The sequence below is a fragment of the Pelobates fuscus genome, chromosome 10, assembly GCF_036172605.1.
Source record: "Pelobates fuscus isolate aPelFus1 chromosome 10, aPelFus1.pri, whole genome shotgun sequence".
In the NCBI taxonomy this organism is placed as follows: Eukaryota; Metazoa; Chordata; class Amphibia; order Anura; family Pelobatidae; genus Pelobates; species Pelobates fuscus.
The window spans coordinates 6,069,947-6,214,125 of record NC_086326.1 but is presented as its reverse complement, the minus strand read 5'-3'; the positions used below and the strand labels follow the sequence as shown (position 1 = coordinate 6,214,125).

The 144,179-nt window shown below is 40.9% G+C and overlaps 1 protein-coding gene across 1 annotated transcript; it reads left to right on the top strand.

Moving 5' to 3' along the window:
• The first annotated feature begins 80,050 nt into the window (after positions 1-80,050).
• Positions 80,051-139,000, top strand: CCDC172 (coiled-coil domain containing 172). The gene is made up of 8 exons (XM_063434832.1): positions 80,051-80,129; positions 84,076-84,161; positions 84,387-84,503; positions 85,922-86,087; positions 103,754-103,855; positions 104,008-104,110; positions 112,166-112,253; positions 138,968-139,000. The coding sequence occupies exons 1-8, from the start codon at positions 80,051-80,053 to the stop codon at positions 138,998-139,000; spliced, it is 774 nt and encodes a 257-aa protein (XP_063290902.1).
• Positions 139,001-144,179: the final 5,179 nt, after the last annotated feature.

The window sequence follows — 144,179 nt, the reverse complement described above, 5'->3', positions numbered from 1 at the left end:
AGCTCGTAATGAATGAGCTTTGCCTGAGGCCATTTCCAGCTCTATAGAGACCTTGTGTGGAAGCATTTCTTTATAACAATGCGCCCCTTACAGCTTTAAGGTTAAAAAAAAAACAAGTTTTATTTAGAATTGTTTTCATTTACAAATCGGTTTGTGCTGATTTATAGAATCTACAAGGTCCCCTGCCCACGCACGATGTACATAGGCCTGGGTTACAGAGATGGCATTACATTGGCTATTAGTGACTATATCACATGGGTGATACGTACAGGGAGTGCAGAATTATTAGGCAAGTTGTATTTTTGAGGATTAATTTTATTATTGAACAACAACCATGTTCTCAATGAACCCAAAAAACTCATTAATATCAAAGCTGAATATTTTTGGAAGTAGTTTTTAGTTTGTTTTTAGTTTTAGCTAGTTTAGGGGGATATCTGTGTGTGCAGGTGACTATTACGGTGCATAATTATTAGGCAATTTAACAAAAAACAAATATATACCCATTTAAATTATTTCTTTTTACCAGTGAAACCAATATAACATCTCAACATTCACAAATATACATTTCTGACATTCAAAAACAAAACAAAAACAAATCAGTGACCAATATAGCCACCTTTCTTTGCAAGGACACTCAAAAGCCTGCCATCCATGGATTCTGTCAGTGTTTTGATCTGTTCACCATCAACATTGAGTGCAGAAGCAACCACAGCCTCCCAGACACTGTTCAGAGAGGTGTACTGTTTTCCCTCCTTGTAAATCTCACATTTGATGATGGACCACAGGTTCTCAATGGGGTTCAGATCACGTGAACAAGGAGGCCATGTCATTAGATTTTCTTCTTTTATACCCTTTCTTGCCAGCCACGCTGTGGAGTACTTGGACGCGTGTGATGGAGCATTGTCCTGCATGAAAATCATGTTTTTCTTGAAGGATGCAGACTTCTTCCTGTACCACTGCTTGAAGAAGGTGTCTTCCAGAAACTGGCAGTAGGACTGGGAGTTGAGCTTGACTCCATCCTCAACCCGAAAAGGCCCCACAAGCTCATCTTTGATGATACCAGCCCAAACCAGTACTCCACCTCCACCTTGCTGGCGTCTGAGTCGGACTGGAGCTCTCTGCCCTTTACCAATCCATCCATCTGGCCCATCAAGACTCACTCTCATTTCATCAGTCCATAAAACCTTAGAAAAATCAGTCTTGAGATATTTCTTGGCCCAGTCTTGACGTTTCAGCTTGTGTGTCTTGTTCAGTGGTGGTCGTCTTTCAGCCTTTCTTACCTTGGCCATGTCTCTGAGTATTGCACACCTTGTGCTTTTGGGCACTCCAGTGATGTTGCAGCTCTGAAATATGGCCAAACTGGTGGCAAGTGGCATCTTGGCAGCTGCACGCTTGACTTTTCTCAGTTCATGGGCAGTTATTTTGCGCCTTGGTTTTTCCACACGCTTCTTGTGACCCTGTTGACTATTTTGAATGAAACGCTTGATTGTTCGATGATCACGCTTCAGAAGCTTTGCAATTTTAAGAGTGCTGCATCCCTCTGCAAGATATCTCACTATTTTTGACTTTTCTGAGCCTGTCAAGTCCTTCTTTTGACCCATTTTGCCAAAGGAAAGGAAGTTGCCTAATAATTATGCACACCTGATATAGGGTGTTGATGTCATTAGACCACACCCCTTCTCATTACAGAGATGCACATCACCTAATATGCTTAATTGGTAGTAGGCTTTCGAGCCTATACAGCTTGGAGTAAGACAACATGCATAAAGAGGATGATGTGGTCAAAATACTCATTTGCCTAATAATTCTGCACTCCCTGTATTATTATATCACACTATAACAGACACCATGTGCACACTATGCAGTGTGTCCGACTGTCTGTCCACATATATACACAATGGAGGCCGCACAATATTGTCAGACTCGGTCTCGTCTTCACACAAAGGGGACTTGTTATAAGTGTGTATTTTCAACCTTTTTTCTAAAAAAGGAAATTTGCTTAAAAAGAGTAATTTAAGGCTGGTTGTTATATGTTGAAGCTGGGCCATAAATTATTTACTAATCATCAATTATTGGAAAAAATATACAAATTTTATGCAGCTTGGAAAACAGTCAGTTTAAGTAATCTTGAACGTGCCCATAGAGCCCTTTTAAAGATGACGACTTATCGCTGAGTTTTACCAGTTGGTTTGAAATATACGAAATTCCGAAGTGAACATCTCAAATGCTGAAACAGAAAACACACGACAAGATTTATAGCCGTGTATCTCCAATTTACATATATCACGACATGATTAGATCCGGGAATAACAGATTAGTGTCTGTCTGTCTGTCTGTCTGTCTGTCCTTTTTCATTTTATTTTGCAAAATATCAAAATTTGCAACAAATTTGCAATTTAGATTTTTTTTTAAATGACCTGATTGAATGTATATTTCAAGAATGGTCCTGTGAACAGGCAGATTTACTCCTAAACAATTTGTCTTTTTCTTAAACAATCCAATATATTCGTGAGACATCAAACTGGGTCCCTGAGATGTAAATTTGGATGTTACATTCTCCTGCTTTTAAGTGCAAATTCTAATAATAACTTGGTGCAAAGGCAGTGGCAAATGTTTAAATATTTCAGAAATAAATACATAAATCTATTGGGCCCCCATTACTCCCCAATAATCAGCAAAAGCCAAGATTTACTTGCTTCTTGTCACTCACCTCACATTCAGGAAATGAGGGGTTAATGAAATTGCAGGGTTTTTCGTACTCTCTCCCTCCATACAACAATTATGCAGAATTCCCTTGAACCCCTAATAGACTGGTCTGAGAGGGGTTAATCCCCTGAACCCCCTATTAAACCGGTCTGAGAGGGGTTAATCCCTTGAACCCCTATTAAACCGGTCTGAGAGAGGTTTATCCCCTGAACCCCCAATTAAACTGGTCTGAGAGGGGTTAATCCCCTGAAGCCCCTATTAAACCAGTCTAAAAGGGGTTAATCCCCTGAAGCCCCTATTAAACCGGTCTGAGAGGGATTAATCCCCTGAAGCCCCTATTAAACCGGTCTAACAGGGGTTAATCCCCTGAACCCCCTATTACACTGGTCTGATTGGGGTTAATCCTCTGAAGACCCTATTAAACCGGTCTGAGAGGGGTTAATCCCCTGAACCCCCAATTAAACCGGTCTGAGAGGGGTTAAACCCTGAAGCCCCTATTAAATTGGTCTGTGAGGGGTTAATCCCCTGAAGCCCCTATGAAACCGGTCTGAGAGAGGTTTATCCCCTGAACCCCCAATTAAACCGGTCTGAGAGGGGTTAATCGCCTGAAGCCCCTATTAAACCTGTCTAAAAGGGGTTAATCCCCTGAAGCCCCTATTAAACCGGTCTGAGAGGGGTTAATCGCCTGGAGCCCCTATTAAACCTGTCTAAAAGGGGTTAATGCCCTGTAGCCCCTATTAAACAGGTCTGAGAGGGGTTAATCCCCTAAAGCCCCTATTAACCCCTTAAGGACCAAACTTCTGGAATAAAAGGGAATCATGACATGTCACACATGTCATGTGTCCTTAAGGGGTTAAACCGGTCTGAGAGGGGTTAATCCCCTGAAGCCCCTATTAAACCGGTCTGAGAGGGGTTAATCCCATGAACCCCCAATTAAACCAGTCTGAGAGGGGTTAATCCCCTAAAGCCCCAATTAAACCGGTCAAAAGGGGTTAATCCCCTGAACTCCCTATTAAGCCGGTCTAAAAGCGGTTAATCCCCTGTAGCCCCTATTAATCTGGTCTGAGAGGGGTTAATCCCATGTAGCCCCTATTAATCCGGTCTGAGAGGGGTTAATCCCATGTAGCCCCTATTAATCTGGTCTGAGAGGGGTTAATCCCCTGAACCCCTCTTAAACCGGTCTGAGAGGGGTTTATCCCCTGAACCCCCTATTAAACCGGTCTGAGAGGGGTTAATCCCCTAAAGCCCCTATTAAACCGGTCTGAGAGGGGTTAATCCCCTGAACCCCTCTTAAACCGGTCTGAGAGGGGTTAATCCCATGAACCCCCTATAAAACCGGTCTGAGAGGGGTTAATCCCCTGAACCCCCTATTAAACCGGTCTGAGAGGGGTTAATCCCATGTAGCCCCTATTAATCCGGTCTGAGAGGGGTTAATCCCATGTAGCCCCTATTAATCCGGTCTGAGAGGGGTTAATCCCATGTAGCCCCTATTAATCTGGTCTGAGAGGGGTTAATCCCCTGAAGCCCCTATTAAACCAGTCTGAGAGGGGTTAATCCCCTGAACCCCTATTAAACCGGTCTGATAGGGGTTAATCCCCTGAAGCCCCTATTAAACCGGTCTGAGAGGAGTTAATCCCCTGAACTCCCTATTAAACCGGTCTGTGAGGGGTTAATCCCATGAACCCCTATTAAACCGGTCTGAGAGGAGTTAATCCCCTGAACTCCCTATTAAACCGGTCTGAGAGGGGTTAATCCCCTGAACCCCCAATTAAACCGGTCTGAAAAGGGTTAATCGCCTGAACCCCTATTAAACCTGTCTGAGAGGGGTTAATCCCCTGAACCCCCTATTAAACCGGTCTGAGAGGGGTTAATCCCCTGAACCCCCTATTAAACCGGTCTGAGAGGGGTTAATCCCCTGAACCTCCTATTAAACCGGTCTGAGAGGGGTTAATCCCCTGAACCCCCAATTAAACCGGTCTGAAAAGGGTTAATCGCCTGAACCCCTATTAAACCTGTCTGAGAGGGGTTAATCCCCTGAACCCCCTATTAAACCGGTCTGAGAGGGGTTAATCCCCTGAACCCCCTATTAAACCGGTCTGAGAGGGGTTAATCCCCTGAACCCCCTATTAAACCAGTCTGAGAGGGGTTAATCCCCTGAACCCCTTATTAAACAGGTCTGAGAGGGGTTAATTATCTGTATCCTGCGGACAGTATCTCCTTCTATCCTTGCAGTAAGATGTATGTGTGCAGCACTGAGCCAGGAAGAGACAATGTATCAATTTACAATGGTTCCTTAAATAAACAAAGGATACATATGTTCCCCCAGCTGGACAGATGGTTAGAGGGGAGGCCTGTCTATTGCTCTCTATTCCCCAGTTATGTTGCAGAGAGCTGAGTACATGATTAGTAGCTTGGCAGTGTGCTCCCTCTTTTTTCTGTCTTTTTAGAGTTGTTTTTATTATTTTTCAAATTATTATTTATAAAGTGAGACATTGTAAGTATGTAGAATATAAAATATTAATGTATCAGGTGCAAAGATCTCTTGTTAACTATTTTTGTGCTAAATGAGGACCCACTGAATTGGATACATTCCATTTAACTTATTAATAATGTAGAAAATACCATGCAGACATAACTGGACAATTTAAAGAGTCTCTGTTAGAGCTCCTCGTCCAGCATACTGGGGCAAAGCATTCTGGGACAGCCACAAGGGTCTTCCCTGCTTCAATTACTATGGTGATCCTGGAACTAAAAATGGGGGGACTCTTGTCCTTTTATTATGGCTGTAAATTTAACCATTAGTCGTACACAACAAAGACATTAAATAACTCCTTAACCCCTTAAGGACAGAGCTTCAGAAGCTTGTCTTTCACTTAATGACACATGCAATTTTTTCATTTTTTGCTGTTTGCGTTCAACTGCAATTTGCATTTTACTAATTTATTGCACCGACGCATATTATATACCATTTTTTTAAAGGACAGAAAGGGCTTTAATTTGATGTAACATATATTTACATAAATGCTTATTTATTATTAAAAAAATACAGAAACATGCAAATAAAAATGAAAAATCTTGATTTTTTACAGTTTTTGCAATAATAATGTGTGCACAATTAGTGCAGGTTAAGGAAAGTAATTAAAAATAAATTCATTTAGTTGTTCTGAATTACAGAATATCTAATGTGTCTGGGATTTTAAGTTATTTTTGGTAGTTACAGGTCACAAAGCACAAGGAGTAAAATAAACTTTTTTTTTTTTTTTTTTAATTCTTTATTTTGTTTGTGCGTTATTTGGTTTCATGCAATATATTGACAAATACAAGGGATTAGAATATGCATTTCACAGTATGTAGTCAAGTTGTTCAGCACATATTTTCTTTTTTATAACATGTTGCGTAACGGTTGTGTGTATTAGTGCTTACATATGGTTCAGGGTGTATGACCATTTGTGTTGTTATATGAGCCCCTATTGCTGTTCTTCATAGCTAAGATCATATGTGTTTAATCTTAATGAGGCTATGAGTTGCTATGTGTATGTGCACTGGTTAGTGGTGTGCATGAGAAGGCATGGGTGGTCTACTCATGGTGCTACTTTGGTTGTGGCCAATCTCTGTGAGCCAGTCGGCTATAAAGTATTGTCATCGTGGGGTCACAGCTCTTTCCACGGTGTTGAGGTCCCCTAGCGGGGGGGGGGGGGGGGGGGGGGAGGAGGTGTAGATAGCTTGTCTGGAGCTTCCCTGCGTTGGTGAGGTCTCTTATGGTTGTCTCTGTGTGTGTGTGGCTATCACTGAGTGCGTGGGTAAATGAGTGCGTGGGTGAATGAGTGGCACAGAGTGTGTGGGTTAATAACGGAGGTAATAACAGGTAAAACTAAATAACCAATCAAAGATATAAGAAGAGGAACAGTTCAGTGTGCAGGTGTTTTAGAGTCCGCTTGAGCCGGGTTGGCTATGTCTGCTTGCAAGTTGCGTCAGGTTTCCGAGCCGGTGCTTGGGGATCGGGGGGTAAATGGTCTCGTAGTGGCTGGATCTCCCATCCGGGATGGTCCTGTCTGGACTGTAGACTGGGGAGCGTCCGATAGTCCCAGGAGTGGTAGGACTGCAAGAATGTCTGTCTCCGACATGGCTCTATGAACGGTCCCGTTGTGCGGAATCAGCAGGGTCCGCGGTGCGCCCCATTTGTATTGAATGCCTGCGGTTCTCAGGCGTCCCGTTAAGTGTTTTAGCGATCTCCGCCAGTGTAGTGTCGCTCGAGTGAGGTCCTGGAAGAAGAGCAGGTTGGAGTTTTCGAACGGTAGGGGAGTTTTGCCTTTAATTGCTGCCAGTATTGCTGCTTTGTCATGTGTTGTAGCACATTTTAGTATAACGTCTCTAGCCTCCGTGGCTGGTGTGTTATTCCCTGCTGGCAGACGAAATACGCCCTCTAGGGTGAGTTTTCTGGCTGTGGCTGGCGGTAGTATGGAGGTTAAAAGCCTCCTCACAAAGTGGGGCAACTCCTCTGGGGTGATTCCGTGCGGGACTCCCCTGAGCTTGATATGGTTACGACGCAGGCGGTCCTCCTGGGTGGCCACCTGGGTCGCTAGTGCTTGGTGGGCTGTCTGCAGGGATTGCAGGGCTGCAGTGAGATTTGATGTCCCACTTGTCAGTGATTGCATTTCCCCTTCCATGGCACTCACCCTCTCCGCGGTTTTACGTATGTCCGTCTTGAGGGTGCCAATATCCGCGGCTAGGAGGGATTGAATCTCCTGCATCCATGTTTGTAGGTCTTGCTTTGTGGCAAACGTGTTCCCGCTTAGCTCTGTGCCAACCAGGGATGAGTTGGGTCGCTTGTCCTCAGGACTTAGTTCCGGTGAGTGAGCCCGCTCTGGTAGCGCCAGCGGGAGGCCTACTGTGGAGGATCTCGTGGCGGCCATTTTGGAGGGTGCGTGTCGTTGCAGCATTTCCCCGATGTTCGGTTGGTCTGCTGCCGTTGTCGGGTGCTGTTTTTGCGTGCGGCGCCCCATGGTTACAGTGGGGCTGCTGTGTGGTGTGGGGATCGTCTCCTCCAAGTCCGGGCTGTATTCCGTCCCGATGCCATCCAGAAAGGGCCCCAGGCCGTATCTCGTGGGAGTGAGGTAGGCCCGGTGTTTAAGTTTCACCTTTCCCGGCTTCGTTTGGTGAAAGAAGGGCATTAGTCGGCTCCTCTCGGTTACCCAATGCTCGGAGTGGGGTTGATGTCTGCGTTAGGATGAAGATGCTCGTGATAATTTCAAGATTAGCGTTGCAAGGTCGGGAGCTGTTGGAAATGGCGTCCGTTCGACTCAGCTCCCAAGCCCCGCCCCCCTAAAATAAACTTTTAATGCGATTTTAGAATTTGGTATGTTTGTCTTGTAAGCTTAATAACCATAAAAGAAAACAAAATTGCCACACAAAAATATATATTTATATAAAGTAGACACCACAGGCTATTGTCCTAAGGTTGTTTTGACACTTTCTACGTAGCCATTTTACCGCCAACCTCTGCTAAATATTGGAGTAAAATTGTGTTTTTTGGGGGTTTTGGCACACAAACTTATAACAAAGAACTTCTCATGTGTATTTTGTAAAGTTGGTGTGTGCTATTCCTGTACAAAGTTTTATTATGTGTTCAGTTACTTCTGCTGAGTACAACGGTACCCCCATTGTATGTCTTTGGCACTATTTCGTGAAGGTACAGTGCCATATAGGAGACCTGTCCTTTTCAGTATTCACAGTAGAATTTTGAGACGGATTTAATGAGCCTATGCTTCCATTTGACTGTTCAAAAAAACTCCACAAAGGCCTACCATTTGTAAAAGTAGACACTCCAGGGTATCTCATAAGGTGCATATTGTGCCTTAACATGCCCCCCATTTTTTTACCATTACATGCCAATGTATGTGGTAAAAAATAATTTTGTGCATTTTTTACATACGGATTGCATTTTTGCTGGGCATTTTGTATATTTCATATGTGCCACTAAGTTCAAACCCCCCAAATTATGCTCAGCTAAGTCTTCTGAGTAAAAGGACACCCCCATTGTATGTCTATGGCACTATTTCGTGAAGCTACAGTGCCATACAGGAGACCTGTCCTTTTCAGTATGCACAGTAGAATTTTGAGAGACGGATTTAATGAGCCTATGCTTCCATTTGGGGTATTATAACAGTTTGACTGTTCAAAAAAACCCCACAAAGGCCTACCATTTGTAAAAGTAGACACTCCAGGGTATATCATAAGGTGCATATTGTGCCTTAGCATGCCCCCATTTTTTCACCAATATATGCCAAAGTATGTGGTAAAAAATAATTTGGGCCATTTTTTACATACGGATTGCATTTTTGCTGGGCATTTTGTATATTTCATATGTGCCACTAAGTTCAAAACCTCCAAATTATGCTCAGCTAAGTCTTCTGAGTAAAACGACATCCCCAATGAATGTCTTTGGCACTATTTTGTGAAGCTACAGTGCCATATTGGAGACCAAGCCATATCAGTTTTTACAGAACTTTGAATTTTGACGCTGGGCCTATGTGCAATTTCCAAGCATCTTCGCAGGTTTTAAATTCAAACTACCCCACAAAGGCCTACCATTTCTTAAAGTAGACACCCCAGGGTATTTCAAAAGGCATATTTTGAACCTTAGCGTGGGATAATTTTTCCGCTAGCTTGTACCAGGTGTAGTGGTAATAAGCGTTTTTTCTGCCTTTTTGACACACAAAGTGAGTTTGCACAGTATATTTTGCAAACCTTATGTGTGCTACGACTGTATAATACTTCATATGTTGCTCAGCTATGTCAGCTGAGTACAAAAATACCCCCGTATGTACCTTTGCCAGGTATATGTGGACATCAGAGGGGCACATTTGGGACACAGCCATTCCAGTTTTTTTCAAACTTTAAATTTTTACGCTGTGCCCATGTCCCATTTTAGAGTATTTTACCAGGCTATATAATTCAAACTACCCCACAAAGACATACCATTTCTTAAAGAAGACATCCCAGGGTATTTCAAAAGGCATATTTTGAACCTTAGCGTGGGATCATTTTTCCGCTAGCTTGTACCAGGTGTAGTGGTAATGAGCGTTATTAAATGTATTTTTTAACTTTTTAAAACTTTTTTAACTTTTTAAAACTATTTTTTAAACTTTTGTTTTGCTTATTAATTTTTTTAAAGTTTCCTAAACTTTCGTAAAACTTTTTTTTACAGATTTAACATTTTTCTAAGCTTTTTTTTTACCGTTAACCCCTAACTAGCAGTAAGCAGCACTAACAGTAAATTCCCAATTTTCCCATAACTCCCACCCACCCCAGCTAGCAAAATATTTAATTATACAATATTTAAATTAGTTAATTAAATACATTTAACCCCTGAGGGCTAAAAAATAAACAAAAGTTATCGTCAGGGGTTAAAAAAAAATTAGATCACAGTATAATACTGTGATCTGTATTTTGATCACTGTAGGCAGTGATCGACTGGCAGGGAAGGGGTTAATTTTTATTTGGACTGGGTAAAGGGTTTATTTTTTTAATTTTTTACTTAAACGTTATTGAAACTTTTTTTAACTTAATTTTTTAACTTTTTAAAGCTTATTTTAAAACTTTTTTTAACGTTAACCCCTAGTTAGCCTAACACTAAATCCCCCAATTCCCCACTAACTTCCACCCTCCCCAGCTAGCTAAATGTATAATTTTAAAATATCTAAATTAATTAATAAAATATGTTTACCCCTGAGGGTTAAAAAAAAAAAAAAGAATTAACCCTCAGGGTTTAAAAAAAAAATCAGATCGTATTAAAATGTAATCCCTGCCAATTGATCACTGTAGTCAGTGATCAATTGGCAGGGAAGGGGTTAATTTTTTATTAAAATGGGTAAAGGGGGTGGGATTTTAAATTTACTTTATTTTTTTTTACACTAGGGGGCAGGATCAGCACTGATCCGTCTCCCTGCAATTCACAGTGAACCCGGAAGTGCAGGGAGGCGGAAGGTAAGTATACTGAGCACATGTGCCCGCTCTGACATGATGTCAGAGCGGGCACATGTGCTGGGGCAGCACTATCGGGTGCTCCCGGTCTGCCTCTAATACTGAGGCAGACCGGAGCACCATTAACCCCACGATCGCCGCGATTGCGGCGATCTGTGGTTAATTTTACCGCGTGACGGACGAGGTCCGTCACCCGTCGTTAAGGGTATCCCCAGGATGACGGACCTTGTCCGTCACCCGTCCTAAAGTGGTTAAAACACCATTGGTGCACAGGCCCACTAGTAGTGAGAATCACCAACCTCCCCCATCATGTGCCTAGTGTGTGCCTCCAATAAAAAAAATAGAGTCCCTAATTGTCTGTCATTTCCTATAAACATGTCTCTCTAAAGAATGGGAGAAAGATGTTGGCCACGCTATCCCACAGAGGCAATGGGCCTGGGCTTTCAGGGCTCATAAAAAGAACACGCATTGCACATCTCACCTATTATTATTATTATTATTATTATTATTGGTATGTATATAGCACCAGCTTATTCTGCAGCAGAGCTCATTAGAAAGATATTGGCCACATGGTAGCTGGTACCTGTGTGGCTGACTCACATTTACAGCACTTTAACAGATTCGGTGCATATTCGGTGTGAGTGCTTGGTGAGCAGACCGTACTGGGGCATGGTTGCGGATATAATCGCTGAACTGGTGGGTGGGCCAGTTGGAAGTTGACAGCGCCTCCTAAGAGAGAGGCGATGACACAACAGGTGTCCCTCGATGGTACTTACAAAAGTATGGCCTATATGGGCTCCAACAGACACCACAAATTGATGTGGGCCTGGGACCAGTGAAAAGAAAGGATTCAACATCCAAGATAAGGATAAAAAAAAAAAACACTACGTCACTACACTACGTCTTACTATGTATATATCGACATTTGACTTGGTGATACATGAGGTTGTTGTCCTGAACACACAACGCCAAAACATTTCACCTGTCTCTACCATCTCTTTCTTCTTTCCTACTACAATTCCCCTATGCTTCACAGCTTCTAACGATTTATTTCATATTGGATAGGTTGGTACACATATTTGTTGGCAATCGGATGTACATTTTCCAAGTAAATGGCTGCCTACAATTTGGATGAACTAAGGGATCCTTTCATTCTAATGTATTTGTACTTAGACCGACTCGAACTACTGTAACTGCAAGGTATCATTACCTGCTTGACCAGCTGCGGTGCCTAACACGGGTATTGTCTGTCTGTCTGTCATTCGCATCATTTTGACTGTACATGTACCTTTCCTTCTGAATCCTAATCCAACAATAAATGAAATAAAAAAAGAAAAAAAAAGAAAGCAGGTATAGGTAAATTGTATCTAAAGACATTGTCCCAGCTATATTTTTATCTTGATGTGGATAAACAAAGTGTGATTTACAGATCCATGTAAGATGAAGAAAGGTCACTTCGCCACTTGTCCTGCCACTACAGCGAATCATTATATCGGGTGCAGGTATTCCAAACGTCTCACTGTCTTCTCACAGTAACAGGTATTATAATGCATTATGTACACGGTGCATGAGTTGTGATGATAATATAATTCATGGTTCTTGCGTTTTGCGTCTAAGGCGAGGCGCTGACAAGTCCATATCCCTCGTGGGTGTTTTAACTCTGCAATATGTTTCAGGTGCACAGACATAACAACACACTGTAATTAAACTTCCATCTAGGAAATTATTGCTAAGGATAAAGAGCGCTTGTTAGTGATATGTTCGGAAGGAATAACATAATGTACATTTTTATAGTATAAGATAACAACTTGGGTTTTTGATAGTCTCATAGATGCTTTCATTTCTTTAAACACAAGAAAATACCTTTAAAGAGAAATTATCACCAAAAATGATACTGTACAAATACTAAAAGTTTAGAACATTTAAACATATTATTATCACATAAGCATGTTGCAGTGTGTGCCACAATTCAAAGTAGTTATGGTTACCAACGCACAGTGTTTGTGATATCTTGACGTTAGACTGTAATTAGGGCACAGCACAGGTGAGACATTATTGGTAGGAGATACTATGTTTTGTTTGTCAGGATACTTTACATGAGACATGGTTGTGGTGATAGGGTACGGTCTTAACCTCTTTACAATTTATTTATTTTTTAATTGTGGCAAAACAGGGCTTTCAAATGGAGCTTATAACTAGATACATAACTGTTACTTACCCTTCCTGGTTCTCATATCAACATATGCAGGGCAGTTGGCACATGACTGTAGGCATAAAGGGACTCCTTTCTAGAAGTTGCAGTTAGTAAGGAGAAAGCTGATAACCGGTCTACTTCTCAGTAACCAAAACAAAAATGAAAACGAGAACATTTTCCAGTACGTGGGAGCTGGGGCCTTTTCTCTAACTCTGGCGGTTTGATGGCATTGTCACTGATGGTTAGGTCACTCTGATATTCCAACTACGATTTTTAAATAATTCACCTACAAACAATCACCTACACTTTAATGGCGGGTTCTTTGAATAAATCATTTAAAATGTTTTCTAACAGATTGTTATCATTTGAAAAAAATGATCCCAAAAAATTAAATTGAGGCTTAGGTTATAAAAAGTGCAGAAAAATAACCGATTTTAGGAAAAATCTCCACATTGAGTATTCACTAAAAACAAGCTTATGGGTTCTCATTCGTATTTCAATGGATAAGGAGAGGGAAGATCTATACGTACCTCGGCCCTCAGCATATTATTTTATAGAATGTATATACAGAATCGCCTAGAATTACAAAAAACAATAACATGGGGAACTATTTAAGTTGAATTCACCAAGTGTGGATCCAAGAATTAATTTAAGATTGGACCTAAATTGAATTCACCAAGTGTGAATCGGGATTTAATGTGAGATTATAAGCTTAATGAGGAACATGACAGGAGTGAAACAGTCTGTTTCCTTATATTATTTATTCAGAAATTAGTGATAACAGACAGTTAATTGTAGCAACTGTGGAAAACAAATAATAGCAGCATTTAGACTAAATTTTACCAACAATTTTACGAGCAGAGGTAGAAATTCATTAAACTCAACAATTTTTTCCTGTTTTACAGTTTGGTTTTTAAACAGTTTGATCTCAATTCTCTGCATTGAATTCACTGTTTAGCAGGTAATCCCCATAGATTCAGTTTACGCAGAAGCCTTATTACTTCTAGTAAAAGTCTATAGAAATCCCACTTTATTCTTAGTTAATTTTATTTGGTTACACTTTTATTACAAGCTAAAGGCACATTACAGAAACAAATGTATTCCTAATAAAATGTTAATAAAAAGACTTTGCGAATTGTTCAGATACGTTTTTATATTCAGCAAAATGCAGTTTGTAATGAATTCAAGTTTAAACCATGCAGCTATTACCCAGAGATCGCAATCCTAATTGCAGCATTTTTTTGCCCCTCTAACAAAGTTCCAGAGAGAGAGAGCACACAAAGCAAAATAGAAAAATATTCAGTGATTTATGTAGATATAAAGTAATTCAGCGAGTTTATTGATGGCTTTGAAAACATTAAAGGGATTTTGTCGCCCGGAAATCAAAATGGTACAAATGTCAGGTGGTCGATTTAAGACCTCCTCATCTCAATGTCCTGCACCGATTTCAGCGATTGCACCAATTTCATGCTACAAAAATAACTGTTACTACAGCAGCTACTCTAATCCCCTGCCACGCTTTTACTGAGGATTATGAGAATTGTAGTTCAGAAACACCTGGTTTGTCTCTTTATCAGTGTAATCAATGACCAAAAAGCTTCTTTAAGAGTGTGCGATGCTAATCCTTTTTCCAGAAAATCAGCTACAAGTTGAAACTCTGTATAGAATCTGATAAAACCACCACTTTAGGCAGAGAATTCCACATCCTTATTGCTCTCATTGTATAGAATCCTTTCCTTTGACATAGGCAGAATCTCATTCCGAGGGAGGCCACTTTGTTACAATCCTGATAATGAACAGGTTATGAGAGCTGTTTGTACTGGTCCTGTATACATTTGTTTATTGTCTAAAGTAAAGTGTCCGTGCCTATCTTCATAACTAAGTCTTCCATTCCTATAATGACTTTAGAAGGCCTCCTCTGCTCTCTACCTGGGGTCCAACGGACGCTGGTCACAGCCTCTAGAAGAGTCAGTTTCCGTTAGCTTCCTTGAGCTAAGCTGTGTAGCTCCAGCTTATTGGCAGTGAGTGTCAGCTGATTGCTCTCAGCCAATGAACAAAGCCATGCACTGCCAGGCTAGCTCAGTGCCGAGAGCGTCTCGCTCTCACGGAGGAGGTGACAAGCAGCCAGCACACTCCAGGTAAGTTATCAAACCATTGGGGGAACAGTTTGTCTAGTTACCCTGGGAGGAATTCAGAGAGCACGCTTTAGTGGTTATGGTGCTTGGAGTGAATTTTAATAAACAGGTTAAAGAGAACTGGAATCAGAACAGTCCCGGATGTACAACCCAAGAACATGAATTAACTGTAAATCCCCAGATGTCATAGAACTTCAACTGCCACAATGTTTTATTCAGCAGATCGATCACAGTTTGGTCGCCATTTTCATGAAATCTCTCAGATTATGTAAGTATGAACCTTTCTTATTGCTGCATGCCGTATATAGGACTGCCGTGTTAGAAGACCGATGTGTTCGCTCCACTGTTAATTAAACACGTTGTAAGGGATATTAACGTACACACCATTAAGTACATAACTGCTGCTGGTTTTGCATCTGTTCTCACTAGAACCCAGCACGAGTTTTACCTCCAGGGCTTGAGACGTATCGACACTGACAGAACAATGATGGACGCAAAGAGATACGTAGATATGCAAAGCATTTGGATTGATATTGGGGACTTTGCAGGGCTGCTTGCTATACAAGGTTTTCTATCTTAAACTTATTACAGCTTAGTGTATTATTTTTGTCAATCTTTCTTTATTGAGGCGATTGAGTCAGGTATTACAGAAAAAAAGGGGGTTACGACATAACATTGAACATAAGCCAAGAGTATCGAAATAAAATGAGGTTAACTCCTTGATATGGCTGACTGTCTACAGAAAAAACAAAACAATACAATACTGTAATACAGCAAACATGTAGTAATATGCGCCAAATTAAATTGCACTCACGACGAGGTGGAGAAATGTAAATTCGCCTCAGGGTGCCTCCACTTAGATAGTTGGGGGTATATCCAAGACTCCTTCTCCAACTTTGACGTCATCACCATAGAATGAAAGATTGGACTCAGGAAATTGGAGAAAATATGATCTGCTTTATTGTAAAAAAGTGAAATAAAAAAACAGGCGAGGTAGTACACGTTTCGTCTTACAAAAGACTTTCTCAGGGACCAATAAAACAAATACAAATTAAAATACAAATCTAACAACAGTCCTACAATAAGGATGAAAGGGGCATATAACCCCCGAGGCCAGGGCCCTCGGCCGAGTTACTCCTGGGGGGCTTAAAGCAGCTGGCCCTCTACCCACAACAATTTTATTTAGGATCCCAGCCCTGTCTCACTAGTGCTCCCAGTCCTGTCTCACTAGCCCTCCAGCCCTGTCTGCCTAACCACCCCTAACCCTGTCTCACTAACCACTCCTAACCCTCTTACACTCGTCAACCTCCCACAATCACTAAGAAATCCCTAACACTCACTTTCAAACCTCCAACCCTGTCACTCTCACTCCCTAACTGTGGCATGCTCACCTACCCTCACACCTACTATCACACTAACCCAACAGAAGTCTGTGTATGTATCTGTGTGTCAATGTGTGTAAGTACCAGTGGGTGTATCTCTGTGTATGTGTCACTATGTGTTGCTTTGTATCTGTGTTTCTGTATGTGTATCTGTGTGTGGCAGCTCATTGTATCATTACAGCTCATTGTTTTTAGACATGTGCAATTCGTTTCGGGCCGAATATGAATTTGGATGAATTTCAGGCAATTTGGACATTCGGGTACTTCAGAATGTCCGAATAGCCGAAGTGCCGAATTACCGAGGTCCCGAAGTTCCGAAATTACTGAATTTCCGAAGTGCCGAAGTTGCCGAAGTTCCGAAGTCCCGAATTTCGGAATGCCGAACCGAACCGAAAATGTTTCCCATGCACATGCCTAATTGTTTTATTACAGCTCATTTTATTATTACAGCTCATTGTATCATTACAGCTCATTGTTTTATTACAGCTCATTTTATTACTACAGTTTATGGAATTATTACAGCTCAGTGTATCTTTACAGCTCATTGCATTATTACAGCTCATTGTATTATTACAGCTCATTGTACCAATACAGTTTATGGCATTATTACAGCTCAATGTATCGTTAGAGCCTATTGTATCATTACAGCTCATTGTACTATTACAGCTTATTGTATTATTAGAGCTCATTGTACCATTACAGCTTATGGACTTATTGCAGCTCATTGTATAATTGCAACTCATTGTATTACAGTTTTGGGCAAAATTACAGATTATTGTACTGTTTATATTTAAACTGAATTTGTAAAATTTTGCAATGTGGAAGCATCAGAATTTTCAGAATTGAAAAAAAAAATACGAAAAAGAAAATGAATGGAATCATAATGAATTGAATTTATTCGTTTTGGATCCATATGTTTTGATGAGGATAGCAAATTAGGCAGTTATCCACCAAGTTTAACACATTGATACACAACTCGGAATAAAGTTGCTCATTCTTGAAGAGTCACCAAAGTTTTGTTTGCTTTTAAGCTGATTTCTGTAGATTGGGGAAGCAGATATTAATATTGTGTAGTGTCAATATATTCCCCAGAGCTTTACAATTAGATATTTAGTGATAAAGCCCTGCTCAATCAAACTGATGGTTTGTGGTCGATGGATGTATTGCTAGTTGTCTCGCCAATGGACGCTGACTTGGGATCCCTAAATATGATAATCCCACATAAGGAGAGCAACTCAGGGATTTATCTACTAAACAGATACACGATCAATATTGAAAGAGGGAGTTTCTCAATTCTGGTCTTTCTGCAGTTTAGCAGATAACTCACAGAATTGCTACTTTGTAACCTTGTGATTGCAACCTTTATTCAATCCCATAAGGAATAAGCATCCAAACATCAAATAGTCTGAATGATGGAATATTTTGATATTAATACGTTGAAATGTGTATAAATGTACAACTTATGGTGGATAGACCTGTCGCGGTTTACGGAATAAACCAAGTGTTCTGGACACTGCGAAGGCAAAATGCTATATTTTAAAGAGATTAATCAATATGCCTAATCATGATACGTTCCTCTGTATGAAGATTAGTTTCGCTTTTGAATTGCCGACTGCTGGTTTTACTCTGTATTGTCCATCCAATAACAACAGGTATCACTGTGTACTTAATACTCCTTTTATTTTGACATCTGAATTACCGGACTAACACAGTTTCAATCTACATATAAATATATATTATGTTTCTGCATTATTTGTATTAAGACTGGAGCAGGCACTGACACTTACATTTTGCATTCATTCTTTTACATAGAAGAGAGATTGATATTTAAACAGCTACAACGATCTGAAAACAGTACATTACCAGCAATACGAAGACAAAGAAAATCAGACAAATAAAGACATAAGTAAATATCTAAAAGCATACGACATGTTTGCTGTTAGATTCTACATCACAGCATGGGGTGATCGTTTGAAAATGCATTTATTCAGAATATATATTTTTAACATGAAACCTGTTTGTTACATCTCTTACTGGATCACACTATATATAAAGTTACGCCGTACGGATAACATGGCTTATTCTCTCAGCTGGTAGGGAGGAATGCCTGTTCAAAAAATCGATCCATGTGAAAATTGGCATGAAAAATAATGGCAATGTAACTATGGTGTAATTATAGTGTGATATTATTTACAGTTTTCATTGCTCAGAGGACATATCAATCTATCATTTGATAATACATAGTTTTTATCTCTGTCCAAAATGTCTACAATAACAAAAGAAAAAAGTTGCATTTCATTCTCATATATTCAGTTTGTGTCTTATTTTAGTCACAGTAGGTATAATAGGCATAAAAGGACTGTGAATAGGTATAATGATATGAATATATCCGCGTTCAGTGTCCTTCAGCTCATTTACTAAATACTGTGATGGGTTCGGTACAAATATTATTGCGGCTGAAGGAACGTGAGCTGGATTCAAATAACTGCAGAGAATAAAACGTTACTGGAAATAAGAATTCGATCAGAGTAACTGTATTTACAAAACCTGGTAGAATAAAGGGGGAGGGAGAGCAGCTACTTAGTAGTGATGTCCCGAACGGTTCGCTGGCGAATAGTTCCTGGCGAACATAGCATGTTCACGTTCGCCACGGATGGCGAACATATGCGATGTTCGGTCCGCCCCCTATTCGTCATCTTTGAGTAAACTTTGACCTAGTTCCTAGTTTGACCTAGTTCTGAATAGTTCCTGGCGAACATAGCATGTTCGCGTTCGCCACGGATGGCGAACATATGCGATGTTCGGTCCGCCTCCTATTCGTCATCATTGAGTAAACTTTGACCCTGTACCTCACAGTAAGCAGACACATTCCAGCCAATCAGCAGCAGACCCTCCCTCCCAGACCCTCCCACCTCCTAGACAGCATACAATTTAGATTAATTCTGAAGCTGCATTCATTTTTTTTTTTATTAATTTTTTTGTGTTTGCCTTTATTATACATTATCCTCCATAGCCAGTAACCTGTGTTTATTATACATTATCCCCCCATAGCCAGTAACCTGGGTTTATTATACATTATCCCCCCATAGCCAGTAACCTGTGTTTATTATACATTATCCTCCCATAGCCAGTAACCTGTGTTTATTATACATTATCCCCCATAGCCAGTAACCTGTGTTTATTATACATTATCCCCCATAGCCAGTAACCTGTGTTTATTATACAGTATCCGCCCATAGCCAGTAACCTGTGTTTATTATAAATTATCCCCCATAGCCAGTAACCTGTGTTTATTATACATTATCCTCCCATAGCCAGTAACCTGTGTTTATTATACATTATCCTCCCCATAGCCAGTAACCTGTGTTTATTATACATTATCCCCCGTAGCCAGTAACCTGTGTTTATTATACATTATCCCCCATAGCCAGTAACCTGTGTTTATTATACATTATCCTCCCCATAGCCAGTAACCTGTGTTTATTATACATTATCCCCCCATAGCCAGTAACCTGTGTTTATTATACATTATCCCCCATAGCCAGTAACCTGTGTTTATTATACATTATCCTCCCATAGCCAGTAACCTGTGTTTATTATACATTATCCCCCCCCATAGCCAGTAACCTGTGCTTATTATACATTATCCTCCCATCGCCAGTAACCTGTGCTTATTATACATTATCCCTCCCATAGCCAGTAACCTGTGTTTATTATACATTATCCCCCCCATAGCCAGTAACCTGTGTTTATTATACATTATCCCCCCCATAGCCAGTAACCTGTGTTTATTATACATTATCCCTCCCATAGCCAGTAACCTGTGTTTATTATACATTATCCCCCCCATAGCCAGTAACCTGTGTTTATTATACATTATCCCCCCATAGCCAGTAACCTGTGTTTATTATACATTATCCTCCCCATAGCCAGTAACCTGTGTTTATTATACATTATCCCCCGTAGCCAGTAACCTGTGTTTATTATACATTATCCCCCATAGCCAGTAACCTGTGTTTATTATACATTATCCTCCCCATAGCCAGTAACCTGTGTTTATTATACATTATCCCCCCCATAGCCAGTAACCTGTGTTTATTATACATTATCCCCCATAGCCAGTAACCTGTGTTTATTATACATTATCCTCCCATAGCCAGTAACCTGTGTTTATTATACATTATCCCCCCATAGCCAGTAACCTGTGCTTATTATACATTATCCTCCCATAGCCAGTAACCTGTGCTTATTATACATTATCCCTCCCATAGCCAGTAACCTGTGTTTGTTATACATTATCCCCCCCATAGCCAGTAACCTGTGTTTATTATACATTATCCCCCCATAGCCAGTAAACTGTGTTTATTATACATTATCCCCCCATAGCCAGTAACCTGTGTTTATTATACATTATCCCTCCCATAGCCAGTAACCTGTGTTTATTATACATTATCCCCCCCATAGCCAGTAACCTGTGTTTATTATACATTATCCCCCCATAGCCAGTAACCTGTGTTTATTATACATTATCCCCCCCATAGCCAGTAACCTGTGTTTATTATACATTATCCCCCCATAGCCAGTAACCTGTGTTTATTATACATTATCCTACCCATAGCCAGTAACCTGTGTTTATTATACATTATCCCCCGTAGCCAGTAACCTGTGTTTATTATACATTATCCCCCATAGCCAGTAACCTGTGTTTATTATACATTATCCTCCCCATAGCCAGTAACCTGTGTTTATTATACATTATCCCCCCCATAGCCAGTAACCTGTGTTTATTATACATTATCCCCCATAGCCAGTAACCTGTGTTTATTATACATTATCCTCCCATAGCCAGTAACCTGTGTTTATTATACATTATCCCCCCCATAGCCAGTAACCTGTGCTTATTATACATTATCCTCCCATAGCCAGTAACCTGTGCTTATTATACATTATCCCTCCCATAGCCAGTAACCTGTGTTTGTTATACATTATCCCCCCCATAGCCAGTAACCTGTGTTTATTATACATTATCCCCCCATAGCCAGTAACCTGTGTTTATTATACATTATCCCTCCCATAGCCAGTAACCTGTGTTTATTATACATTATCCCCCCCATAGCCAGTAACCTGTGTTTATTATACATTATCCCTCCCATAGCCAGTAACCTGTGTTTATTACCGTATATACTCGAGTATAAGCCGACCCGAATATAAGCCGAGGCCCCTAATTTTACCCCAAAAAACTGGGAAAACTTATTGACTCAGGTATAAGACTAGGGTGGGAAATGCAGCAGCTACTGGTAAATTTCTAAATAAAATTAGATCCTTAAAAAATTATATTAATTGAATATTTATTTACAGTGTGTGTATATAATGAATGCAGTGTGTGTGTATGAGAATGCAGTGTGTGTGTATGAGAATGCAGTGTGTGTGTATGAGAATGCAGTGTGTGTATGAGTGCAGTGTGTGTATATGAATGCAGTGTGTGTATGAGAATGCTGTGTGTATGAGTGCAGTGTGTGTGTATGAGAATGCTGTGTATGAGTGCAGTGTGTGTGTATGAATGCTGTGTGTATGAGTGCAGTGTGTGTGTATGAGTGCAGTGTGTGTATGAGTGCAGTGTGTGTGTATGAATGCAGTGTGTGTGTATGAATGCTGTGTGTGTGTATGAATGCTGTGTGTGTGTATGAATGCTGTGTGTGTGTGTGTATGAATGCTGTGTGTATGAGTGCAGTGTGTGTGTGTGTATGAGAATGCTGTGTGTATGAGTGCAGTGTGTGTGTGTATGAGTGCAGTGTGTGTGTATGAATGCAGTGTGTGTGTATGAATGCAGTGTGTATGAGTGCAGTGTGTGTGTGTGTATGAGAATGCTGTGTGTATGAGTGCTGTGTGTGTGTATGAGTGCTGTGTGTGTGTATGAATGCAGTGTGTGTGCATGAATGCAGTGTGTGTGTGTATGAGTGCAGTGTGTGTGTATGAATGCAGTGTGTGTATGTGTGTGTGTAATGCAGAGTGTGATGCAGAGCCTTGGTGGGGGGTGGGCATTTTTATTTTGTAATTATTATTTTAATATTTTTTTGTTTCATTACATTTTTTTATTATTTTATTTTATTATTATTTTATTATTATTTTTATTTTTTTTATTATTATTAATATATATAAATTTTTTCGTCCCCCCTCCCTGCTTGCTAGCTGGCTAGGGAGGGGGGCTCTCCTTCCCTGGTGGTCCAGTGGATGGGCACTGTGTAGGAGGGGGCTGTGGGGGCTGCAGAGAGATGTTACTTACCTTTCCTGCAGCTCCTGTCAGCTCTCTCCTCCTCCGCCGGTCCGTTCAGCTCTTCTGTCAGCTCACAGTGTAAATCTCGCGAGAGCCGCGGCTCTCGCGAGATTTACACTGGGAGCTGACCGAGGTGCTGAACGGACCGGCGGAGGAGGAGAGAGCTGACAGGAGCTGCAGGAAAGGTAAGTAACATCTCTCTGCAGCCCCCACAGCCCCCAGTCTGTATTATGGCAATGAAAATTGCCATAATACAGACTATTGACTCGAGTATAAGCCGAGTTGGGGTTTTTCAGCACAAAAAATGTGCTGAAAAACTCGGCTTATACTCGAGTATATACGGTATACATTATCCCTCCATAGCCAGTAACATGTGCTTATTATACATTACCCCCCCCCATAGCCAGTAACCTGTGTTTATTATACATTATCCTCCCATAGCCAGTAACCTGTGTTTATTATACATTATCCTCCCATAGCCAGTAACCTGTGTTTATTATACCATTATCCCTCCATAGCCAGTAACCTGTGTTTATTATACATTATCCCCCCATAGCCAGTAACCTGTGTTTATTATACATTATCCCTCCCATAGCCAGTAACCTGTGTTTATTATACATTATCCCCCCCCATAGCCAGTAACCTGTGTTTATTATACATTATCCCCATAGTCATTTATCGTTGGACCTAGGCAGCATGATGTCTTAGGCCGGCCCAGAGAGTGAGTGAGTGAGTGAATAATATAATATATATGTTCAGAAACATATTAGTAATATATGTAAATCGGGTTCATGCAAAGAGAGTGAAAAGGTAATAAAGAAAAACACACTTATTGCATGAAATTTACAAAGCCAAACTTTTAAAAGCTTTCCTCATTTCTTTCTCAGGATGAGGAATATATCGGTTGTAGACTGAGGATTTCCATCTGCCCAATCTTTTAATAATATGCACTGGAGTGTCAGTGTTGAAGGAGACCGAAGCTGCCCCTATTCCAAATGAAAGACCCGAGACATGGATACAACCCAATCTTAGGAGTAGTGTTCTGATGTAGAATATGAATTTAGCCGTAGTCAGAGGGATCCAGTGAGAGTAGTGGTGAAATGTGTGTGGCATGACTGAGTGTGGGTAAGTAAGAGTCAAGTATTTTAACTGGGCACTAGTTCTAGGTGGGATAAAGTGTTATAGCAGATGGATGAGTAGTTTGGTTCGTTTTATAGGTTTGTAGAGAAAGTATATAGTGATCATGATTTTTAGCGATATCCAATATTTTTAAGGTGGTCTCAAACAAACATAAAATGCTATATAAAATTTGTGGGAATATCGAATAGTCGTGTACAGTAAATCAGAGAGGGCTCAGAATATCGAACCATCGATCGGTAACCTGGATGAAGTAGGGGGTCTGTTTTATTAAATACGCGGTAATATGCTTTTATTGGGATAGGACGTTAGGAAAGGTGTGTGATTGGGATAAGTGGTTGTGGCTGTATTTACCTTATCCTGGGACCGACCTGGCTCCTAAGCTTGAGCCGCGTGTGGCTGGATCACTCCTGCCTCCACACGAGCCGCATGCGGCTTGATCTCCTCTTCTGGCTTAGCCACGTGCACTGACCGCAGTGATCGGTCACGTGGCCTGCCTGGCACTAGGAGCACAGCTCGAGTCACAAGCTCGCTCTTAAAGGGGCAGTGGGAGCCAAAAGTTGATTCAGGCTCCCATTGGCCCACGTCATTCCAGCACCTCCACACACGAACGTTTTGGGGGCACAATAGCTTGCATTTAAAAAAAAACAAAACTTTTTTGACTGTAATATAATAGCAGTCAGTTTCCTTCACACGTGTGCGTTTCAGGGCCTGCCAGGGCACAGTGTCACACCAGTGCAACTCATATCTGGTGTAACAGTAGTGTACATTAAAAAAAAAAAAAACTCGAAATTTGACTGTGAAATAATAGCAGTCAGTTTCCTTCACACGTGTGCGTTTCAGGGCCTGCCAGGGCACAGTGTCACACCAGTGCAACTCAAATCTGGTGTAACAGTAGTGTACATTTAAAAAAAAAAAATACAGGGGGCTTGTTGTCACCTTTCGGGACCCTTGGTGTTGTACGTGGCTGGGTGGAGGAAGAGACCTTCAATGACATCAGTGAGGACAAGGAACGGGACATGGCTAGCTTGGTATCCAACCTTGTGCAAATGGGGAGTTTGCGGTTGTGCAAATGGACTGTTTGCGGTTGTTTGCGGTGCGTTAAACGGGGAGTTTGGTCTGTCACTGTGAAGTGGGCATAACCCTTACACTACCTGATCGATACAACATCATACCTGATGTTTTAAAGCACGTTATTCCAAACAATTTAGGAATGTTAGGTGATTTATGCCCTTTATGGATTAAAACCAGACTCTGCATCAACTATGTAATTTTCCATTTTCCATGAGTTTTGCCATGGATCCCCCTCCGGCATGCCACAGTCCAGGTGTTAGTCTCCTTGAAACAACTTTTCCATCACTATTGTGGCCAGAAAGAGTCCCTGTGGGTTTTAAAATTCGCCTGCCTATTGAAGTCTATGGCGGTTTGCCGGGTTCGCCCGTTCGCGAACATTTGTGGAAGTTCGCGTTCGCCGTTCGCGAACGGAAAATTTTATGTTCGCGACATCACTACTACTTAGGGATGTCAGGTTCTGGAGCTGATAAATAGCTATAAATGTATGGGCCTGGGCGGTACAATCCCTGTCTGTGGAAATACTTGGTGTCTGGATCCAACGGGGGAACTCTGAATGGTATAGAACATAAAATGCAGGAACCAATATAGTGCAGTATGTTCAATACACCAGAATAAAAAGTATTTATGTGGACGTACACTCACAATGTACTGAGCCCACTATTGGCTCTCAGTGATGCGCATGTAATGGGGAAGTCCACACACTTAGGTATACAGGGGTTCCAGCTCTATTGGTTTACATAGCAGCAGATTCTCAGTATATACACACAGTGCTCACTGTTAAAACAGGTAAGGGGAGATGTACTCACAAGTCTAGAGCAAGAGGTTTTGCTCAATCTGTATGGTGCAGGTGGTATACTAATACAAAAAGATAAGTCCTGCACTCACTCCCATCACTCCTGGGCAACAGCAACGGCCACAATACACATCAGCCCCAATATATACAATAAAAAAACAAAGGAAAGTTACCTGCGCTCTCTCCTTAATCACTATGTGTATTTAAACAAATGGAGGTAATTTGAATATAACTGTATCATTAATTCAGGAAACACCTGGATCAATGAGCAGCAAGGTCAGTGTGGGTGGTACTAGTTCCACCCAGGGTTTAAAACTTGTAATAACAAATAATAAATACCAAGAAAATGAATAAATCCCACTCTAAATAAGAGTTCCAAGGAATTCCAGGCTGGTAACTAAATGTAAATTAAATAAATGAAAAATCGCAAGCAGTTTCATTTTGGTACACTGCTTGCGATTTTTCATTTATTTAATTTACATTTAGTTACCAGCCTGGAATTCCTTACTCTTATTTAGAGTGGGATTTATTCCTTTTTTTGGTATTTATTATAATTTAGTTACTCACCACCAAGGAATTTGATGGTACAATAATCTGGCTAAAATCAGGAAGGTCCAAAATTAGGTTTAAAAAAATAAAATGTAAAAGCATACAAGAGTAATATACTAACATATTTCACCTGATTCACAGATTTTCTCATAGTGGGAACGTTAAAAAAAACAACAAAAAGCCAGGTAATCAAATAGAGATATAGACAGTATTTTATGCTACAACTATGTACAGTTGTAACAGCTCCTCCTACTGTCAAATGCAGCTCATTAATTATAAACGATGAGGAAATATAGAAGTGAAGTTCAGGCACTCCCAGGATACAAAAAGGCACATTTATTGAACCCACTGTGAATATAATGTAGCAGTGGGTTCAATAAATTTGCCTTTTTGTATCCTGAGAGGGCCTGAACTTCACTTCTATTTTTCCTCATCAAATACTTCCTGGTACTGGGACTGGTCTGGTGCACCCGGATACATTTCAAATGGATTTCAGTGCAGTTCCACATTCCTGCTATATTATGTTCTAATTATAAACGATGACACGAGGGTAGAACTGCATGCAAATGACTTAACGGGATACTGGCCAAAATCTCCCTTTCAGCTCAAGCTAATATTCTACGCCAGTTATAATCTTATCACAACCTAATATTTAGAGTTTAACCCCTTAGTGGGAGCTCCTGGGAGAGGTTCCTTATTGCATATTATTTACTAAGCAGTGAGTTATAAGAAACTGAGAATAACTATTACATTGTGGGCACATTGTCAGCGATGGAAACATCTTTAAGCTGAATCAGAACATATTTCTATGGTACATCGCAGTAGATTTTGAATGCCACACTCTAAGGAATTCTCCCAGGACAATGGATATTGAGGCCCAGGGTAGGTTGGAGTCATTGGAAGTCTGGGTGAGGTTGTACAGGGTTTTTGGAACATAAAATATACTAACAGATTCATATTAGTTTAATAAAGTGAGTTCAAAGTGAATGACACCTTTTTGACCAAAGTTGAAGAACTGGGAGCATAGCTGGGAGGATTTGCCCAGTTTAATTTTTTTTTAGCTAAAATTTTAAATTCACATTGAATTCCCAAGATTTCTCAATTTAGTAAATAGCTCTGTTAGATAAGTCTGTCAATGGATGCAATCACCTATTTTACCATCTCCAACCCGCGGCACTGCGATTTTTACTCATCACAAATATATTATTGTTCTTGAGACGCTAGACAATAGGTATCATGGATGCTACTGTTTCTAATGCTTCAATGAACGTTGCTTTATTCGTTGTTTTTCTGAGTAAAAGCAGTTGCAGAGAGCTGACCATTGATATACACATTTCCAAACCACCTATTGTGTCCACGAATCCCTGTTGTGCAGAGGGTTCTGGGATAAGTTCAGCACAGCTTTGAGAGTAGACGATTGGCCGAGCCATCTCCTAGTTTGGTAAAAGCCAACTGCAAAAAGTGCAAATCCTGGGATTATTTCCTAAAGTGAGAATTCAAAATAAATTTAAAGTTAAATGAAATGCTTCTAGTGCGACTGCTGTGGACTTTAATTTGAATTCCCACTTTAGTGACTAACCCTGATGGTCTTCAAAGCTGAGTATGGTTTATATATTTTTTCATTTATTGCATTTATAAAATTTATCTAATATAATGAGTGCTGAGCCCAGCCTGTAGAGTTTGTTTAACCCGTACTAGTGACTGCTTGTTCTTAGTTAGCTGTAGATAAGCTTTGCAACCCTCAGTATCGGTAATCCTCTCGTCTTGTCCGAGAGAATACTAAACCAACCATAACATTGGGATTGACATTTCTCCAAGGGTCTAGTAAAATGAGTCAATCGCATGTACCAACATTTGAACTGAACTGACAATGTAATTGCCGTGCTAATTCCTGCTTTACCCTGTGCGTGCACACCTGGCTGTATCACACTGTGCTTGACACAGCCGAAATAATCTCTATAATTTGTTTACTAATAGTACCTTGAGTCATGTCTCTCTTTATAAAACACGCGGCTTATATTACAGGGCAAGGAGATTGTAACGAACGCTGGTATTGCAGATCCCCGTTTGTCTGTTTCCTCCAGAACTGCTAGAGACTGAGTGATTATAGCTCGCAGTTCGGGTGTTGATTCGAACGTTCTCCCGACGAGTTACAGCATCTAAGTGTATTCCCCAAGCAATTTAGACGGATACCCAAACATCAGCCTAAACTAGATGAAGGGTAGAACAGGAATGGTATATTCAGGCTAACTGCCCGGTTTATATGCAGTTACAAGTACAGGGTTTACGTTGACATATTCCAGGGGCATTCCCCACTGGACCTTAGAGGGGGCAATGACAAAATACATTCTGCAGTTACATTGGCTCTAAGGTCCAGGACACTCCTACATACAATAATATAATCCGTCCCCTGTACTTGGGAAATAATTGAGTCAGAATTTTTTTATAGTAGAGATTATCCAGGCCATTAGGCTTTACCCAACAGCAGTGACCTAATAGCGTCAACCACCTCCTGTTCCGACAGTGGACTGGTCAAGTTCCAACAGTGGACTGGTCAAAACTGGAAAGTCTGTTGCTTGCGATTTTTGCGAGGACTCCAGCTCCGACTCCTCTGCGCCATCTTGGATTTCTTCAGGCAGCGCCTGAATTTTAGTCTGTCGGTTCTTGGGGCAAAGAAGTTTGACTTTTCTTGTCTCTCCGACGTCCGTTTCGGTTTGGTGCACGGAGCACTGACGACATGCGACTGCTTGCTGTCAGGTCCAGGACATGCCCCAAGCTAAAGTTGTCTAATTTCCATTATTTAATATACCTCGGAGGTGGTTATTACATTTGGAATTCTATATAGTTATATTTTAGCAATATGGCGATTTCAGATAACAGTATCATTAAGTGAATAGATGAACGACTTAGTATTGTGTTTATATGAAGCTGAAGGAATGCTATAATAAATCAGGGCTTTCCAAGTGGGATGAGAATTTATTTTACTCAAAACAAAAACAAGGGAAGGACATTTTCTTTGTGAAACACATATTTAGCTCGTAATTCCCTGGGGTGTCTGGTTTGACCAGATGGTGTTTGTCCGGTGAAGGTCGGCTCCTAACCATACACAGAACAGACCTCTCTTTATCACAATGAAGTTGCAGAAAACTCAGTGCTGATCTGAACACAATATTCCAACTGGGAATCCCATTACTGGGGGCTTGCCGACAGCTGTGTGCTAGTAACATTATATTAAAGCTCATCTGCCACTTGAAGTTCTTTCTATATGAAAGTAACATTTTCTCATGTTTACGTGTGCGTTTTTTTAATTTGTATTATTTTATTTATATAGCGCCATCAGATTCCATAGCGCTGTACAATGGATGGACTAATAGACATGTAATTGTAACCAGACAAATGGACACACAGGAATAGAGATGTGGAGGGCCCTGCTCAATGAGCTTACATTCTGGAGGGAGTGGGGTATAGTGACACAGAGGGTAAAAGTAGGGGTGCGGAGTAGGTTGTTAGAAAAGTATTCACTGAGAACTTAGGTTATTTTTGACAGTTGCAGGAGAGGAGTCATGGAGGGTGGGGGATAAAAACCTGCTAACAGTTTAATTGATATGCTTTCTTGAAGAAGTGAGTTTTCAATGATTTTTTGAATGAGTGGAGACTGGGTGAAAGTCTAATGGAGAAGGGAAGGGAGTTCCACAGAAGAGGTGCAGCCCTGGAGAAGTCTTGAAGGCGAGCGTTGGAGGTGGGAGTACGGACAGAGGATAGCCGTAGGTCTTTGGCAGAGCGTAGGGGCCTTGACGGGACATACTTGTGTATTAGGGAGGATAGGTAGGTTGGAGCAGCATTATGTAGGGACTTGTAAGCAAGCACCAGAAATTTAAATTGAGCCCTATATCTAACTGGAAGCCAATGCAGGGACTGACAGAGCGGGGGGCGTGGGAGGTGTGAGCGGACAGGAAAATGAGCCTTGCACCTCCCACACCGATATGGATAGAGAACAATAGGGGACCAAGGACAGAGAGTGGTGGGGGGGAAGAGGCAGAGTCAGAGAAAGAAACACTGAAAGAGTGCTGGGAGAGGTAGGAGAAGCTCCAGGAGAGAGCAGACCAAAATTATGGAGAATGTGGAGAAGCTGTTGATGATCAACAGTGTCAAAGGCAGCAGAAAGATCAAGGAGAATTAGGACAGAGTAATGGCCGTGAGATTTAGCAGCGATTAAATCGTTGGATACTTTGGTAACAGCTCTATAAAAACAGAGTGACAAGCACGGAATCAAATATACCGTATATACTCGAGTATAAGACGAGTTTTTCAGCACATTTTTTGTGCTGAAAAACCCCCACTCGTCTTATACTCGAGTCAGTTGTCTGTATTATGGCAATTTTCATTGCCATAATACAGACAAGGACCGGGGGCTGTCAGGAAGCTGTAACTTACCTTCACAGCAGCTCCTGTCAGCTCCCTTCTCTCTTCTCCGGTGCGTGCAGCTCCCAGGTCAGCTTCCTCTGCAACTCTCGCGAGAGCCGCGGGGTCAGAGCGTTGCCACGGGTCTCCGCGCGGCCGCGAGAGTTGCAGAGGGAGCTGACCTGGGAGCTGCACGCACCGGAGAAGAGAGAAGGGAGCTGACAGGAGCTGCTGTGAAGGTAAGTTACAGCTTCCTGACAGCCCCCTCCTACAGCCCATCCACTGGACCACCAGGGAGTGAGAGCCCCCCTCCCTGGCCAGCTAACAAGCAGGGAGGGGGGACGAAAAAATTAAAATATTAATAATAAAACAAATAATAATAAGGAAAAAATTATTAAAATAATAACATAAAAATAATAATACAAATAATAATAAAATAAAAAAAAATAGTTACCTAAAAAAAAATAACATTAAAAAAAATATTAAAATAATAATTAAATACCCCACCAATGCTCTGCACTCACACACACACATTGCACATACACACACTGCATTCATACATACACTGCACTGCATTCATTATAAACACACTGCATTCATACACACTGCACTCACACACACTGCACTCATACATACACACTGCACTCATACACACACACTGCACTGCATTCATTATACACACACTGCACTGCATTCATTATACACACACTGCATACACACTGCACTCATACACACACACTGCACTCATATACACACTGCACTCATACACACTGCACTCATATACACACACTGCACTGCATTCATTATACACACACTGCATACACACTGCACTCATACACACACTGCATACACACACTGCACTGCATTCATTATATACACACTGCATTCATACACACTGCATTCATACACACACACTGCACTCATACATACACTGCACTCATATACACACTGCACTCATATACACACACTGCACTGCATTCATTATACACACACTGCATACACACTGCACTCATATACACACTGCACTCATATACACACACTGCACTGCATTGCATTCATTATACACACACTGCATACACACTGCACTCATACACACACTGCACTCATATACACACACGGCACTCATATACACACACTGCACTGCATTCATTATACACACACACTGCATACACACTGCACTCATACATACACACTGCACTCATATACACACACTGCACTGCATTCATTATACACACACTGCATACACACTGCACTCATACATACACACTGCACTCATACATACACACTGCACTCATACATACACACTGCACTCATATACACACTGCACTCATTATACACACACTGCATACACACTGCACTCATACATACACACTGCACTCATATACACACTGCACTCATATACACACTGCACTCATACACACTGCACTCATACACACTGCACTCATACACACTGCACTCATATACACACACTGCACTGCATTCATTATACACACACTGCATACACACTGCACTCATACACACACTGCATACACACACTGCACTGCATTCATTATATACACACTGCATTCATACACACTGCATTCATACACACACACACACTGCACTCATACACACACACTGCACTCATACACACACACTGCACTCATACATACACACTGCACTGCATTCATTATACACACACTGCACTCATACACACACACACACTGCACTCCATTCATTATATACACACTGCACTCATACACACACTGCATACACACACACTGCATACACACACTGCATTCATATACACACTGCATTAATTATATACACACACTGTAAATAAATATTCAGTTAATATAATTTTTTTAGGATCTAATTTTATTTAGAAATGTACCAGTAGCTGCTGCATTTCCCACCCTAGTCTTATACTCGAGTCAATAAGTTTTCCCAGTTTTTTGGGGTAAAATTAGGGGCCTCGGCTTATATTCGGGTCGACTTATACTCGAGTATATACGGTATATATATTGTGCATAAATCAGATTTTTAAATAAAAATAAATATATGCATTCCAGCTGCTTTCTAGCAAGGCACAGACAAGGCATTCTATGCAAATGGTCTTGAAAAAAATCCTCAAGTATGACTTGAGCACTTTTAGTATTTTAATTGTTATATCTAGATAAATTCCTTATAAATAGTTTGTAAGCCAGTCTGTGCAGTCCCTTAAAGCATTTCTCTGGCAGGGATAGTGATAGGGATAGAGGCATCCTAAGAATAAATGTTTCTGTGTCACTGAAAGGGTTAAGCTGTGAAATAACCTGAATAAACCGAGAATACTGCTCGTCCCATCCATCCTATTCTTTGCTTCCTCTCAATGTATCCAGAGGGAGCCCTGTTTGATTTGTAATGTCATTTTCTCACCCATTGAAATAACCAGAATATCCTTCCATTTGGACATTTGTTGCACAGTAGAAAATTTATGATTCTAATAAGAAAGCTTGTTAGAAATTCTTATACGTGTCTGTTTTTATGCCTGGGAGCCAAGAAATAGCCACATAGCTGCAGACGGTATTAGGGCCACGAGTCCATCAATATCAATGTCTGGAAAACATGGAGAGTTAATGTGTTTTAACATTAACCAATTTCCAGGTCTGAAGAGACAGTTGGGTCTACTCACTGAAGCACCAATTGTGGAAATATCTGAATTCTAATCCAATCAGCCCAAGCTGGGAATAAAGCCGAGATGGAGAATGTTTTTAATATGTCTTTTTTGGCTACAATTTGCAATTCCCTTGTCTGCGATCCCAAATCTTGTGGATAAACACAGTTGTGGGGTATGCTGGTTAGCAAGGAGTGTGACTTACCGTACCGGAGATTTTCAGATTCTCCCTCGTATTCATCTGAGCATCTTCGTCCACCTGTGTGTCTGCCCACATGTCTCCTTAAAACCCCTTAGCCCTTTTGTTTGACCCCCTTGACCCATTACCCATTATTATTTATCCGATGCCCCTTTATCCATTATCTTTTATCTTAAGCCCCCCTTACCCATTATGTATTATCTCATGCCCCTTTACCCATTATGTATTGTGACAGACCGCATGGCACCCTGTCTGGGTGCCTCTGCCAATCGCTACTTCCTAGCTGTTGCCGAGTACCATAAGCACCGCAACAGACACCAAAAGCACTGTAGCCTCTTAGCCACCGCAGCTTGGCTGGGGTCTCACCATCCCTTCCCACCCTGGATCAAACTCCTGGATTCAGCTCCCAGTGGGAAGGTCTCTTTTCTACAAGAACTAGTGATTATAGCTAGTATAGCGGTTCCCTACAAAATGAGATGAGACTCTATGTTAAGGGTAAGCAGGAACTGGTTTATTGGTAGCCACAACTGGCCTTTTATGTCAATCCCCATTCAAGGGGCACTCCTCCTGCCCCCCTCCCCACCCCTGGACCTGAGAGTAGACTACAGTAAAAACATACTCTCAATTACATTGGCTCTCAGGTTCAGGACACTCCCATACAAAATAGGATAATCCCTCCCTTGTTCCTGAGAGATAATTGTGTTAGGAACCGTACTAAACTCAATTATCTGTAGGCACAGAAAACATACATTTTTACAAAACCCAAAAAATACATTTAGACACACAAAACCCCACAAGTTACATCCCATGATAGCCTCGATCTGGGTGACCAACATTGTAACGGACCGTTTTGCTCACCAGAGGTTAAAAAACGTTTAGGTGATATTCCCCTTTCCAGATGCACAGGCAGCTACTGTAAGCACCAATCTCCCGAACTGCAAACTCTACGAATCCTGGAAACAGCCGAACAGGAAAACCATACAAAAGGGTTACGCTCCTGGCAGTCAGCATACAATCCAATTCCCCCAATAACGAGACGACACTTCGTTTTCAGGGTTAAGCAGAATCTGGTTTACTGGGGCTAACTGCCCGGCTTTTATGCAGGTCTCCCCTAGGAGACCAGATGGGAAACTGGGAAACATATTGGACATTGACCAATCACAGACTTACACCTTTAAACACTCCCACAATGCATCACAAACCCTCCTCTCTGTCCTGGAGGTAATTGGGAAGTAATCCAATTATCTCCAAGGACAGAGGCAAAACTCCATTAGCCACATGGCAGACAAAGGCCACATGGCAGACAATAAAAGATATAAAATTACACACGGTTGCTTTTATCACATAAAACCCATACCCATTCTACATATCCCCAGATAGCTTAGATCTGAGCGCACATTACTACCGAATGGCGCTCAGACCACATACATACAGTTCAATCGCCATGGAGCCAAGTCTTTCCCATAGTCTTTCGTTACACGAATAGGCTCCATGGCATGGCTATCTGGGGTGATGCTGTTCATACGGTCAAAATACCGAATTAACAGTCCGTCGGTTCCACTACCGAATGCAGAGGCAAGGAGGCTGGCGGCTCAGCGGTGTTCGCGCAATTAAGTGTCCGTTTTCAGTTCCATAGTTTGGGCACTGAACACCGCTGGCCGTTTGGGAGTTAAAATGGCCGCTGCCACGTGTTTGGCAAATGAACAAAGGCCACCCTGCGTTCCTCAATTAAGCTGCAGTTAACTGCAGCTTCTGGGCGGTCAATTGACGGCACACTCCAGTTCCCCGGTGGTCCATCGATCGGTACTTTGTTCGGTAGATTGAATCTACCGAACACCCCGGCAGAAAGGCACGAATAAACCTTTCGGCAGGGAAAATAACAGGTTTGAACTGCAGGGCCATAGTCTAAAGGGAGCAGGCGAGCAACCAGGCTTCTCCAGTGCACAGTGGTTGGTTCCGCCACAAACATATCCAAAATCACCCAGATCGGTTCAGGGGTTTAAGAATTTCCTGGAAGTCTTAATTTGACCGACCGCACACATGGCTCCATACCCAAAACAGTTCCATAGATTTGCGGCTAAGTGCCGCTGGATACCGACCTGGAACCGCAAAGTCTTCATGCCGAAAATGGTTCCAGAGCATTTGTGGCTAAGTCCCCCCTGAAGTCTATTCGCAGTTTTAATCCATGCAAATGGCTGCCAGGGAGCTAGCGTTCGGTTCTCTGCGCACTAATGGAAAGTGCCGAACCACGGGAACCAGGGGCAATAAAATATGGGTCTTTACAGTCGCTGACCTGGCCTATAGTCGGTGGGCAGGAGGCCAGTTTCCACACTCCTCCAGGAGTTAGTGGCAAACGTCTGTGAAAAGCGGCGTTTCTCACATGTATTATCTCATGCCCCCTTACCCAACATGTATTATCTCATGCCCACTTACCAATTATGTATTATCTCATGCCCCCTTACACATCATTACCTCACCTTTGGGGGGATTAGAGGGGACCCCTCTTCCTATAGGTGTGCTGCCTATACTCTCTTACTATATCTTAATATATCTCCTGCTAGCGCTGACCCATATTTGACTTTTCTTATCTGATGTATAACTAAAAAAAGAAAGTGAATTTTAAAAAAAATAAAAAAGGAGAAAAAGGGATTCATTTAGAAACAAACAAGGCAAAGTGACTGCAGTGCTTTAAATTACCGGAATACCATAACATCGCTGATTTTATTCTTTTTTTCTTTTTTTTAGCTTTGTGCTATTTAGATGTTTCTGAACACCTCAAACAATTACACAATTTTTTGAGTCTATTTTTACATTGATTTAATATAGAGAGGGGTTAAGACCCCACTGAGCCCTAGGTAGATAATCAGCGTATCCCCCTTCCCCCTTTATTTTTCAAATGGGGATGGTTAATTGGGCCAAGCTAATTCATGATTCAGTGGCCCCTGTGTAACCACTGCCTATGCCCTTGGGTCACCCTATAGCTCTGATATATTAACGCTTACAAAGCCAGTCTGAGCAGTAAGTTCATTAAAATACATTCTACAACTTCCATGTAAAACTCAATCCTTCAGCTACAGTAACGGCTCGTCGTATATAGCCTCAGCATGATCATTAAATATGCTGAAAAATACACTTTAAAATAACTGCTGATACAAAAGGCACCAGTGTGAGGACGTCCTGCTGAAATGTGTTAATTTAATCAAAAATTGCATAAAAATGTGATTTCATTATACATTCCTAATAACACAATCTGCTTGGGGGCTTTGTGGCCGCACACAGTAAATGGACAGGTTCCTTATGTAGTGGCAGCGAGATACATTTTATTCATTCACAATGAACAAGCCGATTCATACGCTGTCATAGTGGAGGGTAATTAACGCTGCTCTGCAATACGAAGGACATTTGCATTTTTTTTTTTTTTACTTTTTACATTTCCAACAAGAAACTGTCCGCAATGAATTGGCATTGAAATAGTTAACCCAAACAGTAGCCAAATTGTTTGCCAAACTTACATTGAAACTGCTTACCTTAAATCTAGAGTGAACAGACTGTCCCAATGGGAGATTAATATTTTTAAAACACATTTCATAAGAACTCTGAGAGAGGCAAAACACAGTAGCTCGCCTGTGGCAGAACTACTACTCATTTGTCTATTTGTTCCCGTATTTCGTGTGTTTTACCCTTTTTCCGTTCGGGAGTACGTTATACGAACTAAGTCCATTCGTCACACGAACAGGGACCACCCCTGTACCCCATTTAAACGTTCACACTAGTAACCGCAAGGGAAGTAATTAATGAGTGCTCCTCTGGCTGGCCCCATTTGGTATAACCGAACACGTGGCAGACAAAAGAATGGTGGCTATCTTGTCTACCAAATGTGGGTAGCAGGACCTGGTGATCAAGTGCCTGGAACTCTTTTCGGCTAGGCACTCGTGCGAACCCCGGTTAAACATAGACCACTGACCGATCTATTGACCGACCACCTACACGAATGACGTTCGGGAGATATGAACTACCGAACAGGGGGGGCATTTGTATCCCAAAATGAAACAATTCCCTTGATTGGTATTTGCACAGGAACTTCACAAACAGAGACCGGGCAGAGCACCTACTTTCGTGGAACTGTTTTGGGCTATCGCCTCGTGTCTGGCCGGTCAAAAGGTTACCTCGATGGCATTCCTGTTTCACTGAACCGACCTGAGTGATTCTTGGATATGTTGTACACTCAGATCAGGGCTATGTACATTTTGTGGGGTTCCTGAGTATGGTAGGGGCACTTTTGGGGTACTGTATATTGTGTTGGATTTTCTGTACCTGAGAGATAAGGAGATTAGAGACTTTCTCTCACGCAATTATCTCTCAGGCACAGAGGATCCTGGGATTGAAACCCCTGTTTTATTGTATTGTAAACCCCATGTAGGGGACTGGGCATAAAAGCCGTGTGCGTTCCAATAAACCTCAGTGGACTTCCACCACTAGGTTTTTCGTCTGGTTACTGGGGGAATGGGTATTTACTTGTGCTGATGGTTCCAGAGTGGCTGAGTGAAGGTATTAGCGGAGGTAACCAGTCGGGGTACCCGTGGTCTGCTACGTCACCCTTTAATAGTCTCCTCTCAAGTATCTATATAATCATATTTTTATATTATTTAAGTCATTTATACTATTTGCAAGTTATCCATTTAATAATGTTACAATTTGGCTTTTGTAACACAGATATGAAGTGGTCACTCACTAAACTGTGAATTGCGGACAACTCTTGAGGAGAATTTCAAATTAAAGAACATTCCAGTTGTTTTGATCAGAGGTTTGTTTTGAGTTCTTGTGCCAAGTTTAGTGAATGGCCCCAGGATATAGTCAGTGTTTTAGCTTTATGTTATGAGTTTCTGCAGATGCATACAAGTGAAAACAGTACAAGAAATATTGCCAGGAGTTTGCTTGACTGCGAGCGATGCTTTACTGTAGTAACATTGTAGAACAACTGAAAAAATCTTCTAGATATAATACAATATGCCGAAATAGCACAATGAGCTTAGATAATACACTGAGCTGTAATAATACAATAAGCTGTAATAATACACTGAGCTGTAATAATACACTGAGCTGTAATAGCACACTGAGCTGAGATAATACACTGAGCTGTAATAAGACAAGGAGTTCTAATAATACAATAAGCTAAACTGTATTAATAAAAATAAGCTGTAATAATACAAGGAGCTGTAATAATACAATAAGCTGTAATAATAAACTGAGCTGAGATAATACAATGAGTTGTAATAATACCCTGAGTTGTAATAATACAATGAGCTGTAATAAGACAATAAGCTGTAATAATACACTGAGCTGTAATAATACAATAAGCTGTAATAATACACTGAGCTGTAATAATACACTGAGCTGTAATAATACACTGAGCTGAGATAATACAATGAGCTGTATTAAGACAAGGAGTTCTAATAATACAATAAGCTAAACTGTATTAATAAAAAATAAGCTGTAATAATACAAGAAGCTGTAATAATACAATAATCTGTAATAATACACTGAGCTGAGATAATACAATTAGTTGTAATAATACCCTGAGTTGTAATAATACAATGAGCTGTAATAATACACTGAGCTGAGATAATACAATGAGCTGTAATAAGACAATAAGCTGTAATAATACACTGAGCTGCAATAATACAATAAGCTGTAATAATACACTGAGCTGAGATAATACAATGAGCTGTAATAACACACTGAGCTGTAATAATACACTGAGCTGAGAATACAATGAGCTGTAATACAATAAGCTGTAATAATACACTGAGCTGTAATAATACAATAAGCTGTAATAATACAATAAGTTGTACTATTACAATGAGCTGTAATAATACACTGAGCTGAGATAATACAATGAGCTATAATAATACACTGAGCTTTAATAATACACTGAGCTGAGATAATACAATAAGCTGTAATAATACAATAAGCTGTAATAATACACTGAGCTGTAATAATACAATAAGCTGTAATAATACAAGGAGCTGTAATAATACAATAAGCTGTAATAATACAATGAGCTGTAATAATACCATTAGCTGTAGTAATAGCCTGTTTGTACTCGAGCCTCTGACACCAACGTTTTATGTGGCCGGGCCATTCTTAATGAATTCTCTTATCAACTCCCTGCATCTCAATTTCCCTCCCCACACCTCACTAACCCACCTTCCCTTCTGCAACTGTGTCATCCGAAAATAAAAGAAAAATGCTAAACTCTTTCAGTAACCTATACTCCCGTACATGAAATACATGTTACTGTTACCCCACTCCCCTTAGAATGTAAGCTGGTTTTATCAGTCTTACCCTTTCCATAATGTAGATAAATGGGGAGTCAGTAAAGCACCATATGAAAAATAAAACAAATACAATATACAGTGCAGATGGTAATAACACTCAGTGAACGAGAAACAATGCTATGGATGCACTCACAAGCAATGGAGCCTAATTATGTGGCAGCACCACACCTTGCTTCAAGGAAAATGTCCCACTCTCAGGACAAAAAAAACCCAGAAAGAATATCAGTGCAATATGCCTGTAATTAAACCATAGGTGAGATGTTTAATTGAGCTCACTTTGATTAGAGCTTTGTAAATCCCTGGCTCTAAGGTTAAAAAGCCTGGTGTCAATTTGTGACACTCCCCCATCTGCAATCCGGGAACCTGGATACAAGTACAGCTGACAGATGTGATTGAGTAATTTATTTACTTACAACTGATGTAAAACATATAAAAATGATAAAATAATGCACTTAACAGAAATCCAGTTTGTAAAGTCTGCCAAAACGCATTTCGCTGGTTCAGCTGCTTCAGTCACCCTGTATCCAGTTTTCAGGATTGCAATTGGGGGTAAAATTCTGCTCTGTAAATTAATCTCTAATCACATGAGGCTCTTGCAGGGTCTAACAAGCTATTAACAGAGCAGGAGATGAGGTATTCTAAATTAAACAGAGTGTGCAATAAAGGAAGTGCAAATATTAGATCTCTCTTTGCAGGAAGTGTGTAGGAAGGGCTGTATAAACAAAGTGATTTAACTCCTAAAAGACTTGAGCAGTGGAACTGCATGGGTGTGATCTATACACCCACATTGCTTCACTAAGCTAAAGTTGTTATGGTGACTATAGTTTCCTTTAAATGATACCTTTTTACCCAGATAGAAGAAATGTTATTTCGGGACTATTGGTTCTCTTCTGTCCACCCCCCTTTGGTATTAAAAATGTGGGCTAATGATTACTCCTCTCCTTTCTAGCGCCAGGATAGTGCCAGGACTCCTCCACTGCAGCTGCCCAGTCTGCCTTCAAACACGTCTTCTTACCCAATCTATTGCTTCACATAGAAAATAAATTGATTGGAGACATGTGTGCACATGCGCTATGAGCAACATCCCAGACCGAGCTTTACTCGTTTTTTTTTTTTTTAATGCCATTCAGTATGATAACCACTAGAGGTGGATTTAATCCTGAAATTTAAAAATTGCAAATTCTAAAAACTTGAGATAAAGTGGCTATAGTGTTTCTTTAAATGAAATTGCCGTGGATGCTTCCTAAAAAGGGGTGTCTTTGAGTCTAATTGCAGAGAGATACATTTGCGTTACTGTGCAGTGTTCCATAAATATTCCTCTTCATGCACATAAGACTTTCACAACTTTTCTATTTGCCAAAATAAATTGTAATTGGTGAGAAAATCCTGTATGACAGTTAGGAGCAAGTTGCTGAGTCTGAGTAAAACTATCCTAATCAGAAGAATGAAACGGGCTGGAATATAGATATTCAGAGATATCCAGAATCCCGGGGGGACGTGCGTCTTCACTTCAACAGCAGCTGGAAGCGTCTCATTAGCCGGTCAAGTTCATAATGGCCATACGCTTAACGGGCAAAACACAGTGCTAATTAATCAGTCATTTCTGTAGTTCTATAGAACACGTTGGTGCTTTATAAATGAGCATTCACAATAAATAAGCACAAGCTAATGCATGCGCACATTCAGTATTTGAATGACAGAAGAGATGTGTATATGAATTACTTGACTGCTAGATTGTTTCTGTGATTTTGGAGTAAAATATATAGTATAGTTTAAATTCTATTTCATCATTGCTCCCCTCTTTTGATCTACCTTTCTACATCATTGCTGCGTCGGGATACAATTAGGAAAGGGGGCAGTTGGGGTCCTGCAGCCCAGTCTATCAGAAGTGCATTCACCAGGAGAAGTTGAGATCTGTGCTCATTCTCTAAATAACTCTAGACAGAGCAGTGGGATACAATGACGATTCTTCTTGCCCTATGATGTCCGATCGGACCCGAAGACCGAAGTCCCTCTCTATCACTATCTCCCCTACTTGCTGCATTTCCTATCTCATTCCTGGACACATATCGGTTCTCGAGGCTTTAGTGAGATAGGTGAAAATGGCTGCCCTGCAGTATGTAGAATTCATGCGGTGGAAAGGAAACCAATTCATTAATCGAGAAGGAATTCCTGCGCCAGCGTTTATTAATTAGCACTTCCTGAATTCTGAATGCTACAGGCAGCGTTATTCATATACCACCCAACAGAATGGATCTATTGCTTCCAAGTGAACAATGTGACATTAACTTTAAGGCAAACGATTGCAATACAGAGAGATCTGAACATTCTGAAATCAGCCGGCAATGGGTCCACCTCTACCGAGAGATAATATCCTGTGTGCCCGGACCATCATTTCAGATTTTCTTTGGTTTTTTTTACACGTTAAATGTTTTGGTTTTCCTGTCATATAATAAAAATGGTCAAATATTTTGTTTTTTACGGTAGAGACAATTCAAACTGAGCGGTCTTAAAATAAACCAAATAACAGTTTATGAAATGTATTACCCATTAATACCACGTCTGGATAATTTGTAGGAATTTTACCTTCACCCAGCTTCACTGGAATAAATCTCCTATTTGTTTTTCATTTTCGTTTTGCTGCAAATATTAAAAAATGGCATCGCTGCAGAAACTGCGCCATTCTTAATCCAGCTGCTTTAAACCGTCTTAATCCCGGCACTCAGAGTGCACAGTCTATAACTACTGGATACAGTATCATTTCATCAAGTGGTGTACTGCGGTCATCGCTGTGTGAGCTACCCTACTCCACACCTGCTGGATTAACCCCACACCTGCTGGATTAACCCTACACCTGCTGTATTAATCCCATACCTGCTGTATTAATCCCATACCTGCTGTAATAACCCCACACATGCTGTATTAACCCCATACCTGCTGTATTAACCCCACACATGCTGTATTAACCCCACACATGCTGTATTAACCCCAGTCTGTGCTGTAGTAACCCCACACCTGCTCTATTAACCCCACACCTGCTGTATTAACCCCAGTCTGTGCTGTATTAACCCCACACCTGCTCTATTAACCCCACACCTGCTGTATTAATCCCATACCTGCTGTATTAACCCCATGTCTGCTGTATTAATCCCACACCTGCTGCATTAACCCCATGTCTGCTGTATTAACCCCACACCTGCTGTATTAACCCCATATCTGCTGTATTAACCCCAGTCTGTTCTGTATTAACCCCACACCTGCTCTATTAACCCCACACCTGCTGTATTAATCCCACACCTGCTGTATTAACCCCACACCTGCTGTATTAATCCCATACCTGCTGTATTAACCCCATGTCTGCTGTATTAATCCCACACCTGCTGTATTAACCCACCAGCTGCTGTATTAGCCCTGTTACCACTGTGATAAAGCCCTACACTTACAGTAATACCTCCACACTGCGCTGGATAATTAACTCCCAGTAGTGTACCTTAACGTAGCGCTGTCACAAACAATATCATTGGACGTGCTATTTCTCTCCCAATATTTCAGAGGATTTGGGGATAATGATGAAAGGGAGCCAAGTTTAGACCAGAGGCATTTCAAGATCTCATTAGGTGCTCAAGCTAGGGTCAGGACCCCTTCAGCAATGCCCCTGCGGTCACTGGAGTAATGAAAGTGCAATGTGCTTACTGTTTGTTTCCACAATCTAAAATATCTCTGTAACCTGGTCTGAAAATGTGTCACTGCTGAGATTCACAGTATTAAAAACTTGTGATATTTACAAAGAAAAACCTGTAATATAGCTAATACGTCATCACTAAGACCCGAGGTCTACATCTAAATCCCTGCATAGAATTCCATGATTAGATTTCTTGCACATATAATCCCAGAGGAAATATCACTTTATTCCCAGAATATGTCTTATATGATGTATCACCTTTTTCTGTGAAATGTATACTGTTTGCGAGGAGTGCTTGGCCTGAATTAAAGCCATAGAGGTCACTTTAGTGTTGCAGAAATGATCCCTGGATGAGAAACCTGCGATTCTCCAACTGTGCTTCCAATCAGGTGCTGAATGAGGATAAAGGTTAAATGGAGATTTAATGTCTCAGTAAAGGAGACCGTTTACAGTATAACGGCCCATAGACTATTACTGGAACCCAGAGGTTAAGTTAGTATATTAGTCTGAGGGTCAGGGACTGGAACAATCACATAGGTTAATCAGGTTACTGTAGAGGTCCACAGGTCTGGGCAGGTAAATATAATCCTGTTAGTGTAACAAGCTGTGGATTCAGAGTACGGTAGATATCAAGGTAAAAAGAATTATATTTGGTTAAAGATAAAACAAACTAACGATAGAGAACAGGGACAGGATGTGGGAAAACTGGAAATCACTGGGACACTGTATTGCAACATCCGAGGCACCAGACCCAATAAATGGGCAGTCCTAAAAACTGATTTCTGGAACTCTGCCTATATTAACAAAGCAGGTGGATTATGGAGCATTGAAAATATTAAGTTAAAATACCACAATATACCACAATATTCATTGTAAGGGAACCATAGGTGTCAAAACCAGGTTTTATTACCACTAAAAAGGACTAATTAATCCCAGAATGGAAGAGCTGAATTTCATGGTGACACTGTAATTCATATTAACCATCTCCTCCGGTGGGAACCAGCTATAAAAATATCAATTCTGGGTGATGTCGGTGAGTGGAGACCAGATTCCTCCATTCTAGAATACCTTCCTTGAACCGCACTTATTTCCTCCCAGGGTTAAATTAATAAGCTGCGAATCCTTGCCTTTCCTACATCTGTCTTTTATTTGACAACCCTTATTTGTTATGATCCACTAGGTAGTTAGCCATTTGCAGAATTGGCTAGTCCAACACACAGACCCGGAATAAGAAATTCTCTGTTTCCTAAATAGAATAAAAAGCCAGTTTGGTGCCTGACAACATGCACATTTTATGATAAAGTTTCCACTTCAACATGTAAATCGTTTCGAAGCCCATAACTCATGGTATCAAAAGACAAAACAGCGGACTTGTGTAAGCAGCGGAGATAGAAGAGATGGTTAGTGAACTGTGACTCAGACAAATTATTCAGCAACTTCCCCACAATAATCACTTAATCTTCGAGCCACGAGTGACAGCCCTTGTTTTATATTATATTTTTATATTTATATCCTCCATCAAAAAGTGTGTACATCCCTCTAAAAATTTGTGAAATTGGGCACAATACAGTTACATTCGTATCAAACTGCATCATTTAGGGAACGCAATCACACAAATAAAATTGCCGTTAACCCCTCAGCAAACTCTGTTTTAGTTACAGTCAGCCAATCAGGAGGATGGAAATCAATCAGGGCTGCAGTCAGACAGCCAATCAGGAGGATGGAAATCAATCAGGGCTGCAGTCAGACAGCCAATCACGAGGATGGAAATCAATCAGGGCTGCAGTCAGACAGCCAATCAGGAGGATGGAAATCAGTCAGGGCTGCAGTCAGACAGCCAATCACGAGGATGGAAATCAATCAGGGCTGCAGTCAGACAGCCAATCAAGAGGATGGAAATCAACCAGGGCTGCAGTCAGACAGCCAATCAGGAGGATGGAAATCAACCAGGGCTGCAGTCCGACAGCCAATCACGAGGATGGAAATCAATCAGGGCTGCTGTCAGACAGCCAATCACGAGGATGGAAATCAATCAGGGCTGCCTGCAGTCTGACAGCCAATCACGAGGATGGAAATCAATCAGGGCTGCAGTCAGACAGCCAATCACGAGGATGGAAATCAATCAGGGCTGCAGTCAGACAGCCAATCACGAGGATGGAAATCAATCAGGGCTGCAGTCAGACAGCCAATCACGAGGATGGAAATCAACCAGGGCTGCAGTCAGACAGCCAATCAAGAGGATGGAAATCAACCAGGGCTGCAGTCAGACAGCCAATCAGGAGGATGGAAATCAACCAGGGTTGCAGTCAGACAGCCAATCAGGAGGATGGAAATCAATCAGGGCTGCAGTCAGACAGCCAATCACGAGGATGGAAATCAATCAGGGCTGCAGTCAGACAGCCAATCAAGAGGATGGAAATCAACCAGGGCTGCAGTCAGACAGCCAATCAGGAGGATGGAAATCAGTCAGGGCTGCAGTCAGACAGCCAATCAGGAGGATGGAAATCAGTCAGGGATGCAGTCAGACAGCCAATCAGGAGGATGGAAATCAGTCAGGGATGCAGTCAGACAGCCAATCACGAGGATGGAAATCAACCAGGGCTGCAGTCAGACAGCCAATCAGGAGGATGGAAATCAACCAGGGCTGCAGTCAGACAGCCAATCAGGAGGATGGAAATCAACCAGGGTTGCAGTCAGACAGCCAATCAGGAGGATGGAAATCAACCAGGGATGCAGTCAGACAGCCAATCACGAGGATGGAAATCAACCAGGGCTGCAGTCAGACAGCCAATCACGAGGATGGAAATCAACCAGGGCTGCAGTCAGAAAGCCAATCAGGAGGATGGAAATCAACCAGGGTTGCAGTCAGACAGCCAATCAGGAGGATGGAAATCAACCAGGGCTGCAGTCAGACAGCCAATCACGAGGATGGAAATCAATCAGGGCTGCTGTCAGACAGCCAATCACGAGGATGGAAATCAATCAGGGCTGCAGTCAGACAGCCAATCACGAGGATGGAAATCAATCAGGGCTGCAGTCAGACAGCCAATCACGAGGATGGAAATCAATCAGGGCTGCAGTCAGACAGCCAATCACGAGGATGGAAATCAATCAGGGCTGCAGTCAGACAGCCAATCAGGAGGATGGAAATCAATCAGGGCTGCAGTCAGACGGCCAATCACAAGGATGGAAATCAATCAGGGCTGCAGTCAGACGGCCAATCACGAGGATGGAAATCAACCAGGGCTGCAGTCAGACAGCCAATCACGAGGATGGAAATCAATCAGGGCTGCAGTCAGACAGCCAATCACGAGGATGGAAATCAACCAGGGCTGCAGTCAGACAGCCAATCAAGAGGATGGAAATCAATCAGGGCTGCAGTCAGACAGCCAATCACGAGGATGGAAATCAACCAGGGCTGCAGTCAGACAGCCAATCAAGAGGATGGAAATCAATCAGGGCTGCAGTCAGACAGCCAATCACGAGGATGGAAATCAACCAGGGCTGCAGTCAGACAGCCAATCAGGAGGATGGAAATCAACCAGGGCTGCAGTCAGACAGCCAATCAAGAGGATGGAAATCAACCAGGGCTGCAGTCAGACAGCCAATCACGAGGATGGAAATCAACCAGGGCTGCAGTCAGACGGCCAATCACAAGGATGGAAATCAATCAGGGCTGTAGTCAGACAGCCAATCAAGAGGATGGAAATCAACCAGGGCTGCAGTCAGACAGCCAATCACGAGGATGGAAATCAATCAGGGCTGCAGTCAGACAGCCAATCACGAGGATGGAAATCAATCAGGGCTGCAGTCAGACAGCCAATCACGAGGATGGAAATCAATCAGGGCTGCAGTCAGACAGCCAATCAGGAGGATGGAAATCAATCAGGGCTGCAGTCAGACAGCCAATCACGAGGATGGAAATCAATCAGGGCTGCAGTCAGACAGCCAATCAGGAGGATGGAAATCAATCAGGGCTGCAGTCAGACAGCCAATCAGGAGGATGGAAATCAGTCAGGGCTGCAGTCAGACAGCCAATCAAGAGGATGGAAATCAACCAGGGCTGCAGTCAGACAGCCAATCAGGAGGATGGAAATCAGTCAGGGCTGCAGTCAGACGGCCAATCAAGAGGATGGAAATCAACCAGGGCTGCAGTCAGACAGCCAATCACGAGGATGGAAATCAATTAGGGCTGCAGTCAGACAGCCAATCACGAGGATGGAAATCAACCAGGGCTGCAGTCAGACCGCCAATCAAGAGGATGGAAATCAACCAGGGCTGCAGTCAGACAGCCAATCAGGAGGATGGAAATCAACCAGGGCTGCAGTCAGACAGCCAATCACGAGGATGGAAATCAACCAGGGCTGCAGTCAGACAGCCAATCAGGAGGATGGAAATCAACCAGGGCTGCAGTCAGACAGCCAATCACGAGGATGGAAATCAACCAGGGCTGCAGTCAGACAGCCAATCACGAGGATGGAAATCAATCAGGGCTGCAGTCAGACAGCCAATCACGAGGATGGAAATCAACCAGGGCTGCAGTCAGACAGCCAATCAGGAGGATGGAAATCAACCAGGGCTGCAGTCAGACAGCCAATCAGGAGGATGGAAATCAATCAGGGCTGCAGTCAGACAGCCAATCAAGAGGATGGAAATCAACCAGGGCTGCAGTCAGACAGCCAATCAGGAGGATGGAAATCAACCAGGGCTGCAGTCAGACAGCCAATCACGAGGATGGAAATCAACCAGGGCTGCAGTCAGACAGCCAATCAGGAGGATGGAAATCAATCAGGGCTGCAGTCAGACAGCCAATCAAGAGGATGGAAATCAACCAGGGCTGCAGTCAGACAGCCAATCAGGAGGATGGAAATCAACCAGGGCTGCAGTCAGACAGCCAATCACGAGGATGGAAATCAACCAGGGCTGCAGTCAGACAGCCAATCAGGAGGATGGAAATCAACCAGGGCTGCAGTCAGACAGCCAATCAGGAGGATGGAAATCAACCAGGGCTGCAGTCAGACAGCCAATCACGAGGATGGAAATCAACCAGGGCTGCAGTCAGACAGCCAATCAGGAGGATGGAAATCAATCAGGGCTGCAGTCAGACAGCCAATCACGAGGATGGAAATCAATCAGGGATGCAGTCAGACAGCCAATCAGGAGGATGGAAATCAATCAGGGCTGCAGTCAGACAGCCAATCACGAGGATGGAAATCAATCAGGGCTGCAGTCAGACAGCCAATCACGAGGATGGAAATCAATCAGGGCTGCAGTCAGACAGCCAATCACGAGGATGGAAATCAATCAGGGCTGCAGTCAGACAGCCAATCACGAGGATGGAAATCAACCAGGGCTGCAGTCAGACAGCCAATCACAAGGATGGAAATCAATCAGGGCTGCAGTCAGACAGCCAATCAAGAGGATGGAAATCAACCAGGGCTGCAGTCAGACAGCCAATCACGAGGATGGAAATCAACCAGGGCTGCAGTCAGACAGCCAATCAGGAGGATGGAAATCAACCAGGGCTGCAGTCAGACAGCCAATCAGGAGGATGGAAATCAACCAGGGCTGCAGTCAGACAGCCAATCACGAGGATGGAAATCAACCAGGGCTGCAGTCAGACAGCCAATCAGGAGGATGGAAATCAATCAGGGCTGCAGTCAGACAGCCAATCACGAGGATGGAAATCATTCAGGGCTGCAGTCAGACAGCCAATCACGAGGATGGAAATCAATCAGGGCTGCAGTCAGACAGCCAATCACGAGGATGGAAATCAATCAGGGCTGCAGTCAGACAGCCAATCACGAGGATGGAAATCAACCAGGGCTGCAGTCAGACAGCCAATCACAAGGATGGAAATCAATCAGGGCTGCAGTCAGACAGCCAATCAAGAGGATGGAAATCAACCAGGGCTGCAGTCAGACAGCCAATCACGAGGATGGAAATCAACCAGGGCTGCAGTCAGACAGCCAATCACGAGGATGGAAATCAACCAGGGCTGCAGTCAGACAGCCAATCTGAAAAGACAGTGTTTACAGAAAAAGCCTGAAGGTAATGATTCTACTCACCAGAACAAATTTAATAAGCTGTAGTTGTTCTGGTGACTATAGTGTCCCTTTAAATTGGGAATCCACTTTGAATTATTTATGAAATCCTGTCAATCCCCCTGGACTTCCAAATTTTCTAGTAGTATTCAACTATATCTTTGGACTGTTCTCTCCTCTCTTCAAAATTGGCCAGAATTTGAATTTGAATTTGTATTTGTGTTTTGTAAACATGGTTTTTTTTCCCACTTCTTTTCTTTTTTTTCTTTTTTTGTTGTAAATTAAATATTTGAACTTTCCTATATAACTATACGATATGTATTAACGTATTGGTCATTTTGTATGTGCATATATAGATATATATGATGTTTATACTTATTGTTATACTTTGGATTGACGATGTTATATGGGATAAGAAAGAGTGTTTTTTATGTACCTGTTGAAAAATTCTATTGAATAAATAAGATAAATATATATAAAAAAAAAACCCTGTAAATTCACACATTAGTAAGTACAGCAGATGGGCTTAGTGAGACCAATCATAGAACGATGAAGATATGTGATCTAGGCGATTTGGTCCAGCTCCAGCTGAATGCTGTGATAGTAATATTCTGCAGAGCATTGCACAGCGTTTACACAAAATGGTGTAAAAAAATAAAAACACCCCGTGAGTATCAGTTTTCTAGTAAAAACAATATTAGCAGACATCAGAGTGAATGGCCAGTCTCAATGGCCAGTCTCATTGAAGCGTCCTACCTCCCATACCGCTCATTCCCCCATACCTCCCATACCTTCCTTACCTCCCTTACCACCCGTACCTCCCTTACCTCCCATACATCCCTTACCTCCCTTACCTCCCGCACATTGCATAACTTTCATACCTCCCATTCCTCCCTTACCTCCCGTAATTCCCATACCTCCCATACCTCCCATTCCTCTCATACCTCCCATACCTCGCTACCTCCCATAGCTTCCGTACCTCCCATACCTCTCATACCTCCCATTCATCCCGTACCTCCCATTCCTCCCTTACCTCCCTAACTCCCATACCGCCCGTACCTCCCATACCTCCCTGTACCTCCCTTACCTCCCCTACCTCCCAATCCTCCCATACCTCCCGTAATTCCCATACCTCCCTTACCTCCCGTACATTGTGTAACTTTAATACTGGCCATTCCTCCCTTACCGCCCGTAATTCCCATACCCCCTTCCTTCCATACCGCCCATTCCTCTCGTACCTCCGGTACCTCCCGTACCTCCCGTAATTCCCATACCTCCCTACCTCCCATACCGCCCATTCCTCCCTTACCTCCCGTAATTCCCATACCTCCCGTACCTCCCATTCCTCCCATACCTCGCTGTGAAGAATCACCCTCCATTCATTCGGTACTTTCCCTCACTGCTACTTTATTCATGGATTTATTACTGTGACGAAGTGCCCTTCGCCACTTGTGCCTGGAGAGGACTGCATGCCCGCCTCTTGCCCTGTGACTATGGACCCTGGGAGATTTGGCCGGTTCAATTCAGTATGATAGGAGTTATGTATTTTTGTATCCTTTTGTGTTTTACTGGTAACATGTGCTCAATGGAGTCTGCCTCTATCCCTGGATATAATTGGATTATTTTCCCCATTGTCTCCAGGATAGAGGGCTCTGTAAAACCGGTTTGGGCCAGATAGCCATGCTGCCAGCCAGGCCCCAAAATATACTTTAATAACTTCTGAACCCCTGGTCTGATTCATGCCATTTTTTGATATGTTGTTCCACTGAATGGATTGATTGTGAATATATATGGATTTTTATTTTTATATTATTCTATCCATTTTTATTTTTTATACTAATCCTATCCCTCTTTATTTATTATAGCCACTTATCTTTTATGTGGCCCATATATTAAATATATTTTTTTCCAAAATAGATACTTATGTTTATATATACATATATATACTCTAACTGTGGAGTGGAGTCACTTATTGTGATTTTACTCACACTTTATGTGCAATTTATGTGCCCTTTATATGTATATATCATTGCAGATGTGAATACATATATTTTTTATCGATAATGATGTTTATAACAATGTTCTTGTCTTATGCATATTTTATGTTGTGCCAGTGAATTGGTATACTGTTCGTTCTGCCAGATATGGACACTTGTATTTGGTCTGCTTGCGGACATCACTCTCATCCGATATACGGAGGTCAGCTATGGCCCCTGATTGGTCCGTTTTCGGCATGCGTTCCACGCTGAAACGCACAGAACACCACCGTCCGGTCACGCCGCGTCATTTCCGGTATGACGTGTGCGTTCCACGGGTGGTTAGAATAGCCCACTTCCTTAAACCTACTATTGGCTAATATGGCGCAGCGTCACTTCCGGTTTGGCAGCGCACGCGAAACCAGGAAACAGTAAGTGAATCAATCTTCTTACCACATGAAGCTAATTGTTCTTATTGCATTTGATATATATTTTGACATTACCAGGACTTTATCCACACCTCTGAAGAAGCCTCCATAGGTGAAGCGCATAAAGTGGATTTTTTATGGACTTTCTCATAGAGTATTTTATTTACATTGTTTTTTATTGATTTATATGTATAATAAATAGTTATATTTTATTTTTTATTACTCTGAGATTTCCATTATATATTTTGCTCCTGGTTTACATCTTTGTTCCTTGGTGGGGATTATATCACCTATGCGCTACTAACTAGAGCGAGGTACGCTCTGGTAAATGTGAGTACGATATTTTCTATTCACTTGTCACCCATATCAATATTGGTGTTTACTACACTATGTGGATTCTCCTGTCTGTTTTTTCTGTTTGAGACCATCAAGACGTGGACCACCTCATATTTATCCTAGGACGGGGATCATTCCGTCTATGCGCTAAAACAGCAGAGCTCTGTATTTAGCTCTGCCAAATGTAGTGTATATCCATATATTTTCTCTATTGTTTTTGGATTACCTACAGGGTTACACTATTATTTTGTATATTCTTCTTTTTTTTTGAGGTATACCATTGAAATTGTATGACCATAAGGATTTGAGTACGTATGTTCGTATCCAAATAAGGGCGCGGTTTTCTTTTTTCTTTTTGTTCACTATGGATTTTTATGTGAATGTGATGTATATTTTAGAAGTTATGAATATGCTGTAAAAACTGTATTTTTCCTGCCTGTGATAATTGCATCTTCTATTGTATAAGATAATTGAATCACAGGCAGAGGGGAGGATTTTGTGTGGGCTGTAACCTCTGTTTTATTGGCTACTGTAGATAACGTGTGTGTCCCTCCCCTGCATGGGAGCAGGGCATAAAAGAAACTCTAGCTTGAATACCTGTTGTTGTTACTTCCAGTAAAGTCTTGTTCCAGCATTAAGCCTTGGCTCATGTGTGGATTATTCGGCGATACCAGCGATTCATAACTCCCATTCCTTCCATATCTCCCATACCTCGCTTCCTCCCATATCTCGCTACCTCCCGTACCTCCCATTCCTCGCATACCTTCCCTACCTTCCATTCCTCTTGTACCTGTCATACCTGTCATACCTTTCGTTCCTCCCGTACCTCCCATTCCTCCCTTACCTTCCTTATCTCCCGCAACCTCCCATACCTCCCTTACTTCCGTAACTCCCTTACCTTCCGTAATTCCCATTCCTTTTATATATCTCCCCTAGCTCCCATTCCTCTGGTACCTCTCAAACCTCACATTTTTCCCATACCTCCCTTACCTCCCATTTCGTCCATACCTCCCCTAACCTCCCATTCCTCCCATTCCTCCCTTACTCCCCACCTCCCATACCTCCTATTCCTCCCGTACCTCACATTCCTCCCCTACCTCCTATTCGTCCTGTACCTCCCAAACTTCCCAAACCTCACATAATACCCGCACCTCCTGTGCCTCCTGTACCTCCCATACCTCCCGTATTTCCCATACCTCCCGTTCCTCCCTTACCTCCTGTACATCCCATTCCTGCCATACCTCCTATACCTCCCTTACCTCCCGGTACCTCCAATTCCTCCCTTACCTCTTGTACATCCCGTACCTCCCTTACTTCCCGTACCTCCCTTACCTTCTGTACATCCATTACCTCCCTTGTATTAAAGTTTTCCTCGGTCAGTGCAGAGGAAGTGCACTAGTGGCTGTCAGCCAGTATTACACTTGTTGGAGGTGGATGTAATCCTGAAATGTAATGCAGTTTCTATAAAACTGGTAACGTTTTACAATGCAGGGTTATAGGGACAGGACATTGAATGGTTTGGCTGACTATAGGGTTCCTTTAACTGTCTGACCGCTATAGTCTCTATGGTGCTGGAGAGGAGTTTGTGATGTTCTTGTCCCTCTTCCTCTCTCTCTCGCCCTCCCCCTCTCTGTCTCTCTCTCTCTCTCTCTTTCCCTCTCTCTCTTTCTCTCTCTCCCTCTCTCCCTCTCTCCCTCCCTCTCTTCCTCTCCCTCCCCCCCTCTCTCTCTCTCCCCTCTCTCTCTCTCCCTCTCTCTCTCTCCCTCTCTCCCTCTCTCCCTCCCTCTCTTCCTCTCCCTCCCCCCTCTCTCTCCCCTCTCTATCTCTCCCTCTCTCTCTCCCTCTCTCCCTCTCCCTCCCTCTCTCTCTCTCTCTCTCTCTCTCACCATTTTGCCTTTGAGATTTAACAAAGTGTTTTTCTTGTTCTCTTGAATCAGTCTATTCCTGTTCCATAAAAACACTGACTGAGGATTTTTAATATATGAATCAATAATTGTCTTTATTTATGTATATCGAATTCTCTCTCTATATGTTTATATAATTGTCTTTATATGTGTATATAGAATTCTCTCTCTCTATATGTTTCAATAATTGTCTTTATTAGTGATGTCACGAACATAACATTTTCGGTTTGCGAATGGCGAACGCAAATTTCGGAAAAAGTTTGCGAACCCGCACACCGGGCGAACCGCCATAGACTTCAATAGGCAGGTGAATTTTAAAACCCACAAGTTGTTTCAAGGGGACTAACACCTGGACTGTGGCATGCAAAATCTCAAAGGCAAAATGGTGAGAGAGAGAGAGAGATCGGAGTTTGCATGCCACGGTATTAGGGAGTTATCTACTAAAAGGCTGAAAGACCTAAATTGGTCTTTCAGCCACATTTACTAATACTAAGTAAAGATTACTTAGTATTAGTAAATTCTGCCCCTACTCGCTATACCGCGAGTAGGGCCATGTCTAGTAAGCAGTGAGCAGCCTGTGGCTGCTCACTGTAAAAAACCCCACAAAAAAACCCAACCTATTGGCTCCACCCCTGGGTGGCGGGTGGGGGCCATAAAGATAATGAGGGGGGGACCTACTGTCCTCCCCCCCAACCCCCACCCCTGCACGGTGGGCGGGGGCCATAAAAATACTGAGGGGGGACCTACTGTCCTCCTCCCCCGCCCCCACCCTTGCGCGGTGGGTGGGGGCAATAAAAATAATGAGGGGGCACCTACTGTCCTCCCCCCGGTCCCCACCCCTGCGCGGTGGGTGGGGGCCATAAATCACAATGGGGGACCTATGTCCTCCCCCTTGGCCCCCATCCCTGAGCGGTGGGTGGGGGCCCTAAATACTAAAGGGGGGGACCTAAGGTCCTCCCCCCTGGCCCCCACCCCTGAGCGGTGGGTGGGGGCCCTAAATACTCAAAAGGGGGGACCTAAGGCCCTCCCCCCTGGCCCCCACCCCTGAGCGGCGGGTGGGGGCCCTAAATACTAAAAAGGGGGGAAACCTAATGTCCTCCCCCCGGCCCCCACCCCTGAGTGGCGGGTGGGGCCCTAAATACTAAAAAGGGGGGGACCTAAGGTCCACCCCCTGGCCCCCACGCCTGAGCGGCGGGTGGGGGCCCTAAATACTAAAAAAGGGGGGGACCTAAGGTCCTCCCCCCCGGCCCCCACCCCTGAGCGGCGGGTGGGGGCCCTAAATACTAAAAAGGGGGGGAACCTAATGTCCTCCCCCCCGGCCCCCACCCCTGAGCGGTGGGTGGGTGCCCTAAATACTAAAAAGGGGGGGACCTAAGGTCCTCCCCCCTGGACCCCACCCCTGAGCGGCGGGTGGGGCCCTAAATACTAAAAAGGGGGGGACCTAAGGCCCTCCCCCCTGGCCCCCACCCCTGAGCGGCGGTTGGGGGCCCTAAATACTAAAAAGGGGGGACCTTAGGTCCTCCCCCCTGGCCCCCACCCCTGAGCGGCGGGTGGGGGTCCTAAATACTAAAAAGTGGGGGGGACCTAATGTCCTTTCCCCCGGCCCCCACCCCTGAGCGGCGGGTGGGGGCCCTAAAAAAATGTCCCCCCTACCTACCCCCCTCACCCTAAAAATAATGAGGGGGGACCTTTAGCTAAGTACCTGTAAAAAAAAAAATAAAACTTAACATTCAATGTTTTCTTTCTTCTAAATCTTCTTTTTTCAGCCCCAAAAAAGGCCAAATAAAAAAACCATAATAACCAACGTAATTAAAAAAAAAAAAAAACGAGTGCAAAAAAATTAATCCATGTTCACCCGGTGAGGGCTCCGCGCAGACTGAGCTCTGCAGGGCGGGGGAAGGCTTATAAAGCCTTTCCCCGCCCTGCAATCAGGCTCAGAGCACTCTGATTGGTGGGTTTAAGCCATCCAATCAGAGTGCTCTGACAGGTAAATGAAGAGACTGACAGGTAAGTCTCTACATTTACCTGTCACAGCACTCTGATTGGTTGGTTTGAAATCCACCAATCAGAGTGCTCTGTGTCATTTTACACAGCGTGGGAAAGTTCTTTGGAATTTTCCCACGCCGTGTAATTTGACTCATAACACTCTGATTGGTGGATTAAGTAACCAATCAGAGAGTTATGAGTCAAATTACACAGCGTGGGAAAATTCCAAAGAACTTTCCCACGCTGTGTAAAATGACACAGATATGACCCCCCCATATCATTGAGTAAACTTTGACAACTCCCCCCCCACCCCACCCCCGAGCGGCGGGTGGGGGGGTTGTCAAAGTTTACTCAATGATATGGAATAGGGGTCGGACCGAACATCGGATATGTTCGCCCGCCGTGGCGAACGCGAACAAGCGATGTTTGCCAGGAACTATTCGTCAGCGAACTGTTCAGGACATCTCTAGTCTTTATATATGTATATAGAATTCTCTCACTATATGTTTATATAATTCTCTTTATATATGTATATAGAATTATCTCTCTATATGTTTATATAATTGTCTTTATATATGTATATAGAATTCTCTCTCTATATGTTTCAATAATTGTCTTTATATGTGTATATAGAATTCTCTCTCTTTATGTTTATATCATTCTCTTTATATATGTATATAGAATTCTCTCTCTATATGTTTCAATAATTGTCTTTATATATGTATATAGAATTATCTCTCTTTATGTTTATATCATTCTCTTTATATGTGTATATAGAATTCTCTCTATATGTTTATATAATTGTCTTTATATCTGTATATAGAATTCTCTCTATTATGTTTATATAATTATCTTTATATGTGTATATAGAATTCCCTCTCTATATGTTTATATAATTATCTTTATATGTGTATATAGAATTATCTCTCTATATGTCCGGATGCACTGGGACCGACAGGTATGCATCTTTTAGATCGAGCCTGGTGAACCAGTCGTTGTTTTGCAGGAGGTCTCGCAGAAGGTGGATGCCCTCCATCTTGAAGTGGCGGTACACCACATACACGTTGAGGCCACGTAGGTTGATGACAGGACGGTATTTTCACGTCTTTTTCCGGACCAGGAAAATATTGCTGAAGTAACCTCCCCGGTCGTGTGTCGGCTAGATAGCCCCTTTGTCCCGAAGTTCGCGTAGTTCCGCGTTGACGAGGTACTGGTCGGTAGATGACATGTGGATGGGGCGAGGAGGTTGTGTCTGAATGGGGGTCCCCACTAGGTCTATGATATATCCCTGAACCGTTTGTAGTATCCACTTGTCTGAGGACAGAGCGGCCCAATTCTGGGAAGAATGGGAAATACGGCCCGCAGGGCGGGTGCAAGGTAACAATGGAGGAATACGGGTGCTTACCTGTAGCAAAGCGGGAACGTCCGCGTTCGCGGGGTCCACGGCCTCGGTCCGAGCCTCTGGAGAAAGGCTGTTGCCTGTAATCTCTTGTTGGGTAAAATGGTGTCGGTTGGCCCCGTTGCCGTCCAGCCCTTCCAAAAACTCCTCTGGTGGGATTGCTCCGGAAGACTCTGCGCATAGAGGACTGCGCTTTATTAAGTAAAGTGAACACGTTCACCTGTTTGTTAAGTTCCTTGAGGAACGGTTCACCAAATAATTTTCATTATGCCTGGGGCCCAATCTCCTTTGTGCCAAGCTCTGCCAATTTACCGTTAACACGGTATAATGCTGGTTTCCGTCTCTCCGAAGAGAGCGTAACATTAGTGTTTCCAATGAAACAAAAGCACTGTTGTGCCCACTCGCGAACATCGTGTGCCCATTCCCTGATGTCTTCGGCAGAGAAGGAATCGGCTTTGGCATAGGCGTCATATGCCAAGTACATAATATGAGCCAGGGGGCCAATGGAGTCCAGCAGGTTATCCTGAGCGCCAAATAGGCCTTTCTCTACCCCTCGTCGAGGGTCTCTTCCACTGCGCATCATGAAGGTTGTCATAACCTTGTCAAACTCGGGGGTGTGAGCCACCTCATATGGCAGGGAAGGGCGTGGGCATTCTGATCTGAGCCGGTTGCGGACCTCTTTCTCTAGGGGCTTGCGGAGCCAGCGGTGCATGAACCTGGAGAGGTGTTCTGGGGGTGACCAGTCTCCCGATCTGGGATGTTTCAATAATTGTCTTTATATATGTATATAGAATTCTCTCTCTATATGTTTATATCATTCTCTTTATATATGTATATAGAATTATCTCTCTATATGTTTATATAATTGTCTTTATATCTGTATATAGAATTCTCTCTATATATGTTTATATAATTATCTTTATATGTGTATATAGAATGCTCTCTCTATATGTTTATATCATTCTCTTTATTTGTGTATATATGATTCTCTATATATATCTGTGCCCTGCTCTGATTCCGATGCTGCTGCTGTGCCAATACGACACTGATAAAATGTAAACAGACCGGGCACAGCAATGACTGCAAATCGGAAGACGCCCATCTCCACACCAAAACCAGTCAATGACAATCATGGAGAAGGCGAATGATAAAAACCCTGGGAATAAATGACGTAACGGGAGGTGGCAGGTGTTGGGGCAGCAGGTGGTCATTCTCAGGCAGTTTAAAGATGGCACAAACTCTAATGACACAGGCTGGGAAAGCCTATCAGCACCTGCCTCCTGAATCGCATGGCCAACAGACCACAAAGATAAAAGGAAAATTGTTAACCTCGAAAAGAAATAAGATTGGTTACACGGCAGGACACCTAGCAGCCAGCCTGGCACAGAGCTTGTGTCAAAGTCCAGGCACAGATGTGACCAAATTACAGGTATTGTAGGCATTGCCCATCGGTCACAGCAGTTACTGGTGTCTTTATTGAATCAATTACGCTGGAAGAGGAAAACCTCCCGTAGAGAAACATCGAATGGTACGAGGAACAGTATTTATTAGGTAGACGAAGTAACTTACATTGGATACATTACTTCAAGGATTCCTACGTCTGCCATATCTCTGTACCTGTTGCTACTTTTTACCAGCCTGTCACTACATTTAGCCAGCAGTTGTTATTAAATGTCTGTCAATATCACAATAGCGACTCCACTAAAAAAATTCAGGCACTACCAACACTGATTATTCTTTATGGGAACAACATAGCTTCCAAACCTGGGGCTACATTTACCAGTTGCCTCTCACCCTCCAAATTCACTAATTGATACTTTGTGTACAATCTCGCTGTTAGTCAGATTATCGGAATCACTTGGTGAAGATAGGGCTGGTCTGACGAATAGTATCGCTAGGATCCCACCAAGGATAATTACTACGCTGGAGCTATACATCTACTGCACTTTCTAATACAACCGGTCAGACTGCGCTGGTTTTTGTATGCATTAATAAATCAAGACGATTATTGCTTTTCAATTTGAATGCTCATTCTGGTCTGCGTAAAGAACTCCCTTTTTTTCCCCTTTTTAAATTTTTTTTTTGCCAATCTGTTTTTTATTGAGGTAAATTGCACAAGACAGAGTAAAACATGTAAAAAGCGTATGCATAGTAAAGGGGTTCAGAATATTGCAGTACATCGAGTAATAGAGGGAGTAATAATACCAGGTAGGCAGAGGTAGGCAAGGCGGTATAGTGCGTGCTAGATCTGGTGATTAGCTTGAGCTTACACCAGTAGGTGTCACATTATAGGGATCTCTATCTATCATTCGGATTCTGAGCGACATGCATCAGCACCCTATTTCACCAGGATGTCTGGGGGCTGTATTAGGGGCGCACATGGCCATTGTGGGTTGCTAAGGGGGGAGACATTGGTGAGAAATCCTCACTAGTGGAGGTTATGCCTTTAAAAACGCTAAAATAGGAACGGATAAGTAAAAAAGCAAGAGTAAATTGAGCTAAAGAACAACATGTAACATGTGGAACTGCACGAGCTGTTCAACGTTTTGGATTAACACAGGGCTATCAGGATACTCTTCACCCATTGCCTGGGGTGTTCCTGAGAGTGAATGATTCTATGTCCCATTGTGGAGATGAGGCGGGGGTGGCTGCTGGAGCTGGTTGGTCGGACAGACCGAGTGCGTGGAAGAAGCCGGGTGCTCCGGTGATATCCTCCAGTCTGTAATCTTTGCCCTCTCGGGTGGCGCACAGTGCGCGTGGTAGGCCCCATCGGTAGCGAATCCCGGCAGTCTGTAGGCATTGAATAACTGGACAGAGTGATACTCTCCATGACAGATTTGCCCGGCTGAGGTCTTCATAGAAAGGGGAGCTGTCGTGGAACCACGGGCATGGCCCACTCGGTATATCCCTTCAAGGAGCATCAATTTCACCTGCTTAGTTGGTAGTAGGGAGGAGAGTAGGCGCCGGATATACTGAGGCAGTTCTGCAGTGCCAATGTCGCTGCACCCCCCCTCCGATCTTCTGGTTTCACTGGCGCAGGGTATCTTCCAGGCCTGGTACCCGGTGTGTGAGCGCTGCATGTTGCTGTGTGAGCTGCTGGGTGATTATGGCAGTATCATGTTGAGTCTGACGAGCCGTCACAGCATCTTCCTCCACTGATTTTACGCGTCCGGTGAGGGTACGCATATCCTCCCGTATCTTTGCACAGTCAGCTTGGAACATTGTGCGGAGCTCATTCAGGAGGTGTTTGAGGTCACCCTTGGTGGATGGGGCACTGTCTTAATCTACCTTAGGAGCTCCGTTATGCGTCCTAGCAGACGTTGCCCTGGCTTCTGGGATTGGGTCCAAAATGTCATACTCCAGATCTTCCGCAGAGCAGGAAGGAGATCTTCGCGGCGGGGCCACTATCTTGGGTTGCAGCCTAGTGCAGAGCAAATCCCTGATATCGTGGGATCCCTCGCTCCTGTCTGGCAGGGACTTGCACGTCTTTTACACCATGGCTTCCGGAGTCAGTTGGTATCGATTGGACTCCGGTATGGGCTCTCTGTGTGGCTAAAAAAGGGGCTTAATGCAGCTGATCTCCCGTATCGCTCAGGGAGTGCGACTTAGCACGATGTCCGCAAGCTCTGCCCCCACCCAGTAAAGAACCCCTTTAGTCTTCATATCTATATTTCAGATACAGATTGGAGCGGGTTCTCCTGCCTAATTAAACTACTTAGAAGTAAACATTTTAACTCGCATAATAGTTATTTTACCTTTTTCTTTTTTTGACAATACCAGCTTTATTCTGAAGCTGGTGCAATCTGCTCTAAATATGATTAATACTGATTCTGCTAGTCCATCTATTCAAAACAGACAGCCAATAAAACCTGCAGAGAAATTACTGAGAGTGTGTCTCGTAGAATGACTAGAGGTCTCTCTCGTTGAAAGGAACCCTGGGCAATCACCGGATGCTTTAGAACTGAGATATCCAATCAGAGCTTCGAGTTAATGAATCAATTCTTTACCAGAAGAGGCCAGTTTGGCCAGGGATAGCAAAACATGGAACCCCAGTTTGTGAACTGTATTTGCGCAGTTCACCAGATCTGAGTTGCTAAGTTTATACCGCACTAACGGTAATATAGTCGCCCCATTTACTCCCTCTTACCCTCCACATGGTACTCCCATCAAATCACACAAAATTAACTGTAATTGGTTACATTTTTTTTTTTATACCTCGAGTAATAAATTGTTCGATGAAAACATACACATAGTGGTATAACTGACTGAGGACATATTGATCATTCGGGTTAATGATTCATAGCATCCCTTGTGTTCTTGTCTCTTAACACAGATGATTCTATGGAAATCAAGGCACTGTGGGGCATTGATTGGCTGAGACTGCCCTCATGTGGTAATAAATGGAAATACAGAATTAAATTACGGGCTAGCAATAAGCACACAGAAATGAGACCCCAACAAAAGGAGCATACAAGGGCCCAAATCTGAACTGCACTGTCAAGATCAGGGCATGGGGATCTCTGGGAACCCTTTGATATACAGTGTTAAGAAAGCAAGCATTGAGTTTATCCTGGTCTATTCCTGAGAGCAGTGAGTACGTAGTGTAGCCTATTCCTTAAAGCAGTGAGTACGTAGTGCAGCCTATTCCTGAGAGCAGTGAGTACGTAGTGCAGCCTATTCCTGAGGGCAGTGAGTACGTAGTGCAGCCTATTCCTGAGGGCAGTGAGTACGTAGTGTAGCCTATTCCTGAGGGCACTGAGTACGTAGTGCAGCCTATTCCTGAGAGCAGTGAGTACGTAGTGCAGCCTATTCCTGAGGGCAGTGAGTACGTAGTGCAGCCTATTCCTGAGAGCAGTGAGTACGTAGTGCAGCCTATTCCTGAGGGCAGTGAGTACGTAGTGCAGCCTATTCCTGCAGCCTATTCCTGAGGGCAGTGAGTACGTAGTGTAGCCTATTCCTGAGGGCACTGAGTACGTAGTGCAGCCTATTCCTGAGAGCAGTGAGTACGTAGTGCAGCCTATTCCTGAGGGCAGTGAGTACGTAGTGCAGCCTATTCCTGAGAGCAGTGAGTACGTAGTGCAGCCTATTCCTGAGAGCACTGAGTACGTAGTGCAGCCTATTCCTGAGGGCACTGAGTACGTAGTGCAGCCTATTCCTGAGAGCAGTGAGTACGTAGTGCAGCCTATTCCTGAGGGCAGTGAGTACGTAGTGCAGCCTATTCCTGAGAGCAGTGAGTACGTAGTGCAGCCTATTCCTGAAGGCAGTGAGTGAGTAGTGCAGCCTATTCCTGAGGGCAGTGAGCACGTAGTGCAGCCTATTCCTGAGTGCAGTGAGTACGTAGTGCAGCCTATTCCTGAGAGCAGTGAGTATGTAGTGCAGCCTATTCCTGAGGACAGGGAGCACGTAGTGCAGCCTATTCCTGAGAGCACTGAGTACGTAGTGCAGCCTATTCCTGAGTGCAGTGAGTACGTAGTGCAGCCTATTCCTGAGTGCAGTGAGTACGTAGTGCAGTCTATTCCTGAGAACAGGGAGCACGTAGTGCAGCCTATTCCTGAGAGCACTTAGTACGTAGTGCAGCCTATTCCTGAGGGCAGTGAGCACGTAGTGCAGCCTATTCCTGAGTGCAGTGAGTACGTAGTGCAGCCTATTCCTGAGAGCAGTGAGTACGTAGTGCAGCCTATTCCTGAGGGCAGTGAGTGAGTAGTGCATCCTATTCCTGAGGGCAGTGAGCACGTAGTGCAGCCTATTCCTGAGTGCAGTGAGTACGTAGTGCAGCCTATTCCTGAGAGCAGTGAGTACGTAGTGCAGCCTATTCCTGAGGACAGGGAGCACGTAGTGCAGCCTATTCCTGAGAGCACTGAGTACGTAGTGCAGCCTATTCCTGAGTGCAGTGAGTACGTAGTGCAGCCTATTCCTGAGTGCAGTGAGTACGTAGTGCAGTCTATTCCTGAGAACAGGGAGCACGTAGTGCAGCCTATTCCTGAGAGCACTGAGTACGTAGTGCAGCCTATTCCTGAGGGCAGTGAGCACGTAGCGCAGCCTATTCCTGAGTGCAGTAAGTACGTACTGCAGCCTATTCCTGAGGGCACTGAGTACGTAGTGCAACATATTCCTGAGAGCACTGAGTACGTAGTGCAGCCTATTCCTGAGGGCAGTGAGCACGTAGTGCAGCCTATTCCTGAGTGCAATGAGTACGTAGTGCAGCCTATTCCTGAGGGCAGTGAGTACATAGTGCAGCCTATTCCTGAGTGCAGTGAGTGCATAGTGTAGCCCAGGGCCGGTGCTAGGATTTTTAGTTACACAGGCGAAGATGCATTTTGGCGCCCCCAACCCTCATTAAAAAAAAAAAAATGCATCTTCACCTGTGTGTCTTTCCTCCCAAGCCACAGGCACACAGGCATCATTTTTCAGTCACACAGTCAAAGTCATACAGGTACACTGTCATACAAAGACAGAAATAATCATACAGAGACATACAGACACATACAAGCAGAGATATACATGCATACAGAGACATGCAGGCATATAAAGACATACATGCATACAGAGGCATACCATCATACAGACACATACATACAGACATACAGGCATAAAGAAACATACATACAGAGACATACAGGCATGCAGACACATACATACATACAGAGGCATACCGTCATACAGACACATACATACATACAAAGACATACAGGCATACAGAGACACACACATACGTACATACAGAGACATAAAGGCATACAGTTACATACATGCATACAGAGACATATATACAGACATTCAGAGACAAACATACATCCAGTTACATACATGCATACAGAGACATACAGAAACATACGTACAAGACATACAGACACATACATACATACAGAGGCATACCGTCATACAGATACATACATACAGACAGGCTTACAGAAAAATACATACTCACACACACAAACTCACAGACACATACTCGAACACACACACACACACTGACAGACACACATACACACACACACACACACACACTGACAGACACACACACACACTCACTGACAGACACACACACACACACACACTGACAGACACACACACACACACACTGACAGACACACACACACACTCACTGACAGACACACACACACTCACTCACACACACACATACTCGAACACACACACACTGACAGACACACACACTCACACTCACATGCACACACACATAGACACACAGTAATTAATTATCTAAATTAAATGTAAATTTCCCACCCAGCCTCCCTACCTGGAGTGCTGGCGTGGGTCTCTCATTGGTGGTCCAGTGAGGCTGCTGGGAGGCGTGCGGCTGCAGTTGATTAGGAGGAGGCGGCGAGGGAGCTCTCTGATCTCTCTGACCGGCTCCCTCGCAGGCTGTTTTCTGATGCCGCGGGAGCCGGAATATGACGTCATATTCCGGCTCCGGCGGCATCAGCAAAAGGCGCGCGAGGGAGCCGGTCAGAGAGATCAGAGAGCTCCCTCGCCGCCTCCTCCTAATCAACTGCAGCCGCACGCCTCCCAGCAGCTCCGGGGATCCAGGAGGTGACAAGGCAGGAGGGAGCACTTCCCTCCTGCCGGTCACTGGAATTTTGCGCCCCCAGAGCCGGTGCGCCCTAAGGCGGCCGCCTGTGCCGCCTTATGGACGCGCCGGCCCTGGTGTAGCCTATTCCTGAGGGCAGTGAGTATGTAGTGCAGCCTATTCCTGAGTGCAGTGAGTACGTAGTGCAGCCTATTCCTGAGTGCAGTGACTACGTAGTGTAGCCTATTCCTGAGGGCAGTGAGTACGTAGTGCAGCCTATTCCTGAGAGCAGTGAGTACGTAGTGCAGCCTATTCCTAAGGGCAGTGAGTACGTAGTGCCGCCTATTCCTGAGAGCACTGAGTACGTAGTGCAGCCTATTCCTGAGAGCACTGAGTACGTAGTGCAGCCTATTCCTGAGGGCAGTGAGCACGTAGTGCAGCCTATTCCTGAGTGCAGTGAGTACGTAGTGCAGCCTATTCCTGAGAGCAGTGAGTACGTAGTGCAGCCTATTCCTGAGGGCAGTGAGTACGTAGTGCAGCCTATTCCTGAGAGCACTGAGTACGTAGTGCAACTGCAGCCTATTCCTGAGAGCAGTGAGTACGTAGTGCAGCCTATTCCTGAGAGCAGTGAGTACGTAGTGCAGCCTATTCCTGAGAGCAGTGAGTACGTAGTGTAACCTATTCCTGAGTGCAGTGAGTGTGTAGTGTAGCCTATTCCTGAGGGCAGTGAGTACATAGTGCAGCCTATTCCTGAGTGCAGTGATTACGTAGTGCAGCCTATTCCGGAGGGCAGTGAGTACGTAGTGTAACCTATTCCTGAGTGCAGTGAGTGTGTAGTGTAGCCTATTCCTGAGGGCAGTGAGTACATAGTGCAGCCTATTCCTGAGTGCAGTGAGTGTGTAGTGTAGCCTATTCCTGAGAGCAGTGAGTACATAGTGCAGCCTATTCCTGAGAGTAGTGAGTGTGTAGTGCAGCCTATTCCTGAGAGCAGTGAGTACGTAGTGCAGCCTATTCCTGAGGGCAGTAAGTACGTAGTGCAGCCTATTCCTGAGAGCAGTGAGTGTGTAGTGCAGCCTATTCCTGAGAGCACTGAGTACGTAGTGCAGCCTATTCCTGAGGGCAGTGAGCACGTAGTGCAGCCTATTCATGAGTGCAGTGAGTACGTAGTGCAGCCTATTCCTGAGTGCAGTGAGTACGTAGTGCAGCCTATTCCTGAGAGCAGTGAGTACGTAGTGCAGCCTATTCCTGAGAGCACTGAGTACGTAGTGCAGCCTATTCCTGAGGGCAGTGAGCACGTAGTGCAGCCTATTCCTGAGAGCACTGAGTACGTAGTGCAGCCTATTCCTGAGGGCAGTGAGTACGTAGTGCAGCCTATTCCTGAGAGCACTGAGTACGTAGTGCAGCCTATTCCTGAGGGCAGTGAGCACGTAGTGCAGCCTATTCCTGAGTGCAGTGAGTACGTAGTGCAGCCTATTCCTGAGAGCAGTGAGTACGTAGTGCAGCCTATTCCTGAGGGCAGTGAGTACGTAGTGCAGCCTATTCCTGAGAGCACTGAGTACGTAGTGCAACTGCAGCCTATTCCTGAGAGCAGTGAGTACGTAGTGCAGCCTATTCCTGAGAGCAGTGAGTACGTAGTGCAGCCTATTCCTGAGAGCATTGAGTACGTAGTGCAGCCTATTCCTGAGTGCAGTGAGTACGTAGTGCAGCCTATTCCTGAGAGCATTGAGTACGTAGTGCAGCCTATTCCTGAGTGCAGTGAGTGCGTAGTGCAGCCTATTCCTGAGAGCATTGAGTACGTAGTGCAGCCTATTCCTGAGAGCAGTGAGTACGTAGTGCAGCCTATTCCTGAGAGCAGTGAGTATGTAGTGCAGCCTATTCCTGAGAGCATTGAGTACGTAGTGCAGCCTATTCCTGAGGGCAGTGAGTACGTAGTGTAGCCTATTCCTGAGAGCAGTGAGTACGTAGTGCAGCCTATTCCTGAGGGCAGTGAGTACGTAGTGCAGCCTATTCCTGAGGGCAGTGAGTACGTAGTGCAGCCTATTCCTGAGTGCAGTGAGTACGTAGTGTAGCCTCTTCCTGAGAGCAGTGAGTACGTAGTGCAGCCTATTCCTGAGTGCAGTGAGTACGTAGTGCAGCCTATTCCTGAGAGCATTGAGTACGTAGTGCAGCCTATTCCTGAGTGCAGTGAGTGCGTAGTGCAGCCTATTCCTGAGAGCATTGAGTACGTAGTGCAGCCTATTCCTGAGAGCAGTGAGTACGTAGTGCAGCCTATTCCTGAGAGCAGTGAGTACGTAGTGCAGCCTATTCCTGAGAGCATTGAGTACGTAGTGCAGCCTATTCCTGAGGGCAGTGAGTACGTAGTGCAGCCTATTCCTGAGAGCAGTGAGTACGTAGTGCAGCCTATTCCTGAGGGCAGTGAGTACGTAGTGTAGCCTATTCCTGAGGGCAGTGAGTAAGTAGTGCAGCCTATTCCTGAGGGCAGTGAGTACGTAGTGCAGCCTATTCCTGAGGGCAGTGAGTACGTAGTGTAGCCTATTCCTGAGAGCAGTGACTACGTAGTGCAGCCTATTCCTGAGAGCAGTGAGTACGTAGTGCAGCCTATTCCTGAGGGCAGTGAGTACGTAGTGCAGCCTATTCCTGAGGGCAGTGAGTACGTAGTGCAGCCTATTCCTGAGGGCAGTGAGTACGTAGTGCAGCCTATTCCTGAGAGCAGTGAGTACGTAGTGCAGCCTATTCCTGAGGGCAGTGAGTACGTAGTGCAGCCTATTCCTGAGGGCAGTGAGTACGTAGTGTAGCCTATTCCTGAGGGCAGTGAGTACGTAGTGTAGCCTATTCCTGAGGGCAGTGAGTACGTAGTGCAGCCTATTCCTGAGGGCAGTGAGTACGTAGTGCAGCCTATTCCTGAGGGCAGTGAGTACGTAGTGCAGCCTATTCCTGAGAGCAGTGAGTACGTAGTGCAGCCTATTCCTGAGGGCAGTGAGTACGTAGTGCAGCCTATTCCTGAGGGCAGTGAGTACGTAGTGCAGCCTATTCCTGAGGGCAGTGAGTACGTAGTGCAGCCTATTCCTGAGAGCAGTGAGTACGTAGTGCAGCCTATTCCTGAGGGCAGTGAGTACGTAGTGCAGCCTATTCCTGAGGGCAGTGAGTACGTAGTGTAGCCTATTCCTGAGGGCAGTGAGTGCGTAGTGCAGCCTATTCCTGAGGGCAGTGAGTACGTAGTGCAGCCTATTCCTGAGGGCAGTGAGTACGTAGTGTAGCCTTACAGAGTTTAACATTAAATAAGATATACTTAGATCATATATATATATATATATACACACACACACATAAACTGTCTAAGTGTATTTTAATATATATATGTATGTTTGTCCTTATGAATGTTCCTATGTGGAACTGAAACATTGATGATTGTTTGACACTTTTTCCAGTAAAGAAGTTGAGTGTGAAATAGCTGGGAGTGCTGATTTTTCTTGTTATATATATATAGATACAAATGATAGAAAATAAATAATTAATATATTATATATGTGTGTCATTTAATAATAAATCTTACTTTTGGAAAACATGAAATGCAATTTTAGAGACAGTTTGTTTTCTAGGAAGGAAAATGTTCAAAATAGTGTGAAAAGTTCAATGAAAACATATCTTTCTTGAACTTTAAGCCAGTCTGGCAATTACAGAGCTTTCCCAAAACACAGAAAAACTCTGCTACCTAAAAATAAAATAATTGCAGTCTTATGGGAGAAAATTGAAAGGTACAACTGCTCGCTGTCTTTAAGAGTCACTTAAAAAAAGTCACTCAGGAGGGAATTAAACCCAGTGGAAGCCAGACTACATTTGAAACTTCTTAAGAAGTGGAGAAATTATATATAATGACAGCTGCAAGCTCTAATTAAATCCCCCCTCTATTTCACGGGCCCATTGAAAGGCGGATCTGATCAGTATCGCTGTGTATTAGATGTCAGTTTAGAGTATGTTTCACATAGAGTCCTCAGACCTGGGATTTCACAGAGGTGTTTAGAAGCAGAGATGTTGTTGGGGAATGCTATATACTGCGTGACAATATGATAAACTCAGCACTCCAGCTAATAACAGGGAAACAATACACTCTAAGTAGGAATAAATCCAATTATTTTCTCTCTTTTGATAACTAATGCACGTTTTATCAAACAATTGTATCTACTTGAACTGATTAGGAATCATTTGTCCACAATAGATTATTTATGTCTGCTAGAATTGTTTAATACCGTCAGTGCATCAGCTGTACTTCGGCTTTAGATTGTTATAAATTATAGCGCAACGTAATATCGCAAAACAAACAGAAAAAAGAGAGAATTGCTAGACTGATAACAATGAAAGACGAGGGACCAGATGATTGAATTTTCACAAAGTAAATCTCAAAACAAGAAAAACCACACAGCAAACCTCCCGACATTTCAAATGGACAAAGAGGGACACTCATTTTAGCCGTGCGAGTGGGGTGTTGCCGGGGGTGGGGCTGTTCTGAGATGTTTTATCCAAATAAAATGCTATTTAGAACAAGTACAATGTATATATTTGTATTTGACCTGGATTAGCCGTTGGTAAATATGAGAATTGCTCGTTGTTTATTCAAAGTGCGTTGTGACTTTAGTGCATAACCCAACACGTAATTAGAGAAAGATATATAAACTGTACCCCAAAAGTGCCCCCCACCGTACATAGGAACCCCACAAAAAGTACATGCCCTGATCTGAGTGCATAACCCAACACGTAATTAGAGAAAGATATATATACTGTACATTGCGATCCACCATAAAAGGCAGATCACAGAATAAGAAATGGAAGTCATGCAGAGAGAATGGCTAATTATCTGGGAAAGTAATTGACAGCCATTTTTAATTTCTAGTTTAGTGTATCCATCTGTCTGTTCTCTCTCTGCCCCTCTCCCCCTTCCCTCGCGCTCAGTATTGATTTCCTATAAATAAAGGAAAGGTTCCATCGCGCGAGCAGTATGCACCTAGAAGCAGGCAGCTTTGATACATTGTGACTGTCAGGATTCAGCTGCCCGGATCGTGTCTGCTCCTATTACCCAAACATCTGTGCGAGGCCGCGCTTTACAGCTTAAACAAAATGTTAGATGCTGGAGAGAGATTGCTGTTAAATGTAACAGGACGTCACTTAAACCAGGGAAACAATATAATGGAAAGAAAAAACACCAAGGAAACTCAAGTTTAATCTTTTCCATCTGTTTTTTCTTAGACGGTCAGGGTATGTGGAGCCACCTGGCACAATTTCCTGGATCACTTATTCACACATGGATTGGCAAGCTTTGCTATCCAACTACGATTCACAGCACTCTCAGCCAGTATAATGGCGGCTGCTATTATTATTGGCATTTAAATAGCGCCAACTTATTCCACAACACTTTAAAAGGAAGGCAGACAAACTGTTACACAATACACAATAGACTGATGAGAACCGTGCTTGAATGAACTTACAATCTAGAGGCGGGCAGCATGGGGTATAAGACCAACATCTGGGTGAGAGAGCTAGTAGCAGAACTGGATGGTGAGAGCGGTACGGAGTTTTGAATACTAGGAGAGTGTGCAAGACTGATAGCGACACAACAAGATCAAAGGCTATTCTGACGAGGTGGATTCTAAGGGACTTCGTAAAGGATTGAGTGGTCGGGGAGAGTCTAATGGCAGAAGCGGGCTTTCTAGAAGAATGGAGTTGCCTGTGAGAAGTTGTTTAAAGGAAAGTTAGCGGTGAAGGTACGAGCAGCAGACAGGAGTAGGTCACTGGCTGGCAGAGAGACCAAGAAAGAAGAAATGTAGCGGGTTTGGAGTTATGAAGAGCTGTGTAGGTAAGAGTTATGTAGCGGAGCCCTAGTCCTAGCAGGGACTCCTCTCCTCTGGATCCACCAAAGTACAATCAGGAACCAGAAAAACGCCAAAGAAATATCCCACCTACTCCCTAGCAACTGGACGACACACAGTTCTGAACTTTATTCAGGCCACACACGGCTTTTATTCCCAGGGTTTACAAGACAATAAAACAGGGGTTTCAATCCCAGGATCCTCCGTGCCTGAGAGATAATTGCGTGAGAAAAACCCTCTAATTTAATTATCTCTCAGGTACAGAAAATCCAACAAAATATACTGTACCCCAAAAGTGCCCCCCACCGTACATAGGAACCCCACAAAAAGTAAATGCCCTGATCTGAGTGCATAACATATCCAAGAATCCCTCAGATTGGTTTGGTGAAACGGAAATGCCATCAGGGTAAATATTTGACCGGCCAGGCACGAGGCGCTGGCCCAAAACAATTCCAGTGAAATAGGTGCCCTGGCCGGTCTCTATTCGTCAGGTTCCTGTGCGAACACCGTGCAAGGGAATCTCTTCATTTTAGGATATGAATGCTCCCCCTTTTCGGTAGTTCATATCTCCCGAAGGTCGTTTGTATAGGTGGTCTGGAAATAGAACGGGCAGCAGTCTAAGTTTTACCGGCATTCGCGCGAGTGCCTAGCCGAAAAGAGTTCCAGGCACTCGACGACCAAGTACCGCTACCCACATTTGGGAGACAAGATGGCCCCCATTCTCTCTGCCACGTGTTCGGTTATACGAAATGGCGGCCACCCAGGGGAAGCACTTATTGTTTCCCTTGCGGTTTCACACTTAAGTGGTCGGTGTCAATGTTCTAAGGGGGTAGAGGGATGGTCCTCGTTCGGGAGACAAAATAATTCTGTTCGTATGAAGTCTCCAGAATGGAAAAAGAGGGAAACATGCAAAATGAAAGGGGAACGTATATGAACAGGTGTAGGTTCCATCACAAAAGGTATTTGTAGTTCTCCATTTTGCTACAAGTTAATATTTGGATTGAATTCTAGAGTTCAAGAAGACAATGCAGTGATGGTGAGTAGTTAGGGCTGTTTGTAATGTTGCTTAAACCTAATAATATATATTTATTTATTTCTTCTTTTTAAGATGTAGCCATTTTGGCCATGGAGTCGAGCGTGTCATCAGTACACCCGACACAACAAGTGCACCAACTCCCATCATGCTCTGTCAGCGTATGATTATAGAATTGAAATCCCTGCTCTGGGTAATGACCCACTGAATATCGGATCACAGATCCATAACTCTGTTAAAAAGACCCAAGCCTTTATCTAGAAATCATAAAGTGTCAGCTGATTTCATGCTCAGTTACAGCCCACAAAGTCCATCCATTCCTTCAGCTTGAAAGGCAATGAATCTAAAATAAATTGCTTTGCATTTAATGGCTAACTCAATAATATGTTACAAAGCTATGAATCACTTGCAAAATGAATGCTCATTAAATCACATTCCTTCAAACATATCCAATGAGACAATGGGGAATTCTGTATGACCGGGGCAGGTATATTTATTGCTGCTAGTTTATGTTGGTCTTTTCCTCTAAATTTAGAAACCATTTTCTGATATGAATACACGCAGCTGCTGTAATTCCTTCCATGTCAGTTGGAAGAATACATTGAAAGAGAAACTGAACTTTAATGAAATCTTTTACAGCATCAACGGGGTACTGCAGGCTGTAGTTGAAAATATGCAAAAACCAAAAACCTTAAATATAACTCTCGAAGCATGGTCTGCATGGTTTCCTATATTTTTGGTGTGCTTTTGATCAATTAAGATGGCTCCCCTGTGAATTTGAGTGGGCCAGGACACCTATTGGGTCCATGCAGGCAATACTTTAACTTCACAAACCAGCCCTTTGGCCCTTTCCAGTTCCCCATCTTTCCCTGGGAAGGTTCCCCCGAGAGGTCGCACAGTTGCGCATGTTTGCTGGGTCTTGCTGAACAGCGCCCTCTTGCAGCCCGATGCATGCTGGAATCAGACAGCGAGGGATAATCAAAGGGTTACTCCAAGCACTATGACCACTTAATGATTTGTAGTGGTCATGGTAGCAGGAGTCTGTATGTGCAGCATTTCAAAATTAACACCTCAGCGGCTGGAGGTGAAACTTAACATCTGGCAGCGTTATAGGGGTGTCATCAGTCAGCCCAGAACGCTAATGTAAATTCTGCAGAAGTGAAAAGCCCGTTACTGGATCATCGGGGAGCATTGGAGCGCTTGCTTATGGGCAGAGTTTTTAGAGTGACTTTGTGGTGGATGGAGTTATTTTCAGTATCTGCTGCACAGTGACCTTGAGACTGGCAGGTGTGATGGCATATACCAGAGCCAGCTGCATGCCAAGGGAGGGTGGGGAGGCAAGGATACTTTGTGAGTAGTCTGTGTGTTATGTAAATGTGTGTGTTATGTGAGTGCATGTGTGTTGTGTGAGCACTTTCGTGTCTTTGTGCTGTGACGTCATCACGTTCCGTGCGGGGCGGTGTTTATGCGTTCCAGCGTCGTGTTCGCATGGTGACGTGTGCGGTCCATATCGGAAAAGTCCGGTATTATGTGAAATAGGTGGGTGAGTAGGAGTGGAGAGGAAAGGGGGGAGGGAGAAACATTACTAATGTTAAAAAAAAATCAAGAACAATACATATCAAATACATATAAAGAAAACATTGGAAAACCCACAAATAAAGCTATTTATGAGAAGCTACATGTCACATGGCCATCTTTATGTACTTTGTACCTGTCTTTTGAATGATAAGCAGTCCCTGAGGAAGTCCCTGAGTGGGATGAAACGCGTTGGATTGATTTTACCTGTATTTGATGCTAGCTGTTTTTTTTTACTTCTGTGTAAGTAATTACATTTTTATACTATACATTAGATCTTCAGTTATCTCATTTTGGATGCACTTTATTTTACTGGCTATTGAGACCTGCTATTGAGACCTGCAATAATCAAGAGAGACACAGCTTAAGATCCCCAAAGATTGCTGAATGCCCTTTTTTTTCAGTATAAAGTGTGAGTGACCCATTGGCACATAACAATACTCTATTTGGGTTCCACAGATTTGCACTATGTTTTATTCTTATCTCCACTAGCTGGATTCACCCTATATAGTGTATGCAATTATCTCTCAGGCACATCAGAGATTTTGGGGCCCCTAACACAGCTCAAGCCCCGCCTCCAAATCCCACCCACAGGAATACACACACAGACACACACACAAAAAGATACACAAATACTGAAACAGACATGCACACATACAGGCATACTGACACACACATACTGAAACAGACACACACACATACAGACACATACAGACACACACACACATGCATAAGGAGATACAGATACACACAAACACATGCAGACACACACACACACGCACTGACGTACATACATACTCGCATATTGACACACACATACATACATACTGACAAACAGACATACATACAAACTGACATACAGACATACAAACAGACATACATACATAATGGCATATATACACACATACATACTGATATACATACATACATACAGATATATATATATATATATATATATATATATATATACATACATACAGGCATACACACACACACACACACAGACATACATATATACATACATAATTAAATATATACACACATACATACATACACACATACATACTGATATATATATATATACATACACATACAGACATACATATATATACATACACATACATGCATAGATATATACACATACATACTGACAAACATACATACTCATACATACTGACAAACATACATACTCATACATACACACATATATACTGATATATATATATATATATATATATATATATATATATCAATATATGCGACTGTGGTCTCGAACCCTGGAGTACAGAATGCTTGGGAACCGAACAGCAGTGCTTGTTAAGCCCAATTGATACTTTGTAGCAATTTCCACTGCAGTGTTCTAAGTGTTCGTCTGGGTGGTCGCATTTCGTATGAACGAACTATTATTATATTTCATATGAACGAGTATTATTGCTGTGGAGCTCTGTTATACACTCAGACACATTACTGGGAGTTTTATCACTGTGGAGCTCTGTTATACACTCAGACACATTACTGGGAGTGTTATTGCTGTGGAGCTCTGTTATACACTCAGACACATTACTGGGAGTATTATTACCGTGGAGCTCTGTTATACACTCAGACACATTACTGGGAGTATCATTGCTGTGGAGCTCTGTTATACACTCAGTCACATAACTGGGAGTATTATTGCTGTGGAGCTCTGTTATAAACTCAGACACATTACTGGGAGTATTATTGCTGTGGAGCTCTGTTATACACTCAGACACATAACTGGGAGTATTATTGCTGTGGAGCTCTGTTATACACAGACATTACTGGGAGTATTATTGTTGTGGAGACCTGTTATACACTCAGACACATTACTGGGAGTATTATTGCTGTGGAGCTCTGTTATTCACTCAGGCACATTACTGGGAGTATTATTTCTGTGGAGCTCTGTTATACACTCAGACACATTACTGGGAGTATTATTACTGTGGAGCTCTGTTATACACTCAGACACATAACTGGGAGTATTATTGCTGTGGAGCTCTGTTATACACTCAGACACATTACTGGGAGTATTATTACTGTGGAGCTCTGTTATACACTCAGACACATTACTGGGAGTATTATTGCTGTGGAGCTCTGTTATACACTCAGACACATTACTGGGAGTGTTATTGCTGTGGAGCTCTGTTATACACTCAGACACATAACTGGGAGTATTATTGCTGTGGAGCTCTGTTATACACTCAGACACATTACTGGGAGTATTATTGCTGTGGAGCTCTGTTATACACTCAGACACATTACTGGGAGTATTATTACTGTGGAGCTCTGTTATACACTCAGACACATTACTGGGAGTATTATTGCTGTGGAGCTCTGTTATACACTCAGACACATTACTGGGAGTATTATTGCTGTGGCGCTCTGTTATACACTCAGACACATTGCTGGGAGTATTATTGCTGTGGAGCTCTGTTATGCACAGACATTACTGGGAGTATTATTGTTGTGGAGACCTGTTATACACTCAGACACATTACTGGGAGTATTATTGCTGTGGAGCTCTGTTATTCACTCAGGCACATTACTGGGAGTATTATTTCTGTGGAGCTCTGTTATACACTCAGACACATTACTGGGAGCATTATTACTGTGGAGCTCTGTTATACAATCAGACACATTACTGGGAGTGTTATTGCTGTGGAGCTCTGTTATACACTCAAACACATTACTGGGAGTATTATTGCTGTGGAGCTCTGGTATACACTCAGACACATTACTGGGAGTATTATTGCTGTGGAGCTCTGTTATACACTCAGACACATTACTGGGAGTATTATTGCTGGGGAGCTCTGTTATACACTCAGACACATTACTGATAGTGTTATTGCTGTGGGGCTCTGTCATACACTCAGACACATTACTGGGAGTTTTATTGCTGTGGAGCTCTGTTATACACTCAGACACATTACTGGGAGTAATATTGATGTGGAGCTCTGTTACACACTCAGGCACTTTTCTGGGAGTATTATTGCTGTGGAGCTTAGTTATACACTCAGGCACATTACTGGGAGTATTATTGCTGTGGCGCTCTGTTATACACAGACATTACTGGGAGTATTATTGTTGTGGAGCCCTGTTATACACTCAGACACATTACTGGGAGTATTATTGCTGTGGAGCTCTGTTATTCACTCAGGCACATTACTGGGAGTATTATTTCCGTGGAGCTCTGTTATACACTCAGACACATTACTGGGAGTATTATTACTGTGGAGCTCTGTTATACAATCAGACACATTACTGGGAGTATTATTGTTTTGGAGCTCTGTTATACACTCAGACACATTACTGGGAGTATTATTGCTGTGGAGCTCTGTTATTCACTCAGACACATTCCTGGGAGTATTATTTCTGTGGAGCTCTGTTATACACTCAGACACATTACTGGGAGTATTATTGCTTTGGAGCTCTGTTATACACTCAGACACATTACTGGGGGTATTATTGCTGTGGAGCTCTGTTATACACTCAGACACATTACTGGGAGTAATATTGCTGCGGAACTCTGTTATACACTAAGGCACTTTTCTGGGAGTATTATTGCTGTGGAGCTCAGTTATACACTCAGGCACATTACTGGGAGTATTATTGCTGTGGCGATCTGTTATACAATCAGACACATTGCTGGGAGTATTATTGCTGTGGAGCTCTGTTATACACTCAGACACATTACTGGGAGTATTATTGTTGTGGAACTCTGTTATACACTCAGTCACATTACTGGGAGTATTATTGCTGTGGAGCTCTGTTATTCACTAAGACACATTGCTGGGAGTATTATTGCTGTGGAGCTCTGTTATACACTCAGACACATTACTGGGAGTGTTATTGCTGTGGAGCTCTGTTATACACTCAGACACATTACTGGGAGTATTATTGCTGTGGGGCTCTGTTATACACTCAGACACATTACTGGGAGTATTATAGCTGTGGAGCTCTGTTATTCACTCAGACACAGTACTAGGAGTATTATTGCCGTGGAGCTCTGTTATACACTCAGACACATTACTGGGAGTATTATTACTGTGGAGCTCTGTTATACACTCAGACACATAACTGGGAGTATTATTGCTGTGGAGCTCTGTTATACACTCAGACACATTACTGGGAGTATTATTACTGTGGAGCTCTGTTATACACTCAGACACATTACTGGGAGTATTATTGCTGTGGAGCTCTGTTATACACTCAGACACATTACTGGGAGTGTTATTGCTGTGGAGCTCTGTTATACACTCAGACACATAACTGGGAGTATTATTGCTGTGGAGCTCTGTTATACACTCAGACACATTACTGGGAGTATTATTGCTGTGGAGCTCTGTTATACACTCAGACACATTACTGGGAGTATTATTGCTGTGGAGCTCTGTTATACACTCAGACACATTACTGGGAGTATTATTACTGTGGAGCTCTGTTATACACTCAGACACATTACTGGGAGTATTATTGCTGTGGAGCTCTGTTATACACTCAGCCACATTACTGGGAGTATTATTGCTGTGGCGCTCTGTTATACACTCAGACACATTGCTGGGAGTATTATTGCTGTGAAGCTCTGTTATACACAGACATTACTGGGAGTATTATTGTTGTGGAGACCTGTTATACACTCAGACACATTACTGGGAGTATTATTGCTGTGGAGCTCTGTTATTCACTCAGGCACATTACTGGGAGTATTATTTCTGTGGAGCTCTGTTATACACTCAGACACATTACTGGGAGTATTATTACTGTGGAGCTCTGTTATACAATCAGACACATTACTGGGAGTATTATTGCTGTGGAGCTCTGTTATACACTCAGACACATTACTGGGAGTATTATTGCTGTGGAGCTCTGTTATACACTCAGACACATTACTGGGAGTATTATTGCTGTGGAGCTCTGTTATACACTCAGACACATTACTGGGAGTATTATTGCTGGGGAGCTCTGTTATACACTCAGACACATTACTGATAGTGTTATTGCTGTGGGGCTCTGTCATACACTCAGACACATTACTGGGAGTTTTATTGCTGTGGAGCTCTGTTATACACTCAGACACATTACTGGGAGTAATATTGATGTGGAGCTCTGTTACACACTCAGGCACTTTTCTGGGAGTATTATTGCTGTGGAGCTTAGTTATACAGTCAGACACATTACTGGGAGTATTATTGCTGTGGCGCTCTGTTATACACAGACATTACTGGGAGTATTATTGCTGTGGAGCTCTGTTATACACTCAGACACATTACTGGGAGTATTATTGCTGTGGAGCTCTGTTATACACTCAGACACATTACTGGGAGTATTATTGCTGTGGGGCTCTGTTATACACTCAGACACATTACTGGGAGTATTATTGCTGTGGGGCTCTGTTATACACAGACACATTACTGGGAGTATTATAGCTGTGGAGCTCTGTTATTCACTCAGACACAGTACTGGGAGTATTATTGCCGTGGAGCTCTGTTATACACTCAGACACATTACTGGGAGTATTATTACTATGGAGCTCTGTTATTCACTCAGACACAGTACTGGGAGTATTATTGCCGTGGAGCTCTGTTATACACTCAGACACATTACTGGGAGTATTATTACTATGGAGCTCTGTTATTCACTCAGACACATTACTGGGAGTATTATTGCTGTGGAGCTCTGTTATTCACTTAGACACGTTACTGGGAGTATTATTGCCGTGGAGCTCTGTTATACACTCAGACACATTACTGGGAGTATTATTGCTGTGGAGCTCTGTTATTCACTCAGACACATTACTGGGAGTATTATTGCTGTGGAGCTCTATTATACACTCAGACACATTACTGGGAGTATTATTGCTGTGGAGCTCTGTTATACACTCAGACACATTACTGGGAGTATTATTGCTGTGGAGCTCTGTTATACACCCAGTCACATTACTGGGAGTATTATTGCTGTGGAGCTCTGTTATACACTCAGACACATTACTGGGAGTATTATTGCTGTGGAGCTCTGTTACACACTCAGACACATTACTGTGAGTATTATTGCTGTGGAGCTCTGTTATACATTCAGACACATTACTGGGAGTATTATTACTGTGGAGCTCTGTGATACACCCAGTCACATTACTGGGAGTATTATTGCTGTGGAGCTCTGTTATACACTCAGACACATTACTGGGAGTATTATTACTGTGGAGCTCTGTTATACATTTAGACACACCATCAATATGGAGCTCCTATAAGAGGGACATTATGATGGAAAAGAAGGACAGAGGGATTTGAGCCCAAAGTAGGGATTGTCCTCCTAAACAAGGACACTTGGGAGGAATGTTAAACAGGCCTAGAATTGTGTTTGCTGAGCTTGGTGCCATGTGTTGTCATGGTAACCCGGCCTAGCTGACCCTCCCGCAGCCTGCTCAGGTAGTGGTAATTGCAGTTAAATAAGGTTGTGGTGCCACAGCGGCCACGCGTTGCAATGAGTCTGGACTCTCTCTTCCATCACATCCTGCTCACAGAGCAACAGGCCAAAGACCAACGCCGGCTGCTCCACGAGGGTAACCATTCACGGCACTTCCTCACATTGAAGAATATCAGATACCGTACAGCGCTCCGGCATATGTTGGTGCTTTATAAATAATAATAGTCTGTTTTCTGTGGTAGGAATCGGTTTTTGTAAAGCTCCCAAACAGACTGGGGCAGTGGGAGACAGGTGGGAGGTAAAGCTAATCTAATGTCAGATAATGAACCCGTAACGGGCTACCAGCCTATAGAAAGTGACAATCTGCCATCTAATGTAACATGTCCGGTGTCACTGGCCCATCCGTGGCCCCCTGGGGCAGGCAGCTAATCATTGATACTACTAAACATAATGTCCCATGATAGATTGTTTTATTGTTATTATGTATTTATATAGCACCAACAAACTGAGCAGAGCAGTATAAAATGAATAGAGCTTTAAAAACCCCATAAAATGAGGTAAACAGGGGGTTATTTACTAATGGGGTGTTATTGACTGTTCCTTTCTGAGAATTTAAAGTCATTTAAAATGATGTGTATAAAGATCTCAATCGTAAAACGTAGCTAATTTAAATTCCCAACATTTCACACTGTGCGGTTTATTCACCAAACTGTGAAGTTTAGTGAATTGAATTCCAAATGACAAAAATCTGACCTGGAAAATTTCTCCAAATCACAGCATGGCTGTTTCTACACGTTGCCATCCAGAATTCAGATTTCAACTCTCTACGATACGGAATAAACCTCTATGTGTAATTAAAGGATCACTATAGTGTCAGGAATACAAACTCGTTTTCCTGACACTATATAACCCTTCGGTCCCCCCCACCCTCAGGGCCCCCCTCCAGCTGGGCTGAAGGGGTTAAAAAGGGATCTGGAGGGGCAGTCCCTATTAGTAACATTGGGAGGTGTGATGTAGGGTTGTGGTGGGCAGGCCCTGAGGGGGGAAGTTGTGTCACTGGTGATAAAAGAAGGAATAAGGGTGCGTCTAAAACAAGTGAAATAAAAGATGTTAAAAAATACTAGAGAGTACGAGCAGCGATATCTAATAGTCTGGATATAAATAGTCCAAATATGTAGGTGGTAATCCTAGTAGTACATAAAATGGTATGTAAAGTCCCAGATGTATATCCGCAACTTCGAAATGGATATGTGGAGAAAACAGAAGACAAAGGAAACTCCAATGGTATAGTATGAACGGTAAATAATATTGTGTATATAATAGTGAAACTACTCACAATATTCAGAGCTTAAATCCAGCTCTGGTATGAATGGCACGAAGTGGAATAATCCCCACTCAAAGATATGCGGTGCTCCTCTTTTCTTCTTTAGTAGAATAAATTGGTGGAGTAGTCCAGCTCGGGATAAAATGATACAATATATAGTGCTCACTGTATAGTTGATAAAATGTTGGAACAAAATAAAATATACTCACGGTATAAAGAGCAGACGTACTGCTCGGTGGATGGCGTATGGGTGGTATAATCCCCACCTTAGGATTCTTGGTATTCCAATATGGACAAAAAGGTAGTAGTAGTTAGGTCTGGATAAAATAAACTTACAAATAATAAAATTATAAAATTTTACTAAAAGAAGAAAATATAATATAATTCTATAGTGGAAAGAGGAATGTGGCAACCAAATGTATAATAGCCAAATATTCATTTATTAACACTTAGATGGTATATATAAAAAAAGTTTCTATACGCGTTTCGCTACAATAGGCTTCATCAAGTAGAAACGTATAAGTTTCTACTTGATGAAGTTTCTACTTGATGAAGCCTATTGTGGCGAAACGCGTGTAGAAACTTTTTTTTTTTTCTACCGTTCATACTATACCATTGGAGTTTCCTTTGTCTTCTGTTTTCTCCACATATCCATTTCGAAGTTGCGGATATACATCTGGGACTTTACATACCATTTTATGTACTACTAGGATTACCACCTACATATTTGGACTATTTATATTCGGACTATTAGGTATCGCTGCTCGTACTCTCTAGTATTTTTTAACATCTTTTATTTCACTTGTTTTAGGCGCACCCTTATTCCTCCTTTTCTCTCCATTGTACTCCAAGGGGCTTAGAGGGGATTTCCCTTTTCTATAGGTGTGCTGCCTTATTGTCATATTCCCTGTTTTCCTATCAGCGCTGAACCTCCCTCCTCATTTTTGTGTCACTGGTGATGTTTATAATTGGCATGCCCTCCTGGAAATAGGTGGGCCATCCCTCTGAAGAGGTATCGCAGCCTGGCGTCAAGCACGCCTCCTAGTCGGCCCAACTGATACAGGACAGTGCAGAAGGGGCTGCCGAAGTGGTCTTCACATGGCCTTATTGCCTGTTCACAGCACAAGAATGTCTACGTTGCTGCTCCAGAACAGTTCCCTGGTGTCCCAGGATTAAAGACACCCGGAGACAAAAGTGAGATTGTGGGACAGGACCCAAAATCGTGACTATCCTGCCAAAAGTGGGACTGTTGGGAGGAATACTATTTGGTTTGTGTGTTGTTTTTTTCCTGGTAAGTGCATATTCACGGTGTATCATAGAACATGACCACGCAGACACAGTACATCCTGGAGGTCTCCAGGTAGGGCAGGGAACCCTGAACACTGAATGAATATTGGGTACAAGGTATCCTGTACGTTCAGAATACTGTGTGGACACATGGGCGTCGGCAGGAATTTTTCTTGGGGCGGGGGGCATAAATGTAATGACATCCAATACAATTACATTTGTGTACCTAAACCTTTTATTGTTATAGTTACTGTCGGGGTTATGAATCAAAGTGTGAATCAAAGTGGTCTAAACTACTAAAAGTGGTGCAGTCACCGTGGAAACTAGTGGAACCATTAGGCGCATTGCATTTGTGATTCCACACCTACGTCTGCATGTTGCACCAATTTTCCGAAAATATACTTTTTATATATAACCCGGTAATTCCGGTAATAGTCTGAGAAATGAGCCAGGTGAAGTCAGCTCAATACAAGTCCTTGAACGTGTTTAAATTACATTTTTAAAAAGCAAACACTTGGGCTGATCGGAGGTTTATTTACTAAGCTCTGACAATGAGTTGGTTATATAACTTTCTGTTCCATTATGGGCTGAGAACAGAGACTCTAATTCTGCACCTGCACCCAGAGCACTGACTGCATATTTATTTTGTGGTTACATGTTTGCAACTGACTGCCCTCCTTCATCAGTCCAGTGTTAATTTTTAGACTAAAACTAAAACCAGAGGACTAAAATACAACTAAACTAAAATGGCTTTTTAGTTAAAAGACTATGACTAAAACTAAATTGAAATTTGCCACCAAAATTAACACTGCATCAGTCCTGCTTCTACAAATAAAACCCACGATGCAGATTTACCCATGATGCACTTGATTCCAAGGGCAACAGAAACGTTTTGATAATGTTTGGTGTAACAGGCTTCTATATCCTTAAACGTGGTATCCAGTCCACCATGACATAAATATGGTTCTCAACCCCTTGACTGACGCTCTTTACTTTTTCATGTTTTTTCTCAACTTGATGATTACGTATTAGAACAATTGTCCTCTACATTTTCCTTTGTTTACCTCGAAAATAATAAAAATAAAACGAGGGATTATAAAGGGGACCAAATAAACATATTGAGCAAATAATAAAGGTGGCACAGGGGCTTTTCAGCCTTCATTCTTTGTTTTGTTTGTTGCTTCGTGTTCCATTGATGAATTCGGAGCAATCACTGCCTGGGCCCTTCTAAAGGGTCTGATTCTGACCTTGTTTAAGCTAATTCACATTCTCTGCTTTGAACTTTTCCCAGTTCTTGGTTCATGTCTACTACCTTGTACTTGATAAACACATTCCACCTTCGTTTCTCTACTCCAAGGTTACTGAAGGATCATATTCTCAAACAAATGGCACAGGTTTTGATTACTGTATGAAGATATATTTGTGCTGAAAGTCTGAAATTCATCTCGATGTGTTATCAATCTCTCCGCAGTGAAATCAGAAACTGTCAGCTGTCAGAAGAAAATCCGAGATGTTTCAGAGAGTCTTAAAGAAGAAAAAACAGCTCTCGAAGCCAAGGTACTGTGTGAAATGAAATGATTTAAAGATATTACTATTTAGTATTAATCTGAATGAAGTTTGATTGTGAATGTCTTTACAGAAAAGCTGTGCACACGTGCCCAATTTAGTTACAAGATAAATATCCTACATGTTCCTAATATCACATATATCATATGTTATGGATATCACAGTACTTAACGCCAACAAGGCATTGCACCAAATATTCCTACGTTACTTTTAAAGGTTTGTCTTCTGTCTGAAAAACGCTTTCAAAGGATTCTCCTGACGAAGCGCCACAAAGTCCTTGAGACCCAGAAGGGTGATCTGCAGAAGGAGAAGCAGGAACATCTGTCGCAGGTTGTAAGTCTAAAAATTGCACTGACATTATGAGAATGGATGAGAATGGAGATCCGTGCCATTCTGTTGTTTGATCTGCAAACAGATTTGTTGTGAGTGTGACCAAGAAGTTTATGTTTCCACTGTGTTAGAACTTTTTGGGAGTACTTTTAATACTGCTGTCCATCACAAAATATAAATGTTACAGCAAAATATTCAGACACACTATGATATATGTGCTGTGTTAGGATGGAGAGCAGTTATTATGATATTGCTCTAATAAGCAAAGTAAAATGTCACATATACAGATGGAATAAACACCCTCCAGGGTGAGAAATGCATTGCAGGGTTACTCCAACCAAACACTGGTTTTGGTTAGAATAACCCATTCTTAGGGCCACAGCCCAAACTTTAATAAACATATAAAAAAAAAAGGTTTTAAAACTTACCTCTCTGAAGCCTGATTGTCCTCGGCTGACGTCACTCCCCTTTGACGGAGACACCAGGTAGCCCATGGAAGCACTCCCCCTCCCCCTCGGGCTGTCTAGTGTCAGCCAGTTTTGCATGCTGGGGTCAGACACCAATTTTGCACAGAATTGACTTTAGCCAGCCTGGAATTCTTGTTCTTATTAATGCCCAATGATGCTGCCGGAGGTGGAGTTATGTGTCCAGCAACAAAGGGGTTAATCTCTGCTTCAAAGCAAAACTCTGCAATACAGACTCCTTGCACCATGACCACTTCAAATCAATGAAGTGGTCATGGTACTGGGAGTAACTATTTAAGCTTTTATTGGAGATCTGATGTTCATGTCTTTACATTAGACAGTCAAACAAGTATATGTTACAAAAGGATCTCATTAAAAAAGGCAGACACAAGCACATGAATTCTCTCAACAAGCAGAGTTTAAAAAACTCAATTCTGTATTGCGCATGAGTCATGATAAAAAGATTAAAGAAAAAAAAAAAAAGAAATTCCCAGGCACTCAGAGTGTTAAAGCCGCAGGCAGATTTAATGAAACAAAAAAAAGCAGCAACGTTTCCACCTTCTGAGAGGTCTTTTTCATGCTAACAAAAAGACCTCTCAGAAACGTTGCTGCTTTTTTTTTGTTTTATTAAATCTGCCTGCGGCTTTAACACTCTGAGTGCCTGGGAATTTCTTTGTTGCCTTAACGTGTTGGGATTGCTGGTCCTGTTCCGGAAGTCCGGTGGCTGCTGGGATGGAGTGCGGTTCCTACAATCATCTTGCATGATAAAAAGATTGACTGCTGCACTCTGGGAAAAGAGTTTATTGCTCAGCTGAGTGGAGGGACATCTGGATTCACAGCTAGACCTGTAAGATTTTTTCTCTTTACTGTTATTTTATAATCTAAATTTAGAGTGTGTCTTTGAATGTTTGAGACAGCAGCTCTTAGCCCAAATGTTTCTGTATGTGTGTGTTTTAGGAACAAATAAAGAAGGACATAGCTGATGAACAGGAACGTTTTATGAAGGACGTTTTGCGGTTTAACGATGAGTATGGTCTGACAAGTAACAGAGATATCCTGATCAGAGAACAAGCTCAAACAGAGAGCCAGCAGTTAAAGGCAGAGAAAGAAACCCTCATAAATGGTACCTTTAAAAAACTCACATGACTATAGTTTTCATTATTCGTATATAATTAGACTATTTTTCAAGTTTCCCCGAAGCACAAGTACATGGTCCCACCATCCTGTTTATGAGGGCATCTGAAGGATGTAGTTAGGATATAGTTTGAGTGAGTAGATGGATGTGAGGATTGGCAGCTTATAAATACCCAAATTCCATGTCTGTATGAAATAGCAGTGTGTGTGTGTGTGTGTGTGTGTGTGTGTGTATGTGTGTGTATGTGTATATATATATATAATCTATCTACATATATCAGAGGCTGGTAAACTATAACCTATATAGCACAGTGAAGAATAGGTATAGTGTCTTGTGTAGTAAAATACAATGCCTGACCATATAGTGGTCGCTTGTTTTTGATGATGTCTTGAACTGTACAAAATATAAACGATGGGAAACATAGTGTTCGATGTTGGTATTTTATTAGTATAGACACAACGGTTAAAACCACTTTCAGGATCTCGGGAACAGGCATGTCTATAGTAATGCAGTGATCCTAACACCAGAAGCTGCAAACATGAAATCACTTTCCCGTTAAACCAGGAAAACTGCTCCTGCGTTCCAATGTGAGTCTTCTCCACAAGACTATCTGTTTAGCTGCCTTACGCGTTTCGTGACCGATAACGTCACTTCCTTCAAGCCGGCGAGAGGCTTTGCCAATCTTATTGTCACAGACCTTCATTATATAGACAGTCATATGATACCCACTAATACAGTTATTTTGGCTTGAAGTTATTGCAGCAGCAGCATTTGTATTGTATTTTGATTTCATTTTTGCAAGTTCGCTGTTTAGTCACTCCTTCCTATCTGGGCAGCACTTTTCATGCAATTTCATTTATAGCCGTATTGTCTTTTGTGGCTGCAGTCCCGATATTTATTTCCTGGTCCTTATTTCCGTTTAGGATCTAGTATCCTTGCTATTCACTGTTTTACTTCTAGCCTTGGTGGGGGCTATTCTGATATACCAGTAGAGATTTATGAGTTCCAGTCTATTTATTCACCATTTGCCTTATCATTCCTAGTTCATTTCTAACCTTTCCACTCCACTTGGACAGATTAACCCCTGTCCTAATTATCTTTACAGAACAACCTATACTCATAGAATTAAACCATGCCGATCACAGAACAACCTATACTCATAGAACTAAGCCATGCCGATCACAGAACAACCTATACTCATAGAACTAAACCATGCCGATCACAGAACAACCTATACTCATAGAACTAAACCATGCCGATCACAGAACAACCTATACTCATAGAACTAAGCCATGCCGATCACAGAACAACCTATACTCATAGAACTAAACCATGACGATCACAGAACAACCTATACTCATAGAACTAAACCATGCCGATCACAGAACAACCTATACTCATAGAACTAAACCATGCCGATCACAGAACAACCTATACTCATAGAACTAAACCATGCCGATCACAGAACAACCTATACTCATAGAATTAAACCATGCCGATCACAGAACAACCTATACTCATAGAACTAAGTAATGCCGATCACAGAACAACCTATACTCATAGAATTAAACCATGCCGATCACAGAACAACCTATACTCATAGAACTAAACCATGCCGATCACAGAACAACCTATACTCATAGAATTAAACCATGCCGATCACAGAACAACCTATACTCATAGAACTAAGCCATGCCGATCACAGAACAACCTATACTCATAGAACTAAACCATGCCGATCACAGAACAACCTATACTCATAGAACTAAACCATGCCGATCACAGAACAACCTATACTCATAGAACTAAACCATGCCGATCACAGAACAACCTATACTCATAGAACTAAGCCATGCCGATCACAGAACAACCTATACTCATAGAACTAAACCATGCCGATCACAGAACAACCTATACTCATAGAACTAAGCCATGCCGATCACAGAACAACCTATACTCATAGAACTAAGCCATGCCGATCACAGAACAACCTATACTCATAGAACTAAACCATGCCGATCACAGAACAACCTATACTCATAGAACTAAACCATGCCGATCACAGAACAACCTATACTCATAGAACTAAGCCATGCCTATCACAGAACAACCTATACTCATAGAACTAAACCATGCCGATCACAGAACAACCTATACTCATAGAACTAAACCATGCCTATCACAGAACAACCTATACTCATAGAACTAAACCATGCCGATCACAGAACAACCTATACTCATAGAACTAAACCATGCCGATCACAGAACAACCTATACTCATAGAACTAAGCCATGCCGATCACAGAACAACCTATACTCATAGAACTAAGCCATGCCGATCACAGAACAACCTATACTCATAGAACTAAACCATGCCGATCACAGAACAACCTATACTCATAGAACTAAGCCATGCCGATCACAGAACAACCTATACTCATAGAACTAAGCCATGCCGATCACAGAACAACCTATACTCATAGAACTAAACCATGCCGATCACAGAACAACCTATACTCATAGAACTAAACCATGCCGATCACAGAACAACCTATACTCATAGAACTAAGCCATGCCGATCACAGAACAACCTATACTCATAGAACTAAGCCATGCCGATCACAGAACAACCTATACTCATAGAACTAAACCATGCCGATCACAGAACAACCTATACTCATAGAACTAAACCATGCCGATCACAGAACAACCTATACTCATAGAACTAAGCCATGCCGATCACAGAACAATCTATACTCATAGAACTAAGCCATGCCGATCACAGAACAACCTATACTCATAGAACTAAACCATGCCGATCACAGAACAACCTATACTCATAGAACTAAACCATGCCGATCACAGAACAACCTATACTCATAGAACTAAGCCATGCCGATCACAGAACAACCTATACTCATAGAACTAAGCCATGCCGATCACAGAACAACCTATACTCATAGAATTAAACCATGCTGATCACAGAACACCTATACTCATATAACTAAGTAATGCCGATCACAGAACAACCTATACTCATAGAATTAAACCATGCCGATCACAGAACAACCTATACTCATAAAATTAAACCATGCCGATCACAGAACAACCTATACTCATAGAACTAAACCATGCCGATCACAGAACAACCTATACTCATAGAACTAAACCATGCCGATCACAGAACAACCTATACTCATAGAACTAAACCATGCCGATCACAGAACAACCTATACTCATAGAACTAAACCATGCCGATCACAGAACAACCTATACTCATAGAATTAAACCATGCTGATCACAGAACAACCTATACTCATAGAACTAAACCATGCCGATCACAGAACAACCTATACTCATAGAACTAAGCCATGCCGATCACAGAACAACCTATACTCATAGAACTAAGCCATGCCAATCACAGAACAACCTATACTCATAGAACTAAACCATGCCGATCACAGAACAACCTATACTCATAGAACTAAACCATGCCGATCACAGAACAACCTATACTCATAGAACTAAACCATGCCGATCACAGAACAACCTATACTCATAGAACTAAGCCATGCCGATCACAGAACAACCTATACTCATAGAACTAAGCCATGCCGATCACAGAACAACCTATACTCATAGAACTAAACCATGCCGATCACAGAACAACCTATACTCATAGAACTAAACCATGCCGATCACAGAACAACCTATACTCATAGAACTAAGCCATGCCGATCACAGAACAACCTATACTCATAGAACTAAGCCATGCCGATCACAGAACAACCTATACTCATAGAATTAAACCATGCTGATCACAGAACACCTATACTCATATAACTAAGTAATGCCGATCACAGAACAACCTATACTCATAGAATTAAACCATGCCGATCACAGAACAACCTATACTCATAAAATTAAACCATGCCGATCACAGAACAACCTATACTCATAGAACTAAACCATGCCGATCACAGAACAACCTATACCCATAGAACTAAACCATGCCGATCACAGAACAACCTATACTCATAGAACTAAACCATGCCGATCACAGAACAACCTATACTCATAGAACTAAACCATGCCGATCACAGAACAACCTATACTCATAGAACTAAACCATGCCGATCACAGAACAACCTATACTCATAGAATTAAACCATGCCGATCACAGAACAACCTATACTCATATAACTAAGTAATGCCGATCACAGAACAACCTATACTCATAGAATTAAACCATGCCGATCACAGAACAACCTATACTCATAAAATTAAACCATGCCGATCACAGAACAACCTATACTCATAGAACTAAACCATGCCGATCACAGAACAACCTATACTCATAGAACTAAACCATGCCGATCACAGAACAACCTATACTCATAGAACTAAGCCATGCCGATCACAGAACAACCTATACTCATAGAACTAAGCCATGCCGATCACAGAACAACCTATACTCATAGAACTAAACCATGCCGATCACAGAACAACCTATACTCATAGAACTAAACCATGCCGATCACAGAACAACCTATACTCATAGAACTAAACCATGCCGATCACAGAACAACCTATACTCATAGAACTAAACCATGCCGATCACAGAACAACCTATACTCATAGAATTAAACCATGCCGATCACAGAACAACCTATACTCATATAACTAAGTAATGCCGATCACAGAACAACCTATACTCATAGATCTAAGCCATGCCGATCACAGAACAACCTATACTCATAGAACTAAACCATGCCGATCACAGAACAACCTATACTCATAGAATTAAACCATGCCGATCACAGAACAACCTATACTCATATAACTAAGTAATGCCGATCACAGAACAACCTATACTCATAGAATTAAACCATGCCGATCACAGAACAACCTATACTCATAAAATTAAACCATGCCGATCACAGAACAACCTATACTCATAGAACTAAACCATGCCGATCACAGAACAACCTATCCTCATAGAACTAAACCATGCCGATCACAGAACAACCTATACTCATAGAACTAAGCCATGCCGATCACAGAACAACCTATACTCATAGAACTAAGCCATGCCGATCACAGAACAACCTATACTCATAGAACTAAACCATGCCAATCACAGAACAACCTATACTCATAGAACTAAACCATGCCGATCACAGAACAACCTATACTCATAGAACTAAACCATGCCGATCACAGAACAACCTATACTCATAGAACTAAACCATGCCGATCACAGAACAACCTATACTCATAGAATTAAACCATGCCGATCACAGAACAACCTATACTCATATAACTAAGTAATGCCGATCACAGAACAACCTATACTCATAGATCTAAGCCATGCCGATCACAGAACAACCTATACTCATAGAACTAAACCATGCCGATCACAGAACAACCTATACTCATAGATCTAAGCCATGCCGATCACAGAACAACCTATACTCATAGAACTAAACCATGCCGATCACAGAACAAACTATACTCATAGAACTAAACCATGCCGATCACAGAACAACCTATACTCATAGAACTAAACCATGCCGATCACAGAACAACCTATACTCATAGAACTAAGCCATGCCGATCACAGAACAACCTATACTCATAGAACTAAACCATGCCGATCACAGAACAACCTATACTCATAGAATTAAACCATGCTGATCACAGAACACCTATACTCATAGAACTAAGCCATGCCGATCACAGAACAACCTATACTCATAGAACTAAGCCATGCCGATCACAGAACAACCTATACTCATAGAACTAAGCCATGCCGATCACAGAACAACCTATACTCATAGAACTAAACCATGCCGATCACAGAACAACCTATACTCATATAACTAAGCCATGCCGATCACAGAACAACCTATACTCATAGAACTAAACCATGCCGATCACAGAACAACCTATACTCATAGAACTAAGCCATGCCGATCACAGAACAACCTATACTCATAGAACTAAACCATGCCAATCACAGAACAACCTATACTCATAGAACTAAACCATGCCGATCACAGAACAACCTATACTCATAGAACTAAACCATGCCGATCACAGAACAACCTATACTCATAGAACTAAACCATGCCGATCACAGAACAACCTATACTCATAGAATTAAACCATGCTGATCACAGAACACCTATACTCATATAACTAAGTAATGCCGATCACAGAACAACCTATACTCATAGAACTAAACCATGCCGATCACAGAACAACCTATACTCATAGAATTAAACCATGCCGATCACAGAACAACCTATACTCATATAACTAAGTAATGCCGATCACAGAACAACCTATACTCATAGAATTAAACCATGCCGATCACAGAACAACCTATACTCATAAAATTAAACCATGCCGATCACAGAACAACCTATACTCATAGAACTAAACCATGCCGATCACAGAACAACCTATACTCATAGAACTAAACCATGCCGATCACAGAACAACCTATACTCATAGAACTAAGCCATGCCGATCACAGAACAACCTATACTCATAGAACTAAGCCATGCTGATCACAGAACAACCTATACTCATAGAACTAAACCATGCCGATCACAGAACAACCTATACTCATAGAACTAAACCATGCCGATCACAGAACAACCTATACTCATAGAACTAAACCATGCCGATCACAGAACAACCTATACTCATAGAACTAAACCATGCCGATCACAGAACAACCTATACTCATATAACTAAGTAATGCCGATCACAGAACAACCTATACTCATAGATCTAAGCCATGCCGATCACAGAACAACCTATACTCATAGAACTAAACCATGCCGATCACAGAACAACCTATACTCATAGAACTAAACCATGCCGATCACAGAACAACCTATACTCATAGAACTAAACCATGCCGATCACAGAACAACCTATACTCATAGAACTAAACCATGCCGATCACAGAACAACCTATACTCATATAACTAAGTAATGCCGATCACAGAACAACCTATACTCATAGATCTAAGCCATGCCGATCACAGAACAACCTATACTCATAGAACTAAACCATGCCGATCACAGAACAACCTATACTCATAGAATTAAACCATGCCGATCACAGAACAACCTATACTCATATAACTAAGTAATGCCGATCACAGAACAACCTATACTCATAGAATTAAACCATGCCGATCACAGAACAACCTATACTCATAAAATTAAACCATGCCGATCACAGAACAACCTATACTCATAGAACTAAACCATGCCGATCACAGAACAACCTATCCTCATAGAACTAAACCATGCCGATCACAGAACAACCTATACTCATAGAACTAAGCCATGCCGATCACAGAACAACCTATACTCATAGAACTAAGCCATGCCGATCACAGAACAACCTATACTCATAGAACTAAACCATGCCGATCACAGAACAACCTATACTCATAGAACTAAACCATGCCGATCACAGAACAACCTATACTCATAGAACTAAACCATGCCGATCACAGAACAACCTATACTCATAGAACTAAACCATGCCGATCACAGAACAACCTATACTCATAGAATTAAACCATGCCGATCACAGAACAACCTATACTCATATAACTAAGTAATGCCGATCACAGAACAACCTATACTCATAGATCTAAGCCATGCCGATCACAGAACAACCTATACTCATAGAACTAAACCATGCCGATCACAGAACAACCTATACTCATAGATCTAAGCCATGCCGATCACAGAACAACCTATACTCATAGAACTAAACCATGCCGATCACAGAACAAACTATACTCATAGAACTAAACCATGCCGATCACAGAACAACCTATACTCATAGAACTAAACCATGCCGATCACAGAACAACCTATACTCATAGAACTAAGCCATGCCGATCACAGAACAACCTATACTCATAGAACTAAACCATGCCGATCACAGAACAACCTATACTCATAGAATTAAACCATGCTGATCACAGAACACCTATACTCATAGAACTAAGCCATGCCGATCACAGAACAACCTATACTCATAGAACTAAGCCATGCCGATCACAGAACAACCTATACTCATAGAACTAAGCCATGCCGATCACAGAACAACCTATACTCATAGAACTAAACCATGCCGATCACAGAACAACCTATACTCATATAACTAAGCCATGCCGATCACAGAACAACCTATACTCATAGAACTAAACCATGCCGATCACAGAACAACCTATACTCATAGAACTAAGCCATGCCGATCACAGAACAACCTATACTCATAGAACTAAACCATGCCAATCACAGAACAACCTATACTCATAGAACTAAACCATGCCGATCACAGAACAACCTATACTCATAGAACTAAACCATGCCGATCACAGAACAACCTATACTCATAGAACTAAACCATGCCGATCACAGAACAACCTATACTCATAGAATTAAACCATGCTGATCACAGAACACCTATACTCATATAACTAAGTAATGCCGATCACAGAACAACCTATACTCATAGAACTAAACCATGCCGATCACAGAACAACCTATACTCATAGAATTAAACCATGCCGATCACAGAACAACCTATACTCATATAACTAAGTAATGCCGATCACAGAACAACCTATACTCATAGAATTAAACCATGCCGATCACAGAACAACCTATACTCATAAAATTAAACCATGCCGATCACAGAACAACCTATACTCATAGAACTAAACCATGCCGATCACAGAACAACCTATACTCATAGAACTAAACCATGCCGATCACAGAACAACCTATACTCATAGAACTAAGCCATGCCGATCACAGAACAACCTATACTCATAGAACTAAGCCATGCCGATCACAGAACAACCTATACTCATAGAACTAAACCATGCCGATCACAGAACAACCTATACTCATAGAACTAAACCATGCCGATCACAGAACAACCTATACTCATAGAACTAAACCATGCCGATCACAGAACAACCTATACTCATAGAACTAAACCATGCCGATCACAGAACAACCTATACTCATAGAATTAAACCATGCCGATCACAGAACAACCTATACTCATATAACTAAGTAATGCCGATCACAGAACAACCTATACTCATAGATCTAAGCCATGCCGATCACAGAACAACCTATACTCATAGAACTAAACCATGCCGATCACAGAACAACCTATACTCATAGAATTAAACCATGCCGATCACAGAACAACCTATACTCATATAACTAAGTAATGCCGATCACAGAACAACCTATACTCATAGAATTAAACCATGCCGATCACAGAACAACCTATACTCATAAAATTAAACCATGCCGATCACAGAACAACCTATACTCATAGAACTAAACCATGCCGATCACAGAACAACCTATCCTCATAGAACTAAACCATGCCGATCACAGAACAACCTATACTCATAGAACTAAGCCATGCCGATCACAGAACAACCTATACTCATAGAACTAAGCCATGCCGATCACAGAACAACCTATACTCATAGAACTAAACCATGCCGATCACAGAACAACCTATACTCATAGAACTAAACCATGCCGATCACAGAACAACCTATACTCATAGAACTAAACCATGCCGATCACAGAACAACCTATACTCATAGAACTAAACCATGCCGATCACAGAACAACCTATACTCATAGAATTAAACCATGCCGATCACAGAACAACCTATACTCATATAACTAAGTAATGCCGATCACAGAACAACCTATACTCATAGATCTAAGCCATGCCGATCACAGAACAACCTATACTCATAGAACTAAACAATGCCGATCACAGAACAACCTATACTCATAGATCTAAGCCATGCCGATCACAGAACAACCTATACTCATAGAACTAAACCATGCCGATCACAGAACAAACTATACTCATAGAACTAAACCATGCCGATCACAGAACAACCTATACTCATAGAACTAAACCATGCCGATCACAGAACAACCTATACTCATAGAACTAAGCCATGCCGATCACAGAACAACCTATACTCATAGAACTAAACCATGCCGATCACAGAACAACCTATACTCATAGAATTAAACCATGCTGATCACAGAACACCTATACTCATAGAACTAAGCCATGCCGATCACAGAACAACCTATACTCATAGAACTAAGCCATGCCGATCACAGAACAACCTATACTCATAGAACTAAGCCATGCCGATCACAGAACAACCTATACTCATAGAACTAAACCATGCCGATCACAGAACAACCTATACTCATATAACTAAGCCATGCCGATCACAGAACAACCTATACTCATAGAACTAAACCATGCCGATCACAGAACAACCTATACTCATAGAACTAAGCCATGCCGATCACAGAACAACCTATACTCATAGAACTAAACCATGCCAATCACAGAACAACCTATACTCATAGAACTAAACCATGCCGATCACAGAACAACCTATACTCATAGAACTAAACCATGCCGATCACAGAACAACCTATACTCATAGAACTAAACCATGCCGATCACAGAACAACCTATACTCATAGAATTAAACCATGCTGATCACAGAACACCTATACTCATATAACTAAGTAATGCCGATCACAGAACAACCTATACTCATAGAATTAAGCCATGCCGATCACAGAACAACCTATACTCATAGAACTAAGCCATGCCGATCACAGAACAACCTATACTCATAGAACTAAGTCATGCCAATCACAGAACAACCTATACTCATAGAACTAAACCATGCCGATCACAGAACAACCTATACTCATAGAATTAAGCCATGCCGATCACAGAACAACCTATACTCATAGAACTAAGCCATGCCGATCACAGAACAACCTATACTCATAGAACTAAGTCATGCCGATCACAGAACAACCTATACTCATAGAACTAAACCATGCCGATCACAGAACAACCTATACTCATAGAACTAAGCCATGCCGATCACAGAACAACCTATACTCATAGAACTAAGCCATGCCGATCACAGAACACCTATACTCATATAACTAAGTAATGCCGATCACAGAACAACCTATACTCATAGAATTAAACCATGCCGATCACAGAACAACCTATACTCATAGAACTAAGCCACGCGGATCACAGAACAACCTATACTCATAGATCTAAGCCATGCCGATCACAGAACAACCTATACTTATAGAACTAAACCATGCCGATCATAGAACAACCTATACTCATAGAACTAAACCGTGCCGATCACAGAACAACCTATACTCATAGAACTAAGCCATGCCGATCACAGAACTATGTATACTCATAGAACTAAGCCATGCCGATCACATGACCGCTTCCTAGCTGGAACAGAGGACAAACTTCAGCACTCCTGCCCCCAGTTGCCATGACTTGACTGGGGTCCTGCAACCACTCCATCCTGGAGCCGAACGGGGAACTCGCTCTATCCACTGACAGGCACTGGACGACACTCAGTCCTGGGAGCTCTAGACTTTCCCTGTTGAATCCTCCACACTGGAACAGGCTGGAGTAATGATTAGTCCTTTCCCCTCCCTGTAACCAGATGAAACATAGTTCTGGGAGTACAAGCTGTAATCCTGTAATCTGGCCAGATGGCCTGCTTTTATACATTTATGGACACAGTCAAACACACCCATGACACTCCCACACAAAACAGGATAATCCCTCCCCTGTGCCTCGGAGATAATTAAGTCAGGAACTGTAAAAACTCAATTATTTCCAGGTACAGAAAAACATACAATTTACAAACACCCCAAAAGTACCTTCACAACCCATGAAAACCCCACAAAAATTATATCCCCTGATATCTCCAATCTGGGTGACCATGATATCCAAAAATCACCTAGATTGGTTCAGGGGTTTGACTTTTCCATGGAGGTCAATTATTTGACCGACTGTGCACATGGACCTATCCCCAAAACAGTTCCATGAAATCATGGCTAGCGGCTGGACAACTTTGGTAACAAAACAGATGAATAAAATACCGAATGTAGTCCCTATTTGAACCATGGAGCTTGTTCCCTTCGTCCAGACGAACGATTCCACCCGACAGTGTTCTTCTAGGATCTATAGAACCGAATGCAGGCGATGATGAAAGTCCAGCGGTGTTCGGGAGTTTCAGTGTCTGATTTTAGTTCCATGAACTTGACAAGCAAACACCGCTGCCTGCATTCATACAAACAAGATGGCTGCCACCTCGTGGTCATTCATATGAATCGCGGCCACCCAGACGACCAATTAGAACACTGAGGTGACAACCGTTCCAAGGTGTTAATGGGGGTTAAAAAGGCCCCGGGTGGCCCCTTGTTCGGTTCAAACAGTATAGGGAAATTACACGAGCCAAGCAATTTAAACAGTCTTTTACAGGGTTCCCTGCAGGCCCATAGTGGGCAGGAGGCTGACAAGCAGGCTCCTCCAGGACAATAATTACCAAAAAGAACGCGCTAAATTAATCTGTAAATACAAAGAAACAAATAATGGTGCAGACCATCTGGTAATAGTAATATGGGGTAAAGGAGTTATATGAAAAAAACTCACATGTCCCAGAGCCCTATCACCCCTGGCTCTGGGTTTGAAATGCTCCTTGGGAGAGGGGATATTCCCACACTGCAGGGTAATCCAGAGGATATGTCCACTGATGATTCTGTTGTGCTGTGTATAAAAGGAAGAAGGGCAGGACCCCCAATTGAATAGTATCACAATTAGGTTTATTGTACAAAATAGGTTAAAAACCCTTACTTTGGATGTGGTGGGTATGAACTCGTAGAGTCACCCACATAAAAGCATAAAACACATATACTCGAAAACGCTTCCTGGTTGTAGTCCGGTCACGTGATCGCTTCCGGGTCCGCCCTCCAATGACGTCACATATTGGTTATTGTGTTAGGCTCCTCCAGGAGCTCGTGGCAAACTCACGTGGGAAGGGGAGTTTGTCACAGAACTTTTTCACCTGCGTTTGCCACAAACTCCTGGAGGACAGTGGAAGCTTGCCTCCTGCCCATCGTCTATGACCCTGTTCTGGAGTTACCCTACCCAGCTGCCATTAGCAGCTTTTCCTCGGGCCCCTGGTTTGGCACTTTCCCTTCTCACGAATGGTACAGAACGCTAGCTCCCTGGTGGCCATTCGCATGAACAAATCCACGGACGGTCATCTGCGGTACTTAGCCACAAATGTTATGGAACTGTTTTCGGCTAGGTGACCCTGTGATTCCCAGACTACTTCGTCAGGGGTTTTTAACTACTTTGCGACCCGCCAGGAGAGCATGTTTTGAAGGGAAGGTGCCTGAGACTAAAGGAACAAATGCTCCCTGAGAGCCAGGTGGAGCACCACGTATTTTGGCTGCAAGAGCTCCCAAACGTTTACCAGTAAAAGCACCAACACTCTGGAACTATTTTGGGCTAGGACCACACGTGCGGCTGATCAAAACTTTCCTACGGTGGCTTTTCCCCTATACTGCATGGATCTGAGTGCTATTTGGACAACTTGGGGACTCAGATCAGGGCTGTTTGGGGATGAAGAACATGTGGGGTGTTTTATGATGTTTTGGGGTACTTTTATGTTTTTGTGTTTGGCTCTCTGTTCCTGGGAGATAATTAGCATACCGTTTTTTAACTCCATTATCTCCTAGGTTCAGAGACACCTGGGAGGGGCTTGTATTGTTTGGAGATCCCATGCTGGGGTCTGTGCCTAAAAGGCTGAGTTTGGCTCATTAAAATCAGTTGTTCTCCTAGAACTATGTGTCATAGTTACTGGGAGGGGAAAGGGTTCTTCACAACTCTGCATCTGGTTCCAGCTCTGCATCAGGGTTCAGCAGGGAAAGTTCTTGTAAGGACTATAGCTCCCAGGACTGTGTGTCATCCAGTACCTGATAGGAAATATAGCTATTTCCCTTTCCTGTTCCAGGATGGAGAGTCTCCAGGAGGACACCAGTCAAGCCACGGCACCTGGGGCAGAAACACTGAAGCGTTCGACCTAGAAAGTGATTTTTGGTGGAGGTACCCAGCCGGGGTACAGGGAGCTCCGCTACACTGATCACAGAAAAACCTATACTGATAGAACTAAACTGTGCCGATCACAGAACAGACTAAATGACCTATATGATCACACTCTTTAATTTCTAATGTATTTTCAATGGATGCTTTTAAATTGCATCCCTACAGGGCTCTTACTAATGCATTTGTTGGACAATGTATTTAAAATATTAATTTATTATAATCATTAGTGTTAATATACGAAGGAGAGCTACATTTCACATTATGGGGTATTAGCCTTTAAGAGCATGATATAAAATAATACAATGATCTTCATTGCCAAGGAAGTACTCCAGCCTCTAGATAGGTGATGGGTAATCCAGATGCTTATGAGTAACAATGACACAAATCTTTGACTTGTTTCTGATTTATGTTATTTAATTGTCATCATGGCTTCAATATAAAACATATAGCGGTTGTGCTACATATGGGTATTCATTTGATGCATTCAGAGCAGTCAAGTTTCTGTTAGATCCGGACAATATCACATGTCACTTCTTGCAGACCTGTTACCAACAAACCTAATATGTAATTATAATCCTAAAATGAAAAGCTTCCACCTTGACCAGCATCTTGTGCTGAGGGGCTGTTATCGTTAATGCAATCATAGTCCTGTATAGTGTGAGAAAGCATTCAAATGAAACGATACAGTTTTATCTGCATACCGGCACATTCTCAATGTAGGTTGGGCCAAACAAATTCATGGTTCCAGGCCTCCTGTCTAAAATCTGGACCACAGGTGGCCTCCTAGGATCATCTTATGGTTAAGCCCACTTGTAGCAAAGTGATCCTCTCTGGGATTAAATACTAAATATAAACAGATATAGTGTGCGCGCTCCTGCAGGAAAAGAATAAGAGAATAAATATATATAGAATGTATTAAAACTAATATTTAATGATATCACCAGATAAAAGATACATCAACTCAAAGTAGCGGAGTAATCAATCTAACATCGATACAAATCTACACAATGGCGTCTGAATTGCTGTTGGTTTGCAGTTGTTTCTACGGCATCGCAATTCAGACGCCATTGTGTAGATTTGTATCGATGTTAGATTGATTACTCCGCTACTTTGAGTTGATGTATCTTTTATCTGGTGATATCATTAAATATTAGTTTTAATACATTCTATATATATTTATTCTCTTATTCTTTTCCTGCAGGAGCGCGCACACTATATCTGTTTATATTTAGTATTTGGTTCGAGTTTTTGGTGCTCATTTTTAGTGTGTAGCAGCCCATGGGTGATTATTTTATAGGAATTGTACAACCTACCTACATTCTCTCTGGGATTTATTCTCCTGCTGATTTTGGGAGACACAGACTGGGAAGACATAACGTCCACAAATTGAGGCCAACAGTCTTTTCACTTATTCCTTGCTGTCTCTTTCTTTGTTTTTCTTACATTGCATATCTCTTTTTGTTGGTACTCTACGTAGCACTTTCTGTGTGTATCATACTCTGCTGGTTTACCTCTTATCACTGTATGTGTCTCACGATTTGCATTAAACATATTTATGGATGTTCTCATATATCTGTTTTTTTTTGTGTGTGTGCCCATTCCTATTTCTATTTAAGATTCTCTCTAGAAGGATTTGGTTAGTAAATCTAGGGACAGAGCAAATACAAATGTAGATGAGATTGTGAGTTCAGATAGAGTGAAACACATTCAATATGATTGGTGAGTTCATAGATTGAGTGTAGACATTTCAATGTGATTATTACTGAGTTTACAGATAAAGGATCCTCACAGTCAACGAAAATGTTTGCTGTGATCTCAAAATGCAATTCCATAGATTCATTACCTTACTTTGCAAAAAACAACATTTTTGTATTTACCAAACTAGAAATATTGTGCATTTTAAAGTACTCTAAACAAACACATATATTATTTAATGTTTAATTTACCGTCTAATGTTCCCATGAAGCGAGGGAGGTTAGACAGATGACAGACGGTATATTTTACTATTCCTACCCACTTACATTGCTCCACGTTTTACCTTTCTAATGTTCGACCAATTCTGTCTGACTCTTCCCATTTAACACTGACGGCATTGAGCTTATGCATATTTTATAGAATATCTTTTTTAGAGACATAAATATTACGCTTGTGTGTAAAAAAGTAACAACTACCATTATGCGAATGAGAAGTTTTATGGGGAATTTTGTTATGAAGTATAAATGTGAAATGAGAAAAAAATGGGATTCTCTGAATGACCAATAGAAAAGTATTATGTGATTATTAAAACATTTTATTAAACCATCTTTCTCAGGCGGCTAATACATTTTTAAAAGTGCTTTATTGTAGACCATAAAATATATAAATGGTGTAGAAAGTACGTTACATGCCTTATTTATTACGAACAAGTTAAATGAAGTCTAATAGAGCACATATCCATATGTATTTACTATAAACACATTGCTTCTTTATTTAAATATATATATATACAGAGAAAGTTCAGTACACTGCATTAATCACAAGCTATAGGTCTTATTTACATAAAGAACACCCATCTAAAATGATAAAGTTGTAGTTGTGACAAAGTATCGAATTCCTGCAGACCCTCTATGGCAGTGGTCCCTAACCCAGTCCTCATAGACCACCAACAGTCCAGGTTTTGTCAGCATCTCCATCGGAATAAAAAAGGGAAATACATAAATCCTGGACCGTTGGTGGTCCATGAGGACTGGGTTGGGGACCCCTGCTCTATGGGATATGTGCTCCTTTAGTCTCTCCTACAATTACTCTGAATCTAGGGGGAAACTCCATTATAGATTGGAGATTTCATGGAATCTTATACGATCCATAACATCTTATTATTTTACTTATATTGTATACTGTATACTACATATATGTTTTGTATAATACATTATAATTGTAAAAAAACAACAAATGAACAAAACATGTCAAGGTGGATCGAAACAAGAGGAGAGGGTCCTGTTCAAATCAGCTTACAATCTAGAGGAAGTGTGAAACCATGGGGGAGAGAGATCCAAATTTGATTTCTGGATTAATGAAATCTCTATATAAGGAATGTAGAAAATGGGTGACAATGGTGAGAGAATTAATCGAATGGAGAACCGCTAGCTGTTGAATTCAGCAGATAAGGATGGAGTGGTGTAAAGAGAGAAATTACCTGGAAAGATGACATGCTTTCCTAGAGGGTCAACTTAAAGCAGATTGGGGGTCTTTGCATATTTTGCAAATCATAGTGCTTAGCGTAAAACGTTACAATTCACACAATTTGCTGCTAATATCTGTAACCTGTTCTGGTTTCTCCAGCTGCCTCACACATTGCGGTAAAAAGAAAGAAAGTGGGGAGCGAGCACTTAAATCCTTAGAATAGGGGTACAGGGGGCTGCTCATTGTTCCTCACAAAACACTTGGATTTAATGACCAGCTCTCCTGAGAGGCCCTTATGGCAGCTTACCTAGTGAACACAGGAAGCACGGAATAAGCTTTAGGGATTAGGCAGACATTTCCCCTGGTGACTGTGTGATAAGACGAGACAAGTCTAAGTTACTTTATAAAGCTGGTTATTGTTCATTTACAGAAATCGAGTCCTTGAAAGGTGAAAATGTCCGTATGAGCATGTTACAGCTGCACAGGGACTCAATGAAAAAGGAATTAGTGGGATATCAGCTCAGCCTGAAAGGTATGAGATAAACCTGTCCTTTTATTCCATTCATGTCTATCTATCGACCACTCCTTCTCTAAAAATGAACTTGAACTGGTGATATTAGATGATAGCATGTTTGCTAATTATCTATTGATATTTTTAATATGGTGTGTCCGTTTTGATTCCAGATTTGGAAGAGAAGATATCTGATGCCATCGCAACAACTAAACACTTTGAAACTGAAAAGTTTGGTATTAGCCAGAAGCCTCAGTCTGACACGGAGTGTTTAAGGTTAGAATTGATGGAGAATCCATGTGTTTTTCATATATATTATAATTTTGTACTGATCCTTAAAGTGACATTTCAAGTACTATACACTCTAGCCTATAGTGGTGAAGGTTAGATTTGTGCACAGCGCGAAAATTCGTTCTGGCCAAACCATTTCTCCTAAGAAATACACATTCAACAGCATGGTCGAATTTCAACCCTTAGCAATCAACCCAAATTCAGACAAACTGCAGTTGTGAATGAAACGAACCCTTGAGTCTAGTTATGGTACTATAATACTATGAGTGCAGTCATTTTCAAGCGGTTTGACAAAAACAGAGGATTCAGTGGGACTCTAAGTCCACACCGAAGCTTGAGATGTCATAAAGAGGAAATTATAGAAATTATAGAAATGTTTACGCTTACTCACATTAAATGATAAAAATCCATCTGTTTGAAATGATTGTAAATATAGGTAAATATATTTCAAGTGTAAACAATCAAAAACCTTTTCCACGTCCAAAGTCAAAAGACAGCTTGAAGATTTAGAATGTGCTGTTAAAGAATGAAATTAATATATTTAAACCTTGATCATAGTGCAGTGCTCATGGTTAGAGTTGAGCGGACACCTGGATGTTCGGGTCCAGTGGGTTCGGCCGAACTTCGGAAAAAAGTCCGGGTTCGGGATCGAACTTGACCCCGAATTTGCCCCCGAACCCCATTGAAGTCAATGGGGACCTGAATTTTTGTGCACTAAAATGCCTCTAAAAAAGTCCTGGAAAGGGCTAGAGGGCTGCAAAAGGAAGTAAAATGGGGGTTAAAAGTAGGACAAGTGCCCTGCAAACAAATGTGGATATGGAAATCACTTAAAATAACATAAATTAGTCTTTCAGCCACATTTACTAATACTAAGTAAAGATTCAGCCCCTTCCGGTTCCACAGATGCCGGCAATTTGATCATTAAGGCTGTATAAAAGAGGAAAAGGTTGCCGCATGAAAGATACACCAACGGAGGAAGCCAATCAATGGCGAAACGCGTTTTAGACTTATTTTAGGACTTTTAACTTCATTTTGATAAATTGATCTTTTTTAATTGAATACTTGTTTGATTTTATTTAATAAATGTCTTTACATTTACCATTGGAGCCATCCTGTCCATTTCTATATGCCCAATGGGATGTGGAGGAGACCAGAAGGAAACAAAAAGAGGGCAGTGGATCTCCCTTGAAAGATCCCAAGGCGCTTCACACTAGAGCCAGGTGACTTTTTGGCTCTATACTTGTGAGTATATACCGCGACTAGGGGCGTGTCTAGTAAACAGTGAGCAGCCTGTGGCTGAAACAATTACAAAATATTACCCAGTTCGGGTTCGCTCTACTCTACTCATGGTCATTCAATAACAGCTTGATTTACATCCATGAAGTATTAATCATTGTATTGTGCTACGTTATATATGTGTAACAATGCATATTTGGACTTCATTTGCTTTAATTAATCAACCAGGTATCATTTGTGGACGCTTTATGGCATTCTTTTTACCGATACACTCAGGTGAGGTAGGGTTTTTGTTCTGGTCTTTCACATTTATTATTAGTAGTATTTATATAGCACCAACTTATTCCGCAGCGCTTTACAATATGTAAGATGGTGGAATTCAACAATAAATGAGACCTTTACAAAATGTTACAGGAACAATAGATTGACGAGGACCCCGCTCAAACAAGCTTAAAGTCTTAGGGGGTTATGTAGATTTTTATATGAGGAAATCCATTTTCTCATTTCCTAGTAGATTCTTGGGGATATATCTATATATGTATATCTATCTATAAACACATATACTGTGCATATATTACCTGCCTGCAGGAAAGGGAGGGGTTTGAGTGCTGACAACGCACACTAGCATTCCGTTGATATTCCAATCACATTAGTTTAAACCATAATCTCAATAATGAATAATATTAAATTAAATCTTTACTTTTACACTAAGATTGCGCTGTATTGGATGAAGGAAACCAGATATTTTTCAAGCCTTTTGATTTAGTTTCTACTTGCTATCGAATCTATTGGATGCTATTGGATCATTTGTTTTCATCTTTTTCAAGAACAATTTGACTAAATCAACTAACAGCGTTTGACAAATAATTATTTCACAGTTCGGTATACTGAGTGTAGAGACACTAAACGGTGGTCCTGTGTTCTTTGTAGCAGCAAACCTGCGTCTTTTTGAATCACACCTGCCACTCTGGGTGTCTCCCCAGGCCACAGTCTGTCTCTTTTGCTCTCTGTAAGCACTTTCTGTCACACCGGGTAGGGGAACAGAAGCTCCTCTACCATGGTCATCGGTTCGACCCTGCTTCATGCTGTGCCACCTCATGGTAGCGCTGACCCTGCAAGCTGCAAATACGATAAGGTCACTGGCAGAGTGGAGAGACCATGAATGGGCATATTTCAAAATTCGTGAAGAAATACAATAAGGGCTAGAGTTGTTAAGAGCTTTATAGGTAAGGGTTAGTATTTTGAATTGAATAATATAGGATACAGGAAACCAATGTAAGGATGGACAGAAGGTGTGAGAGGCGCGACGGGAGAGAAAGATTAGCATTGTGGCAGTATTTATTACAGACTGTAGCGGGGCAATGCAGCTTCTGGGGAGACCAATTAGGAGAGTATTACAGTAATCAATGCCCAGTTACTAGAGCATGAACAAGCTCCTTGTCGGCATGTTGCGTAAGAAAGGAGTGGATGAGGGCAATGTTTTTAAGGTGGAAATTGTCAGGATGTGAGTTGTAAAGGTGAGGCCAGCATGAAGGATAAAACCAAGACCGGGAGTTTGCAAGGACGGGCTGATGAGGATACCATCAATCTGCAGGAAGAGCGAACGACAAGGATCAGTGTTATGCTGAGGAAAAACAAGAAGCTCTGTTTTAGCTAGATTGATTTAGTAATGTTTAGAAAGCAGGAGGACATCCAATCAGAGATGCAAGAAAGATTCTAGGATCAGGGGAGGAGTGCTATATCTGCATGTCATCAGCGTACAGGTGTTAGCAGAATCCAAAGGAATTAATATGTTTACCAAAAGAGGCAGTATAAAAAGAGAACAGAAGGGGACCAAGAACATAGCCTTGAAGGACTATGACCAAGACAGAATTAGGAGAGGAGGTCTCATTAGAAAATAAGACTCTGAATTAACTTTAAGAGAGAGAAGATGAGTGCCACAAGAGCACAGTGTCAGTGAGACTGAGGGACCGAATACTTTGGAGAAGGAGGCCATGACCAACAGTGTCAAAGGCAGCAGAGAGGTCAAGAAGAATTAGTAGAGAGTAGTGGCCTTTGGATTTATCCCCAATTAGATCATTAGTTACTTTAATCAGAGCACTCTCAGAAGAATGGAGGGGATGGAGACCAGATTAAAGAGTCTCAAGGAGAAAGTTGCAAGTCTGAAAGAAAACCAGAATGGTAAAGACAAGTTGTTCTAGAAGCTTTGAGGAAAAAGGGAGCAGAGATATGGGACAGTAGTTGGAAGGGGAAGACAGGCCAATATATAGCTTTTTGTAAGGAGTATAACAGTAGCATGTTTAAGGGAAGCGGGGACAAAGCCAAAAGAAAGAGAGCAGTTGAAGACGTGTTAAGGTTGTCACAAACAAGAGGAGGATCAAGCGGACAAGTGGTGGGGCGAGAGGTACGGAGAAGTGCAGCCACCTTCTGTGCAGTAGTATTCTTTCCTTAATTACTTTACATGTTATTTTACTGACAAGATTAAAGATATCAGCTGAAAGCTTAGTTTGGGGGCGACTACAGCAGGAAGAAGAAAATAATTGAAGATATCAAAGAGATGCCTAGGATTGCAGGAGCATGAATTAATGAGAGTGGAAAAATATGCTTGTTTAGCAAGGGTGAGGTCTGTGCTGTACAAAAACACTATTCATTTATAATGGGGAAGGACAGACACAGTGTGAGACTTCCTCCAGCAGCGTTCAGTTGACCGGGAGCATTTCTGTAGATATTGGGTCGACTTGGAGTGTCCTCTTTGAGGTGTATGCTTAGAGTGGGGCTGCAGCATCCAGGGCAGAGGTGAAGGTAGCATTATATGAGGAGACAGCCAGAGAGGGACAGGAAAAGGTATGGATGGATGAGAGTTGAGAATGGACATCAGCTGACAGTTGCTGTAAGAGAAACCAGGTTCCTTCTGAGTTGAGGGAGATTAGGCTGATGATGTTGAGTGAGAGGGCTCTCAAAAACCAAAAGTAAGAGGTGGTGATCTGAAAGAGGAATTGGAGTGTTAAAGACTGTGCATGCATCTGAAAAAAAATAGATCAATGGTAGTGCCAGCTACTTGTGTGGGAGAATTAGTCCACTGGGATAGTCCACGGTAGGAAGTAAGTGAAATACGATTTAAGGCTCCTGACATCAAGGTTGGATTAATGGGAGTGTTAAGGTCTCCAAGCATTAGAGAAGGTAAATTACAAGGCAGAGAGGAACAAGGGTGGTGGTAAATAGCACCAATGATTGCAGAGACTGGTTTGAACATGCAAATTGAGTGAACTTCAAATGAGGAAAAAGTGAGGGAAGGGTGGGTGGGGAGAGGTGTGAAGGAACAGTGGGGTGGAAGCAGAAACCCAACCCACCACCCTTACTGTCTAGTAGCTATCAGAGTGACTGAGTGACAGCCACTAGAGGTGGAACTATGCTTCAGTGTAAACACTGCCTTTTACCAGAAAAGGCAGTGTTTTCAATGCTCAGCTTCCAGGGAAAGTCTCTGTGACAAATTGCCCTTTGCCACTGGGCATTGGAGAGGACTTATTGCTAGCCTCCTGCCCTGCGACTATGGCCCTGCAGTTCTGTAATCAGAACCTTACAATTACCTGAGAATATTTGTTGCCAAGTCAAACTACCGAACACTGGACCACCCTGCTGTTAATTATGTGGTATTTTACCTCCCAGGTCGACCTTTGCTGTTCGTATACAAACGCACAAATTCCTTGTCTCACGTACTAGGTGGCCATCTTAGTCCCGATCAGCGGTGATTTGCCGTCGAACGTCTGGAACCAAAATCGGACACTCGAGTAGGCGAACACCGCTGAGACCTCCATAACACGGGGAATTCGTGCCAAAACTACCGAACCCCCTGCTGTTCGGTAGAAAGACTTAATAGACTATGGGGATTCTAGCGAACATCAAGAACCGAATGGATGGCAAGATTTTCGTGCCTTTTTACCGAGGCACGACCGCAAGGCCAAATCTTATGGAACTATTTTCGGCTAGTGTGTCTGTGCGGTCGGTCAAAACTTTGAAGCTCCATATCTCCCGAACCCCTTTACCGAATGGGATGATTTTTGACTATGTTGTACCCACAGACTAGGGCTATCTGGGGATACTAAACTTATGAATATACCCCAAGTATTTGGGGTACATCCAAAACTAGGGTAAAATTGTGTGCTTGTTAATTGTGTTACTTGCTTATCTGAGGGGAGGAGATGTGTGGGAGGTAACTCATGTATGATTGGTGTCTTGTGTAATTCTTGTAAATCCCTCCCTTGCATGGGAGAATCCTTTATAAGGAAGTTAGGTGAATAAAAGTTCAGTTCTTCTTGACCCTTCAAAACGTAGCCTCGTCTCGTTCTTGGAAGGGGATTTTACTGCATTATTACGTTGCCTTTTTACAGCTGAACCTGACTCTCCCCCTGGATCTTTTTATGGGATTATACCAACTCTATTACTACACAGCGACTTGCCGGGAAAAAGGACGTCTCCAACGGCTGATACCCTCTCACTACCAGGGTAGCTGTTACAGTCTCTTTAAACCCCAAACCACGACACATAGCCGTAGAGTCTCCCTTTAACTGAAATATTTATATGATATTTAAAGTATGTATAGTATCTTTAAAATAAGCTGTTCTCGGTTTATATATTTAGCTGCCTCACTCACCATGGCAATGGCATTTGGTGAAAGAGTAAAATATTTGTTTGTAACTAATTTAGTTTTTTTAACTTTTGGAGAAGATCTGTAAGCTTCATCTGGTAATTATGGAGCTTAGAGAGTATTTCATAAAGTACGTTTTCTCTTCTTCTAGCTTCCTCCAAACTCTTATGTGCCCATACCCTGTAAAAGTTTACTTTGTATGAGTTAAGGAAAAACAGGTGCCATTCCGGGTAAAAATGCTAAATAAGGGGCAGTAACCATGGAAACCAATAGAATGTCGTTGAACATTTAGCACTTTGTATCCAGAATTGCATCTTTTTTTTCTTACATCGCCTCCATAGAACCTTGAAACACTGATCAATTAATTTGTCAACATTTGAATTAATGTACACAACAAAAATAATTAACTGTACTTTGTTCTCTTTAAAAGCTGTTTATGTATGTTTGTGTGTGTGTGTGCTGTAGAGTATAAAACAGTCAGGTGTTTATTTATGAAAAAAGTTCTAACTTGGCATCCTGATTTTCCCAGCATGAGGAGAAGGAACAAACTCAACGTTATTAAAGCTATACAGAGGCAAATGGAGTTTTCTCCTTTATAAATCATCTAAGAAAACATGCTTGCCAGAGCTGAACCAATGTTTTATATTACCGTCGGGTTGCCTCGGGGCTCCAATCCCAGCAAATTTGAGAAATATTTGCAATTTAATTTTATGTTAAGTTTTATAAGCAGGAAATATCAATCTTCAGAGCAATATATTTCATGCCAAATGAGTTTCTATAATAACAATCTGCTTGTTGATTTCATTGCACTGTATTAGATGTTTTGCTGAGAAGCAGACGTTCGCAGAGTCCAGATCGCTTGCCCTTGCTTTCTCCCAGCTCTGTGCAAACCATCTGCACTTGGTTGGATGAGATGTGCCTTATAGATTGCATTCATAACATGTTCTATTCTCCAGAGACGGCTGGAGGGTAACGCTAGCAAAATAGCTAAATTATAATGAGCCATGGGCAGGAAGCTAAGCTATATGATTGTTTATTGCGTTTGTCTTAAAAATGCTACGTGGAGGGTACGTTACATGGGGATTGGGTAGAACTATGAATAATGATTAAAATTTCAGATAAACACTATTTACAATTACATCTGTATTAACATGTGCACTGTACATGGACAATACGTTGGATCGTTGGTTCCTAATCTTTGGATTTGTGCTGCGTGTCTCCAGTTGTATAGAAAAAGGCTGGAATGCCAAAGTAAACGATCACTTGTCCAGACCCTATGGCACAGATACCAAGAGATGACCAATGTTACCTCTGGCATCCGTTTCCCCTGTTACATAAGTAATGGAAGTGACCAGTGTAAATTATGTTTTTTTATTGTAAGTGAGGAATCTATTAAAGTATTTGCTCTGGATGCGCCACGTTCTGTAAAGAGTATATTGACATGTAATCAATGCATTTCCTTGTGATATGCAGGACTTTAATTATATAGTTATATAGGTTGATTTTAAAATAATCAAGTCCATCAAATTAAGATAATACTAGCAATGGAAACACTGTCTGTGATAGTAAGGTGAAAGGGACACTTTTTAGTCACTCAGATAATCAACCAGTCAGACTCTCGGACTGCCACTAGGGGGACTTCTGGGCTTCAGTCCTGTAGGACCAATGTTCAAGATGCAATGAATCAACTCCTCTCTATGAGGAGAGGCGGATTGGCCCATTGTGGTGGTTTTCCGCGCATGCACACTAGACAAGATTGATGATCTCACCTACGGAGTCAGGCACCCGTGCGAGAAAGGCCAACAGGTAAGTAAGAATGCTGTTTTATCCCACACAGGGGGCTGGTCACCTAAATAGTTAGCAGAACGCTGTAGCATTAGGAATACATGTTATTTATGTATAGATCAATGGCTGACAGTGGCTCAAATTACATGTATGGCATTAGCTTGAATTTAATGAAATGTATAGCAAAATGAAGTCTTCAGAACCTTTTCATAAGAATCTTCCTATTTACAAAGCAGTCTCCATTAGGAATTCCTATTACGCTGGTTAGAACCTGATAAATGTTGTGCTGGTGGCAACCATTAGGAAGACAACCCAAGGGGCCCACATTGCTTCCTGATCTGTGCCATTAAAATATATATTGTTTCTTTACACAGGCTGAAAAAAGAGCTGGAATTGTATAAAGAAGAGGGTTTAGAAAACGTCCATGAGGCTTTGCGTGCAGAGATTGAGTATTTACAGATGGTACGTTTCTTCATACTGATATATGAAAATAACATTTATTCAGAGATGCTGGTCTGTAGGTTCTATTGTTTTGTATCAGAGGGTATTACTGCAAGGTTGCTGTGTACAATCGCTGACTGCGGTAATGAAAGCATTATAATTAGTGATGTCGCGAACATAAAATTTTCGGTTCGCGAATGGCGAACGCGAAGTTCCGCAAATGTTCGCGAACCGGGCGAACCGCCATAGACTTCAATAGGCAGGCGAATTTTAAAACCCACAGGGACTCTTTCTGGCCACAATAAAGCACGTAACGTAAGGGGGGGGGGGGGGGACCTACTAAATAACAATAAGGGGGTGGGACCTACTGTCCTACACCCTGGCCCCCACCCCTGAGCGGTGGGTGGGGGCCCTAAATAAAGATAGGGGGGGGCTACTGTCCTCCCCCCAAGCCCCCACCCCTGAGCGGTGGGCGGGGGCCCTAGATAATAATGGTGGGGGGGGACCTACCGTCCTCCCCCCCACCCCTGAGCGGTGGGTGAGGGCCCTAAATAAAGAGAGGGGGAGGACCTACTTTCCTCCCCCTGGCCCCGACCCCTGAGCAGTGGGTGAGGGCCCTTTATAAATCATCTAAGAAAACATGCTTGCCAGAGCTGAACCAATGTTTTATACCGTCCTCCCCCCGGTCCCTACCCCAGAGCGGTGGGTGGGGGCCCTAAGAAAACAATAAGGGGGGGACCTACTATCCCCCCGGACCAACCCCTGAGCGGTGGGTGGGGGCCCTAAATAAAGAGAGGGGGGGACCTACTGTCCTCCCCCCTGCTCCCACTCCTGAGCAGTAGATCATAGACCTACCATCCCCCCTGGCCCCCACCCCTGAGCAGTGGGTGGGGGCCCTAAAAAAAATTAAGGGGGGGACCTACTGTCAAGGTGACTAGGGCTCCCAAGCCCCTAGTCACCCCCCCCCCACCCAAATCAAGCTATCCCCTACCTACCCCCCTCACCCTAAAAATAGTGAGGGGGGAATAAAATAACTAACCTGTAAAAAAAAATTAAACTTACCATTTGACGGCTTCTTTTTTCTAAAATCTTCATTTTTCAGCTCCAAAAAAGGGCAAGTAAAAAGCCATCATACCCGACGAACTTAAAATAAAATAAAAAACCCGAGCGCAAAAAACAAAACCAGACGAAAAAGAAAAAAAGCGAGCGCAAAAAAATAATCCATCTTCACCCATGGAGGGCTCCGCGCAGACTGAGCTACGCAGGGCAGGGGAAGACTTATAAAGCCTTGCCCCATCCTGCAATTAGGCTAAGAACACTCTGATTGGTGGGTTTAAACCAATCAGAGTGCTCTTTGTCATTTTACACAGCGTGGGAAAGTTCTTTAGAATTTTCCCACTCTGTGTAAAATGACACAGAGCACTGTGATTGGATGGCTTCAAAACCATCCAATCACAGTGCTCTGTGTCATTTTACACAGCGTGGGAAAGTTCTTTGGAATTTTCCCACGCTGTGTAAAATGACAAAGAGCACTCTGATTGGTGGGCTTGAAATCCATCCAATCACAGTGCTCTGTGTAATTTTACACAGCATGGGAAAGTTCTTTGGAATTTTCCCACGCTGTGTAAAATTACACAGAGCACTGTGATTGGATGGATTTCAAGCCACCCAATCAGAGTGCTTTGTGTAATTTTACACAGCGTGGGAAAGTTCTTTGGAATTTTCCCACGCTGTGTAAAATGACAAAGAGCACTCTGATTGGCTTAAAACAGCCAATCAGAGTGTTCTTAGCCTAATTGCATGGCGTGGCAAGGCTTTATAAGCCTTCCCCCGCCCTGCAGAGCTCAGTCTGCGCGGAGCGCTCCATGGGTGAAAATGGATTAATTTTTTTAGCGTCGGGTTTTTTCTTTTTCGTCAGGATTTTTTTGGGGGGCGCTCGGGTTTTTTATTTTATTTTACATTCGACGGGTATGATGGCTTTTTATTTGGCCTTTTTTTGGGGCTGAAAAATGAAGATATTAGAAAAAAGAAGACATCAAATGGTAAGTTGAATTTTTCTACAGGTTAGTTATTTTATTCTCCCATCACTATTTTTTATGGTGAGGGGGGTAGGTAGGAGGTAACTTTTTTGGGGGTGGGGGGTGGGTGACTAGGGGCTTGGGGACCCCTAGTCACCTTTGATTGGGGGGGATTTTTATTTAGGGCCCCCACCCACCACTCAGGGGTGGGGGCCGGGGGGGGACAGTAGGTCCCCCCTTATTGTTTTTTTTAGGGCCCCCACCCACCGCTATGGGGTGGGGGCCAGGGGGGGAGGACAGTAGGTCCCCCCCTCATTATTTTTATGGCCCCCACCCAACGCTCACAGAGGGGAGGACAGTAGGTCCCCCCCTCTGTGATTTATGGCCCCCACCCACCGCGCAGGTGTGGGGGCCGGAGGGGGGAGGACAGTAGGTCCACCCCTCATTATTTTTATGGCCCCCACCCACCGCGCAGGGATGGGGGCCGGGGGGAGGACAGTAGGTCCCCCCTCACTATTTTTATGGCCCCCACCCACCGCGCAGGGGTGGGGGGGAGGGAGGACCGTATTCCCCTTTATAACAATGTTTGGTATTTAGTGAATATTCCGCTGTATAACAATATTTGGCATTTAGTGAATATTCCCCTATATACCAATGTTTGGCATTTAGTGAATATTCCCCTGTATAACAATGTTTGGCATTTAGTGAATATTCCCCTATATAACAATGTTTGGTATTTAGTGAATATTCCCCTGTATAACAATGTTTGGTATTTAGTGAATATTCCCCTATATAATAATGTTTGGCATTTAGTGAATACTCCCCTGTATAACAATGTTTGGCATTTAGTGAATATTCCCCTATATAACAATGTTTGGTATTTAGTGAATATTCCCCTATATAACAATGTTTGGTATTTAGTGAATATTCCCCTATATAACAATGTTTGGCATTTAGTGAATATTCCCCTATATAACAATGTTTGGCATTTAGTGAATATTCCCCTATATATTCCCCTGTAGAACAATGTTTGGTATTTAGTGAATATTCCCCTATATAACAATGTTTGGTATTAGTGAATATTCCCCTGTATAACAATGTTTGGTATTTAGTGAAAATTCCCCTGTTTAACAATGTTTGGCATTTAGTGAATATTCCCCTGTATAACAATGTTTGGTATTTAGTGAATATTCCCCTATATAACAATGTTTGGCATTTAGTGAATATTCCCCTGTATAACAATGTTTGGTATTTAGTGAAAATTCCCCTGTATAACAATGTTTGGCATTTAGTGAATATTCCCCTATATAACAATGTTTGGTATTTAGTGAATATTCCCCTGTATAACAATGTTTGGCATTTAGTGAAAATTCCCCTGTATAACAATGTTTGGCATTTAGTGAATATTCCCCTGTATAACAATGATTGGTATTTAGTGAAAATTCCCCTGTAACAATGTTTGGCATTTAGTGAATATTCCCCTGTATAACAATGTTTGGTTTTTAGTGAATATTCCCCTGTATAACAATGTTTAGCATTTAGTGAATATTCCCCTGTATAACAATGTTTGGTATTTAGTGAATATTCCCCTGTGTGACAATGTTTGGTATTTAGTGAATATTCCCCTATATAACAATGTTTGGCATTTAGTTGATATCCCCCTGTATAACAATGTTTGGCATTTAGTGAATATTCCCCTATATAACAATGTTTGGCATTTAGTGAATATTCCCCTGTATGACAATGTTTGGTATTTAGTGAATATTCCCCTATATAACAATGTTTGGTATTTAGTGAATATTCCCCTATATAATAATGTTTGGCATTTAGTGAATATTCCCCTGTATAACAATGTTTGGCATTTAGTGAATATTCCCCTGTATAACAATGTTTGGCATTTAGTGAATATTCCCCTATATAATAATGTTTGGCATTTAGTGAATATCCCCCTGTATAACAATGTTTGGCATTTAGTGAATATTCCCCTGTATAACAATGTTTGGCATTTAGTGAATATTCCCCTATATAACAATGTTTGGTATTTAGTGAATATTCCCCTGTATAACAATGTTTGGTATTTAGTGAAAATTCCCCTGTAACAATGTTTGGCATTTAGTGAATATTCCCCTGTATAACAATGTTTGGTATTTAGTGAATATTCCCCTGTATAACAATGTTTAGCATTTAGTGAATATTCCCCTGTATAACAATGTTTGGTATTTAGTGAATATTCCCCTATATAAAAATGTTTGCCATTTAGTGAATATTCCCCTGTATAACAATGTTTGGTATTTAGTGAATATTCCCCTATATAACAATGTTTGGCATTTAGTTGATATCCCCCTATATAACAATGTTTGGCATTTAGTGAATATTCCCCTGTATAACAATGTTTGGTATTTAGTGAATATTCCCCTGTATAACAATGTTTGGCATTTAGTGAATATTCCCCTGTATAACAATGTTTGGCATTTAGTGAATATTCCCCTGTTTAACAATGTTTGGTATTTAGTGAATATTCCCCTATATAACAATGTTTGCCATTTAGTGAATATTCCCCTGTATAACAATGTTTGGTATTTAGTGAATATTCCCCTATATAACAATGTTTGCCATTTAGTGAATATTCCCCTGTAAAACAATGTTTGGTATTTAGTGAATATTCCCCTGTATAACAATGTTTGGTATTTAGTGAATATTCCCCTGTATAACAATGTTTGGCATTTAGTGAATATTCCCCTGTATAACAATGTTTGGTATTTAGTGAATATTCCCCTGTATAACAATGTTCGGCATTTAGTGAATATTCCCCTGTATAACAATGTTCGGCATTTAGTGAATATTCCCCTGTTTAACAATGTTTGGCATTTAGTGAATATTCCCCTGTATAACAATGTTTGGTACTTAGTGAATATTCCCCTGTATAACAATGTTTGGTATTTAGTGAATATTCCCCTGTATAACAATGTTTGGCATTTAGTGAATATTCCCCTGTATAACAATGTTTGGTATTTAGTGAATATTCCCCTGTATAACAATGTTTGGCATTTAGTGAATATTCCCCTTTATAACAATGTTTGGTATTTAGTGAATATTCCCCTATATAACAATGTTTGGTACTTAGTGAATATTCCCCTGTATAACAATGTTTGGTATTTAGTGAATATTCCCCTGTATAACAATGTTTGGCATTTAGTGAATATTCCCCTGTATAACAATGTTTGGTATTTAGTGAATATTCCCCTGTATAACAATGTTTGGCATTTAGTGAATATTCCCCTATGTCACAATGTTTGGTATTTAGTGAATATTCCCCTATATAACAATGTTTGGCATTTAGTTGATATTCCCCTGTATAACAATGTTTGGCATTTAGTGAATATTCCCCTGTGTCACAATGTTTGGTATTTAGTGAATATTCCCCTATATAACAATGTTTGGCATTTAGTTGATATTCCCCTGTATAACAATGTTTGGTATTTAGTGAATATTCCCCTATATAACAATGTTTGGCATTTAGTTGATATTCCCCTGTATAACAATGTTTGGCATTTAGTGAATATTCCCCTGTATAACAATGTTTGGTATTTAGTGAATATTCCCCTATATAACAATGTTTGGCATTTAGTGAATATTCCCCTATATAACAATGTTTGCCATTTAGTGAATATTCCCCTGTATAACAATGTTTGGTATTTAGTGAATATTCCCCTATATAACAATGTTTGGTATTTAGTGAATATTCCCCTGTATAACAATGTTTGGCATTTAGTGAATATTCCCCTGTTTAACAATGTTTGGTATTTAGTGAATATTCCCCTGTATAACAATGTTTGGTATTTAGTGAATATTCCCCTGTATAACAATGTTTGGTATTTAGTGAATATTCCCCTATATAACAATGTTTGGTATTTAGTGAATATTCCCCTGTATAACAATGTTTGGTATTTAGTGAATATTCCCCTGTATAACAATGTTTGGCATTTAGTGAATATTCCCCTGTATAACAATGTTTGGCATTTAGTGAATATTCCCCTATATAACAATGTTTGGTATTTAGTGAATATTCCCCTGTATAACAATGTTTGGCATTTAGTGAATATCCCCCTATATAACAATGTTTGGAATTTAGTGAATATTCCCCTATGTAACCATGTTTGGCATTTAGTGAATATTCCCCTATATAACAATGTTTGGCATTTAGTGAATATTCCACTGTATAACAATGTTTGCTATTTAGTGAATATTCCCCTGTATAACAATGTTTGGCATTTAGTGAATATTCCCCTATATAACAATGTTTGGTATTTAGTGAATATTCCCCTATATAACAATGTTTGGCATTTAGTGAATATTCCCCTATGTAACAAAGTTTGGTATTTAGTGAATATTCCCCTATATAACAATGTTTGGAATTTAGTGAATATTCCCCTATGTAACCATGTTTGGCATTTAGTGAATATTCCCCTATATAACAATGTTTGGCATTTAGTGAATATTCCCCTATGTAACAAAGTTTGGTATTTAGTGAATATTCCCCTATATAACAATGTTTGGAATTTAGTGAATATTCCCCTATGTAACCATGTTTGGCATTTAGTGAATATTCCCCTGTATAACAATGTTTGGCATTTAGTGAATATTCCCCTATGTAACAAAGTTTGGTATTTAGTGAATATTCCCCTATATAACAATGTTTGGAATTTAGTGAATATTCCCCTATGTAACCATGTTTGGCATTTAGTGAATATTCCCCTATATAACAATGTTTGGAATTTAGTGAATATTCCCCTATGTAACCATGTTTGGCATTTAGTGAATATTCCCCTATGTAACAAAGTTTGGTATTTAGTGAATATTCCCCTATATAACAATGTTTGGTATTTAGTGAATATTCCCCTATATAACAATGTTTGGTATTTAGTGAATATTCCCCTATATAATAATGTTTGGTATTTAGTGAATATTCCCCTATATAACAATGTTTGGTATTTAGTGAATATTCCCCCTATATAACAATGTTTGGTATTTAGTGAATATTCCCCTATATAACAATGTTTGGTATTTAGTGAATATTCCCCTATATAACAATGTTTGCTATTTAGTGAATATTCCCCTGTATAACAATGTTTGGTATTTAGTGAATATTCCCCTATATAACAATGTTTGCTATTTAGTGAATATTCCCCTGTATAACAATGTTTGGTATTCAGTGAATATTCCCCTGTATAACAATGTTTGGTATTTAGTGAATATTCCCCTATATAACAATGTTTGGTATTTAGTGAATATTCCCCTATATAACAATGTTTGCTATTTAGTGAATATTCCCCTGTATAACAATGTTTGGTATTCAGTGAATATTCCCCTGTATAACAATGTTTGGTATTTAGTGAATATTCCCCTATATAACAATGTTTGGTATTTAGTGAATATTCCCCTATATAACAATGTTTGCTATTTAGTGAATATTCCCCTATATAACAATGTTTGGTATTCAGTGAATATTCCCCTGTATAACAATGTTTGGTATTTAGTGAATATTCCCCTATATAACAATGTTTGGTATTTAGTGAATATTCCCCTGTATAACAATGTTTGGTATTTAGTGAATATCCCCCTATATAACAATGTTTGGTATTTAGTGAATATTCCACTGTATAACAATGTTTGCTATTTAGTGAATATTCCCCTGTATAACAATGTTTGCTATTTAGTGAATATCCCCCTATATAACAATGTTTGGTATTTAGTGAATATTCCCCTGTATAACAATGTTTGGTATTTAGTGAATATTCCGCTGTATAACAATGTTTGGTATTTAGTGAATATTCCCCCTATATAACAATGTTTGGTATTTAGTGAATATTCCCCTGTATAACAATGTTTGGTATTCAGTGAATATTCCCCTATATAACAATGTTTGGTATTCAGTGAATATTCCCCTGTATAACAATGTTTGGTATTTAGTGAATATTCCCCTGTATAACAATGTTTGGTATTTAGTTGATATTCCCCTGTATAACAATGTTTGGCATTTAGTGAATATTCCCCTGTATAACAATGTTTGGTATTTAGTGAATATTCCCCTGTATAACAATGTTTGGCATTTAGTGAATATTCCCCTATATAACCATGTTTGGTATTTAGTGAATATTCCCCTATATAACAATGTTTGGTATTTAGTGAATATTCCCCTATATAACAATGTTTGGCATTTAGTGAATATTCCCCTATATAACAATGTTTGGTATTTAGTGAATATTCCCCTGTATAACAATGTTTGGCATTTAGTGAATATTCCCCTGTTTAACAATGTTTGGCATTTAGTGAATATTCCCCTGTAGAACAATGTTTGGTATTTAGTGAATATTCCCCTGTATAACAATGTTTGGTATTTAGTGAATATTCCCCTGTATAACAATGTTTGGTATTTAGTGAATATTCCCCTGTATAACAATGTTTGGCATTTAGTGAATATTCCCCTGTAGAACAATGTTTGGTATTTAGTGAATATTCCACTGTATAACAATGTTTGCTATTTAGTGAATATTCCCCTGTATAACAATGTTTGGCATTTAGTGAATATTCCCCTGTTTAACAATGTTTGGCATTTAGTGAATATTCCCCTATATAACAATGTTTGGTATTTAGTGAATATTCCCCTGTATAACAATGTTTGGTATTTAGTGAATATTCCCCTGTATAACAATGTTTGGCATTTAGTGAATATTCCCCTGTATTACAATGTTTGGTATTTAGTGAATATTCCCCTGTAGAACAATGTTTGGTATTTAGTGAATATTCCCCTATATAACAATGTTTGGTATTTAGTGAATATTCCCCTATATAACAATGTTTGGAATTTAGTGAATATTCCCCTATGTAACCATGTTTGGCATTTAGTGAATATTCCCCTATATAACAATGTTTGGCATTTAGTGAATATTCCCCTATGTAACAAAGTTTGGTATTTAGTGAATATTCCCCTATATAACAATGTTTGGTATTTAGTGAATATTCCCCTATATAACAATGCTTGGCATTTAGTGAATATTCCCCTGTATAACAATGTTTGGTGTTTAGTGAATATTCCCCTATATAGCAATGTTTGGTATTTAGTGAATATTCCCCTATATAACAATGTTTGGTATTTAGTGAATATTCCCCTATATAACAATGTTTGGTATTTAGTGAATATTCCCCTATATAACAATGTTTGGTATTTAGTGAATATTCCCCTGTATAACAATGTTTGGTATTTAGTGAATATTCCCCTATATAACAATGTTTGCTATTTAGTGAATATTCCCCTGTATAACAATGTTTGGTATTTAGTGAATATTCCCCTATATAACAATGTTTGCTATTTAGTGAATATTCCCCTGTATAACAATGTTTGGTATTTAGTGAATATTCCCCTATATAACAATGTTTGGAATTTAGTGAATATTCCCCTATATAACAATGTTTGCTATTTAGTGAATATTCCCCTATATAACAATGTTTGGTATTTAGTGAATATTCCCCTGTATAACAATGTTTGCTATTTAGTGAATATCCCCCTATATAACAATGTTTGGTATTTAGTGAATATTCCCCTATATAACAATGTTTGGCATTTAGTGAATATTCCCCTGTATAACAATGTTTGGCATTTAGTGCATATTCCCCTGTATAACAATGTTTGGTATTTAGTGAATATTCCCCTGTATAACAATGTTTGGTATTTAGTGAATATTCCCCTGTATAACAATGTTTGGCATTTAGTGAATATTCCCCTATATAACAATGTTTGGCATTTAGTGAATATTCCCCTGTATAACAATGTTTGGCATTTAGTGAATATTCCCCTGTATAACAATGTTTGGCATTTAGTGAATATTCCCCTGTATAACAATGTTTGGTATTTAGTGAATATTCCCCTATATAACAATGTTTGGTATTTAGTGAATATTCCCCCTGTATAACAATGTTTGCTATTTAGTGAATATTCCCCTATATAACAATGTTTGGTATTTAGTGAATATTCCCCTGTATAACAATGTTTGGTATTTAGTGAATATTCCCCTGTATAACAATGTTTGGTATTTAGTGAATATTCCCCTGTATAACAATGTTTGGCATTTAGTGCATATTCCCCTGTATAACAATGTTTGGTATTTAGTGAATATTCCCCTGTATAACAATGTTTGGTATTTAGTGAATATTCCCCTATATAACAATGTTTGGTATTTAGTGAATATTCCCCTATATAACAATGTTTGGTATTTAGTGAATATTCCCCTGTATAACAATGTTTGGCATTTAGTGAATATTCCCCTATATAACAATGTTTGGTATTTAGTGAATATTCCCCTATATAACAATGTTTGGCATTTAGTGAATATTCCCCTGTATAACAATGTTTGCTATTTAGTGAATATTCCCCTATATAACAATGTTTGCTATTTAGTGAATATTCCCCTGTATAACAATGTTTGGTATTTAGTGAATATCCCCCTGTATAACAATGTTTGGCATTTAGTGCATATTCCCCTGTATAACAATGTTTGGTATTTAGTGAATATCCCCCTGTATAACAATGTTTGGTATTTAGTGAATATTCCCCTGTATAACAATGTTTGGCATTTAGTGCATATTCCCCTGTATAACAATGTTTGGTATTTAGTGAATATCCCCCTATATAACAATGTTTGGTATTTAGTGAATATTCCCCTGTATAACAATGTTTGGCATTTAGTGAATATTCCCCTGTATAACAATGTTTGGCATTTAGTGCATATTCCCCTGTATAACAATGTTTGGTATTTAGTGAATATCCCCCTATATAACAATGTTTGGCATTTAGTGAATATTCCCCTATATAACAATGTTTGGCATTTAGTGAATATTCCCCTATATAACAATGTTTGGCATTTAGTGAATATTCTCCTGTATAACAATGTTTGGTATTTAGTGAATATTCCCCTGTATAACAATGTTTGGTATTTAGTGAATATTCCCCTGTATAACAATGTTTGGCATTTAGTGAATATTCCCCTATATAACAATGTTTGGCATTTAGTGAATATTCTCCTGTATAACAATGTTTGGTATTTAGTGAATATTCCCCTGTATAACAATGTTTGGTATTTAGTGAATATTCCCCTGTATAACAATGTTTGGTATTTAGTGAATATTCCCCTGTATAACAATGTTTGCTATTTAGTGAATATTCCCCTATATAATAATGTTTGGTATTTAGTGAATATTGCCCTATATAACAATGTTTGGTATTTAGTGAATATTCCCCTGTATAACAATGTTTGCTATTTAGTGAATATTCCCCTGTATAACAATGTTTGGTATTTAGTGAATATTCCCCTGTATAACAATGTTTGCTATTTAGTGAATATTCCCCTATATAACAATGTTTGGTATTTAGTGAATATTCCCCTATATAACAATGTTTGGCATTTAGTGAATATTCCCCTATATAACAATGTTTGCTATTTAGTGAATATTCCCCTGTATAACAATGTTTGCTATTTAGTGAATATTCCCCTATATAACAATGTTTGGTATTTAGTGAATATTCCCCTGTATAACAATGTTTGGCATTTAGTGAATATTCCCCTATATAACAATGTTTGCTATTTAGTGAATATTCCCCTGTATAACAATGTTTGGTATTTAGTGAATATTCCCCTGTATAACAATGTTTGCTATTTAGTGAATATTCCCCTATATAACAATGTTTGGTATTTAGTGAATATTCCCCTGTATAACAATGTTTGGTATTTAGTGAATATTCCCCTATATAACAATGTTTGGTATTTAGTGAATATTCCCCCTGTATAACAATGTTTGGCATTTAGTGAATATTCCCCTATATAACAATGTTTGGTATTTAGTGAATATTCCCCTGTATAACAATGTTTGGTATTTAGTGAATATTCCCCTATATAACAATGTTTGGTATTTAGTGAATATTCCCCTGTATAACAATGTTTGGTATTTAGTGAATATTCCCCTGTATAACAATGTTTGGCATTTAGTGCATATTCCCCTGTATAACAATGTTTGGTATTTAGTGAATATTCCCCTATATAACAATGTTTGCTATTTAGTGAATATTCCCCTGTATAACAATGTTTGGCATTTAGTGAATATTCCCCTGTATAACAATGTTTGGCATTTAGTGAATATTCCCCTGTATAACAATGTTTGGTATTTAGTGAATATTCCCCTATATAACAATGTTTGCTATTTAGTGAATATTCCCCTGTATAACAATGTTTGGTATTTAGTGAATATTCCCCTATATAACAATGTTTGGTATTTAGTGAATATTCCCCTGTATAACAATGTTTGGTATTTAGTGAATATTCCCCTATATAACAATGTTTGGTATTTAGTGAATATTCCCCCTGTATAACAATGTTTGGCATTTAGTGAATATTCCCCTATATAACAATGTTTGGTATTTAGTGAATATTCCCCTGTATAACAATGTTTGGTATTTAGTGAATATTCCCCTATATAACAATGTTTGGTATTTAGTGAATATTCCCCTGTATAACAATGTTTGGTATTTAGTGAATATTCCCCTGTATAACAATGTTTGGCATTTAGTGCATATTCCCCTGTATAACAATGTTTGGTATTTAGTGAATATTCCCCTATATAACAATGTTTGCTATTTAGTGAATATTCCCCTGTATAACAATGTTTGGCATTTAGTGAATATTCCCCTGTATAACAATGTTTGGCATTTAGTGAATATTCCCCTATATAACAATGTTTGGCATTTAGTGAATATTCCCCTGTATAACAATGTTTGCTATTTAGTGAATATCCCCCTATATAACAATGTTTGGTATTTAGTGAATATTCCCCTATATAACAATGTTTGCTATTTAGTGAATATTCCCCTATATAACAATGTTTGGTATTTAGTGAATATTCCCCTATATAACAATGTTTGGTATTTAGTGAATATTCCCCTGTATAACAATGTTTGGCATTTAGTGAATATTCCCCTGTATAACAATGTTTGCTATTTAGTGAATATCCCCCTATATAACAATGTTTGGTATTTAGTGAATATTCCCCTGTATAACAATGTTTGGCATTTAGTGAATATTCCCCTGTATAACAATGTTTGGTATTTAGTGAATATCCCCCTATATAACAATGTTTGGTATTTAGTGAATATTCCACTGTATAACAATGTTTGCTATTTAGTGAATATTCCCCTGTATAACAATGTTTGGTATTTAGTGAATATTCCCCTATATAACAATGTTTGGTATTTAGTGAATATCCCCCTATATAACAATGTTTGGTATTTAGTGAATATTCCCCTGTATAACAATGTTTGGTATTTAGTGAATATTCCGCTGTATAACAATGTTTGGTATTTAGTGAATATTCCCCCTATATAACAATGTTTGGTATTTAGTGAATATTCCCCTGTATAACAATGTTTGGTATTCAGTGAATATTCCCCTATATAACAATGTTTGGTATTCAGTGAATATTCCCCTGTATAACAATGTTTGGTATTTAGTGAATATTCCCCTGTATAACAATGTTTGGTATTTAGTTGATATTCCCCTGTATAACAATGTTTGGCATTTAGTGAATATTCCCCTATATAACAATGTTTGGTATTTAGTGAATATTCCCCTATATAACAATGTTTGGCATTTAGTGAATATTCCCCTGTTTAACAATGTTTGGCATTTAGTGAATATTCCCCTATATAACAATGTTTGGTATTTAGTGAATATTCCCCTGTATAACAATGTTTGGTATTTAGTGAATATTCCCCTGTATAACAATGTTTGGCATTTAGTGAATATTCCCCTGTAGAACAATGTTTGGTATTTAGTGAATATTCCCCTGTATAACAATGTTTGGTATTTAGTGAATATTCCCCTATATAACAATGTTTGGTATTCAGTGAATATTCCCCTGTATAACAATGTTTGGTATTTAGTGAATATTCCCCTATATAACAATGTTTGCTATTTAGTGAATATTCCACTGTATAACAATGTTTGCTATTTAGTGAATATTCCCCTGTATAACAATGTTTGGTATTTAGTGAATATCCCCCTATATAACAATGTTTGGTATTTAGTGAATATTCCCCTATATAACAATGTTTGGTATTTAGTGAATATTCCCCTGTATAACAATGTTTGGTATTTAGTGAATATTCCGCTGTATAACAATGTTTGGTATTTAGTGAATATTCCCCCTATATAACAATGTTTGGTATTTAGTGAATATTCCCCTGTATAACAATGTTTGGTATTCAGTGAATATTCCCCTATATAACAATGTTTGGTATTCAGTGAATATTCCCCTGTATAACAATGTTTGGTATTTAGTGAATATTCCCCTGTATAACAATGTTTGGTATTTAGTTGATATTCCCCTGTATAACAATGTTTGGCATTTAGTGAATATTCCCCTATATAACAATGTTTGGTATTTAGTGAATATTCCCCTATATAACAATGTTTGGTATTTAGTGAATATTCCCCTGTAGAACAATGTTTGGTATTTAGTGAATATTCCCCTGTATAACAATGTTTGGCATTTAGTGAATATTCCCCTATATAACAATGTTTGGCATTTAGTGAATATTCCCCTATATAACAATGTTTGGTATTTAGTGAATATTCCCCTATATAACAATGTTTGGCATTTAGTGAATATTTCCCTATGTAACAATGTTTGGTATTTAGTGAATATTCCCCTGTATAACAATGTTTGGCATTTAGTGAATATTCCCCTATATAACAATGTTTGGTATTTAGTGAATATTCCCCTGTATAACAATGTTTGGCATTTAGTGAATATTTCCCTATGTAACAATGTTTGGTATTTAGTGAATATTCCCCTATATAACAATGTTTGGTATTTAGTGAATATTCCCCTGTATAACAATGTTTGGTATTTAGTGAATATTCCCCTGTATAACAATGTTTGGTATTTAGTGAATATTCCCCCTATATAACAATGTTTGGTATTTAGTGAATATTCCACTGTATAACAATGTTTGGTATTTAGTGAATATTCCCCTATATAACAATGTTTGGCATTTAGTGAATATTCCCCTATATAACAATGTTTGCTATTTAGTGAATATTCCCCTGTATAACAATGTTTGGCATTTAGTGAATATTCCCCTATATAACAATGTTTGGCATTTAGTGAATATTCCCCTATATAACAATGTTTGGCATTTAGTGAATATTCCCCTATATAACAATGTTTGGCATTTAGTGAATATTCCCCAGTATAACAATGTTTGGCATTTAGTGAATATTCCCCTGTATAACAATGTTTGGTATTTAGTGAATATTCCCCTGTATAACAATGTTTGGTATTTAGTGAATATTCCCCTATATAACAATGTTTGGTATTTAGTGAATATTCCCCTGTATAACAATGTTTGGTATTTAGTGAATATTCCCCTATAACAATGTTTGGTATTTAGTGAATATTCCACTGTATAACAATGTTTGCTATTTAGTGAATATTCCCCTGTATAACAATGTTTGGCATTTAGTGAATATTCCCCTGTTTAACAATGTTTGGCATTTAGTGAATATTCCCCTATATAACAATGTTTGGTATTTAGTGAATATTCCCCTGTATAACAATGTTTGGTATTTAGTGAATATTCCCCTGCATAACAATGTTTGGCATTTAGTGAATATTCCCCTGTAGAACAATGTTTGGCATTTAGTGAATATTCCCCTATATAACAATGTTTGGTATTTAGTGAATATTCCCCTGTATAACAATGTTTGGTATTTAGTGAATATTCCCCTGTATAACAATGTTTGGCATTTAGTGAATATTCCCCTGTATAACAATGTTTGGTATTTAGTGAATATTCCCCTGTAGAACAATGTTTGGTATTTAGTGAATATTCCCCTATATAACAATGTTTGGTATTTAGTGAATATTCCCCTATATAACAATGTTTGGAATTTAGTGAATATTCCCCTATGTAACCATGTTTGGCATTTAGTGAATATTCCCCTATATAACAATGTTTGGCATTTAGTGAATATTCCCCTATGTAACAATGTTTGGTATTTAGTGAATATTCCCCTATATAACAATGTTTGGTATTTAGTGAATATTCCCCCTATATAACAATGTTTGGTATTTAGTGAATATTCCCCTATATAACAATGTTTGGTATTTAGTGAATATTCCCCTGTATAACAATGTTTGGTATTTAGTGAATATTCCCCTGTATAACAATGTTTGGCATTTAGTGAATATTCCCCTGTATTACAATGTTTGGTATTTAGTGAATATTCCCCTGTAGAACAATGTTTGGTATTTAGTGAATATTCCCCTATATAACAATGTTTGGTATTTAGTGAATATTCCCCTATATAACAATGTTTGGAATTTAGTGAATATTCCCCTATGTAACCATGTTTGGCATTTAGTGAATATTCCCCTATATAACAATGTTTGGCATTTAGTGAATATTCCCCTATGTAACAAAGTTTGGTATTTAGTGAATATTCCCCTATATAACAATGTTTGGTATTTAGTGAATATTCCCCTATATAACAATGCTTGGCATTTAGTGAATATTCCCCTGTATAACAATGTTTGGTGTTTAGTGAATATTCCCCTATATAGCAATGTTTGGTATTTAGTGAATATTCCCCTATATAACAATGTTTGGTATTTAGTGAATATTCCCCTATATAACAATGTTTGCTATTTAGTGAATATTCCCCTGTATAACAATGTTTGGTATTTAGTGAATATTCCCCTATATAACAATGTTTGGTATTCAGTGAATATTCCCCTGTATAACAATGTTTGGTATTTAGTGAATATTCCCCTATATAACAATGTTTGCTATTTAGTGAATATTCCACTGTATAACAATGTTTGCTATTTAGTGAATATTCCCCTGTATAACAATGTTTGGTATTTAGTGAATATCCCCCTATATAACAATGTTTGGTATTTAGTGAATATTCCCCTGTATAACAATGTTTGGTATTTAGTGAATATTCCGCTGTATAACAATGTTTGGTATTTAGTGAATATTCCCCCTATATAACAATGTTTGGTATTTAGTGAATATTCCCCTGTATAACAATGTTTGGTATTCAGTGAATATTCCCCTATATAACAATGTTTGGTATTCAGTGAATATTCCCCTGTATAACAATGTTTGGTATTTAGTGAATATTCCCCTGTATAACAATGTTTGGTATTTAGTTGATATTCCCCTGTATAACAATGTTTGGCATTTAGTGAATATTCCCCTATATAACAATGTTTGGTATTTAGTGAATATTCCCCTATATAACAATGTTTGGCATTTAGTGAATATTCCCCTGTTTAACAATGTTTGGCATTTAGTGAATATTCCCCTGTAGAACAATGTTTGGTATTTAGTGAATATTCCCCTATATAACAATGTTTGGTATTTAGTGAATATTCCCCTATATAACAATGTTTGGTATTTAGTGAATATTCCCCTATATAACAATGTTTGGCATTTAGTGAATATTCCCCTATATAACAATGTTTGGCATTTAGTGAATATTCCCCTGTATAACAATGTTTGGTATTTAGTGAATATTCCCCTATATAACAATGTTTGGCATTTAGTGAATATTCCCCTATATAACAATGTTTGCTATTTAGTGAATATTCCCCTGTATAACAATGTTTGGTATTTAGTGAATATTCCCCTATATAACAATGTTTGGCATTTAGTGAATATTCCCCTATATAACAATGTTTGCTATTTAGTGAATATTCCCCTATATAACAATGTTTGCTATTTAGTGAATATTCCCCTGTATAACAATGTTTGGTATTTAGTGAATATTCCACTGTATAACAATGTTTGCTATTTAGTGAATATTCCCCTGTATAACAATGTTTGCTATTTAGTGAATATCCCCCTATATAACAATGTTTGGTATTTAGTGAATATTCCCCTGTATAACAATGTTTGGTATTTAGTGAATATTCCGCTGTATAACAATGTTTGGTATTTAGTGAATATTCCCCCTATATAACAATGTTTGGTATTTAGTGAATATTCCCCTGTATAACAATGTTTGGTATTCAGTGAATATTCCCCTATATAACAATGTTTGGTATTCAGTGAATATTCCCCTGTATAACAATGTTTGGTATTTAGTGAATATTCCCCTGTATAACAATGTTTGGTATTTAGTTGATATTCCCCTGTATAACAATGTTTGGCATTTAGTGAATATTCCCCTATATAACAATGTTTGGTATTTAGTGAATATTCCCCTATATAACAATGTTTGGCATTTAGTGAATATTCCCCTGTTTAACAATGTTTGGCATTTAGTGAATATTCCCCTGTAGAACAATGTTTGGTATTTAGTGAATATTCCCCTGTATAACAATGTTTGGTATTTAGTGAATATTCCCCTGTATAACAATGTTTGGCATTTAGTGAATATTCCCCTATATAACAATGTTTGGTATTTAGTGAATATTCCCCTGTAGAACAATGTTTGGTATTTAGTGAATATTCCCCTGTATAACAATGTTTGGCATTTAGTGAATATTCCCCTATATAACAATGTTTGGCATTTAGTGAATATTCCCCTATATAACAATGTTTGGTATTTAGTGAATATTCCCCTATATAACAATGTTTGGCATTTAGTGAATATTTCCCTATGTAACAATGTTTGGTATTTAGTGAATATTCCCCTGTATAACAATGTTTGGCATTTAGTGAATATTCCCCTATATAACAATGTTTGGTATTTAGTGAATATTCCCCTGTATAACAATGTTTGGCATTTAGTGAATATTTCCCTATGTAACAATGTTTGGTATTTAGTGAATATTCCCCTATATAACAATGTTTGGTATTTAGTGAATATTCCCCTGTATAACAATGTTTGGCATTTAGTGAATATTCCCCTGTATAACAATGTTTGGTATTTAGTGAATATTCCCCTGTATAACAATGTTTGGTATTTAGTGAATATTCCCCCTATATAACAATGTTTGGTATTTAGTGAATATTCCACTGTATAACAATGTTTGGTATTTAGTGAATATTCCCCTATATAACAATGTTTGGCATTTAGTGAATATTCCCCTATATAACAATGTTTGCTATTTAGTGAATATTCCCCTGTATAACAATGTTTGGCATTTAGTGAATATTCCCCTATATAACAATGTTTGGCATTTAGTGAATATTCCCCTATATAACAATGTTTGGCATTTAGTGAATATTCCCCTATATAACAATGTTTGGCATTTAGTGAATATTCCCCAGTATAACAATGTTTGGCATTTAGTGAATATTCCCCTGTATAACAATGTTTGGTATTTAGTGAATATTCCCCTGTATAACAATGTTTGGTATTTAGTGAATATTCCCCTATATAACAATGTTTGGTATTTAGTGAATATTCCCCTGTATAACAATGTTTGGTATTTAGTGAATATTCCCCTATAACAATGTTTGGTATTTAGTGAATATTCCCCTATATAACAATGTTTGGTATTTAGTGAATATTCCCCTGTATAACAATGTTTGGTATTTAGTGAATATTCCACTGTATAACAATGTTTGCTATTTAGTGAATATTCCCCTGTATAACAATGTTTGGCATTTAGTGAATATTCCCCTGTTTAACAATGTTTGGCATTTAGTGAATATTCCCCTATATAACAATGTTTGGTATTTAGTGAATATTCCCCTGTATAACAATGTTTGGTATTTAGTGAATATTCCCCTGCATAACAATGTTTGGCATTTAGTGAATATTCCCCTGTAGAACAATGTTTGGCATTTAGTGAATATTCCCCTATATAACAATGTTTGGTATTTAGTGAATATTCCCCTGTATAACAATGTTTGGTATTTAGTGAATATTCCCCTGTATAACAATGTTTGGCATTTAGTGAATATTCCCCTGTATAACAATGTTTGGTATTTAGTGAATATTCCCCTGTAGAACAATGTTTGGTATTTAGTGAATATTCCCCTATATAACAATGTTTGGTATTTAGTGAATATTCCCCTATATAACAATGTTTGGAATTTAGTGAATATTCCCCTATGTAACCATGTTTGGCATTTAGTGAATATTCCCCTATATAACAATGTTTGGCATTTAGTGAATATTCCCCTATGTAACAATGTTTGGTATTTAGTGAATATTCCCCTATATAACAATGTTTGGTATTTAGTGAATATTCCCCCTATATAACAATGTTTGGTATTTAGTGAATATTCCCCTATATAACAATGTTTGGTATTTAGTGAATATTCCCCTATATAACAATGTTTGGTATTTAGTGAATATTCCCCTATATAACAATGTTTGCTATTTAGTGAATATTCCCCTGTATAACAATGTTTGGTATTTAGTGAATATTCCCCTATATAACAATGTTTGGTATTCAGTGAATATTCCCCTGTATAACAATGTTTGGTATTTAGTGAATATTCCCCTATATAACAATGTTTGGTATTTAGTGAATATTCCACTGTATAACAATGTTTGCTATTTAGTGAATATTCCCCTGTATAACAATGTTTGGCATTTAGTGAATATTCCCCTATATAACAATGTTTGGTATTTAGTGAATATTCCCCTATATAACAATGTTTGGCATTTAGTGAATATTCCCCTATATAACAATGTTTGGTATTTAGTGAATATTCCCCTGTATAACAATGTTTGGCATTTAGTGAATATTCCCCTATATAACAATGTTTGGTATTTAGTGAATATTCTCCTGTATAACAATGTTTGGCATTTAGTGAATATTCCCCTGTATAACAATGTTTGGCATTTAGTGAATATTCCCCTGTATAACAATGTTTGGTATTTAGTGAATATTCCCCTGTATAACAATGTTTGGCATTTAGTGAATATTCCCCTATATAACAGTGTTTGGTATTTAGTGAATATACTCCTGTATAACAATGTTTGGCATTTAGTGAATATTCCCCTGTATAACAATGTTTGGCATTTAGTGAATATTCCCCTGTATAACAATGTTTGGTATTTAGTGAATATTCCCCTGTATCAGGGGCGGACTGACCGGTCGGGCACTTCGGACGTGGTCCGAGGGCCCGGCCGGGAGCGGGGCCCGCCATCAGGGGGCCCGGCCGCCCCTTTAAATGCTGCAGCCGCCTGAGCGCTCTCCTAAGAGCGCTCAGGCGGCTGCAGCTTCTCACCTCACCTCCCCTCCCCTGTAGCGTGGCCGAGCGGCTTTCCGGTCCGCGGTGCCCGGCCGGAGTGATAGGAAGGTGCACACTGTGCACCTTCCTGTCAGTCCGGCCGGGTACAGGAAACAGAAACTTCTGTTCCGCGGAACAGAAGTTTCTGTTTCCTGTACCCGGCCGGACTGACAGGAAGGTGCACAGTGTGCACCTTCCTATCACTCCGGCCGGGCACCGCGGACCGGAAAGCCGTTCGGCCACGCTACGAGGAAGGGGGAGGGGGGTTGGGAGAGAGGGAGAGAGGGAGGGGGGGTTAAGAGAGAGGGAGGGGGGTTAAAAGAGAGAGGGAGGGGGGGTGTTAAAAAAGAGAGGGGGGGGGTAAAAGAGAGAGGGGGGGTAAAAGAGAGAGGGGGGGGGTAAAAGAGAGAGGGGGGTTAAAAGAGAGAGGGAGGGGGGTTAAAAGAGAGAGGGAGGGGGGTTAAAAGAGAAAGGGAGGGGGGTTGAAAGGGAGGGGGGTTGAAAGGGAGGGGGGTTAAAAGAGAAAGGGAGGGGGGGTTAAAAGAGAAAGGGGGGGTTAAAAGAGAAAGGGAGGGGGGGTTAAAAGAGGGAGGGGGGGGTAAAAGAGAGAGGGAGGGGGGTTAAAAGAGAGAGGGAGGGGGGGTTAAAAGAGAGAGGGAGGGGGGGGGTTAAAAGAGAGAGGGGGGGTGTTAAAAGAGAGAGGGAGGGGGGTTAAAAGAGAGGGGGGGTAAAAGAGAGGGGGGGTTAAAAGAGAGAGGGAGGGGGGTTAAAAGAGAGAGGGAGGGGGGTTAAAAGAGAAAGGGAGGGGGGGTTAAAAGAGAAAGGGAGGGGGGTTGAAAGGGAGGGGGGTTGAAAGGGAGGGGGGGTTAAAAGAGAAAGGGAGGGGGGGTTAAAAGAGAAAGGGAGGGGGGGTTAAAAGAGAAAGGGAGGGGGGGTTAAAAGAGAGAGGGAGGGGGTTAAAAGAGAGAGGGAGGGGGGTTAAAAGAGAGAGGGAGGGGGGTAAAAGAGAGAGGGAGGGGGGGTTAAAAGAGAGAGGGAGGGGGGGTTAAAAGAGAGAGGGGGGTTAAAAGAGAGAGGGGGGTTAAAAGAGAGAGGGGGGTTAAAAGAGAGAGGGGGTTAAAAGAGAGAGGGGGTAAAAAGAGAGGGAGGGGGGTAAAAAGAGAGAGGGAGGGGGTAAGAAGAGAGGGGGGTAAGAAGAGAGGGGGGTAAGAAGAGAGGGAGGGGGTAAGAGGAGGGAGGGGGGTTAAGAAGAGAGGGAGGGGGTAAGAAGAGAGGGAGGGGGGTAAAAAGAGGGTGAGGGGGTAAAAAGAGGGTGAGGGGAGTAAGAAGAGGGGGAGGGGAGTAAGAAGAGAGGGGGGAGTAAGAAGGGAGGGGGGAGTAAGAAGGTGGTAAGAAGAGGGGGGGGTAAGAAGAGGGGGAGGGGGGAGTAAGAGGAGGGCAATTGCCCCCTTCCCTGTCCGCAGGCACCGTGCGGGCAGCCGGCAGGGGAGGGAGGAAGAGAGGACCCGGGAGCTCAGCCTGCAGCTCGTCTGGGTCCTTCTTGCGCGAGCACAGATCGTTGCCGCGGTTACCACGGCAACGTTACGGCTCTTGCGAGAGTAAACTCTAGCCCTGGAGCTACGGGCTAGAGTTCACTCTCAACACTGTGACCACCAGGTATTCCTGGTGGTCGCAGTGGTGAGAGTGAACTCTAGCCAAATAAACACACTGCCCCCACACACCATACACATTCACACACTGCCCCCCATACACACACACTGCCCCCACACAGACCATACACATTTACACACATTGCCTCACACACACACAGCCCCCCATACTAACATTGCCACACACATACACAGCCCCCTCGTACACACATTGCCCCACACACCCTACACATTCACACACTACACCCCCTCACACACACTGAACCTTTCACACACACTGAACCTTTCACACACACACTGCACCCCTTACACATTGCACCACTGCTCCTATACCCTACTACAGCCTCATATCCCAGCAGACCCCAGGTAAGTTGTTAAACTGTTCTTAAACGGTTTGACTACTTACTCTAGGAGGGGGGCCCGGCCCTCCTGGCACCATAACGACTACACAGAGCAGTAGTGGTTATTGTGCATGGATTATTTCTTTAAATAATCCACGAGTGCCCCAGTAGCCAGCAAGCCAGCCAGCCCACAGGCCGGCCAGCCAGCCAGCCCACAGGCTGGCCAATAGCCAGCCAGCCAGCCCACAGGCCACCAGTTAGGCTTAAAGCTAGCAAGCCACAGCCTGCCAGCCAGCAAGCCACAGCCTGCCAGCCGCAGCCAGCAAGCCCACAGCCTGCCAGCAGTAGCCAGCAAGCCCACAGCCTGCCAGCAAGCCCACAGCCTGCCAGCAAGCCCACAGCCTACCAGCCGCAGCCAGTAAGCCCACAGCCTTCCAGCAAGCCCACAGACTGCCAGCCAGCAACAGTAATTAAGGTAAGAGGAGCCAACTTGGCCTAGGTATCAGCGAGCTATGTTGTGTTGCTATATTGTGAATAGGAACCAGAGTGTTGGAGAGACCCCCCTCCAGGCCCCATTAGACTCCATTGTAGTCTCTAATGGGACCTGGAGGAAATTCTTTCTAACACACTCTCTAAAGGACACTGAGATAGCCTCTGCTAGAATGCTCCCCCCCTCCATGGCCCATTAGCCCTCAATTGTAGTCTCTACTGGGGCCTGGAGGCGACTGTTTCCAGCAGGGACACTGAGATGGCCTCTGTTAGAAAGACCCCCTTCCAAGCCTATTAGACTCCATTGTAGTCTCTAATAGGGCCTGGAGGGTATTCTTTCTAACACACTCTCTAAAGGACACTGATATAGCCTCTGCTAGAAAGATCCCCCTCCATGGCCCATTAGCCCTCAATTGTAGTCTCTACTGGGGCCTTGAAGGGATTATTGCACTTTTGTTCCTTGTGTCTAAAGATTGTGTAGGGTGTGGCTGGAGGCAGTGCATGGAGGCGGGACATGGGTGGCGCTTGCTGCGGAGTATGGGTGGGGCCTGTAAGGGGGCCCTTGATTTATTTTGCCCGGGGGCCCTGAGGGTTCTCAGTCCGCCCCTGCCCTGTATAACAATGTTTGGTATTTAGTGAATATTCCCCTGTATAACAATGTTTGGTATTTAGTGAATATTCCCCTGTATAACAATGTTTGGCATTTAGTGAATATTCCCCTATATAACAATGTTTGGTATTTAGTGAATATTCCCCTGTATAACAATGTTTGGTATTCAGTGAATATTCCCCTGTATAACAATGTTAGGCATTTAGTGAATATTCCCCTGTATAACAATGTTTGGTATTTAGTGAATATTCCCCTATATAACAATGTTTGGCATTTAGTGAATATTCCCCTATATAACAATGTTTGGTATTTAGTGAATATTCCCCTATATAACAATGTTTGGTATTTAGTGAATATTCCCCTATATAACAATGTTTGGTATTTAGTGAATATTCCCTTGTATAACAATGTTTGGCATTTAGTGAATATTCCCCTGTATAACAATGTTTTGCATTTAGAATTTAAAAAAAAAAGAATGGTGAGGGAGGTGGGAGGGTCTGGAAGGGAGGGTCTGCTGCTGACTGGCTGGAATGTGTCTGCTGACTGTGAGGTACAGGGTCAAAGTTTACTCAATTATGACGAATAGGGGGCGAACCGAACATCGCATATGTTCGCCCGCCGTGGCGAACGCGAACAAGCGATGTTCGCCAGGAACTATTCGCCAGCGAACCGTTCGGGACATCACTAATTATAATTATGTCTGAGTGTTTATGACTCACCTGACTGTAAGTACTATTCTGGACTAAACATTCAAAACGAAATGAAAAGAACACACAGAGTTAGCATGTTTGTGAGATGTATTTATAGTCTGAATACAGCATTGTAACATGATTACCACGTACGCCCTTGTTAAGGTACCAGAGACGCAGAAATCTAGACATGTGCAAGGATATGGTTTGTCCATCAAAATCCTTTGAATCCACACCTGAACTAATCAATCTGCTGTTACTTCCCAGTTTAAGCAATTTGCTTAGTGTGAATTAAAAGGATTTTAATTTAGACGAATCGATTTGTTAATGGACGAACCAAATTTTCACAAGTCTACAGAAAACCCAACTCTTTGACAACACAATGATTGATTTGCTTGAATTCAACCAAGACGAATTCCACCAATCTTTTCCTTTCTATTAGAGTAACGTTTATAATCAGAGGAATACAAAGCTGGCATACAATACTATTGTTTTTTCATTATTTTGATTAAACCAGCGCTGTATGCGTAAGATTGCAAAATGAAAACTTGCACCACACTATATACCAGAGGTAGGCAACCTTCGCACCCCGATGCCTTGCCAGCGTTATACCTGTAAAAGGATTATAGGAGATGTAGTCCATAACTTCTGGAATGCAAAAGGCTGTCTTAGCTGTAATATATTATACTATACTCTGCTTACACTATATGCGATAGTGAATTCGTGTTACATTTCCTCGCACGTTGATTTTTCTGAAGGCATTTAATCTACCAATACAGCAAGAGATTGAGTGACAATATGGCAACGAGCTGTAGGTAGCTTGTATATCAATGAATCCATATGAAATGATACATTCAGGGCTGCGTGTTGTGTCTATATAATGTTCGTTTTGGGTCATTTTTAAAACCTGCTCTGTATTTTGCAAGTTGATACAAATGTTTCATGCAAAGTATATTTGCCACTGTGCATGTTCTGTGGGCTCAGCCAAACAACACGGGCGATGGGCGAGAGCATAGACATGGAAAAGATAAACAGATGGATATAACAAATGCACAAAATTATATCCAAAATAATGAATTAACTTATATCATGGTTAGAAACAGTAAGTATATTCAAAAATAAGTCACCACAAGTTGTCCAATGCGTTTTGTGATTTGGGGACTTCGTTAGGGACAATTATGAATCACAGATAAAAAAAAAAATCTGTGATTCGCAATTGTACTTGTATGTACTTGTGTGTTTTTTATCCACAATTCATAATTGTCTCTGAGGAAGTCCAAAAAGGATGACTTGTGGTGACTCATTTTTGAATACACTTAATGTTGTTAGCCAACACGTAAGTCAATAAATTATTTTGTATATATTTTTTATGGATTTGTTAAATCCATGTATTCAACTTTTTCGTGTTTATGGTCTCGTACTGTTTGGAGCGAATACTGACGCACATAGAATTTCATGCTTTTTGTGAATGCTGCTCACTTTTTGCTCAAAAAGGAAGAGAAATAAGACAAATCAAAGTAACATCTCTCATGGATAACTCCAGTTTTGCACCCAGCGGGCTGTACATTTTCAGTTAATAGATTATCAGCTTGTAATGTATTCTGTCATGTTATGTATCAAGCAGCACACTGTTTGTAATAGACAATACAATGTTCTAAACTAAAATATGTATATTTTCTTTTTCTAGGAACTTTCGCAAAAAGTTGTGAATGGAAAGTAGTACAGATAACCAGATCCATGTTACTCCTGTATATTTTGCTCTGTACCCAGAAGACGAAGTTCGTTATTTATCTGTTTGTCAAACCTGGGATTTAAAATACCAGAAAATCTGTTAAATAACTGCATCATATAAGACTAGTTGACTTTTTACGATGTATCTAACCCATATAATATAGAGGAATTGTTTAAACAGTGGGTGAGGGGATTTTATCACCTAAGGGTTTCTGAATTTTGGGTTTAGGAATAGTACTCACAATGCACAATGGACCAATGTGAATCTCAACAATATCTATAAAATACCCCAGGCCAATCTCAGATCATTCCTAGTGATGGCTAACTGATCACAAACATCTGTTTTACCAGCTTTGGCCCTAACTAATCTAGCTATAACAAATGTTTAATTTCCATCACTTATATGTATAGCACAGAACGCAAATTAAATCTAAAAAAAAAAAAACATCGCCCCTCGACACGGGACACTTTATCTAGATTTGGATATGGCAATTTCACAAATGATCCTTCTCTTCACTTTTTCACATTGTGTTAAGATATAGAAAAATTAAAATGGTGCTATTTTTTTGCATATTTCCACCTGATTTGCTATAGAACCTGATGGGTAATGCTTGGATACATATCTATATGTATTCCACACAAAAGTCGGGAATGAGAAAACAAACTTTCAGCTTGATGAAGATAAATGGTTAAGACAGTTAGGCTGCAATGTATGCTTTTTTGCGCTATCTTGGCATTGTACCTGAATAAATAAAACATTTGGTATTAAATTAAATTGTGATGCCCATGTTATATGCCATCTAAGTCATGATTTAATACAAATCAGATCAGCCAATCAGGACAGTGAGTTCACGTACGGCTTCAGCCAATCAGGACAGTGAGTTCACGTACGGCTTCAGCCAATCAGGACAGTGAGGTCACTTACAGCTTCAGCCAATTAGGGTTGTGAGGCTACGTAGGGCTTCAGCCAATCAGGGTAGTGAGGTCACTTACAGTTCCAGCCAATCAGGGTTGTGAGGTTACGTATGGCTTCAGTCAATCAGGACATTGAGGTCACTTACAGCTTGTCACGTCTAAACATTTGTTATGAAGGAACACAACTGCAGATTTCGTATAGTTTGAATATTTATTATAAAAAGTAAAAGGTATTGACTTTAATTCCAATTTACAGGTACTGTAGCTTTAAGTAATAAATGATAACTGAAGTCCACAATTATAGGCACTGTAGCTTTAAGTAGTAAACGATAACTGAAGTCCACAATTATAGGCACTGTAGCTTTAAGTAGTAAACGATAACTGAAGTCCACAATTATAGGCACTGTAGCTTTAAGTAGTAAACGATAACTGAATCAGATAGAGTCCTTTAGAAGTAGTAATTAATTAGGTGATAAGAAGTTACATTAGCTGTTCCATAGACTTTAAGTGAAGTAAGATAGATGCAGCTAACTGAGACAAAGTATGAGTTGAAGTTAGCTGTAACGGGTTTGTTTTAACGAAGGACTTTGGAGACAGGAAATAACAGCTTTGTGATGCAACGCTTATCACAGAGGTTTTACTTAGCTTCCGGCACATAGAACACTGGTTCCCGAGATCTCCTCAGAGGCGGTTTATCCTGAATGGTGAGAGTTCAGCTTTAGTCGAGGATGAGGAGAGGTGAAGGGAACTTGAAGTCTTCCAGTCCGGTCCGGTAACAGAGGGCTTTCACAATGATGTTGCAGCCGGTTCGTGAGTACGGAACGTAGTTCAATAATCCAGCGTCGATCAGCTGGTGCGGTCAGATTAAATAGGGAGACCGTGTCATGAAGAGGTGTGGCTAAGCTCCGTGGAACCAGGAAGCAAGAGGATATCATAATTAAGGCATGACAGTATCCCCTCCTTAATGAGGACCTCTGGGTGCTATTGACTTGGCTTAGAAGGGTAACGTTTGTGAAATTTGGAAATTAATTTGTCAGCATGAACGACAGAGGAGTTTTCCCATGTATCTTCATCAATTCTATATCCTTTCCATCTGATGAGGTATTGTAAGGAGCCACGATGGATCCTTGAATCCAGTATACTTTGAATTTCGTATTCTTCTTCACCCTGGACCAATATGGGATCAGGAGAAGTAGTGACATTTCTTTGGAAAGGGTCAGGATGATGAGGCTTCAACAAGGACACATGAAAAACAGGATGTAGCATTAAAGTTGGTGGAAGTTTCAATTTAACAACATTACGGTTGATAACCGATATTATTGGAAAAGGACCATGAAAAAGAGAACTTAACTTCTTTGATGGACGATTTGTAGAGATGTTCTTTGAGGAAAACCAGACAAGATCACCGATTTCATAAGAGGGTGTAGGTTGTCTTTTTGTATCAAAAAACTTCTTTTGATTGGAGGAGGCCAATTCCAGATTTTCATGTAATTTCTTGAATAAAGAGGACATATGATTGGATCTGTGGCATTCAGAACAAGATTTGACATAAGATTCAATAGTTTGGTCTTGACGAGGCCACCAATAGTATCTTTTAGACAATTCAAGGGTCTTTTTTATACCTGGATGACCTGCCAGAGGAGAATCATGAATAAAGTCGAGTACTTTAATTCTGAAAGAGGGAGGTACGTAAATCCGGTCTTTGAAATAGTAGAGACCGTTTTTCTTGGATAATTTAATTGATTTAGGAAGTTCGAGAGCATCTTCACTGAGATCTTTAATGTCATCAATAAGAGAAGATAAGATTCCAATGACTTTAGGCGAAGGAGGTTCAATTTTAGTGTCTTTATGGATCCTGGAAAGGGCATCAGCCTTTTTGTTTCTAGACCCAGGTCTAAAGATGATTTGAAAGTTGAACCGGGAAAAAAAGAGATTCCATCTTACTTGTCGAGCAGACAGTGTTTTATTGGTGTGAAGATATTCGAGATTTTTATGGTCAGTATAAATGATTAAAGAGTTCTGAGCGCCTTCAAGAAGATGTCTCCAGGTTTCTAAAGCCACTTTGATACTTAAAAATTCTTTTTCTCCTGTAGGATAATTCTTTTCGGCAGGAGATAATGATCGTGAGAAGAAGGCGACAGGATGAAGAGGTTCTTGAGGAGTTTTGTGTTGAGAAAGGACAGCTCCAATTGCAATTTCCGAAGCATCCGTTTCAAGGACATAAAGATATGAAGGATTTGGAAGTTGAAGAATAGGAGCTGTTGTAAACTTTCTCTTTAATTCAGTGAAGGCAGTTTGAGCCTTCTCGTTCCAATTGAAGGGATGTTTTTTACTGTTAAGTTGATTGAGTGGGTGAGCTATCTCAGAGTAGTTTTTAATAAATTTTCTGTAGAAGTTGGCGAACCCTAGAAATCGCTGTAATTCTTTTACTGTAGGGGGAACAGGCCAGTTGATAATACAATCGACTTTTGAATTATCCATAGGGGCACCAGGTATGAGGTCTATAGGACAATCGTAGGAACGATGAGGTGGGAGCGTTTCAGCTTCTTTTTTACTGAATACGTCTGAAAAGTCTGAATAACAAGAAGGTATAGTTGGTTCTTTGGAGATCTGAAGAATAGGAATTTGCTGTAAACATGTTTCTTTACAATAATGTGAGTTAAAGGTGATAGAGAAAGGAGACCAAGAAATTTGAGGGTTGTGGTTCCTTAACCAGTTGATCCCTATTATAACGGGATAGAGAGGTGATGGAATAACATCAAATACTAGAAATTCAGTATGAATATGATTGGTGGTTACCTTTAGAGGGATGGTTTCATGAAGAATCGGTCCCGAGGAGATAAAGGAGCCGTCAATCACTTTAATAGGAACAGAAATGGCTTTTTGGACACAAGGAATTTTATTCTTTGTTACAAAGGTTGAATCGATGAATACTCCATGTGCACCAGAATCGATGAGAGCTTCAGTCACAATTCTCACCTTATCCCACTGTATTACAAGGGATATAGGTGTGAACGGAGTGGTCGGTGTTGAGGGGAGTGCACTGAAGATCGCAGAGGTATAGGCTTGTCTACCGGCCCATCTTTTAAATTCAGCAATGTAATCTTCAACGGGTCTATTTCTTTGTTGCAGAGTTCTGATTGTTAAATCAGCTGTAGCTTGTTTGTTAGGATCTTCATAGAGAAGAGACATGGCTTCAAAAAATTCATCCAGTGAGTCTAAGATGGGGTCATCGTTTTCCAGAAAGGAATGGGCCCATGACATAGGTTCACCTCTTAGAAAGGAAATAACCGAACACACTTTAGTTCTTTCTGTAGGATAAGATCTGGGTTTCAAAGCAATTAATAATTTGCAGGTGTTGAGAAACTCCCTGTATTTTGAACGATCTCCAGAGAACTTTTCTGGGTTACATACAGCAGGATCACTAGCCGAGTGCAGAATAGTATGAGGAGTATGAGTTTGTAGATCTCTGACATAAGTGAGAATTCTTTCGTTGGTAACTTGCAGGTCTTGTACACCTTGGGCTAGTGTATCAACTCTTTGATTCAGCGTAGTTATAGTAGAATCGAAATCTGCTGGATCCATTACAATGGCTGGATTATTCTGTCACGTCTAAACATTTGTTATGAAGGAACACAACTGCAGATTTCGTATAGTTTGAATATTTATTATAAAAAGTAAAAGGTATTGACTTTAATTCCAATTTACAGGTACTGTAGCTTTAAGTAATAAATGATAACTGAAGTCCACAATTATAGGCACTGTAGCTTTAAGTAGTAAACGATAACTGAAGTCCACAATTATAGGCACTGTAGCTTTAAGTAGTAAACGATAACTGAAGTCCACAATTATAGGCACTGTAGCTTTAAGTAGTAAACGATAACTGAATCAGATAGAGTCCTTTAGAAGTAGTAATTAATTAGGTGATAAGAAGTTACATTAGCTGTTCCATAGACTTTAAGTGAAGTAAGATAGATGCAGCTAACTGAGACAAAGTATGAGTTGAAGTTAGCTGTAACGGGTTTGTTTTAACGAAGGACTTTGGAGACAGGAAATAACAGCTTTGTGATGCAACGCTTATCACAGAGGTTTTACTTAGCTTCCGGCACATAGAACACTGGTTCCCGAGATCTCCTCAGAGGCGGTTTATCCTGAATGGTGAGAGTTCAGCTTTAGTCGTGGATGAGGAGAGGTGAAGGGAACTTGAAGTCTTCCAGTCCGGTCCGGTAACAGAGGGCTTTCACAACGATGTT

Coding starts and splice junctions, on each gene's coding strand:
- CCDC172 (XM_063434832.1), top strand. CDS start 80,051: ATGAGTCTGGACTCTCTCTTCCATCACATCCTGCTCACAGAGCAACAG. Junction 104,111..112,165: donor TCTGACACGGAGTGTTTAAG/GTTAGAATTGAT, acceptor TTCTTTACACAG/GCTGAAAAAAGAGCTGGAAT. Junction 112,254..138,967: donor AGATTGAGTATTTACAGATG/GTACGTTTCTTC, acceptor TTCTTTTTCTAG/GAACTTTCGCAAAAAGTTGT.